The sequence below is a fragment of the Actinia tenebrosa genome, unplaced genomic scaffold, assembly GCF_029948245.1.
Source record: "Actinia tenebrosa isolate PJP-AT-01 unplaced genomic scaffold, QUT_ActTen_1.0 PGA_scaffold14__42_contigs__length_11649687, whole genome shotgun sequence".
NCBI lineage: Eukaryota > Metazoa > Cnidaria > Anthozoa > Actiniaria > Actiniidae > Actinia > Actinia tenebrosa.
In genome coordinates, this window is record NW_028292574.1 from 2,356,157 (window position 1) to 2,499,453 (window position 143,297).

The following is a 143,297-nucleotide window of genomic DNA, read 5'->3' on the forward strand; positions in this document are numbered from 1 at the left end:
TTGAAGCCACAAATGCAAAAAAAATAAAATAAACCAAAAAATACCTCATTATCAAAATATTGGCAAAGGCCAGCTTGGATGGCGTCGATGAAATTCAACATGGCAGATATCACGTTAGGATTATAATATAAGCATATTACAATTAGTTTTTAATTACGTTAAAGGATTGAATGCAATAAAAATATCTTTCAAAAGGAAGTGTTATTCCTAATGTAACTTCCTTATCGTAAACAGTCTTACTGCCTTTCACTTTCGCATCATATAATCATTTTAATGAAAGTCAAGTTTCGAAGTTAGAGAGCAAACTCCGTGAAACACTAATTACTAAATAGTACAAAATAGTGCTAAGTAAACAATAAAAAACAATGGAATTTGCATGAAATTGTGCTATTTAGTATTACTAAAGTTTCACGGTTATATTGTTTACACTCTATACATTTAAGAGATCTAAATTCAAAATAAAAACACTTATCGTACTTTTAAGATGATCGTAGTCTTTTATCTCTGACGCACCCGTGTCCACTTGACTTGGCTGGGTATTGCATTTTAAGGAATTCGAAAGGAAGCTGTCCGTTTGGTGTTCGTTTTTTTTTTTTCTTTCTGTCTGTCTATTGAACCCCGCACTAGTTACTTTATAGGGGTCGGAACACTTGACAGGTGAGTATTACATCGTAAGGGGTATAGTGTATAATGCAAACGGGGTGATGGGTACTCCTAATATTCCCAGTGACTTATCACTCATCACACAAAAACATGTCCAGAAAAAAGGTGAAGACGTAGTCGGCTTATGTATTTTTCATTTGAAAATCCTATTGAGTGTGCGATATTTAAGACTATTCTCCAGTTAAGACTCAAAGCGTATATATTTTTTCCGGCGTTAACGGAAATTCTTTGAAAATCATTTTGAGTATGCGCTATTCAGTGCTCTTGAAAGCGTCTATTTTACCTGACTATAGAATTTGTTTTGCAATAAACGCCCAATTAAAGTAATTGTCAAACTAGGTAAGTAGTACCAGAACAGTACCTATCATCCGTGTTTGAGACAAAAATAAGCGCAGATTGTTCAGATGCATGCAGATACAGAGGCTTCTGTTGATTGCTGTTCAGTTTATTCGGGCTTTCCTTCTTCCTTACATCCAGTCACTGCTTCAACTAAACTGAAGTAACTGCATTCTGCAACTCACTAAATTATGTGCTTCATGCACTTACATAACAGGAACTAACATCAATCTAATAAATGGGATGACGTCAAGCAAAGGCCCGATAAAATCATGATTGCCGTAACTGGCTTGTTACCAATTCCCGAAGAGGAAGAAAGGTTTGATTCATTGGAATTTAACTTTAGGCGTTAATCGTATTATTTTACTTCAACTGGCATCTTTCCTTGATTCTTTTGATATAAATAATCCAACGGATAAAACTAAGTGCGAGTGTGCGCATGTGCACAGTGGTTCCACAGTGCTAGGAATATCCCATGAAACACCAGCAGTATCGAAAGTAGTCTATACTGAATAAAAGCTTTGTGCTTGTTAGTGCCGTGTTAATCATCGAGCTGCTAACATCTATTAGTGAGTGAACGAGTGACACATTTGCATATTCAGACCCCTCACAATAACTCGTTTCTACGCTTCGCATATCCAGGAGTTAAAAATCAAGCTTTTATTTACAGGAAAAAAAACGAGAAAAATAGGACTTTGAAAATATGCCTCGGCGACTTTGAAAATCGGCGCGTTTTGACTGATTTGGGGTGGATGGACAAAAATGCACGAAAAAAAGAATTTAAAACGATTCCAACTCCAGTTTTGTAGTAAGGACAGATAGTAGTTTCGATGGTAAAAATATAAAAGAAATCTATTTTTGGGGCCGAAACCCAGTGGTGCGCTCTTACAGGAACTCCGACCTCTTAATCGTTGAGAAGTTTTGCTAGAATTATACGGTTTCTTTTCTTAATTAGTACAGTTTTTAAAATCGTTCATTTTTTTGATTTTTGTAGTATTGACGTTAACGTCTAAATCGGGCTTCTGTGCATGATTAAGGAGCGGATAATAATTGAAAGGGCAACAGGCTCTCGAGAAAAGTTACCATACAACATACAACTACCGGTATAGACTGCTAACTGAGTTTTAAGCCACTTGAAGAGTGACAAGAGCAGTAATTCGACGTAATTCCAACGTACGTACTTAGAGCTTTGAAACATTTTCGAATGCTCTCACGTAAACAAATAGATAAGCTAGTATATCATGCTCAAAGAGCAAAACAGGCGACGTGAGGTATAGTTGAAAATCCAACACTTTATTCTCGTAAAGTTAAAAGATGGAAGCCGGTGAAAAATATCTGACGCTTAGTACGCCAGATGTTGTCATCCAGAGTTTATTTTCGAAATACGACTTAAACAAAAATGGTTTCTTGGAAGAAGAAGAGCTGAGGAGCCTGTTGGAGCAGGACCTGGGCATGAACACAAACCAAGCTGACGTTTTCGCATTATTGATCGACAAAAATGGCGACCACAGAGTGAGCTATACCGAGTTGGTCGACTGGCTCCATAGTGACGAACGATATCGATGCATAAATGATAAATCAAGATTCTATTTAATATCCAAAGCAGTGGAATTGTTCAAGCAGTTTGACAGGAACGAAAACGGATCTCTGGATAGAAAAGAGTTTTTGAGGCTTGTACGTTCCCTTGGATATCAACAAGTTAACAACGATAAAGAATTTCAAACAATGGACAGTGATGGAAATGGGGTGATATCCTTTTGGGAATTTCTTCGCTGGCTAAATTGGATTCCTCTCTAATAATATGTTTCATCTTTTATTTTTTTACTCTGTTACATTATCAAATAGCTATACACCGGTTGCTCACTTAGATTTGGTGTGTCGTATCTGAGTAGAGTTGCTTTCTTTCCTGTGCTTCGAGGTTTTGTCCAGGGTTCTACGGTTTTGCTCACTTCAAAAAAAATCGACTTCTAAATTTTAATTGGAATTCAGTGAATGAATAGCTACTCTCCTGCAGAAAATAAAAGTGATTAAATCCCATTTCTAATAGGTTTAAAAGGTTTCTAGTGGGAAACTAAGTTGATCGCGAGGCGTGTGGTCAGAATATCTTTGGTGGAATCAGTATGCTCGCCCATACGCCAACACAGTTCCTATACGTTTAAGGTTGTAGAGTACGATTTTAAAATTTAAAATTCCATTAAACCTCAATAGTATCACTATATATTTATGTATATACACACCGAATCCCTAAAACTTTGACAATTTAGCGATATATATACATATATATGTATCCCCTTTTTGCTATTGTCTCTCCTTGAAAATGCAGGTAAGACAATAGAAAAAAGGGGGATACACATATATGTATGTATATCGTTAAAGTGTCAAAGTTTTAGTTATTCGGTGTATATTCTTCTTTTGCACGTTACGTCATCACGGCCATGTTGGTACCATTTAACATAAGATTTCTCATTAGCACCCATTGTTAACGGTACCACAATGGCCGCCATGTTTTTGTCTTTTAACTTTCTTGGGAATGCTTGCAACCCATCAATATATATAGCGCTGTGAGTTTATACGTAGATGAGTACCAGTGCTTTTCTACCAGTGTTTTATTATTATTATTATTATTATTATTATTATTATTATTATTATTATTATTGTTGTTGTTGTTGTTGTTGTTGTTATTATTATTATTAGTATTATTATTATTATTATTATTATTATTATTATTATTATAACGTACATAAATGCAGTAACGTCGCATAAAGTACGATATTTTAATTCTATACGACTGAATGAATGTTTTGGTGATCAATGTGTCAGTTTGCCCCCAAGTGAGATAACGAAAAGGTTGTCAAAATATAATAATAAAAATAGAACATTAAATAATTAAAACGATTAAGCGTATTTTTGGTCTTATTCATATTATAGCCCTTTCATGCTGAGGTCATAGTCATATGCTTGCGTCTTTATTACGTCTACACTATGGATTATCCTTTGGATAAGGCGAATATACGTCAACCGCATCTCCAATGGATGAGCTGCACTGAATTCTTGTATTTCGTAGACCGTTTGACGGCAAAACTAATAAGATTATTAGATTCAAGTGCCTGGAGATAATCATCTTGCAGAAATACTCATTTGTCAATGCGTACGTAATTGGGTATGCTTTGGATGGATTTGGATATACATTGGTCAACTGCCTCTTTCCAAAGAATGAAATGAACTGTACGTATGTCCTAGGCATTTTGACGATGGAGTTAATACGATAATACGATTCAAGTTCCAGGCCAATGACGAATCAATCACCGTTGCAGCAGATTTCCCAAAAGGCCGATAAACATGATCTTGCCATAAACAGCTTCACAGTGTCTGTTTGGAAAGTACCACAATAATTACAAGGTATTTAACAATTTTCTTGCGATCAGGGCCCGGCCTTGGATAGCGCTATCCAGCGGATAAGTCCTTATCCAGTGGAGACAAGTCGATGCTTTTATCCAATAAATTTATCGACTGGATAAGATTTATCCGTTAAAATAGCGCTATCCAGGCTTCGTACAACCGGGCCCAGAGGTTTAAATTCGGAGATATTCTAAATAATGTTTGGCACTTGTGGGACTTAGCAACGGTAACTAATGGGAGTGGGAAACATGATGAGTTATCATCAAATTCAAGTTGTAAAGTTAATAGAAACAACAACAACAATAATAATAACGAATTAAATAGACCCTTTTCGAATTCCAAATTACCGCTGTGTTTCTTGATTACAGACTCATTTGCACAGGGTTAGCCTCGTATCAGTGTTTAAATATTCACAAACACCAACATGAAGTAAAGAATGCAAATAGTGATTTTAAGGCTCTTTGCAAAGAAGTACAGTACTGGCAGCCCTTGATGTATTGCTTACTATCAATCACGTGACTTTTTGGAGTTGACTGGGGGCCAAACAAGCGGTTGACTGGGGGGCAACTAGCGGATGTTAAGTCAAGACATATCAAAATATGTCCTCAAACTATTGTATTTGACTATTTCTGCGACATGAAACCAGAAAACAAGCGATCAAAACAACCTCCAAGATTCTACAAGCCATCAAAAAAGAGCTATTACCGGAAGTGACGTCTATTGATAGCAACCTATAGTACCAGTGAAATCACTTCCGGTTATATTTCATGACTATCACGAGGTACTCTCTTAGCCAATAGGAAGAGAGGCATTGAACACACATTATATAACTTTTCCTACGAGGACCAGTATAAATTCACTGGCGTTATAGTATATATTACTAGTATAGAAATGCAAGAGCCTGTCGGCATTGTCGTTCTTGGTTTAGGTCGTGCTGGATCTATCCATGCATGTAATGTTTTAGCAAACCCTCGAGCGAAACTTCGATGGATCGTCGAAGAAGACGTTCAGAAAGCCAAGAAGTTTCTTGGAGACAGGAACGTGACAGACGTTGGAGTTGTTCCTGTAGCTGACACTAGAATTGCTTTAGATGATCAACAAGTAAGAGCAGCTTTAGTGTGTACACCAACAAATACTCATTCAAAGGTTATTGTGGATTGTTTGAGAGCGGGAAAAGCCGTGTTTTGTGAAAAACCTGTGGCGGAAGATGTTGAATCAATAGGTAAGATTATTTTCCTCAGACCGTGAAATAGTTAAAAGACTAATAGAGGTTATTATATCTTAATTATGTTGTTTTCTTTGTTGTCTATTTGACTATTATACTAGACTAACTAGACTAGATCATACTAGACTAGAATAACTACTAGAAACTGTTTCAAGGTAGAACTGTAAGTTAACTAAAACTAAGTTTAATATAGATTAGACAACACCCACTTGACCAATCAGTGCCCAGTAATTCAGTGCTCTATATCCTGCTGTACAGTAACTAATTAAGGTGTCAGGTGGTGGGGGCCTTGGACCCTTATAATACAGGGTTCTCGAAAATAGTAGTCATTAATTAGTTCTCTCTATAATCACGAATCACTAATATTAGGCCTTGTGTTTCAAGGTATCATTTATTTGCATTCTCCATATTATACAGTAGAATATCTAGACAATGCTAATTAATAAACCTGTATTTTACCCTATTACTACTTTAGTTAAGCTAAGGTTTTTTGGCCGGCATATCCACATGGCATATATATTAAGTAGACTGATCATTAAATGTAGAGGTTATTAGACATATGTAGTGAGGGTGGAGTGTCATATGCATAACAATTTATTGACCACAGGCAAGGGTAACAACTCCTTATATTGATTGAAACAAAAGTTGTATTTATTAGTTTGTAAGTATATCATGATCACTTCTCCACCAGGGACATAATATTTTAGTGTCTTTGCAGAAATCCCCTTCTTGTATACAGTATCTAGGGAATGTATCTAGGGATCAATCAGCTAATCTGAAATGTTTTATCATGAATGCGAATGGATATCATATTTTGGACTCCCATATAACTTTGGTGTGTTATTAAGTCTATAAGTTCCAGGATATGTTTAAAAAGGATAGCTAGGCAGATTTATATGGTGGTCTATATCTAGAATTACCTTTAAAAAATAAAAGTGCAAAATCTGGTAAAAAAAAATGCACACATTCTTAATTTGGGTGGCTAATGAAGTTGATTCCTTTGACCTAGAATTGTTTCCTGGCTAGCTTTCACCCATGGTACATGTAAGTTTGCTATAAATTTAGAGCCCTATGCACTTCCAATTCAAGACCAATTTGTCATCAGAATAAAGGCTTATAGCAATAGAGCGATTCCATCAATCAAATACTGTAAATGTGATTAATGGTAGTCCAATTGCCTGATTTCCAGCCCTGTTACTACTTTCTGCAATGAAAACAATGGTAATAAGTCACTAATTAAAAGCTGTTCTAAAAGTGTCATATAATATATAACACATTGTAAAATGTTTCTAATAGTAAGGAAAAAAGTAAAGAAGGTCAATTATAACTATGATAACTATGAATTAGTCATACATCCACTGATGACGGCAGAGGTCACTGCCGAAACACTATGTTAAACTTAAAAGTGTAGTTCTGTTCTTAAAATGCTTAACTTCACTGATCACATTCAGACTATTTTGAACTATGATATATTTTTTCTTACAGTAAGGACTCGCAATCAACCCATGAATATTTCAACTTTTTATTAGGTTGTTATTTTCTGAACTTTCTACTTTTTCAAACCCTGTAAAATGAAGAATTGAGTTAATGTAAATACACAGATTGATCAAAATATATCTTATTTTCAATTGATTCCCTCAAGAAGAGATGATTTTAAAATATTGCACTTAAAAAAGTGACAAATTAAAATACTTAATTAAAGTGTTAATAGTTCAATTTTAGCTCAGTAGATTTTTAACTTTTGTATTTTAGCATCTAAGTTTGTACAATAAGTTAATAATTTCTTCATAAGAGGACAAGGACCTCACTGAAAACCAAATTTGTGAAGAGTACATCATTCTGAGAGTCAGATTAATTATTATCATTATCGTCATCATTGATCAGCATCATTATCATGATTGTGTTTTAGTACAATTTTAGACTTGAATATCAGAGAAACGAATACATTCAATATAAAAAAAATCATTTTGGTACTTCTTAAATTCCACTCTTGCAAACTTTGGGAGACCATAATCGATCACTGCTCAAGCAGCGACAACCATCTCAGAATCACTGGTCACTCAACCGATTACAGTGTGCGAAACTCAATATCCAAGTCTAAAATTATACTAATAGTTAAGATAAACTTTAAATTATTGTATTTTTTAAATTAAAAGTAAAAACAATAATAATAATAATGAAAACTTTATTTTGATGCTTTTTGTTTTACAATTGCAAATCTTGCTGGTAACTGGGTAATTTGCTATTAGCTACTTGAATTAAAAATAAATTCAGTTTTACATTATTTAATGAAATGAAAGGCTTATAGCTCAAGATATGTACTTGGATACATACAAGGAGATGAGAGAGAGAAAAAAAAACAATAATAGTAAGAAATGAAATGATATGAAGATAAATAAAAATTCATTAAATCAGGATTTTCCCAGTTTTTGTTAGGTTTACAAAAAATGAAATATGTGGATCTAATGGATCTAATTAATAATAATAATAATAAGAGATAATAATGATAATAATAATTACTTCATTATTATTATCCTGCTTATAAAAAAACTGTCAATAAATAAATAATGATTGATATAAGCTAGCTTGCTTGCACAGTTAAATAGATTATTTATCCATGTACTGTAGCACATGCTTAAATATTATTTTCTTAATTGTATGATAATTACTATACTTTCTTAAGTGTTACCAAGTGTACACACAGGAGTTACACCTCCCTCTTACGCCCAGCCCTATGTTACAAAGTTGTTTGATCAGAAAAAGATTTCTTAAGCTTTCCCCTAACAACCATTTCGCTTCCGAGGTGTTCTTAAAGTTATATAAATAGAGATTACTTCATGATTATAGTACACTCAACAAAATTACTCGACTCTGATTGAAAGATATAACTAGCTAAAAACTAGTGTGAGCTGCGTCGGTGTTTCTAATGAAACAGTAATGATGAAAAGGTAAATTATACACCGTGAAAAGATGAAAAAACTTACTGACGTTTCGGACGCTAGTCCTTCGTCGGAGTAAAAAAGGGCTTTTCACCTTTTCATCATTACCGACTCTGATTGGTCGAGAGGAGTACAATTATAGCGTTAATTGTACTCTGTAGGAGTACCGAATTAAGTCGCTATGGCAACACGGCCAAAACAATGTCAAAACAATTATTTTCCATCATTTTGTACTTTAAAAACATATAAATAAATTTTTAAAGCCGTAAGAACTAATCTTTTTCATGCATTTCAGTTGCGCGATGGACTGAAAATCGGCCGCCAAATAGACAAAGATGAAGGGCGTCGCTTCACATTTTTCACTGAAATTTTGTTGAGTGAACTATAAACAAAAAATCTCACGATATTCTCGTTACCAAGACTATTTATTAATCACTTGTCACTCGATCACCTTGGTACATAACATATAAACATTGGTCTTAATTCTTGTTTTATTCCCTTTATTAAAATAATAAGAAAAATCAATAAGGTCTATAACTTAGGGACTGTTCATACTTTATCAGGTGGGGGGGGGGGAGGGGGGTTATTCACTTGCTAGCCCATATTAGAAATTTGACTGCAGCAAGTGTTCCCTGTATTACCCTTGGTCACTGTTTGGGGTTTGCTTTGATTGATTTGGCTGAGGAAGAATCATGGTTTAAAATAATGGCAGAACATCACACAATATCCAGCCAGAACTGGATTTGTCCAGTCAAATCCTTTCCTTGCCAGTCATTCCCACCTGTCACGTCTAGCCAGAAATGTGTTTCATTAAAGAAATGGACCCTCCCTTGTTTTCCACTGTGTTTACTGGTAAAGCACTGTGTGACTCAGTTTGTATGTTGTCCTTCTGCTTCTGAGTGTGATTTGATGAAACCCTAAAATACCACCAGCTACTCCGTACTGACTGGTTAAAATGAATGATCCTTAAGCAGATATTCTTGTACAGAAGTACTGTAAATAAGATCTATGAGATGAATGCATATTTCTAAATGAATACAAATTTCTAAAATATCGAAATGAAATATTAATTTACAAATTATTATTGTCTCTTTAATTCAGTATCATGTTACGAGGAAGCTGACCGTCTTGGCCTGTTGCTATTTTGTTCCTATAACCGTCGATTTGATCCTGGCCATGGAACTGTAATTAAAAAAGCAAGAACAGGAGCTCTTGGTACTATCCACTCAATCATAACTAAAAGCCGTGACTCTCCATTTCCAACACTTGAGTTTTTAAAGATATCTGGTGGCATGTTTCACGACTGTGCTACTCACGACATTGATGTTGTACTAAGAATAACAGGTGAGGCTCCGACAACAGTTTATGCTCAAGCAAGCTCATTTGCTCCTGCCATAGCTGATATGGGAGATGTGGATTGTATTACCATTACCTTGAAGTTCCCTAGGGGTACATTAGCAACAATCAATCTAGATCGTACCTCCCCTTATGGATATGACCAACGTCTGGAGGTCATGGGTGACAAAGCTATGATGATCAGTGATAATCCAAAGCCAAGTGCTATCCGAGTGTATAGCCAAGAAGGAGAAAACCTTGATAAATGTCACTATTCATTTCCTCAAAGGTATGCGGAATCGTACAAAAATTCTTTGAATCATTTTCTCAATGTAATTGAAGGTAAAGAAGAGATAGAAGTAACCAAGGAGCAAGTTGTGTTGGCATGCCAAGTTGCTGATGCTTGTGAGCTTTCACACAAAACTCAGCAAGTTGTTAATTTTAAAATTTAGTCTTAAGCGATTTACATGACTACAGACAGTCTATTTTAAGGAACTGGGAGCTCATATTGACACTTAAGGTGGGGTAGGGGTGAGATTGCTCATCTTTTAACCACTGTGACCTGTGATGGATTTCCATAGTCGGTGACGTGTCATATGTGAATTTTGGGTTTATTGTTGGTTCTTCTTGCTTCGAGAATTTTCTCCGGGTTCTCCGGTTTTCCTCTTTTTGTTTGTTTTAATTTTTATTCCTTTCCTTTCCTTTTCTTTCATCGTTGTGAAGAGTACTCCATAAATTCTCAATATCATTTATTCTCTGATGTATTAGTTTTCTACTGTATATTCTTCTTTTGCACGTTACGTCATCGCGGCCATGTTGGTACCATTTAACAAAAGATTTCTCATTAGTATCCATTGTTAACGGTACCACAATGGCCGCCATGTTTTAATGAACAGGATAATTGTACACCACTATTTAAATAACATTGTAATCTTGATCATCATCTTCTTCTTCAATTGTATCACTATTGTCATCATCATTATCATGTAAAGGAAACACGTTACAGCTATAACTTCGCCCCCAAAATTATCTTAAAAATATTCAACATGCGTAAACTATGTTCCTCCCTTGTTAGAGTCCTTTATACGTGTTTCCTTTACATGCCCTACTTCCTATACGTAGATAAGTATAGTTAGTCTTTAAATACAGGGATTTAAACTTTTATCGTAAAACTCCCTAAAGAAGTGTACAGAGTTAGACGAAACGTGTAGGAGATATAAAATAAAAAGTTTTACAGCCTAGCATCCTAGGTGCTGCTCACTGGTTCCTTTCAAAAAAAAATTTTCAAAAATTTTCAAAAAAAATTAGTCGACAGTGAGGAAGAAATGGAAACCCGGATATTCCTCTTCCAGTGCAGTATGTATCGCGATCAGAAAGACAGTCTATAGCAAGCTCTCGTTACCAGTCATTGCAATGGCTTGCATAGGGATATGTAGGTATCAGGACAAAGAGTGTTTGTATTTAGGTGTATGAGGGGGGGGGGGGGGGGTACATTTTTTTTCCTGCTAAAGGAGGGGGGGCACAATGTTTTTGACATTAAGTGACATTAAGTGGGGGGGATCTTGAAATTTTGGAGTATTTTGAAATTTCCTCTGCCCCCCCCACCCCCCTTTACCCCTGCGGTATACATAATGAACGCAGCCTTATTACAATATGTGTGTAGTTTGTCAAGATAATTCTGAAGCCCCTGTGCCGATCTAGAGAACAGGACCAGGTGGTCTGCATATTAGTAAAAGAGAAGTAGTGTGACCACGGTAAATCCGTGGAACTTTAGTAATACTAAATAGCACAATTTCATGCCAATTCCATTGTTTTCTATTGTTTAACTAGCACTATTTTGTATTATTTAGTAATTAGTGTTTCACGGATTTACTGTGGTCACTCTAGGCGGTTCACCATCTAAATTTGCGTCATCAATATTACATGAATTTAATCTGTCAGACGGATCATGAAGATATAAGTTGAATAATGTAGGGATAACCAAACAGCCTTGTTTAACACCGGTATACACAAACTGAAATGCCCTTTTCTAAATCCCCCCCCCCCCCCCCCCCCCCACCACACACACACACACACACTCAGACCTCAATAGCATAGCTTAACAGTGACATGCACAACCTGTTATACAATGTAGTGAGCTTATGAGAGACTACCCATTCTAGAATTAGCTCTGCTCAGGAGTAAATCAACTGTGTGTCCCAATTACTAGGATCTTCATTGAAGACTACACACAGGAGTTACACCTCCCTCTTACGCCCGGCCCTATGTTACAAAGTTGTTTGATCAGAAAAAGATTTCTTAAGCTTTCCCCTAACAACCATTTCGCTTCCGAGGTGTTCTTAAAATTATATAAATAGAGATTACTTCATGAAAAGCGCGCGCGTACGGGATTTTCGCACGAGTTGGTGAAGTATCTGAAATCGAACGAGTGAGCGCAGCGAACGAGTGAGATTTCAGATACAAAACTAACGAGTGGGAAAATCCCGTACAAAGCGCTTTCCATGCTGTAATTTATTTATTTTATACATACTGATATTTTGTTGTTTTTATCTATTCACCTTTAATGGGTTCCCTAAAAAAAAAAAATACAAAACTGCTGTATTTTAAAATTCTCCGAAAAGCTAAAAGCTTAAAAGCTACATGTAAAAATATCACTATTAAAATCAAAAACCATATTTGGTACAAAGTAAATAGCAAAACGTTTAAATTCTAAACTAAATATAAAACTGTTCTTTTGAAAATAACGAAATAAGCAACCAAAATCAGTGGTCAATGAAGTCTTATAAACTTAGTTTGTCAAAGCGGAGGGCTGTCTTCGTCTCGACGATTCAAACACACGCTTGATGCGTTTGAAGCTACCTGTTGACTCTGTTGATTTGAATGAGTTATCGGTGAAAGTCGGCGACTTGTTTAAAGTTTTTATTGTTGTGTTAAACTGTCCTCATTGAAAAACTGCTCCACTGAATGGACCTGCTGCAGGGAAACTAGACCTTTTCATGAATGAAGATTCACGACACTCGGTGCCCACTGCACTTTGTAAACTGGCCTTTTTCCTATAGACGTACTTGTAGTATTTCCACTCAGAATCAAAGACATGTTTTTCTGTTGTTCGTTTGAGATTTTGCAATTCACTGATATATCCATTAAGCTCTTCTGGCGGGATTTCCTCGACTCTTGGAGTTGAGAAACTCAGTCAGCAAACTTACATATCTTCGTGTTTTGAAAGAGTGTTTCTGTTTCTTTTTTTTGGTCTTCGATAAACTTGTCTGTAGGTTTGTCTAGAGACACAAATCTTCTTGATTGTTCAGCCATCCTCACAAATATCTCCTAGCTCTTGATTAGATAAGTTTAATTTGAACTACGAACAACTAGAATACACTGAAAATATTTGAAAGCTGCTCGACAAAGCTACCCGCGACGACCGCGAAAACACGATTCGCCTTGAGCAGCAGTAAGGGGGACTCGCGGTCACCCCTCGGAATTACACGGATATTCCCCGTGCTCACGTAACAGCGTCCGAGTCGGGTATTACCCGCGCGCTGATTCCCTTACTGCTGCTAGTTGTCGAAACGATGGGTACCGTAAATGGAGGTTAAGATATTTTGTTGGATATACGATGCATGAATGTAAAAAGTTCACCAATGACTTCTGTATAATTTGTCTAAGACCCAAAGTTAACATACCCAAGCCCAAGGGTTTCTGGTGTTGTGGTAAGAAAATGCAAATAGAAGACGACACGTCAGCACAGTGTTACGAGTGTGGTAAGAATATTCGTAATGCCGTACCAAATGCTACCAGAGAGCAGTATTATGCCAATGGAGGTCGTAAGAAGACCCCATACGAAAGAATAAAATACTTCCGAGACTGGATGAGTCATATCCAAGGTTTACATCCGGTATATTTAAGCGACGAAGTAAGGAAGAAAATCATAGACCATTTAGAAGAGCCAACCCCGCAAAGTCTACGGAAAACGCTGAAAAAATTAAAGCTAGGGAAATATTACAAAGCTATTCCCTATCTTTTGTCTGAAATTACCGGTAAGTCTATTCCTGAGGTTTCTGATATGAGCAGAGCCGAGTGGATGTTTTGTCGGCTGGATAAGGATATTCCTTATTACCCTGACGTAATTTACGAAATATTTTACAAAATAGACCCCAACCACCCCCTGTTAGGATGGATTCCGAGAAAATAAAAATGCAAAACTGGCGTTTATTTTGCCAGAAACCCCACTGGGGAATGCTTCGCGCAGAACACCAAGCTATCCCCAGTGGGGTTTTTTGCATTTTGGGCTTACGGGGCTTATTTCATCCCGCGCCAGAGGCCCTCTAGTACATACACATATATCTTTCTTACGACCCACCAGAGGGTGAACTCCGGACAGCGTCCCGAGACACCCCCTGACTTTTCCAATCGCGAAACCCCCCATCGCGGGGTTGAATTGCACTTTCTATCCCTCCCCCTACGGTTGCTGTGAGTGGGGGAGGCTTTTTTTTTCACTCACAGCAACCGGTCCAAATGCGTCTACAGCGAGGCTCGAACTCGGGACTTTAGGCCTCCCCAGCTCCAAAGTCCACGATCACGAGCGAACGCCAGACACATCTGGACGCTTATGTATGTGAAAATTATTATATTTAATTTGCATATGAACCAGACAGCCGGCGTTCGATATGTAAATAGAATCCTGTCACGATGTTTACTGAGCAAGCTTTCTTTGAAGCTCTTCTTTTGCTTCTTGGTAGATCTTTTTGCGGGATTCCTCGGAAAGATCATTTACGACTGTTTTTTTATTCCTTATGTCCGTCTTTAATTTCTCGTATTTGTCTTCTTCGGCCAGAATAAGCGAGAATTCTACGTCGTCTATCTTTCTGTCACGCAAAGCCTTTGAGACAAGATCGGTAATTGTATTTACTTTAGCCCTTGACAGAGCTATTGTCGTGTCATGCTTGGATATTTTGCTTGACAACTGTTTCATAATGCCCGTAGCAACGGCTGAAATAATACCACAGGCTGCCCCAACGCCGGCCAAAGGAACTCCAACGATTATTCCCGGCCCAGTAAGCGAAGTAGCAACGCCGGAGCCCGTTAACACAACGGATATGGATCCTGAAGTTATCGCAATCTTATGTAGCGTGCTACGGGCTCTGACGTACTTTTTTCGGACTTTTTCATAGTGTTTTGTTTGCCCTTCCAAGTAAGCCAGGATTAAGTTCGCTTTATTAAGCCTGAAGTTTTCGGCGCTTAGTTCGTTAGGTGTAGTATAGGGAACATCTGGGTACAACTTAGGTGCTGAAGGTATAACATCCATTATATATACTAATGTACGACGCTTTTGGGAATGATATCGAGGAGCAGCCACATCATGACAACCGGGATTATGCCAACTGGAGGGCCTTTAGGAAGATGTTTCCGCATGCAGACCCTACACTCGACGAAATAATGGATTTGGTCATCATATGTCCGCTTGGCAAATGTTGGGCAAATATGGTGCTCTATATTTGCCCATACATTTGCCTATGCAGGCAAAGGTCGGGGTAAATTTCTAATAAATTTGCCATTGCTTTGCCATACATCTGAACACATGGGTAAATATGTTATATATTTGCCCTTAGTTTAGAAGTATTTACCCAGTGGGGATATATGATAACCGTTTTTGCCCTATATTTGCCCTATTGTCAAATGAAGGGCACATATGAAATCAACTTTGCACTAGGCTTTGCCCCATATTTACCTGGGGAGCAAATACAATACCCCAAACTGAGTATATCCGATGTGAGGTTTCCGTTTCAATTTATTGCAATCAAAACTTTTCAAAACAAATCAATAATTTTTCAACTGAATTATGATGGATGTTGGCTTGTTTTTACGACTTACGAGGAGGGAGTGCATGCAGGTCCATCTCAGTCATATGTGTCAATTTTTTCTCCTAACGCATGACATCAATGTTGCGACCACATTAATTCAATCATTGTTTTGCTTTGATGTCATGAAAGTGAGGTTATATGCGTTGATACACACAGGAAAAAACGCGGACAATGTATTTATAATATGCGTAAGTCGTACATGCGTTTTTTCCAGTGACAATAAGAAAACTCATTAACCCATTAACCTCAGCTGCATTTCAAACCGCTAACATCTGTAATATTATTTGAAGCATCAATTTTGTTTAGTCTAAACATATGAATTCATCTTTTTTATTCCCAATATATGCAGTTTCATTCATTATTATTTTAATTCATCTAATTTTAAACTCATCAAACAATTCATTCAATTTTCATTTTGACTATCTAGTTACTGATGCACAGTTCAAACAGTTTATTTTTGATAGCTTTGAATATTTTTCATGGATGATACTTTACTGTCATCTCCATCATCCGTACAATTTACGTTGTAAAGGACAAACAATTAATACTCTTTCTTTGTCAATAACATCGTAAGCAGCAACAAACTGGCTGTGTATCCTTTGTATGGGAATGAATGTAGAGGGCCCTTCCATTTCAAACAAGTTTCTGCGCCAAATTTCATGTGGTCTGCCAATCCTGTGTCTTTCTGGATGTCGCTGATACCATCGAACCTTTGCCATACACAATGATTCCTGCTTGCCATCAATTATAATGGTTTGTTTAAGAAAGAAATCGACAACACCGGGGCGCAAGTCAAATGAATCGGTCTCAATACTGCCACTATATTGGCCACACCAACTTGCAAGAATGAAGGAAGAACGTTCCAGTCTAGAGTCAGAGGACCCTAGCTTTGTCCCCGAATATCCAATGGTATTAATTCTCTCAAACGTATCGGTAACACATTCAATGACCGAGTGTTGAGGTAAAATTGTTTCATAAGCTTTAAAGAGATATTCTGTATAGTCATCATCAAGAACATCAATGGATCGAGGTGAAAAACATGAGTATGCATTCATATTGCTCCACTCTAAGCAACGTAGTACTTGACCAACTGAAAGATTAAGTGTTGATGGTATTGATGGGATGCTTTCGCCAAGTGTTCCTACTTGTTGTGCCTCCTGAAGAAGTTGAAATACTGGTTGGAAAGTTTCTCGAAATCTCTCTGGTAAAGGGATATCTCTTAGTTCATGCTTTTGGAGAAATTTTCTCATGATTTGTATTTCAACAGATCTATTGTTAGTTCGAAACGCTCCTAAAATCCCATTGAAACGTTCGAAGCTGAAAAGCCAAAATGAATATACAGGCCCGTAATCTAAAATACATTGTCTGAGGTGCAGGTGTAGATGCATGTTTGGCGTAACACGTTCCTTTCCATATCTTTTTTCAAACGATTTACAAAATTCCACTAGGTAATCATGTCCTTCTTGTAGCTCTTCAGTTGTAATAAGTGGAGAGCAAAGGTGAAAGCAGGACAATACGAATAACCTCCACAGCTCCAAATCATCTGTTGGAACGATATTCCAAATGCAGAATACAGAATACAAGAGAGTCCATGTTTTCCACTGATCAGCAGTAAATCCTCCAAACGATGTTGATATCTTTTTCGGGAGACGCCCAATAAATGATGGTGCTTTGACGTCATCTACCTTTTCCTGGATTTTATTCAAATTTTCTTTAGAAATAATTGGCGTTTCAGCATTTAGCCATACATTTTTCATTAAATGTTTTGCTGTCCCTAAAAACAAATTGTGCATAGGATCAACAACATGGTAACGAGTACAATCGAAGTAAGGCAACTGTAAGAGTTCAGAATATCTTGTTCTAGTGGAAGTTTCAATTTGGTTTCGTTCATCAGCGGTTGTTGCATTGAGTATTTTCTGAGCCTCTCTTCGGTGCTCTTCATTTGTCCTTGGTGTATCGTCATCTTCGAAACCTGAAAAATTCATGCTACTAAAATCTCCGGGGAAAAATCTTGTGCACTTTGAGCACCCTCGGTGAGCAGTACATCCTAAGAAACCGCAAACTTTTCTTAGTGCAGGAATGTCACAAGCAATACAAAGGAGGGCAGCTCGAAAACATCTTGCTGTTCTACTCCCATGAGGCCGAACTTGGATGCCTTCGTGCCACAATAATTTCAATTCGGCTACAAGTGGTTGTAAGTACGTATTGATATTCAATTTGGGCTCGTGTGGACCAGGTATTACCCCAACTATTATTACGTTTTCCTCTTTGTACCTTTCTTTTCTCGGAAGATTTAGGAGGACCATATATATGACTCCAACGCTATAGACACTGTGCTTAAAAGGCTGAAACCAGTCAACATTCAGCATAAAAGCATAATTATTAGGCTGGGCAAGGAAAGGAGTGCCGTTAAAATATTGCCAATCTTTCCACACTTGGCCATCGTAAATATCAACTAAAATATCGTCCGGTACATTCCGATTTCTCCAAATCTCACATTTTTGTACAACGTCTGGTCGCTTAATAAAGAGAGTTAGAGTGTCTCTGATGCTTTTATAACAATAAACTTTATGTGGGTACAATTTCGTCTGTCCATTTTTCAAACGAATTTCCTTAAGCAATTCCGCTCCACAAGGTGTGCGGCGAAACAATTGACGGTGATTCGGAAAAGCAATGTGAGAACATGGTTTAGCAATGACACGCCCGAATCTTGTTGTTATGCAGTCTTGAAAACGGTATAGGGTGTCGCATTTCGGACAAACAACATACTTTGAATGCTTATCTTTAAAAGAAAGATAATTTTTCAAGAGTTTGAAGGAGCTCGGGAAAACCAATACTGCGGTTGGGAAAATGATTGGCGAAAGCTCACACAAAACCTGAAAAATCGCTTTAAAAAAGGCGAGGAGAATATCAATGCCTCGGTCTGGTACAGAAAAGTATGCAGACCAAAAGCTCACAAACAAGGCAATCCAGTTAATAAGGGTCACTCGGGAACTTGCTTCGACGGCAACGCTTATTTCTGCACTAGATTGTTCAAAATCTCTTTCTACGTCTTCGATATCAATATCCCAAGTTTCAACCAATCTCCTTTCATTTCCTCTTATCTCTTCATGGTCAGATTCACTGTCCAACTTGTCATCCCAAAACACTTGATCTTCTTCCTCAAAGTTATTTATTCCGTCTCCTTTAAACATAAGCAAATACGATGTATTTTATTCATTCGGCATTGTATAACTGCAACATAGTATAAGATAAAGTCTGAAACCATTATAATACTAGAAAAAAAAAATGTCAGTAAAAAAAACCTCATGGGCTAAGGGACCGGTCATTATTTAAGTTGGGGGGGGGGGGGGGGGTGGAGAAAAAATTTTTGGGGGGGGGGGCCTGAAATTTTTGCTAGTGAAAAATGGGGGGTCTTGAAATTTAAAAATGACTTTTAGGGAAAATTTTTAAATTTTTTAATACAATCCATGGGGGATTTTCGATAAACTTGGATGCCTTCAAAGGGGGGGCCTTTTTTTTTTTTTTGCGTCACTGACAATTTCTCCTCCACCCCCCGCCCTCCAACTTAAATAATGACCGGTCCCTAAATGTATAATTTTGACCCAAATTTTGCTCTGAAAATAAATGATTTCCATTGAAAATAAAATATTAATTTCTAAGTCAGCAAAACAACAATTTATAATTCGTGAAAGAAAAATGATAAATCGAAAATAAAAAACCCAAGAGACATATTAAATAAATTACTTATAATTGTATTTCTCTAACTTGACAAGCATGTTTTGCCGGATACCATGCTATCTCAGGATGACCACAGTCATGAATTGATTTGGAGACGAAAATGTACAGCAATATCCATTTGAACATAGTAAATTCTTTTTGGCGTTTTAAATGAGTTATCTCTAGCTATGATTTTATAAACTCTTTGAATGAACCTTTCTGAATGAACACTGAGGTTTTAATGGCAACCATAAGCCGATTACTTAATAATGCACCCTTCTTAAAAGTAACGGTGAAAACGAGGCTAAGATAGAAATAGAAAAGAATCATTTGTACCTCTAACTTAATCTCGCTTCAATAACACTAATGCTTGGTAGTAAATCCAATAGGGGAGCTAGATCATGTGCAAATCAGCCGCTTGTTAAAGATTCAGTCTTTTATCTATGCAGTTTGACTTTAACATTTAAAGATTATATAATCTAATCATCAAATAAACGTATAACATCAATACCTTTTTGTGAAGTAGCTGGTAAGAATTCGTCACTTGATGGTTGGTTTGTATTTGGCACATCAGAGGAGTCTTGATCAGTTTGGTCCAAAACGTTTATCTCGCTGTAGTCATTAGAAGAAGTGTCGTTCTGGCCGTCAATCTCGTGAGTGAAAATACTATCATTTGAGTCTTCGTCGTCATTCCGCTGTAATTGCCATTGATTTGTTAAAGGATCATAAAATTCTTCTTTGTGACGGCAAAATACTCTGTAATGTAGATCTTCGTTACAATGAAAGCAATGATAACGCTTTGACATCGCAGAAGACATTTTGTTTTCCAGAACTATATAATTAAAAAGACGGTGTGTATCATTGGGATAATTACTCAAAATCCAAGCATTTTGAATGGCTAACAGCCATATTCCAGCTAATAAAGTTCCACGTCCATCAACCACATGCCATTGGACAAAAGCACGCCGGATCTTTATTACCGCGCCCTTTTCCTTAGAGCTGTCACTGTTGGCGGCAGATAATGGTACGATGGTTTTAGAGCTAGAAGCTAATCAAGTTTATTGCAATGATATTTCGTGAATCTAGGCTTTAGAAAAAAATTCATAACTTTATAAAATGGAGCAAATAGCTTTAAGATAATAAATATATTACTTAACATGAATCCTGGATACAACTTCAGCATTTTTATAAGACAGTTATTCCTTTTTTTATTATTAGACTTCATTATATGAACGTATATGTCATCACAAGTCACGTGATACGCCGTGATAGATAGGGGGTAGATTTGTTCGGTGGATGTGCTTATTCGTTCATTCGCCTTTTGGTCACAAACAGGTAACAAACTCTGTCGGTCATCTAGTTTCCCGCACATTCTATATCTTTGCTTATAAATTGCGTTCATTCGTCGCGATCAAAAAATGGGAAGAACATCTACACCTTTACCAGGACGCCCAATGCCAATCCATTCTGTTACTGCAACTACCAGTACAAGCAGTACGAGTAGACATACTGAAAATGGCACCAATTCTCAAAGGCTTAATATACTTATTCCCTCTGTCCCTGGTGGTAACGAGGATGTGCTAAGAGAACACAGAAATCGCCTATTGCAAGCAACAAGCGAGAATGAGAACGTTGACCCCGACAGCGAAAAAGAAGAAATTTCTTCAAATTTCGAAACGATTGTAAAACAGTTTAAAGAACTTCAAGAACAAAACCGCCAAATACTAGCGGCCTTAAAAGAAAGCCAGCAGAACAAGGACAACAGCAAGACCAAGATTACTGTCTCAAAGGCTGTTGCAGTAAGTAAAGTGGCAATATTTAAAAAAGCAAGCTATTTTTATTGATAATTTTACTGGGAATTCTTGGCGCGAAGAGTAGTTGGTATAATTATGCAGCGGTATAATTTATGCAATGCTAAAATTGGCGGGAAACCCGCCATGGCAGTGGTTAATGCTACCAAACTTTACTATTGATTTCCAATAACAAGACACTGAATGATAATGATAATTTCCTTTTTTGTAAAGGAATTGATTTGATTTCGATTTTTTCCCCAATATTATACAATCACAGCCATAAAAATAATGAAAACATTATTACTATGTCTAAGAATAACTTAAGGTACATCTTATGATTTTAATGAATTATATTATGTTATTACAGTCTGAAGTACGCTTGGTAGCAAAGAAATTACGGGACAGGGAAGAAAACCCTCTTATATGGGATTTTACTAAAGTGTAAGTATGAAAATTTAATAAAACTGATCTTGTCTGAATCATCCATAGTTTCTCCACTTACCACTCAAATATGGCATTTCCTAATTAGTTTCAGAGATGACGTCAACGAACAGATTAATAACGCAATAAGGGATAGAGTTCTGAATGTTCATAAGGATGTCTCTGCCGTCGAGTTAGAAGGTATTTATGTATTTTATATTACGAAGTGCGAAAGGCCTTATGCACCTATCAAAGTTAACCCGGGGGAGGGGTGAGGACAAAGGGTGGTGGTGGTGGTCGGGGGGGGGGGGGGGGGGGGAAGGAGGTAACGAAATCCTTTTAGAAATATTCAAATGCCGAAGGGAGGGGAAGCAGTTTGAAATAAAATAACATGGAAAAAAAAAACAAAAAAAAAAAAACAAAACAAACAAACAAAACAAAACAAAGCAAAAACAAATGGATGCTAAAGGAATAATTGTCGGCCAAATGCCAAAATTTCTAACAAATTTTGTCTCAAGTTTTAATATATGGGTACTTGATATAATTTCAGCTGCCCTTAAAAGCCACTTTCTGACGAGAAGAAAGAGAAACAAAAGAGAGCGTTCAGGGGCCCTTGGAAGGCATCAAAAGATGCAGCGGAAAACACAAAGAAAACAAAATGTGAGTAAACTGAATTTGCAACGATTATGACTTTGTTTAATAAGAAACTTTGACTGTCGGTGTTTTTTTTTTTCTTTTTTCTTTTAGCTCCTAAAATCCAGATCCAAGGCAGCGGACTTGTCAACCTCGCTATCACCAGGGGACAAAGAGAAAGTCAAGGCAATTATGAAACTGGAGTATATGTCATCAGAGGAGTCGATGTCAGAGGCGGATGACCAGGCTGATGACGATACAGCGGACAGTGGCTCTGATAACGAAGGGGGCCCTACTAAGCAGAGTAAAGTTTTAATAAAACACCCTCTGCCATGGAGAAGCCCCCTAGCTAACCAGTTCATGGAAAGCATGGACCGAAAGTCAAAAAGGAGGCTGTCAGAGCGCAGTCTCACCATGCTTTTGAAGCGGAAAATCGGGGAGCCGTCAAGACGCCCAAGGCCATCTGGAGGTCCCGAATGGGCATTGAGAGCCTAAAGGTTTTTATCAAATCAAGGGCACTGGGACACCGAACGTGGTTGGGGTTTCTACGAGTTTTATGAATTAAATCTTGTGTCACTGTTCCTCCGTTCCTTTGGCCTGATTTCTAGGGTTTTCGTTCTTCTTTCGATTACTTGAACGTTATACTCGTTTACTTGAAGAAATCCAAAGGTCAAACGGTATAGCAGCGGCTATTTAAGCCTATTGACCTTTGGATTTCTTCAAGTAAACAAGTATAATGTTCAAATAATCGAAAGAAGAAAGAAAACCCTAGAAATCAGGCCAAAGGAACGGAGGAACAGTGACACAAGATTTAATTCATAAAACTCGTAGAAACCCAACCACGTTCGGTGTCCTTAATTAAATTTTTGCAGTTATAAATGAAGTGTACTACTACAGAATATCTAAAAAGAATCGTACACAAGCCACAGATCGATTGACAACTAAATATATTATGATCTTCTTTCACAAATTCTGTCACAAGATGAATCAAACACCTATAATTAATTTACAGAACTAGCATTTTCAATTAGTTGTAGTTAACAAATTGTTCATAGTTAATCAGTCGTCAAGAAAAGGAAATTCACAATAAAAATGTTTCACTATGATTTATGTCTTTTTTCCTGCTTCTTAGCGTAGGTTAGCTATGTTTAAAGTATGAGGTGGTTGTCACGACATATATCGTTTTTATTTTTTTTGGCCTGCCATAAGTGACAATAGCTGAAGACTGATAACATAGTTAAATTTAGCAAATATGATGAGCATAATTCAACTGAGCAAATATGGCTAAGACGCGCTGGTACATCTAAGGCATTAAGGGGGCATTAATCACATATACGGTCAGAGCATATCGCATGGTATATGTAAGGCATTAATCACATATACGGCCTGGAAAAATACAGTTTATATGTAAGGCATAAATCACATATACGACCTTGGAAAATACAGGGTATATGTAAGGCATTAATCACATATACGGCCTGGGCAAACACAGGTTATATGTAAGGCATTAATCACATATACGGCCTGGGCAAACACAGGGTATATGTAAGGCATTAAACACATATACGGCCTGGGCAAACACAGGATATATGTAAGACATAAATCACATATACGGCCTGGGCAAAGACAGGGTATATGTAAGGCATAAATCACATATACGGCCTGGGCAAACACAGGGTATATGTAAGGCATGAATCACATTTACGGCCTGGGAAAATACAGGGTATATGTAAGGCATTAAACACATATACGGCCTGGGCAAAGACAGGGTATATGTAAGGCATTAATCACATATACGGCCTGGGAAAATACAGGGTATATGTAAGGCATGAATCACATATACGGCCTGGGGAAACACAGGGTATACGTAAGGCATAAAACACATATACGGGCTGGGCAAATACGTGCACATATCAAATGAGCATTCACATTTACTACCGGGTAAATGTATGGATGATATGATATCTGCTATATATTTGCCGTTTGGGATTTTACTGGGCCATACGGACTTTGCCATCTGTGCCCATGGGATAAATGTGTAGGTACATATCATATACAGTCATTGGGCAAATATTGTATACTATTAGTCAAATATGATATTTGCCCATATATTTGTCTATATGTTTGCCTACATGACAAATCCATTTTTTCGTCGAGTGCTAGTAAGTTTGAGCGCAGACCTGATGGGATTTACTTCAACGGCGAAAGAATGTACAGCAATGCGGACTTGGAGCCAAAGGCGGCCGTTAAGCATAAAGAAAGGCAACCTAATTTTCCAGAGAATCTGTTACCGGCAACCCAGAATTACCCATTTTACGACAACAAAGGTGGAGCGGATGACTTTGCTAAGATGGTTACCTCCTTAGAAATCCCCGTGGGCCCTACGACTTTCAAAACAAAGGTCAGAGACATCTTTAAAGAAACTGCCATGAAACATAACTCGGGGAAAGAATCCAGAGAATGGTTATCAGGTCCCAACATGCGGTATTGGCCGCAGCAGTTAAACTTTGCCGTCTGGGCTGCTACTAAAGGATGCGGTATAGCCGCGGATATGTTCCATATTCCTTTCCTGCGATTTCATGTTGCTTTTACTATTCGTAGGATATTGTTTGAGTTAGGAGCGCCGCTTCCTAGTGACACTGTCTTTAACCCAAAGGATAACAAATATGACAAAGTTGCATGGGAGCGATTAAGGAATGAGTTTAAGCTTACCAACCCCGATTTTCGTAACAAAGAGGGTACCGCCCATGGTTTAGGAGAGACTTACACCTATGCTTCGTATGTTGGTGCCAGCATAGAAACGCCGGGCATGGGGTATCCCAGTTCCTACGAATTCTCAGACTTAGGAGGCAGCGGAACGAAGGGTAATTTAATTTACTACATAGAAAGCAAAGAAAAGTATCCTTGGGCGCCTTTCTTTGCCGCAAAGGGCATTGGACTGAAAAACCTAGCAAGGATTAATCGAAGCATCGAAGCCTTTGTCTACTGCATTCTGGGGGCCCAGGTTAGCACTCGCAGCCCCATCGTAGATGCCTCCGGTGCGTCACAGGAAACGCAACAAGTATTCCTTGTCCTCTTCGAAAGCGCTGTTATCGAGAATGAGATCTCTAAGTCGGTGCAGAGATATCAACTTGCAGTGCAGCAATCTAAAGTGCGGCTAGATTATGCCTTGAGTCCTGGTTGTTGGTTAATGCCAAGTAATTTGGTTATCAACGCTAATTCCGTCGTGGGTTACAACAATAAGCTGCAGCGAGCTACCAAGGACATGAAGTTTGGGGCGAATGACGTGAACTCTGACACTCTTAGGAACATTCCTCACTTCGTGGAGAAGCCAAAAAAGGAGCACGTAGAAAAGCCCGCACCAAAGAACGTAAAGAAGAAGCCCAAAAAGAAGGTCCTGCCTACGATACCCGAGGAATATGACCATAACTTATTAAAAGCCGGCTTAGCAGCTGCGAGCATTGGTCTGAGCTATTATATATGGCGATGAACAACCCCTACGTAGCTGGAGTAGATTGTGTTTATACGACTTACACAGGCGAGAAAAAATACACCCAGGCATCTTGGGTTGATGTCACGGGCATGTCCGTGAATTTGAATTACTCAGGAAAGAAATTGATCCTTTGTAGTATTTGCATTGGTACGAGCAGCCATGCCAACGTCGGCTTTAGGTTCCTGGATGAGAATGGCGTACTGCAGCCTATGCGCACGAAAACAAACAACAGGGAGCCTGCGCATTTCTCCGCCGAGCCCAGCTCAGCCAGCGCTGAAAATTTATCGGTTTGAACTTTCCACATGGTCGCCGATTGCCACGGAAAAGTAAAGCTGCAAATGCGTGTAGACGATACCGGAAAGGTTACGGTAAATAGCATAGAGAACCAAAGAGATACAGCCTATAACCATTTAACCATTAGCACTCTTACGGTGTTAAGTCTTTAGAAGGGAATTTATTCCCTGAAATATATGAACCCGCATACGAAAGAGGACTGGTTTTTACATTATTTAGAGGAAAATACATATGGACAGGGAGACAGTTGGCGAGACACCGGGCTATGGGTAAGGGTTGGAGGCTTGGGGTTGATCATGTGCACCATTTGCATTAACACGTGGAATAGCTGCAATGTTGGGTTTAGGATCGTTGATGAGACCAACGCCCCATTATTACCCTTCAGAAAAAAAGATAAAAATAGGAACCCAACTCACTTTTCGTTTGAGCCCACGCACACAAGTAGGGAGAACCTAACGTCGGTGACTTTTCATATGATAGTCAATTGTCAATATGCGAAGCTTCAAGTTCGCCCCAGCGATGCCACGACTGGTGGTAACCTTGGTGAAGTTACGATAAATGGTATTCTAGATGTTAATGGTAAGGAGTCGGATAACGCCTGGAATCATAAGACCATTTCTACTATGACTGCCATACCCTTGATACCAAATGATCAAGGCGGCGTGAATACTATCTTTACTTATCCCCAGTCGAGGATGCCTCGGATGCCTGACGACGATAAGCCACCAGTAATACACAAGGATAAGATCAACCCTTCATCTTCTTCAGGAGTACCACTCCAATAGCTACGACTAATATCCAAATGTTATTCCCCACGAACTTCAACAGTTCTCCGCCGGCCCTAAGTGCCAAGGAAACAACCGAACCCAGCAGCCCAGGAAGACCGGCTGCCATCTTTTTTCCCAAGTCCGTTAGTCCACTGCCTAATTTCTTTACGCCTGCGCCCGTAGCCTTAAGCGTGGATAGGATAACTCCTACTACGGTGCTAATAGCAACCGCAAATGCCAGCGGAATACCATACTTCACCAGAGCTCTTTTTACCTTTTCCTTGGTGGTAAGCCCCAGCTCTTTTTCCAGGTTTTCCTTTTGAGCCCGCAATTCCGCAAGGCGTATTTCGAGCGTATCTACTTCCTTTTGAGCTGCTTCCCTTTCCTCTTCGGTACGAGTTTGGTCCTCGATTACTTCTTGCTGCCGCTCTATTTGCCCCTCCAGGTCTTCAATAGCCTGATCTCTTTGCCGGATTTGTTCCTCCTTAGTATTAATTTCAGCCATTAACCGCCGCCGCTCCACTAAAGAGCCGGCTATGGTGGTTTGTAGGTTTTCGGTATCGTCTCTAATTAAGTCTAACTCTTGCAGGGCGAGGTTAAGAGCCCTTTGAGCCTGATTCCTTTCACGCCGAATTCGGGTTCTTTGGTCTACCAGCTCACTTATTTCTTGATTTTTAAATTCGACTTCCCTCCTATGTGCGTCGGCAAGCCGTTGGTTTTGCTTCATGTATTCCTCCTCCCTTTCTTCCAACGTTTCTCGCAGCGCCTCAACGGAGGCGCCTGAGCCTTTAGCCTCCTCCAAGTCCCTTTGCGCTTTATCCCTATCGCGCAGGGCCTTATCCATTTGATTTCTCATTTCTATCATTCTTTCGTTACCGAATTTTTTTTCAGCATCGACAATTAGCTGAGTTTGCTTTGCGTATTCTTCCTCCCTTTCTTTTAACGTTTTTTGCAGTTCGATAGCGCGTTTTTCTAGTGCGACCCTTTCATTCAAATTTTCCAACCTTTCTAACGCACTTCGGGTAGCCACTTGGAAGCCCCTTAATCTTGCCACGTTAACCTTAACCGAGCCATTTTCGTCGAAAAGGAGCTGTGGTTTTGTCCAGCGGTCCTTGTCGGGATACCTCAGGTCTCTGACGCTTACGAGGACTTTGTTTCCTTTTTCCGTGAGTCTTATGCCGTCAGTGTCAAGGTGGGAATAGCGCTGCGCTAGCTCTTGCTTTGCCCACTCTACGGTCTCCCGCGCGGTTGCCTCTGGCTGCTCCACGTTTTGAAGCTCCAAGTACTCGGGGATGGGTTCATTAGGCTTCTTAGATATCCACTTATCTCTTAAGGTGGCTTTGGCGCGTTCCCATCTGCTACCATACTTGTTTTCTAAGGCTGCGTCGTAAACCAGGGGGTCGGTATCCGCGCCTTTAGTCCATGCGTCGAATTCGTCGTCGTTAATGTCTACTTGACCTTCTTCAGTAAGGGGGTCAAAATCCGTTCCTTCTACTTCCATTATATATGATAAGCTCAAAGTTAAATCCCAACGTATTACCTAAGCAGGTTGGCGGGCTGAAAGCAGAACGCACCTTTCACCGGGTTACATTCACGCCTTCTAGCGCAAAACCAGGAGAAACCTTGTATGTAGGCGTGCCCCGCCTAACAGATAACCTAGTGTTGGTTCCTGGCACCCTGGCGCTAAGGTTTGACCTAGCAATACAACCAAACACTGCGGACGTGCGTTACGTCGTCAATAACGTGGGTAGAAACCTCGTTTCCAAAATACGCGTAAAGTTCGCCGGGGAATCCTTGCTGGACTTAAACAGGTATGATTTGTATACCACGTACAAAGACTTATGGTTGACTGCATTTGACCGCGCGCAAAGGATAGAGCAGGGAATCGCCAGTGATGCCATACGCAAGGTAAGGAGCGCAGCCTCTGGCGCCTCAGGAGAAGACGAAATAAAGACGGCTTATGGTACTAAATATGTCGTTCCATTAGATTTCGAAGTTATCACGAACCACGGTGCATACTACCCAAGGCAGCTAAGCGAACTGCAGTTCGAAGTAACCCTAGCAGACACTACAAACATCCTGCAGGGAAAGGACGTAAGTTCCTCAGCCGTCCACCCATACTCCGTTACTAACTTAGAGCTGCAGTACGAAACGGTATACAGCGAAGATTTAGCACGTAGCGCCGGTATGGAATACAGCGCCGGGAAGGCTTTCCTTTACGATCACGTCGTGATGTACAAGACGTTCAGCTTTACAAACAACGTCGAAGAGGTCATCAACCAAAGCATTAACCTTCCCAGGCGCAGCCTCACAGGGATAATGTTGCTGTTCGCAAAGACATACACGGCAGGATTGCGTGACTCTGAGGCGTTCTTTAATCCTAACATCACAAACGTAGGCGTTAGCATTAACGGAGTGCCTAATAAGGTTTACTCACAAGGGATAAAGCCCGAGGACATGTACCGGGAAGTCGCGCGTAAGTTTGGCGACCAAATTGGCCCAAAGGAATTCTTTAAGGATAAGTATGCGCTGTGGATCGACATGCGCACAACGAACGACGAAGACCTACATGGTCAGGGTTTACGCCTGGTAAATACCCAGGACGGCATTACGTTGGAGATCAAGCGCATCAAACATGCCAGCGACACTACTAAGATAAACGCGTACATTTTCGTAGTCTCAGACGCGCAGCTAAGCGTGGAAATGAATCAGCTAAAAAGCGTTGCCTATTAAAATATTCCTTACGTATAATATGCTTCGCGTATTTCAAAACAACGAAACCAAACTGCAATGCATAGTGCAAGGCGACAAACTGTACTTCAAAGCAAAGGAAGTGGCTTTAGCGTTGGGCTATGAGCGCCCCAGAGATGCAATTAAGGATCACGTCTCTGATAAATACAAGAAAAGGTTGGATGAGCTAAGGGGGGCTCCAAATCACCGCTCCCTTGCTAACGCACAGCCACATTCCGTGTTCATTTCCGAACCTGGTTTGTATCAGCTAATATTTAGCTCCAGGCTGCCAAAAGCCGTGGAGTTTCGGGATTGGGTCTTTGAGGAAGTTCTTCCGACTTTAAGAAAGACGGGTAAGTATGAAATAGAAAGGCGGTTTGGCGGTCCAAACAAGTTGGTATTCAAAATAGAAAATGAATTCGACCTACATAAAAAGGTGGTGGACTACATCCGCAGGTTTTACCCCCAAATGCTCGTGACCCCTGGTCTAGGCGAACTGCAGGACTCGGACGGTAAACGCATAAAGTGCTGGCAGAAAGGATATCAACGCGGCCAGCCCGACCTGCTCATCCTGAATGCACACCTACGTTACCGTGGTTTCTGCGTAGAGCTGAAGACCCCTAAAGGCAACGGGGCATTATCTGAGGACCAACGCCGCCTCTTACGAAGGTACGAAGAAAACGGTTATAAGGTAATGATTAGCAGCGACTACGATGTCATTTGCAGGGAGATCACGGAGTATGCACAAGGAATTCGCCTGCCATGTAGGTGGTGCTCCAAGCGCTTTAAAAGCGCGCAGACTCTGGCAACGCATTTGAGAATATTCCATAGGTATAATGGACAAGGATAAATTTAACGAGTTAAAGTTCATACAAACGCACTGGCGCGATTTGGTGGTGGGGGAGATTTACGAGATAAAGAATTACGTGGTCTTTGAAGACTTGGACCGCCTGCGTTTGGTCTTAAAGAATAAAAAAAGAACATACACCCTTTGGGCGCCTGATAGGATAAGGTACGCCATCGAAGGGCAGGACGTTACCCATGTTATGAGTCATGGTAAAAAGGATGGTAGATGGGTATTTGACGTGGTCAAGTATGAGCCCGAGAGTCCTCTGCATAATTAGTTTTCTAGCGCGTCTGCTAAAGTCCGCTGCGCTTTAGGATCCGCGGAGCACCAATGCCCCACAAAGGATCCTTCGGGGAATACCCTGTCGCAATGAAGGCAGGTGTATTTTTTACGCGGCTTGGGTATCGGCGGCTTACAAGGGGTAATGCAGTCGGCAGGTGGTTCGCATGTAATACAGTCCATATATTGAAAGGGCGATTAGGAATCCTCCTACGAAGGCGGCTGCGTAGGCTAGCATATACTGCAAGGCCCTTTAAAAGGGGTCCTTATTATTCTTGTTGTTTTGTTGAGGTATTGTTGATCCCTAACAAACAACAAGAAAAATAAGATCAGGATTTGAGACTCTTTGCACAAACCCTGCTTTACTATTAAAGGCCCCAAGAAATGCTATTGCGTATCATATATTTCAAAGAGTGTCTCAGAATGTTGACAATAAGGTTAAATCTTTGTTAAGACACCCCGGAAACTATTTCAAAGAGTGTCTCAGAATGTTGACGTTTAGGTTAAATCTTTGTTAAGACAGTTGAAGATATGTTCCTCTTCTCTAACACAACCACAACGATCGCACTCCTGCCTCCAATACTCCCTTTTAGTCCACGGAACGCCTTCGGCGCGTTCAAAAGAGGGGAAAGTACGGACTATCTTCTTATGGTAATCTATGCGATTCCTTAAGTAATCCTCTTTATGCGGGCAGCGACACATCAAATCCGCACATTGGTAGCAATCCACGCCTTCCAAGTCGTAAGCGCGGGAGAGAAACCTATAATTCACTTCATGCGTTCTCCGGTGCGTCTGTAAACGTTGACGACTACTAAGTATCTTATTACAGAAACTACACTGTCTGGTTCGATTACAGACGCCCCTTTTCAGATGCTGCTGCATTTCGGAGGGGTTGGGGAATTCCTTATTACAGTCCTTACAAAGCCCACAAATGCGTTTATCCTGATGTTGTTGCATCTTTTGAACGGTGCTGAATTCCTTACCGCAATCCTTACAAGCGCGGCTAAGGGGTTTCTTTGTACAAACGCCGCGACGAACGTGGTATTGAAGTCTTTGTTTGGTGCTGAACACCTTCTTACACAACAAGCAGTCCATATGTACTTAACAATATCTTAGCCTCCATTTAACATCCTTAACAAAGATTTAACCTAAACGTCAACATTCTGAGACACTCTTTGAAATAGTTTCCAGGCATCCTTAACAAAGATTTAACCTAAACGTCAACATTCTGAGACACTCTTTGAAATAGTTTCCAGGCATCCTTAACAAAGATTTAACCTAAACGTCAACATTCTACAGGGGATATCGCATGAAGTCCTTAACGGACTCCTTAGCCCACGTTGCCATCGTTATCAGCGCGCCAAACCGTTCTGCACGCTTCAGACCGCACATTTCATCGTACAACTCCTGCACGCGCTCTTTTAACCGGTCTATCTCCTCCCTTTGCATTTCTATGGTGTCTCTTTTATCTTTTGCGTCGGCGACAATTCTTTGCACTGCTTCCACTGGCTCCATATATATCAGGGAACAAGTTCCCTTCGAAAGAAGGGATATAAATGAACCCAGACCACATGCCTTGTAACGCTTTGATAGTAGGACCTACCGGCTGCGGAAAGACCCAGTTCGTGGTAGAGCAGTTATTAGGACCCTTTAGATACCGATTTGACTACATAGTGCTACTTTGCCCCACCTACGTGAATAACCGCACCTGGACGGGCATAGGAGTGAAAGACGACGACTTCTTCGTAGATATCTTAGACCCTAACGAGTTATCCAGCCATCTTAAGTTCTGGCACAAGCAATTCCCTAAAGATACACAGACTTTACTCATACTGGATGACATTGCCTGCGGGGACGACGTAAAAAAGCGCACCTCCGAGCTCGTTAAGCTCGCCTTCAGCGGTAGACACGACAATATCAGCGTTTGGTTGCTCTCGCAACAGCTTACCAGCGTCTCTAAGCCCTTCAGGGAAAACATAGGCTCTCTCGTAGTATTTTATACTCCAAGTAAGTCTGACCTGGAAACCATCTTAAGCGACTACGGCGGTGAGATATCCAAGGAACAGTTACACGAATACATGCGGCATTTAAAGACGCACCAACATTCCAAGATGATCTTCTCTTTGAGGTTTCCCTACACGGTTGGAATCTATGATTCCTAATGTATATGGACATTGAGCAGCTCTTAGATGAAGTCCCCGCGCAGTTAGACGAAAGTAACCTTAAGGAACAACTCAACATCCTTGTGTCATCTGGGAAGTGCAAAGAAATGATAGGCAAGGAACTTACCCATGAGCAAGTTAATAAGCTGTCGGAAGAGGAAGTTAAAAAGTTCCATAAGAGGTATGAGGCCGCCCTTGCAAGTAAGACCACGGACGCCGTAGCAGACTCAGCCATTAAGCTGGCCACCAAGCTCCTCGGACTTGCGCTGCCCATAGACGACGTGGAGCAACTACGGAAGGACATTAGCGAGGACTATGTCATCGCCCAAGAACTTAAGATAACCTGTGGGTGGTTGTCCTTGAAGTGCGGTAAGTTAATGGCGGTCGCCTCTGCGGCACTTCACGTAGCTCAGCATGTCGACCTGAAGGAACTTGCGGGCACCTTTGGTGCCTCTTGGAAGGACATCAAGAAGGACAGAGACGTTGAAAAGGTCTTCCAGGCGGCACTTGCTGAGGTACCTGATCAAGTCGCCTCAAGTACTTAGTTAAGTCATTCGCGGGAATTGCCCAGGTCGCCTCAAGTACTTAGTCAAGTCGTCCTTAAGTCATTCTCAAGTACTTATCAAGTCCTTCAAGTCCTTAGATATAAATGGAAGCAGAGCAGCCCCAAGAGGAGCAGAAGATTACCAAGGCTAAATCTCCAGGCAGAGTCGCTGCCGGAAAGAAGCTCGCGGAGATGAATAAAAAGAACAAAGCCAAAAAAGAAGAAAAGGTGGAGGAAAAAGAAGAGGAATCCTTCGTTAATCCTGGGTACGTCATTGGCGCGTTAGGAGTTGCTATAGCAGCAGGCAGCCTTTACTTACAATGGCGGGCAACGAAAAAGGTAGAACCACCAACATATCACGCGCCCGTGCACGCACCCGTGGAACCGGCTGTTAGAAAAAGTAAGATCCCTGAAATGGAGTAATAACCTTCTCGCTTTGTAATATAATGTCAACCGCGTTATTGAAAACTGTTGAAGAAGCAGCTATTATTACTTCCATCGTTGCGGGTATTGGTTGGGTAGGTAAGAAAGTGCTCAAAGAAGACTTTACTGAAGACCCAAGCAAGAGCTTCGCTAATTTTGCTAAGATGACCGCTGCCGTAGGCGGGGCTATCATGGTAAAGGATTACCTACGGAAGGAAAAGTACCTGCCTAATGTATAAATGGCTAGCGTGGTCGCAGGTGGAGTTATTGCAGCTTTAGCATTCACTGGAGCTAATTATGGTGGTCAGTATTTGGATAGATTAGTCAGAGGTGATCGCAGCGGAGAATTAGCCGCTGAGAGGAAAAGGCATGATTTAGCGCTGGAGAAATATCAGCGAGACGTGGCGGCTTGGAATGAAAAAAGACAAGCTTACAGGGATTGGTTGGACAAGAACTACCAAGACAAAATGCAGGCAGACAAGAACTTCGAAAATACAGACTACGCCTTTAAGCTCTATGCGCAAGCACACCCCGCGGCATCGACGGGGTTAAGAAAGCCTCAGTTTAAGAATTACTATCAGCCTTCTAAGAAACAAAAAGACAATGAATTGGTCTTTGTAGGAGTCGCAGGGCTGGCCGGAGGCGTGGCTTTGGCGTATCTGCTCTGAGCTGCGCTCAGATCACTAGAGGGGAACTGTGTTTCCTGAAATATATGATCGTCTTTTTGGAAAGCGACAAGAATGACTTTACCACTTACTTGAATCCTCCCATCAAAGCCCAAAGGTTAGGCTGGTTAGTTGCTCTTTGTACAATTCTTGGTATAATTTAGTCAATGCCTTGGTCACTGAGCATAAAGTCGGCGGCAATTATCAAGGCGTAATGCTACCCGATGGACATTACACGCCAATCACCCTTGCCAAGGAGCTCGCCAAGCGCGGTTATACTCTCACCACGGGATTGCCGCACGAAATGACCCTCAAACATAATATGCCAAACTATTCAGTAACTTTTGGAAAGTCTGACCCATTGGGGTCATTATTATGTGCCTCGGGCAAAACAATTACCGACACAGCCATACCTGTGAAATGGAAAGTCGCATCCTCTTACGAAGTCTATTGCGACTTAGTCCATAGTTACAACAATGGAGAAAAGTCTTCTCTTATGTCCAAGTTTCTGCCCAAAGGTAATCCATTTGACCCAGTAGAATACACTCCCATTTCTTTAAGCTATGACTTGTCCAATTTGGTAGAAAGCATAAACATCACCATTAAGGTGGACGGAAAGACGGTGGATTTTAACGGACGTAAGATCAATCTCGTCCTGGAATTCATATAATGGGCCGCGTAGAGGACAAACTCAAAAGGATTTACTATGGGCCTGAAGGCTATTGGAAAGGAGCGTCGGCCATCAAGAAACTCGCGACCGCGGCCAGGGTATCAGAAGAAACGGCTAAGAACTGGCTAAGAAAACAAACCCTCTGGCAGGTTTATCTTCCCGTGCCGAAGTACATTCCCAGGCCCAGCTTTACCGTAAATACCCCTAATGAAGTTCATCAGGCGGATTTGCTTTTCTTACCACATGACAAGGTGAGAAAAAAGACCTATAGGTACGCTTTGACCGTAGTCGATATCGCAAGCAGATACAAGGACGCCGAACCCATAACCAGTAAGGATTCTGGGGAAGTCGCAGAAGCCCTAGGTAGGATTTATAAGCGCGTCTTGAAATGGCCCAAGCTGCTGCAAGTGGATGCGGGGACAGAGTTCATGGGCGTGGTTACTAAGACCCTGAAGGACCACGACACTAAGATTAGGAGAGCCGAAGCTGAGTACCACAGGGGTCAGAGCATCGTCGAAAGATTCAATAAGACCTTGGCCGAGCGTCTCTTTGGGTACCAGTATTGGAAAGAGCTGGAAGATCCCTCCAAACGCAACAGGGAATGGACCCAGAGGCTCCCCAAGGTCGTCGCGGCTTTGAACAACGAGGCGGCCAGGGCTACGGGAATGAAACCCAAGGATGCCATAAAAAAGAAACACGTGGAACACAAGTCCTACGTCAGAAGTTCGAGGGCGGTCGGACTGAAGGAAAAAAAGCTACCCCGCAACATAGTGGTCCGATACCTCTATCAGCCGGGGGAACTCGAAGGTGGCAGTAAGAGAGCCACGGATCCTAACTGGTCTTTGGAAACGTATGAGATTTCGAAGTCCGTCACCAAGGAAGGGCAACCCGTGTTGTATTACCTAGATGGCCCAAGTCGCGGATTTGTCAAGGAAGAGCTGCTCATAGTCCCCAAAGACTCAGAATAGTGCTGCTCCGCGCGCCCGATTGCACTCTAGGCATGTCAGTCTTACATTGCCTCTGCAATGCCCGCGTTTGTTATTTATACGATCCACGGAGAACTGCTGATCGTCATTCGGGTCAAACCTCCATAGCAGAGGTATGTTACATTTGGCACACCGCGCCCCTTTCTTATAGACGTCGTCCACGCATAGGTCGAACGTCATATCTTTTTCTTCGTCGTGCCGCTTGTAGCGAAGGAGTTTCTTAGCAATGTTTTCTTTGGCTACGTCTTCTGGGGTGCGGTCGTAACGCAGTTGCGGCCCCCAGGCTCTTTTTAACTGTTTGGCATATTCTACGCGGCTTACGGCGGTGTAGATAAGGTTGCTCCAACACAACCGCTGGTCTATGATCCATAAGGTTTCTCTTATGGTAAGCCCTTGCGCGCTGTGGACTGTCATGCAATAGCCTAAGCGCCAGTCTGGATGGGAGGTTATCTTTTCCACCTTTTCTATGGGTACCCAGGCTTTATTGTGGGTAACTGCGTTCTGCAGTTGGATGTCGGTACCAGGTACCCAGACGTCTCTTTTTTGCATGCGGGTGTCGTGGGGTTTGTAGCAAACAGGTACGGGATGCGTAGGGAAGCGCTCTCGGTGTATATTTAACAAATCCTTTTGTATGCGAGACTGCGCTGCGCGTTTGCTGCTCAGCACCAGATCCTTTGGATGCCATGTGTAAAGGAAGTCTTCGTAGGACTTCGCTCGTACGCGTTTGCGCAGTGTCTTGCATTGGTCGGCGTCACTAAGGCCCCTTAATTCCGCTTTCAGGTATCTTACTTGATCCTTGCTGCGGTAGTCGGTGTTAATTTCCTCCGCATGGTCTACGAAATCTTTCAGCCATTCGTGGGGCATCTCTCCGGCTATTGGAGGAGGCTGGCAGGGATCTCCGGCGAATATTACTTGACACTTTCCACGGAGGAAGTCTACGAACTCCTGCAGGATTTCTAAAGGCACGGTGCAGATTTCATCCCAAAGTATCACGGGAGGTATGTCGTGGATAGCTTCCGGCACCCACTTTTGGCCATTCCAACGGAAGAAGCTGTGGTACGTTTGAGCGTCGTGGCCCATTTCGCAGAGTTGTCTTTCCAAACGATGCGTTGGCGTTAGCACTTTTAAGGCCGGAAAGAGTTCCAAAACACGCGTCGTCTTACCGCTGCCTCCCGTACCGTAGAGGTAAGAGAAGCGTTGGTAGGAAATAGGGTCCGCAACTGAGGGCAGTGGCTCTTTGGTAGGCGTTACGGAACCCTGGGTGTGCTCGCCGTGATATTCTACGCGGCCTCTCCAAGCTTTGATCTCTTCGTCTTTGACGCGCCATTGGCCACTTTCCGCTAACTCGTCTTCTGTGTAGAATTCTTTCATCTTTTCTAAGACGTGCGGTTTCACGTACAAAGAATCCGTGGCTACACGCGGAATGTCTTCTTTGTCGAACCGCAGCAGCATCGCGAGAAGGTTAATGTGCGCGTAGGCTAACATGCTGGCACGCAGATGGTAATACTGCGGTCGATGGTCCTGGTAGTAACACAAAGCATTCCATTTGCGTTCTTTTTGCTCGGCTTCTATGAAATAGTCCCACTTCTCCACGGACACCATGGTTCCTTGGTCATGGGCACGTTTTATGAGGAAACTCAACTCACCTTCGTCTGTTATTAAGCGCCGTTGCATGTGTTTTTCTCCCTCCTTAGCGCCCTGGGTGAATTTACCTATGACAATTCGGGCCGTAGGGTTATGCTCTGGTAACCATTTGGTAAAGGCGCTGTGACAAAGTATGGCTTCATGCGCTGTGTATTTTAAAAGCTTGCGCTCTTCAAAGAACTTCAATAGGGGTATGGGTATCCATTCTTTCTCTTGTAGATGCTTCCCGTACCACGCGTAAATTATGGGATGTAAGTCTTTAGCCAACTTCCAAGACGTTAATCGTACGAATCCAGTTGCTGGGGCGTCGTAGTGACCATCTAACGAAACGCGGAAGAATTGGGAGTCTGGATGTCCGTAACGGTCGTAATATTCCTTACAATCCCCTAGACCTTTAAAACTTGCAGGGTAACAGTGTTTCATATCCAGAGACACGTACTCGTCTTCGTCGTACTCCATGTTCCAAAGACCACCGTGACCATGCTCTACACAGGCTTTGGCTATGTCTCCGAACTCTTTTGGGGTAGGTTTCCACCCATTCCTCTTCTTGGCCGCCAAGAAGTCCAAACTACGAGAGCTGAGGACCTCGTCTGAGAAGTCCTCACCAAGGGATTCACATGCACTTTGTATGCGCAGGTGTTCCATTTCCGGTCGGTATAAAGTACCATCTTGGGTCATAAACTGACTTCCCTCCGCGTCCATTAACCATATGGAATTCTCATGAACTAATTCTGTCAATGGTGACTTCTTATAGACCTTTGTCTCCTTCTTTTTAGGAAACCTTAACTCTCTCCATGCGTGTGCGTTGTGCTGATAAATGACTATAGGAGCACCTCTGCCTCCGTATTTGTGCGTTCCTGGGTAAATAAAGCCGTCGGTAATGTCTTTCACGTGTATGCGCCTTTCTAACGCAGTTTCTAACTTCTTGATGTTGTCAATAGTTGCTCCAGCCCTACGAGTAGCATCTTCCCATCTCTGGATGGCTTCTCTTCTTTTTAGGGTAAGTTTACCGCCCCGAGAGGAATCTTCGAAGAACTCTCTTACTAACTTCCCTACGCAGTTGCCGGGATGTCGCATTGGTTTAAGCTTCTTAACGTCTGGTTTCTTAATCTCGTACGCGCCGTAAATTACTACAGTAACCGGGTATGCGACCTCGTAGAACAGTATGTCTATTCCTTCAAGTGCTCCGGGCCTGGTGTCTTTATTCAGCACAAACAGGTTTTGCTTACCTGACGCCCGTATTGGATTGCGCCCCTTTTCTATCATCCACTCACCGTCTAAATACTTTATAAATGTTAACTCCAAACGGTATTCACCTTCAGGCATCAAATTGATTATCCTTTCTGCTCTTTCATATGTCATTGTCTCGTCCGTATCGCCCTCCATAAACGTTGTAAAGGCAAAGTCAGCATCCAGGCGATCCAACACCTGAGTTCTCAGTTTGCGCACAGTTTTATTTCTAATGCTCGTGATGGCGTCCATCTATATGTAAAGGATATCTTAACCTCCATTTACGGTACCCATCGTTTCGACAACTAGCAGCAGTAAGGGAATCAGCGCGCGGGTAATACCCGACTCGGACGCTGTTACGTGAGCACGGGGAATATCCGTGTAATTCCGAGGGGTGACCGCGAGTCCCCCTTACTGCTGCTCCTTGACAGTGGTTTGCGATTGGACGAAACGCTTTTTTCACGCGTGACAAATCGTTTCGCCTCTCTGATTGGCTAAAAAATGTCGCGAACTTGTTTTTCACACAGGGAAATTTCATAAGAAAATCTCAGTATGTATAAAATAACATTCTATTAATTTCTAGACAAGTTGATTGAATTATCCACCTCTGAAGAGGAAGGGTCTGGGAGGCCCTCTCGTATGGGAATGCTTTGTGAGATTTCAGCAAAACTTTTTTTTACTAAATTTAAAGGGCATATGTCGTCCACCATTACTGAAAACATTACAAGGGTTGTGGAGCATGTTCAAACGGAAAAAGCAATTTAAGATTTTAAACTTTTTTTAACGGTGTACAATATACCATATCATGCTCATTTACCATGCAGTGTATATAAAATCTATTGATACAAAAGAAAAAAAAGATCACTAAATTGAAGTACAGTTTGGAGCAAAGGGGGTTTAAGTTATAGTGTAGTATGACAAAGTTGGTAAGTGTGCCAATACATGTCAGTATATATATATCATTTACAACTTCTATTGACTGTACTTTCCATGATCAATAACCTGGACTAAAATTCACGTTAAGTTACCTTAGGCTTCGGCCGAGCAATTCCTCCCGAGAAAGCAGTGTTGGAGCCGAAATCTCGACATGAGCGTATGCATCGCTTCAGCTTTCGTTGTCTGGAAGTATGGTCCTGGTTAATATTCAATCAATAAAAATAATTCAACAACAACAACAACAAAAAAGTTAACTTGGAAAGAACAAAGGTGCATTTTAATTCACACTTAAGTCGCATTTTTTGATGCCCATACATTATTAGCCATTACGAGGTAGACTCGCGGCTCGGTAAATATTCTCCGATATTCACTTGGCCTTCTGCAAATATTTAAATATTCAATTGATAATTGAATATTCTAGGCAGCTTATCAAAGCTTGAAGTCTTCACATGGATGTATTATCAACATATTCGACGACCGCTTTCAAGTCATCCAGCCTGCTCCATCTCCAAGGCTACTCTACAGTGTGTACTTTAGTGCTGGCCAAGGACTTTGCTCATCATATGCGAATCAATGGTATATCCCCGGGTGCGATACTATGGAAAGAAAGCGAAGAAGGGGCCACCGCTTCAAAAGCCATTTAAGCGAAGCATAGTGATATCCTCAATACGATCCCGATGGGTCGGAGAGGAAATTTAAATGATATTGCGTCAGTGGTAGAGTTCCTTGTACGTAATACTGGGTAGGTCATAGCCAGGATAGATGATCAGTGTTGATGGAGGGAGAACGCTGAACCGATAGCTACCTTTGAAGCCTTCAATATTACGGGGGAAGAACCTTCCAATTTTATCGAACTCTGAAAGAACCTCTGAGCTAATTTGAGTTTTGCGCAGGGTGGAAAATCGAAAAACCCGGAGAAAAACCCTCGAAGTCGAAGGAGAGGCTAACAAACTCTAATCACGTGATGACGAGAAACTTAGATCAGCCCAGAGTTCGTTCGATCTGCGAGTTAGCCATGTCCTAACTTAGATCATCCCCGAGGTTATTTCAGGGTTCGATCTATGAGTTAGTCGCTAGAATACTAGCGCATTTAAGCAACAATAATAAGCTGCAATCACTCCATAGTCGACATGTGGGGTTATTCGAAAACTACACCCTCACACGTGTCCACACGTTTCTCACATTAGAGTCTCGGAATATGCATTTAAAGCTAAACATGCATATAAAACTAAACATACATATGACACAGACCCCATGCAGACCACCCCTCCACCTTCGACAAATGATCATGAGGTCAAAGTTGCCCAGAGATGGGGCCAAAGTGGCCCAGAACTCCAGAAATCAGGCCAAAGTGGCCCAGAAAGGATGCCAAAGTGGCCCGGAACTCTTATTTGTATACTGCTGCTTTACAAAGATTAAATTGGCCTATTGAAAGTGAAAAACGTTAAACTCCTTAACATGTTGCTAAACGATGCAAAAAATAGATATCGAGAAAGTAAAAACTATTTGCTAAAATTACAAAATACCAAGCATATTAAATCATTGTCAATGTTCATGTTCATGTACCTTATTAAATCATGCACTATAATTACATTATTTCCGAAATAGAAATGTCTTTAATAGTGACGATTTGAAAGCAGATAAAGTGTTTGAATTTCTTGAAAGGGCATATTGGGATTTATCGCAGATACCAAACTCCACCAGGATATTGAACATTTGTTAGGTGATTTTTAGAATTAGTGCCACAAGGATCATGGGTTGGCCAGTGCGAGTCCTTCCGACCTTCCAGAACAAGGTAGCTCCCCCTTGCATCAGTAAACAAAACTAGAAGATCTGGTGGGATAATTTGAAAGCTGCTTGGCACAACATCAGTGCACTTTGGCGTCATTACCTTAACAATCCTACAAGTCAGACTTCCTGACACCCAGCTAACAAAGCTTCCGGTTCCTTCTACACAGGCTACCCAATTAGTGATATTAGGCTTCACAAGAAACTCGTTACCGATCTTTTTCCACAGAGCAAAATCCATGGCGGAGTGAGAAGACTCACTGAGCGGGGTTGTTGTTGACTGTGGCACCCAACTACTAGAGGACCAACTGAGAGGCCAGTTTGGTATTGGGGTCATTGCGTTTGACCATGATCCAAACTTACTGTACTCGGTAAACGTGTAGCTGTAGACAAGAGTCCAGCCTCCTCCATCGGTAATCATATCACAGAATACTTGGAATGGTGCAGAGGATGGCTCATTGAACTTCATCCAATAAACACCCAACTTTACTTGATTGTCAAGGTTTTTGAACCACTTGCAAGATAGTATTGGGTTGCGAGGAGTCGATCCAAGTGCATCTCTAATCTTCATGTAGAGTATATGGTGTTTATCGGATTTCTTGTGTTGGTGCATCGTCTTGGTAGAGTGCTTCAATTCACATGTCTTGTCTGCGTGGTTCATGTTGATGCTTGCACAGTGAATGTTATCCTCGCAGTGTCTATAACATTGAAAGACTGTGTCTACTTTGCGTGTTCCTAGAGTGGAACCATGCAAATACATGCGGCTTTGGGCTTGTTCATCTTCGGTCCACAAGGAAGCGTATGTGACTTTGTGCTTGAGGAGGAACACTATGCACGGGAATAAGAGAATTCCCTTCATCTTTGTATTTTTTGAACCTATAAAAAACATATTACATCAGCAAGAAAAAGAAGATGCTTAGCAATCTGTGCGATTTAATTCGCGATAATAATCATATAGTTATTATATATTATAGTTATTATTAGTAATAATTATAGTTATTATTTACGTTAACGATGCTTCTAAAAATAATTATGATCCATTATGATGACGATGATAACGACAACGATTATGATGATAAGGAGGATGATGTAGTCTCCTCCGCTGTCGTCATAAGTTTCGGTCCCAGATCCTCACAGGCCCTCTCCACTAACGGGTGCTCACTTAAGCACTACATTGCTTTCCAATTGTGTAGTTTAGCCAATGAAAGGTTTGATGCGTATCTAAGCCTAATTCGTCCCTTGATTGATTTGGAATACTAAGCTGTCCAAAGTTGGTAAAAATCTTGTCAGGCTTCAAATTACATAGGACAAATGTCAGGTTTTCCCTGGAGAAATTGAAAGCTTTATTACCAATTTATCGAACCCAGTGGTCAAACTCAAGAAGACAACCTTCTACTCCTTCACTATTCTATTGAAATTTAATTTTTGCCTAATTTTTGTCGATCGTCTAAATTTCTAGATTTGAAGAAATCGCATTTTGTTTGAAAAGCTTTGCTTAGGGTTACTGTAGACCCCCCCCCTCCCCCCCAATATCATCAAATAATAATATATATATATTTAGGCACAGACTAACAGCGGAGCTCCCGATACGCAAGTAGCAGGGAGCCCAATTTGAATGTATCTGTAAGGTAAAATTAAATCGGGGGAAAAGTCTTCCCTCTTTTTTTTTTTTATTCGAGATGAAGATAATTTCTCCCATAACAAACCATCCAGTAAAATCGAATCGCATTAGATCGCTTTCTTTGCACGAGTGTACTACTCTCCCACTTAGCAATTTTGTACACAACTCGCCACCAACCCCCTCAGGGGCTAGTTTTATACTTGGAAGATTCTTCGACCTGAAAGTTTTCCATGGCCGACATTTTTAAGCTCGGAATTAATTGGTTAAACTAGTTAATTTTACTTAAAAAACGAAAGATAACTACAGATATAATGCAATACAATATCAGGTTTAGTGAATTTTACCTTGGATTTCTTAATGGTAATCCAAATTTTTTAGATTCCGGAATTTTTTAGAACAAATCAAGACTATAGGCTTAAAACAGACTTGAAAACAGGTCAAATAAAGGTGAGCAAAAAATAAGCTTATATTTTCTTACGTCTTTTACATAACGATGTTTGGTTTTCCATAGAAATTTTTATGTTTTCATATGAACCGTATTTTTAGCGCAATGAAAATAAAACTAAATGCTTTGGTAGCATCATCAGACCGAGAAAATGGGGGTTGCTAAATTGCGAGTCTGCGAGCCCGAGTCTCTGATATGCGAGCCGCGAGCATTTTTTTAGCGCCAATACATAATGTCGCGCCAAAGCATGAATATTATGGTCTATAATTCAAGATGGAGGAAGCCTGTGAAAAGGTGAGTAAAGTAAACTCTCATTTAGTTAGAAATCTGCTTAAAAATATTGGATTTTTTGTCTTAGAAATCCTTTAATGACCACATTATATTAGTGTCTCATAACTGCGGAATTTTTTTCGCGTTTATTTATGGAAAGACCCTTGGTTTTTTGCGATTTCAGTCTGAAATTTAGCGATCAATCGCACTGCAGTTTATATGTGGAACCACAGGCTAACCACTCTAATAAATTAAGGAAATACTAAATGGTGTCTTTGTCTTTTTATGCGCGCGCGCTATCGATTTTTTTGTCATCTCCCCTACCCCCCTTGGTAACAATTTTGTTTTTCTACTATACAATATACTAACAAGGTAGGCAACTTCACGGGCTTCCTGTGGAAAATTCAAACTTTGACGAGAGAAAGCCGCGAATTTATCCAGATATTTTGACTCCGAAAACAAAAAAAGTATACAGAACGTCGTACTTACATCTAATCTTCAATAATTTAAAGGATTTTTGATAATAAATTCTCTGTAAGGAGGGTTTTTTGGGGCTTTTTTAGCGAAAACTTATGTGCCGTCAGTTATGCTTGCATCCGAGCGGGCCTGAACACGAGAAAAGGGATCCAAAACAAGTCCTCTCCCTCCCTCTCCAAGTGTTTTTGGTTCGTTATCACATGCTTCCCAACCCCACACCCCGTGAGTCTTGCATTTTACTTCCGTTTTTTTTTTTTTTTTTTTAATAATCAAGAAGCGGTCGCCTATTTAGTGGAACTCTGCAATTTTATTATACACTTCATTAACTCCTTATTTACTGCCTGAGACGACATTTATAGAGAAAAGATTACCCCGAGGGGCGGAACAAACAGAATGAAGTGTTAAATATAGTGTCATAAAGTCGCTCATGCTCGAAGCCCTGCTGAAAGAAACCATGAACCTAGCCTTCCTCGGCAAAAATTTCACTGGTGGAATTTGTTTTAGAGGTTCAAACCAGATAAATATGAATGTGTAACAACTTTATTCACTAAACAGGACGTAAGACTCTTGATCATTTTTAAGTTTGCAGCAGCTAACTTAAACGGCGTCATAGTTAGGGGAGTTATCTTATCTCCTAGGTTCGTGCATCCACCAGGTAGGTGAATATGAACCAGATAGTAGTCTCCTACAAAAAAAAAAAAGTTCAAAAATACAAAAGTTGTATGCTTAAACTGAAGGCTCGCAAAATATGCTCGTGGATCGCACGCAAAGGGTCGGACTCGCAGACTCGCACTTTAGTCAACCCTCACAGAAAATTGTCTGGAGATCATTAACTAAAACTAAACTTGTGAAATGAAGGCCCTGAACGTGTCATCCGTTAAAATAGTTTTTAAAAAAAATCCTAATTCAGTCTTCGTTAAAATGGATTTGTTTAATTTGTGGAATTCAAAAAGTTCCTTCGCTGATATATACTTATTCTACTAAACTTATTGTTTTTTTTCAAATGACTAGACTTGAAAAAGACCTACGAGTCCTCGTACCATAATAACAAAACAAGTACACTTTTTTTGCTCGTTCGTCATGCTAGTTTGATGCTCGTTTGCCGGTAATTTAAGCTATGTTATTTAGCTATGAACTTTGTCACACTCTTAGATTTGTTTAATTTGTGGAATTCAAAAAGTGCTTTTTTTCAAATGACTACTTTCAATCATAGTTAATAGAGGGCAATGGTTAGGAAACCTATTGTTATCAGGCCTTTCGCTTGTGAGGTTGAACCGGTCTTGACCGTGCAATATGTTTGATTCATGCTCATCCGAAATTGCAAAATAAGTTTGTCTACCGGATTATTGTAAGGAATATTCAAATATCTCTTAAAAATCTTTAAAGTGTATATCAGGTCTAGAATTTTTTTACGGTTTTGTCATCTCTAGATGATATAGATAAATATTCCAAAAAAAATTTTTCGATTTCGAATTTTTTTCACCTCGAAATCAGCCTTCAAAGTTAGATTTCTGGCGACGCCCAGTCGTGTTGGCCGTGTTTTGGGAGACGCTAATGGACTGGCACTAGTTTTTCTGTGACGTAAATTCGGTGACACAGTTTAGATCGGCCTTTCGAAGTATTGTAAATATGCCTAGTAGGTGCGTGGTTGGAGGGTGTTCAAATATAACGAAGAAAGGCATAAAACTTCATACGATCCCTTATTTTAATGATGACCGACCAATAGCAAAGGCTAGAAGGAAAAGATGGGTCGATTTTGTGTTGAAAAGACGAGCAAAATGGACGCCTACGGCGACTTCGGCAATATGCTCGGAGCACTTTTCTCCAGAGGACTACAGTCAGCGTTACTCTTTCGGAGAAGACGACAGAAAGCTGGCACACTTAGTAAGGGATGAGACCGGAATTGTGTCATACCCAAAACTTTACCCAGTTCCATCGACTAGTTCAGCTGAAGCCAACAATTCTCAAAGAAATCGCCGAAAGGTAAGTCGTCGATTGATAATAAAAAAATGTCACACATATTGGACTATATGCCCCAACTGTAGCACTATCGTTTGTTTACTATATAGATTCTTAGAGACATGATCGCTGCTAGTACTGGTGAGTCCAGAGAAGCCATGGGACCTGTTAGAGAGCTTGAGAATGAAGACAGGTTACCTGTAGACAATGCAGAGGAGCCTGATACAGTAATCAGTGCCGAGGATTGTTCTTCAGCGCGGGATTTCAGCACCCAGACTCCAGATTGCTTGGCTTGCAAAAAGCTCAAAGAAGAAAAACGATTGCTACATAATAAATGCATCGATTTAAAAAACAAGATCGATTCTCTGGCAAAGGAACCCACTCCAAAATCGTCCTGTGGTATTCAGTGTAATTTAACACAGCTGAACGACCATGAAGAAGGTCTTGGAGAAAGGATCGGAGAGAATTTGGAACAAGACGATGAGTATGTAAATATGGAAGTGGAGGAAGATGATGAGGACACAGTTGACTATGACATTACAGAGGAAGAGCCTGAGAGTATCCCTGATGACGTTGACTATCACCCCTACACAGATACAGAGACAGAAACTGAAACGGAGGATGAAGAGCATATGACAGGAAAAAGGTATGGAATAAATTTGATCTTTATAGTTTAAATCTTGACAAAAAATAATTTGTTTTGCTGTTGTTTTGTCTTACAGATTCAATTCAAGCAACTATAGCACTAGAACTGAGCCTAAGTACATTGTCTTCTTGTCCAAGCTGTTATTGTTGTTCTCCTTCTGCCACTCCTGCAAGACTGAAAACCCTGTTGTGACATACCGAGAAGTAGGGACTATGGTCAATATCACTACTACATGCCAAAACCCCAGATGCCCAAAGAAGGAAAATACTTGGAGAAGCCAACCCAACATGACAGGCACTAAGATCCCAGCTGGTAATATTCTCCTGTGCTTTGCTGTCCTAACTGCAGGTGCTTCTGCAAGCAAGGTTTTCAGGCTATTTCAGCACATGGGAGTTGCCTGCATCACACTTACTACTTTCTTTAAACATCAAGGGGTACGCAATGTTTACAAAATGCTTTATTTATAAAAATGATCTATCATAGTTGAATTTAGTTGAGTAATGCAAACAAGGGCTCTGTACCTGAGAAGTAGGAGAATTATTTTCCATGTAAATTTATTTTTTGAATTTTAGGAAAAGCTGTTTCCTTCCATCCTGCTGTTTTGGAAAAAGTACCAAAAAGTAATGCTAAGTGAAGTAAAGTCACTGCCAGAGCCCCTAACACTATCTGGAGATGCCAGGCATGACAGCATGGGGCACAGCGCCAAATTTGGAGTATACTCAATCTTCCTTTGTAATTTGCCGAACATTATTCATTTTTCCCTCGTACAGGTATGTTATCATCATTGGATGTTATGATTCTACTATATCTGTCCTTACTGCCAAAACAGGTAGTGAGAATTAAACTTGTAAAAAAGCACTTTGTTGACTTTACATTCATTATGTTCTGTACACACATTCTTATTTGACTCTATAAGATAATTAATGCTAATCTTTGCATTGTGTCATTGTTCCTTTTAGAGAAATGAAACTGGTAGCAGTACGGCGATGGAGTACGTTGGTTTCAATAGGAGCATCAACTTCCTTCTTCAAATTGGCCTTACAATTGGCACCTTCGTATCTGACAGACATCTCTCCATTGCCAAACACATGCGAGAAAAGCTGCCAAATATTACTCACTATTTTGACTTTGGCACCTAAAGAAATGTATGAATATCTAGTGGTATTATTATTAATATCATATTTTATTAATTATTGGTGTGACATATTTTAAACCTCTACACCACTTATTTAATGAAGGCAAAGCAAATATTAGTAAATATTTACTACAGTTATCTTTGAATATCTCTTGGTCAACTATACCTGTTTTCATGTCACCTTTGGAGTCAGAATGATTGTTTATGAATACATTTATTCTAATGGCATATGTATATTATGATAATAATAGTAATATATTGCATTTAATTTGCAGCTGTCAAGAAGGCTCTGAACAAAGTTGCAAGAGAAAAAGGATGTGAATTAATCAAGGACTGGATTCAGCCTTGCTTAAACCATCTCCATTGGAGTGCGACATCAACTGTCTGTGGAACCGGAAGAATCATCTGGTCAAAATTCAACTCCTTCAAAAGCCACATTCTTAATAGGCATAAAGATCTACCTGACCCTCTGTTCAATAAGTGCTCACATGCCGATGACATAACACCTAGGAAATGGCTTATCCCTGGTACTCTTTCTCTATTTTTATGTTGATAATTTCAAAATTTGTCACCACTGTTTTGTTCACACGGTTTTGGAAGAGTGATCCAAATTCCATTTCCTGGCCAAATCCCATGCTCTCAAATTAGTTATGTTTTTGAGCAACTCCAATTCCCACTTCTTATTTGCAAATCCCAAACCTGGTGCATAAAATTGAATTTTTCTAGCCCAGAAAAGTTGACTCCTAGTACCTAGCACCTATTTGACTGTTATAATTATGTTATTTTTCTTTATTAGATTCTGTGGCATATGAGAAACTGGACAAAGCATTGAGCAAAAAAGGAATTGTTGCTGGCATTAAACAGGCTTCTCCTTTATCGCAAACAAGTTGCCTCGAGGGATTTCACTCGCTACTAAATCAGTTTTGTCCCAAAATGATTGCATTCTCTTTCCCTGGAATGTATTGCAGGTATCTAGTACTGTGTATAACTTGTATCAATATGTATTTTTGCTATATATATTTTTCTAATATTATAATCATAGTATTATTCTCATATAAAAGCTATCAAGAAATAAGACATAAATGCATGACTAAATATTTGCATTCTTGCAAAAACTTGAATTGCAATATGCAAAATAAAGAAACAAATGAAATCAAACTAAGATATTCGAATAATAAGAATAAGAATTTGTTATAATCATTCTCTTTGTTTTCTTTCCTTCCAAGACAAATACTTGCTGTAAGCCACTTCAACTACAATATCATTAGAGAGACAAAAAAGAAGCCAGATGGATCAGACCAAGTGAGATTTATTTATCCGAAGTTTAAACATGGGGAGGCTACTGTAAGAGATGTGAGAATAAAACCAGATTATGGTAAGAATTGCTATTTCGGCACATCTGATTTAACAAAAAGTCAAAAAATACTTGTATACATGTTATTGTTTATCTTTTATCAATAGGGTATGTGGAAGAGATATACATCACTTTTCTCGAAGCATTGCAGAAAGAAGACATGTTAAGAGAGGCACAGAAAGAATTAAAAGAAATGACCCCACCATCAATGAACACGATGCTGGTAAAAGAAAGTAAAACTGTGGCTTTGGAAAAAAAGGAAAAAAGAAAGAGTATGGTTGTAGACAATGTACCACCCACAACACCATGTGAGTAGGATGTTATTTCCCATTGATGTTTCTAAGTTTGAAGAGTGCCATCATCATACCTGTGAAATTTGCTTAGCTGAATAGCACTGAATAGTGCTTACCAAACAAAAGAAAACAAATGAATTTGTGCTAATTATTACTACTATTTAGATTTTGTACTATTTCACTGATTATACTGACTGCACTCTGTTTCAGTGTTCAAATATCACCAAGTCCTTATTCAGTGCTTTCACTATAGATCTTTCTTCATAATTAGACTGTTGTGTCTAAGTCATGAAGGTTTATTTCTAATATGTTGAATAATCTAACAGTCATAACATAATAGAAGTATAATATAAACTAACAATTTTGTCATCAACTATTCACTTCATGCTAATTTGTGCATTACTTTTATCAGTATCACAGGTACTTGAACAAGAAGCCAAAGCTGCCGAAATGAAGAAAACAAAGAAGATTGGAGAAGGCAGGATAGAGAAATCAATCCCTCATTGCACTCATTGCAAGAATCCCATGAAAGGACACAAGAATGTGAAAGACTGCCCTAAAAACCAGAAAAGCAGTTAATACTCTCTTGCTTTTAGAGTGAAGTTACTAAACCCGTGAAATAGAAATTACTTGTTAAAGGTGTAATAGTCAAATAGACACAAAAGAAAACAATGGCATTAGAGTCTCAGTGCTAAGGTGTATTAGTCTACTATCCATTTCACTGGTTTAGTGACTTCACTCTTATATTAATATGTAGAAATGTATCATTTTGTAATACTTTTTACAATTAATTATTTTATAATTTTTTATTATAGTTGTAAGTGCAATACAAAGTGACAAATACAAAACAACCCTCATAAAGGCAATTTGAGTCATTTCTATTAGACCCATGATACAAAGTTGTATAATTAGTGAGGAGAGTCGAAGTAAAACAAAAGAAAACAGTGAATATCTACTACTATGTAGTGCAATTTTTTTCATGCTTCAAGTAAAATCACTCTAATGCAATGTTCTGTTTATAATATAATATGTATCACTCGTTATCTTCGTATCCACAAAAATCGGTGCTAGGAAACTGTTTTCTTATCGAGTGGTATGCACAAGCAGGCAGTGGGATTCTCTTGGATCCTCCTCCTTGATAACCATGAACCAATTGGGTGAATTCCCTGTAAGCTGTTGCACGGAGAAGGCTAAAATATGAAATGATAATTTGTTAGTATATAAACTTATCAAACAAACAAGAATATATTCTTGAAATAAACAACTGTCAGTTACAATTGCTATTTACATCATTATCATGGAAATAAGTAATACTTTAAAACGGCATGGTATGACTTGTAAAGCACGTGAACAGTAAAAGATATAAGAAAATAAGGAAGAAAACATTAGTCATAGTTATCTTACTTGTTCTGGGCCCATGTAATTAAAACTAAGCTTAGAAGAAAAAAAAAGGATTTACTCTTCTTCACTGCCAGTTTGTCTATACTTATATCCGTCGATAGTGCGGTATTTGGCACATGATGAACGTAGGGACCAGCGATTTAAACAAACAGGCTCAAACCCTGGATGTAAGGTCACACAAATGGGAGGTACTTCCAATTCTTCGAGCACTTCGGAAGACTTCAGTGACTCGAGACAACCCTCTATTTCGTGACAGCAATTACACTCTTGAGGTTTTTGAAGTAAGTCTTTCTTGCAATGACCGCATCTACACCTAAAAGAGGAAACGTTTAGATTTGCGAGTTAGTAAAAAAATCAAAACGAAACTAAATATTTTGCAAAAAGAGTGAGCTTGTAGCTAGATCTTGATAGTTACGTACCAAGCGCTATTCGGCGTGACGCCATCAAATCTTTCTTGAGTAGTATAGGGAATGGGGGTTCCAGCGCAATCTCAACACGGGCAAGACCCGTGTCAAAAATCCACCTACGGAAACAACCCACTCCAAGTGTGGTTGGGGGCAACAGCGCAAATATGTTAGTCTATATATGGAGTGCGAAGAATGTAAGAGAACTTTTAAGAAAGAAGCGGATTTGAAAAAGCATTTGAAAATGAAGACGAAGTGTATGAGCAGTTATGATTGTGGATGTGGTAAGAAGTTTGAGACTAAGGTTAAATTGTTTTGGCATTGTCAGGACTGTGAGTACGACTACGACGACCTAAAAAGTGCTTGGTATTAGGTATAAAATATTTCCTATTATATAGATGGAATCCCAAAGCAACTTCAGCACGGTGTCAATACCCGGTAACGGTGAGATTGACGTTAGACAGTTTTGGCGTCAGTCAGAAAGGAAGGTTAAAAGGACTCTCCGAAAAGGTATAGAAGAATTAGGAGCCCTGAAAGCGAGCATAATGGTAGAAGTAAGTTTATCAAAAGACGAGGTAATGACGACAGCAATGTTGCGATCAAAGTCGTTAGTGATATTAGAATCCACGAATCTGGATAGGTCACTCAGTGAAGCCTTAGAAGCAATAATGGAGTCGCTGTCTAACTACACGAAAGAAGGATCGGGTTGGACAGTAGAGGAGGTTGAAGGAATAGAGATAAGTATAGCCAGGTACGTACCCATACGAGGGGGGAGTTACGTACCGCTACCAACGTGGGTAGAAAGGAAGAAGGCTATTGTAAACGTGAAGAATGAAGACAATCGATGCTTTATGTGGGCAATCAGGTCTGCACTGTATCCAGCAGAGAAGGATCCCTGTAGGACAAGTAAGTATCCCACGGACGATTTAGAGTGGGATGGTGTGGAATTTCCCATGCAGTTGATAGACATCCCCATATTTGAGGAAATAAACGATCTAGCAATTAACGTTTACGGAGTCAGAGAGCAGACGATAGTACCGTTAGTTCTGTCAAAAAGTAAAGGAGAGCGCGTACATTTATTCTACCACGGCGGACACTACTCATGGGTTAAACACATTAGCAGACTATTCTACAGACATACTAAGCACAAAGGCAAAAAGTACTTCTGTGACTGCTGCTTGCTGTCATTTACATCCTTAAATACCCTAAAGAAACACGATGAGATCTGCCGCGGAGTCGAAGAAGTGGCGCAACGGATCCAGATGCCCACCAACAAAGAGCTTTCATACGCAGACCATCAAAAGCAGATGCAAGTGCCTTACGTGATATATGCAGACTTCGAAGCGTTGATAACTAAGGAAGAGCAGAAACGTGGCGCCACGAATAAGGTAGGATTACACGAGATCTGCTCCTTTGGTTACATAGTAGTCAGATCAGACGGTAAAGCAAACCCTCCTGTGATTTACCGAGGTAAGAACGCAGCTAATGAGTTTCTAGAAGCATTGCGAGAAGAGGAGGGAGAGATTAGAGAACAATTAAGACGTCCAAAGAAGATGGAATTTACCAAAGAGAACCAGGAGGCTTTTAACAAGGCAAAAAAATGCCGCATTTGCCAACATACGCTTCTTCAGTTTGGAAGACGAGCCAAGAAAGCGTGGGATGAAGATGGAAAGTATCTAGGAGAAGCTCATTTTAAATGCGGGAAGTATGCTAAGAAAGGTGAGAAGCCGGGAAAGCCCTCCACGCACTGCATTCACTGCCACAAAGCATTTGTTGAGGATTTCTATGTGGATAAGGTTAGGGATCACTGCCACATCACGGGTAAATACAGAGGAGCGGCTCATTGGAAATGCAATATAAACTTCAAAGTAAATCCAGACATGGAGATTCCGGTGTTCTTTCACAACCTCCGCGGTTACGACTCCCATTTGCTACTACAAGGAACAGACGGCTCCGACGTCAAATGCATACCCAACAACAAAGAGCGCTACATGTCCGTAACTGTGGGCAAGCTAAAGTTCTTAGATTCGCAGCAGTTTATGGCGGACTCCTTAGCAAACCTCGTAAAGTATAACACCAACTTTCCCATTTCCAGTCAATACGGCGCGGAAAGGAAAGGAGTCTACCCATACGAATACATGGACTCCTGGGATCGATTCAAAGAACCCCTACCACCCAAAGATCGCTTCTACAGCACCCTAAACGAGTCTGGTATAAAGGATGAGGAGTACCAGCATGCGTTAGACGTGTGGGAAAAGTACTCCTGTGAGAACATGGGTGACTACCACGACATCTACCTAAGGTCTGACGTAGTGCTGCTTGCAGATGTTTTCCAAAGCTTCAGAAAGATGGCTATGGAATATTACGGATTGGATCCCGCTAATTTCTACACGGCTCCTGGGCTCAGCTGGAGTGCTTTGTTAAAGAAGACAAATGCGCAGTTGGATCTCCTAACGGAGTACGACATGTATCGGTTTATGGAAGACGGTATTCGTGGCGGCGTATGCGGACCCAGCCGACGTTACGCCCGCGCAAACAACCCCTTAGTAGAGCACGACCCAGAGAAACCAACCACATACATTTACTACCTGGATGCGAATAACCTTTATGGTTGGGCAATGTCACAGTACCTACCTGTGAGAGACTTCGAATGGGATCCAGTGAAGCCGATAGACTTCTACATGCAGGTAGGAAAGGAGGAAGACAAGGGTTACGTCTTAGAAGTGGATCTGGAGTACCCAGAGCGCCTGCACGACGAACACAATGAGTTCCCCTTAGCACCAGAAGCGATAGAGATACCATTTAAGCAGCTAAGTCCGCTGCAAAAGCAAATGTGCCCTGGTTACAAACCGTACAGGAAACTAACTATGAACCTGATGGATAAGAAGAAGTATGTGGTACATTACCGCAACCTGCAGTTCTACGTGCGACACGGAATGCGCGTAGAGAAGATCCACAGAGTCCTAAAATTCACGCAGGAACCCTGGATGCGCCCCTACATTGACTTTAACACGCAAAAGCGTACCGCAGCGAAAAATGACTTCGAGAAAAATCTCTTCAAACTGATGAACAACAGCGTGTTCGGAAAGACAATGGAGAACATCCGCAAGCGCGTAAGCGTAAAAATAGTCAGCACCAAAGAGGAAGCAGAAGCATACGTGTCACAGCCAGGCTTCGTTAGATACGTAGAAATGCTGAACTTCTACGTGATTCACATGAAAAAGGCAAACCTCTTACTAAACAAGCCCGTTTACACAGGCTTTACGGTGCTGGATCTATCGAAGCTGCTTATGTACGAGTTCTACTACGATAAGCTTAAGCCAAAGTACGGAGACCGCTGTCGCCTCCTGTACACAGACACCGACTCCCTAATTCTAGAAGTGCAAACGGAAGACGTTTACAAAGACTGCCTCCCCGACATAGACGAGTACGACACCAGCGGTTACCCGAAGGAGCACTTCCTTTACTCTGCGAAGAATAAGAAGGTAATTGGGAAGATGAAAGACGAAATGTTAGGAAAACCCATCGTGGAATACGTGGGTCTGAAACCAAAGATGTACAGCGTGCTAAAGTTAGACGGCGTAGAAAAGAAAGCTAAAGGCGTAAAAAAGTATGTGGTTAAGAAGGACATTACGCACGAGTCCTACCTCAACGTATTACGAACACGCAAGGAACAGCGGCATAAGATGAACAGCCTGCGCAGCTATGGTCATCAGATACATAACGTCACGCAGGAGAAGGTGTCACTGTCTGCATTTGACGGTAAGAGGTGGATGTGTGATGACGGAGTGCATACGATAGCATTCGGACATCACACGATAAGCAGTTCTTCTTTGACGAACCCACGCGTGGGGCCATCATGAAGATAATACAAGATGGGCTGGCCCTTCTTAGCTATCGCACTTCGGATCTGGTAAGTTTCCAAAGACCAATTAGGATCCGTAGCTCTTTTGGATCCTCCTTCTAATTCACCCGGCTCATAGAGATATCGAACCGTGACATCGCCTAATCTTTTTTCCTGGGGGAAGACCGCCCTCGAACTTCTGATGAAGGACTTGTGTTCCACGTGTTTCTTTTTTATGGCATCCTTGGGTTTCATTCCCGTAGCCCTGGCCGCCTCGTTGTTCAAAGCCGCGACGACCTGGGGGAGCCTCTGAGTCCATTCCCTATTGCGTTTGGAGGGATCTTCCAGCTCTTTCCAATACTGGTATCCAAAGAGACGCTCGGCCAGGGTCTTATTGAATCTTTCGACAATGCTTTGACCCCTGTGGTACTCTGCTTTAGCTCTTCTAATCTTAGTGTCGTGGTCTTTCAGGGTCTTGGTAACCACACCCATAAACTCCGTCCCCGCATCCACTTGCAGCAGCTTAGGCCATTTCAAGACGCGCTTATAAACCCTACCTAGGGCTTCTGCGACTTCCCCAGAATCCTTGCTGGTTATAGGTTCGGCGTCCTTGTATCTGCTTGCGATATCGACTACGGTCAAAGCGTACCTATAGGTCTTCTTTCTCACCTTATCGTGCGGCAAGAAAAGCAAATCCGCCTGATGAACTTCATTGGGGGTATTTACGGTGAAGCTGGGCCTGGGAATGTACTTAGGCACGGGAAGATAAACCTGCCAGAGGGTTTGTTTTTTCAACCAGTTCTTAGCCGTTTCGTCTGATACCCTGGCCGCGGTCGCGAGTTTCTTAATAGCTGACGCTCCTCTCCAATAGCCTTCCGGCCCATAGTAAATCCTTTTAAGTTTGTCCTCTACGCGGCCCATTATATGAATTCCAAAACAAGATTGATCTTACGTCCGTTAAAATCCACCGTCTTTCCGTCCACTTTAATGGTGATGTTTATGCTTTCTACCAAATTAGACAAGTCATAGCTCAAAGAAATGGGAGTGTATTCTACTGGGTCAAATGGATTACCTTGGGGCAGAAACTTGGACATAAGAGAAGACTTTTCTCCATTGTTGTAACTATGAACCAAGTCGCAATAGACTTCGTAAGAGGATGCGACTTTCCATTTCACATCATATGTATTGCCGCTATTTATTGTGGTACTAGTAAGGCCCAGGAGTTCTACCAATGAACTGTCCTTTAGATTGGCGCTCCCATTATTTTTCTTGAATGTCATTTCATGGGGCAATCCTGTGGTAAGAGTGTATCCATGCTTCGCTAGCTCCTTAGCCAGTGTTATAGGGGTGTAATGGGAATCTGGTATTTTTGGTTTGGTGCCGGAAGTTCCGATGACAAAGCCATTAATTAAATTATACCAAGAATTGTACAAAGAGCAACTAACCAACCGAACCTTACAGGCTTTGATGGGGGGATTCAGATAAGTAGTAAAGTTATTCTTGTCGCTTTCCAAAAAGACGATCATATATTACAGGGGACAAGTCCCCTTCTAGTGATCTGAGCGCAGCTCAGAGCAGATACGCCAAAGCTACGCCTCCCGCCAGCCCTGCGACTCCTACGAAGGCCAACTCACTATCTTTTTGTTTCTTAGAAGGCTGGTAGTAATTCTTGAACTGAGGCTTTCTTAACCTAAAGTCGGGGTGTGCTTGCGCATAAAGTTTGAAGGCGTAGTCTGTGTTTTCAAAGTTCTTATCCGCCTGCATTTTGTCTTGGTAGTTCTTATCCAACCAATCCCTGTAAGCTTGTCTTTTTTCATTCCAAGCCGCCACATCCCTTTGATATTTCTCCAGCGCTAAGTCGTGTCTCTTCCTTTCGGCGGCCAAATCTCCGCTTTTGTCGCCTCTAACTAATCTATCCAAATATTGACCACCATAATTAGCTCCAGTGAATGCTAAAGCTGCAATAACTCCACCTGCGACCACGCTAGCCATATATATTACACCGTAGGTAGGTACTTTTCCTTCCGTAGGTAATCCTTTACCATGATAGCCCCGCCTACGGCAGCGGTCATCTTAGCAAAATTAGCGAAGCTCTTGCTTGGGTCTTCAGTAAAGTCTTCTTTGAGCACTTTCTTACCTACCCAACCAATACCCGCAACGATGGAAGTAATGATAGCTGCTTCTTCAACAGTTTTCAACAACGCGGTTGACATTATATTACAAAGCGAGAAGGTTATTACTCCATTTCAGGGATCTTACTTTTTCTAACCTCCACAGGTGCGTGATATGTTGCGGCCTCCCACTTTACTTTTGGCTTCGTAGCCCGCCATTGTAAGTAGAGGCTGCCTGCTGCTATAGCGACTCCTAACGCGCCAATGACGTACCCAGGATTGATAAAGGATTCCTCTTCCTCCACCTTTTCCTCCTTCTTTGCTTTGTTCTTTTTATTCATCTCCGCGAGCTTCTTTCCGGCAGCGACTCTGCCCGGAGATTTAGCCTTGGTAATCTTGGTATCTTCTACGGGAGCCTTTTCTGGTTGTTCTTCGGTGTCACTCATCTTATATTGAGGGACTTGAAGGACTTGACAAGTAACTTGATGACGACTTGACAATGACTTGGCAATGACTTGACAACGACTTGACTAAGTACTTGAGAATGACTTAAGGACGACTTGACTAAGTACTTGAGGTGACTTGACAACGACTTGACTAAGTACTTGAGGTGACTTGACAACGACTTGACTAAGTACTTGAGGTGACTTGACAACGACTTGACTAGGTACTTGAGGCGACTTGATCAGGTACCTCAGCAAGTGCCGCCTGGAAGACCTTTTCGACTTCTCTGTCCTTCTTAAAGTCCTTCCAAGATGTTCCGAAGGAACCTAGTACCTCCTTCAAGTCGACATGCTGAGCTACGTGCAAAGCCGCAGAGGCGACTGCCATTAACTTACCGCACTTCAAAGACAACCACCCGCAGGTTATCTTAAGTTCTTGGGCGATAACATAGTCCTCGCTTATGTCCTTCCGTAGTTGCTCCACGTCGTCTATAGGCAGTGCAAGTCCAAGCAATTTAGTTGCAAGTCGGATAGCGGAGTCTGCTACGGCGTCCGTGGTCTTACTTGCAAGGGCAGCCTCATACCTCTTATGGAACTTCTTGACTTCCTCTTCTGACAGCTTATTAACCTGCTCATGGGTAAGTTCCTTACCTATCATTTCTTTACACTTCCCCGAAGACACAAGAATGTTAAGTTGTTCCTTGAGGTTACTTTCATCTAACTGTGTGGGGACTTCATCTATGAGCTGCTCAATGTCCATATATGTTAACGTCATACGGAAACCTCAAAGAGAAGATCATCTTGGAATGTTGGTGCGTTTTTAAATGCCGCATGTATTCGTGCAGCTGTTCCTTGCTTATCTCACCGCCGTAGTCGCTTAAGATGGTTTCCAGGTCAGACTTGCTCGGAGTATAAAATACGACAAGTGAACCTATGTTTTCCCTAAAGGGCTTAGAGACGCTGGTAAGCTGCTGGGAAAGCAACCAAACGCTAATGTTGTCATGTCTGCCGCTAAAGGCGAGCTTCACTAATTCGGAGGTGCGCTTTTTTACGTCGTCCCCACAGGCAATGTCATCCAGTATGAGTAAAGTCTGCGTATCTTTAGGGAATTGCTTGTGCCAGAACTTAAGATGGCTGGATAACTCGTTAGGGTCTAAGATATCTACGAAGAAGTCGTCATCGTTCGCGCCTATACCAGTCCAGGTGCGGTTGTTCACGTAGGTGGGGCATAATAGCACTATGTAGTCAAAGCGGTATCTAAAGGGTCCTAATAGCTGCTCTACCACGAACTGGGTCTTTCCGCAGCCGGTGGGTCCTACTATCAGAGCGTTACAAGGCATGTGATTCGGGTTCATTTATATCTAATGAACCCCATTTTATATATAGATGGACCCAGTGGAAGCAGTAAGAAGGATTGCCGCCGACGCAAAAGATAAAAAAGACACCATAGAAATGCAAAGGGAAGAGATAGACCGGTTAAAAGAGCGCGTGCAGGAATTGTACGATGAAATGTGCGGTCTGAAGCGTGCAGAACGGTTTGGCGCGCTTTTGACAATGGCGGGCTGGGCTAAGGAGTCCATTAAGGACTTCATGCGATACCCTCCATAGATATATGGACTGTATTACGTGTGAAGCACCTGCTGACTGCATTATTGTCGTTCCAGAAGAACCTATCGATAAAGCCCCCTCCAAGCCTGTGAAAGAAGCAATGTCACCCGGTAAGTATCGTTGCCTTAGTTGTAACAAGGTGTATGCGTGCGATGACTTTGAGGGTCACTATTGTCACACGGACCCCAAGCTGATTCTATGAAAGTTCCAGTGAAGAAGACTGAAAACATACCCTAGGATTACTAAATTTGCATGGGTCTTCAAAATAGGGGTATGAAATGTTGACAAAAAGGTTAAGATAATTGTTAAATATATGAGTTGCAAAGATTGTAAGAAGACATTTAGCAGTAGGCAGAGGTTAGAATACCACGTAAATAATGCTGTATGTAAGAAGGAAACCTTTCCTAGGATCTGTAAGGATTGCCTTAAGGAATTCAGTACACAGCAAAAGATGCAGCAACATGTAAAGAAGCGCATTTGTATTACCTGCGATAATTGTGGTGGGGTATTTCCTACAGGATTGCATGAGCATTTAAAGAGAGGTGTATGTATTAATAGCCGTCAATGTAGTTTCTGTGAGAAAGTATTCAGTAGCATACAACGACTCCAAACGCATAAAAGAAGGCATGAGATATCCTATATGCGCCTTTCAAAGGAATATAGTCTCCAGGACGTAGATTGTAAGATATGTCTCGGACCTTTAAATGATTGCATTCATAAAGAAGAATACCTTAAAGGTTGTATAGATAATTATAAACATCTCTTACGGTTATTTCCTTTCTTTGAACGCTCTGAAGGAGTTCCCTGGACTAACAGAAAGTATTGGACAGATGAATGTTATAGCTGTAAATGCACCAGAGAAGACGAAGGACATATTTCATACTGTCTTAACAAAAAGTTAACTTAAACGTCAACATTTGAAACCCCTATTTTGAAAGCCCTTGCAAAAATAGTAAGATATCGTATTTTGCATTGGAGTGGTGGTTACCATGACCATGGGTTATGTTTGTGGTAGCTGCATTACCGCAGAGGAAGAAAATGAATAAGATATATGCTACCTTACATAGCTGCATTCACAGGCGGAGCTTTGATTTACATTGCAAATTACATAGGAGAAAAAAAGAGGGCAGACACAGCAGATGACTACTTATCCGCCCATGAAGAGGATTAGTCGCACAATGGATTATTCTCCGTTCGACGTTCGATGTCAAACTTCCATCGGCCGTTTACCTTACCATGACTGCGTAGGTGTGTATATTCTTCACCCTGCAGTATGTATCTCACACAGTCAGGCGCCCAAAGGCTGTATTCCTGACCGTCGCGTTCTAAGACCAACCTCAAACGGTCGATGTCTTCGAATGCGACGTAGTTTTTTATTCGGTATGAAACGCCTTGCAGCAGATCTCGCCAGTATGTTTGTTTAAGAATCATTATACCTATGAAATATTTTAAGGTGCGTGCTTAAAGTGTCTTGACCTTTGAATGCCTTAATGCACCAAGGACAAGGAATGCGAATGCCAGCAACATATTCATCTATTTCCCTGCAAAGTAGATCATAATCATTGCCTACGATGGTTAAATATCCATTTTCTTCATATCGTTCCAACATTACCTTTTGTTTCTCGGACAATACGCCGGTGCCTTTGGGTGTCTTCAATTCTATGCATAATCCATTGTATTTGTTGTGATTGTTAAGGATCAGCAGATCAGGTTGACCTGCCTGGTAGCCTTTCCGCCAGCTTTTAATGCGCTTACTTACGGTGTCCTGCAGTTCTCCAAGACCTGGGACTATGATTACGTGCGGGTGAAACCTACGCACCCTGTGTACGGTTCTGTCGTGTATGTCTGCCTCAGTTTCTATCTTAAACTTCATTGGGTTTGAGCCGTCGAATCGCTTCTCCATGTCATATTTACCTGTCTTTCTGAGGGTGGGTAGGACGTCGCCTAACACCCACTTTTTGAACTCCTTAGCTGCTACCTTCTCTGACCCGAATACTAATTCATACAAGCCCTCCTCCGTCAAGTATACAGCATTGGGTTGTGCATTAAGGGTGTCGGTCAGCCCTACACCCTTTATAGACCCCAGTGTTACCTTGTTTTCCTCTGAAACGTGTGCTCTAACTGCGTCCCGAGAGTTAGCGTAGCCCAAGGCTCCTGCTACTGACTTTGCTTTAAAGTACAGCTTGTCGCCTTGCACTATGCATTGCAGTTTAGTTTCGTTGTTTTCAAATACGCGAAGCATTATATACCAACGATATTTTTTATCAAAAGGATGAGTCATCAATATGCAACGCTCTTTAGCTGATTCATTTCTACACTCAGTTGCGCGTCTGAGACTACGAAGATATATGCGTTGATCTTAGTAGTGTCGCTGGCGTCTTTGGTGCGCTTGATCTCCAACGTAATACCGTCCTGGGTATTTACCAGCCGCAATCCCTGTCCATGTAGGTCTTCGTCGTTCGTCGTGCGCATGTCGATCCACAGCGCATACTTATCCTTAAAGAATTCCTCGGGGCTAATTTGGTCGCCAAACTTACGTGCGACTTCCCGGTACATATCCGCGGGCTTTATCCCTTGTGAGTAAACCTTATTAGGCACTCCGTTAATGCTAACGCCTACGTTAGTGATGTTAGGATTAAAGAACGCCTCGGAGTCACGCAATCCTGCCGTGTATGTCTTTGCGAACAGCAACATTATCCCTGTAAGGCTGCGCCTGGGAAGGTTAATGCTTTGGTTGATGACCTCTTCGACGTTATTTGTAAAGCTGAACGTCTTGTACATCACGACGTGATCGTAAAGGAAAGCCTTCCCGGAGCTGTATTCCATACCGGCGCTACGTGCTAAGTCTTCGCTGTATACCGTTTCATACTGCAGCTCTAAGTTAGTAACGGAGTATGGGTGGACGGCTGCTGAACTTACGTCCTTTCCCTGTAGGATGTTCGTAGTGTCTGCTAGGGTTACTTCGAACTGTAGTTCGCTTAGCTGCCTTGGGTAGTATGCACCGTGGTTCGTGATAACTTCGAAATCTAATGGAACTACATGCTTAGTACCATAAGCCGTCTTTATTTCGTCTTCTCCTGAGGCGCCAGAGGCTGCGCTTCTTACCTTGCGTATGGCATCACTGGCGATTCCCTGCTCTATCCTTTGCGCGCGGTCAAATGCAGTCAACCATAAGTCTTTGTACGTGGTATACAAATCATACCTGTTCAAGTCCAGCAAGGATTCCCCGGCGAACTTTACGCGTATTTTGGAAACGAGGTTTCTACCCACGTTATTGACGACGTAACGCACGTCCGCAGTGTTTGGTTGTATTGCTAGGTCAAACCTTAGCGCCAGGGTGCCAGGAACCAACACTAGGTTATCCGTTAGGCGGGGCACGCCTACGTACAGGGTTTCCCCTGGCTTAGCGCTGCTGGGGGTAAAGGTGACCCGGTGAAAGGTGCGTTCTGCTTTCAGTCCGCCAACCTGCTTAGGTAATATGTTGGGGTTTAACTTTGAGCTTATCATATATAATGGAAGTAGAAGGAACGGATTTTGACCCCACCACCGAAGAAGGCCAAGTCGATATTAACGACGAAGAATACGATACGTTAATCCCAAATGACAACGTGTCCCGCGAGTATATTTGGGATAGGCTTCGAAATAGGTTCGGAAGTAGGGCCCGCGAGGCCTGGCGTTCCTTAGAGGATAAGTGGCAATCAAGGAACCCAGGGAGATCTATTCCAGAATATTTAGAATTGCAAAACTTGGATTCCACGGACCTAAGAACTGAAATGCTAAGGGGGCTTTTAGACGACGTAAGGGAGAAATTTCCAAATGTGGACTTGACCCGCCTTAATTTCCAAACCGGAGATAAGGGGCAAATTCAAATCCAGTATCAAGGAAGGGATAAGTGGTATAATCTCTACCAAAGGAGAGACTCCGACAGGCTCACCAGTAATCTCCCAAAAGAAATCAAAGACGCATTAGGAAGACCTAATTTGGTGGAAAGACTAAGAGAAAACGATGAAAACACCAGCGAAGCCTTTGAAAAGTTCAAGACCATAATGCAGCGGCAACAAAAAGGTCTTGAGGCGATAAGGGAAGTAGAAGAGCTAAAGCAAGCGATGGAGGAAAGGGAAGCAGATTACATGCGGCAAAACCGACTACTCCTTGATGCTCAAAAGAGAGAACTTGACGACAAGAATCAACGCATATTAGAACTTAGAGAACAAAGAGACATTTCTCTTCGCGAAAAAGACAGCGTCCAAAGGGCATTCAATCTCGCCCTGCAAGACCTGGATATAAGCAAGGAGGAAGCTAAGAACTTACGAACCACCATAGCTGGTTCTTTGGAGGAACGGCGGCAGTTGATTGCCGAAATCAACACTAAAGAGGAGCAAATCCGGCAAAGAGATCAGGCCATCGAAGACCTGGAGGGGCAAATAGAGCGGCAGCAGGAAATAATTAATGACCAAACTCGTCCCGAAGAGGAAAGGGAGGCAGCACAAAGGGAATTAGAAGCCCTTCAGGAAAGAGTCGCGGAATTACAAGCGCAAAAGGACAACCTGGAAAGAGAATTGGGGCTTACCACCAAGGAAAAGGTAAAAAGAGCCCTTTTGAAGTATGGCATTCCGCTGGCATTTGCGGTCGCTATTTCAAGCGTAGTAGGAGTTATCCTATCCGCGCTTAAGGCTACAGGTGCAGGCGTAAAGAAATTAGGCAATGGACTAACGGACTTGGGAAAAAAGATGGCAGCCGGTCTTCCTGGGCTGCTGGGTTCAGTTGTTTCCTTGGCACTTAGGGCCGGCGGCGAACTGTTGAAGTTTGTAGGGAATAACATCTGGATCTTGGTCGTCGCTATTGGGGTGGTCCTCCTGAAGAAGATGAAGGCTTGATCTTATCCTTCTCATCGGACGGTGTCCTGCTTTGAGGATAATGAAAGACGGTATTAGCACCGCCCTGGTAATTTGGAACCAACGGCAACACACTCATGGTAGAAATGGGCTTATGACTCCAGGCTGCATTAGCGGGCCTGCGACCTATGCGATTTATCCCAAACTTGCCGTCATCAGAAGTGACTTGCAACTTAGCATATTTACAATTGGCTAGCATATGAAAAGTTACTGGCGTTAGGTCTTCAGAGGACCTAGTGTAGGGCTCCATCGAAAAATGGGTAACTTTCCTGGTGTTCGTTGAAGTTCGATAAGGAAGCAGGGGCTTATTATTCTCATCGATAAGCCTAAACCCCACATTCGCATGCGTATTTGCATTAATGCTAATAGTGCAAATGACCAATGCAGTGCCCCCAACCTCAACCCACAGTCCAACGTCATGCCAAGCGCCGTTGTCATATCCCTCTTCATCTAAGCGGTGGGTATAACGCGTTTCCCTCACGTATGGATTCATATATTACAGGGAACAAGTTCCCTTCTAGAGGCTCATTACCGTCAAAGTGCTGATGGTCATGTGGTTATAGACAGTATTCCTTTGATTTTCTATGCTATTTATGCAAACACTCCCGGTGTCATCTACTCTTATCTGCAGCTTTACCTTTCCGTGGCAATCAGCAACCATGTGGAAAGTCCAAACGGAAAGATTCTCGGCGCTATTCGTTGGCGGCTCTACTGAGAAATGCGTGGGCTCTCTGTTGTTCGTCTTCGCGCGCATGGGTTGCAATACTCCATTGTCGTCACAGAAACGAAATCCTACATTCGCACTGCTAACGGCCCCCAAAGAAATGCTGCATAATATCAATTTCTTTCCTGAGTAATTCAAATTCACGGACATGCCCGTGACATCAACCCAAGATGCCTGGGTGTATTTTTTCTCGCCTGTGTAAGTCGTATAAACACAATCTACTCCAGTTACGTAGGGGTTGTTCATCGCCATATATAATAGCTTAGACCAACGCTTGCAGCTGCTACGCCGGCCTTTAGTAAGTTATGGTCATATTCCTCGGGTATCGTAGGCAGGACCTTCTTTTGGGGCTTCTTCTTTGGTTCGGGTTTTTCTGCGTGTTCCTTTTTTGGCTTCTCCACGAAGTGAGGAATGTTCCTAAGAGTGTCAGAGTTCACGTCATTCGCCCCAAACTTCATATCCTTAGTAGCTCGCTGCAGTTTGTTGTTGTATCCTACTACAGAACCAGTATTTATAGATAAATTACTAGGCATTAACCAACAACCCGGGGCTACTGCATAGTCCAACCTCGCCTTAGAATTTTGTATGGCTAGTTGGTGACGCTGTACGCCCTTGCTAATGTCGCCCTCCAAGATTGAACTTTCAAATAAGATCAAGGCTTCGGCTCGCGTTTCTTCTGCGGCGCCAGTATTTCCGATTATGCTGGATCGGGTGTTTACCTGAGCTCCAAGGATAGAATACACGTAAGCTTCTATGCTGCGGTTTAAACGGGCAAGGCCGGCTTTGGTTAGTCCTTTACCTTCTGGGGGTATGAAATTAAGATATTGCTTTGTTTGCTCGTCGTTGGTAATTTTGATAATCAGTGGATTAGCCCCTGCATACTTACCGCCCTCGTCTTTGAACAAAGGTCCGTCTCTAACTTCCTTAGTGGTCTTAGCGTTTGGTTCAAAGAAGGTGCTACTGTCGTGAGTTTCTTTGTGATATCCCGTGTCCCATCGCAACTGCAGCGCATGAACTTCCTTATCACTTAGCACATGCCCACCAATCCCCCAATAAGCCCAAATATGTCCCAAACCATTGTTAGCACCGGTAGTGCATCTAAAATCCTTCCCTACAACACCGAACTCCTTACAAAGCCTGTTATAGGCTGGAACGTCGTATTTGTTATCTCTAGGATAAAACGCAGCATCTCCCGGTAATGCAGTAACGCCCATCTCATGTAGTATTCTCCTAACCGTGAAGTGAAAATGAAACATAAATATTGAATTCTTCATCAAGTTTGCGTTTACCCCACAGCCGCTAGTGGCACACCAAACTGCAAAGTTTAGTTGCTGCGGCCAATAACGCATGTTAGGACCACTTAACCATTCATGAGATTCCTTAGCGGTGGTATGAACAATGGGTACGTTTTTGAAGATATCTCGCACCTTTAACGGAAAGGAATGCTTGTTAGAGATCCGCATGTTCAGCGTTAGGTCCAAGCTTGGGTGTTTATCAAATGAAACTGCGGGTATCGGATAAGTACTGGTACCCAGCAATAATTCCTTTGACCAACCTTGCACGGGCTTATGTTCAACATATGTTGGCTTAGGCTTATGTTCAACATAACCAGAATTCTTCAGTTGATCGTCTATCTGATTAACCAGCGTAGGTTTCAAATCCTCATTACTGTACATTCTGGAGCCGTTATAGTAAATACCATCGGGCCTTCTTTCGAACTTACTAGCATCCGCGTGCGGAAACATCTTCCTGAAGGCCCTCCAATTCCAGTAATCCCTATTGTCGTGATGTGGCTGCTCCTGTATATCATTCCCAAAAGCGTCGTACATTAGTATATATAATGGATGTTATACCATCAGCGCCTCCACTCTATCCTGATTTACCTACAAAACCCAATGAATTGAATGCCGAGAACTTCCGCTTGAATAAGGCAAATCTAATCCTCGCTTACTTAGAGGGTCAAACGAAGCACTATGAGGAGGTCAGGAAAAAGTATGCTAGAGCCCGAAGCATATTACATAAAATCGCGATAACTTCCGGCTCCATGTCCGTGGCGTTAACAGGCTCTGGCGTTGCTACTTCGCTTACTGGACCGGGAATAATCGTTGGAGTTCCTTTGGCTAGCGTCGGCGCCGTCTGCGGTATTATTTCGGCTGTTACAACAGGCGTTATGAAACAGTTGTCAAGCAAAATATCCAAGCATGACACGACAATAGCTCTGTCAAGGGCTAAAGTAAATACGATCATTGACCTTGTCTCAAAGGCTTTGCGTGACAGAAAGATAGACAACGCAGAATTCTCGCTTATCTTAGCTGAAGAAGACAAATACGAGAAACTAAAGTCGGACATAAGGAATAAAAAAACCATCGTGAAAGATCTTTCCGAGGAATCTCGCAAAAAGATCTACCAAGAAGCGAAAGAAGAGCTTCAAAGAAAGCTTGCTCAGTAAACATCTGCTTTGAAAAGAGCGTGACAGGATTTCGTTTACATATCGAACGACAGTCTGGAAATTACGCGTAATCTTATGGCATAAGATTTATACCATAATACACGGCATGACCTTATTTAGTAAATTATTACGCGTAATATAAATTATTTAGCGAATTATTACGCGTAATATAAATTATTTGCATGACCTTATTTGGCGAATTATTACGCGTAATTTCTCATCTTATGCCATAAGATTCACTATCTTCTTGGAATCCATCCTAACAGGGGGTGGTTGGGGTCTATTTTGTAAAATATTTCGTAAATTACATCAGGATAATAAGGAATATCCTTATTCAGCCGACAAAACATCCACTCGGCTTTTGTCATATCAGAAACCTCGGGAATAGACTTACCGGTAATTTCAGACAAAAGATAGGGAATAGCTTTGTAATATTTCCCTAGTTTTAATTTTTTTAATGTCTTCCGTAGACTTTGCGGGGTTGGCTCTTCTAAATGGTCTATGATTTTCTTCCTTACTTCATCGTCTAGATATACCGGTCGATAACCTTGGATATGACTCATCCAGTCCCTAAAGTATTTTATTCTCTTGTATGGGGTCTTCTTACGACCTCCATTGGCGTAATATTGCTCTTTGGTAGCATTTGGTACGGCATTACGAATATTTTTACCGCACTCGTAACACTGTGCTGACGTGTCGTCTTCTATTTGCATTTTCTTACCACAACAAATATACTTATTTGGTTTAGTAGGTACAAACTTGGGTTTCAAGCACTTTATACAGAAGTCATAAACAAACTCTTTACAATCTTCGCACTCCATATATAGACTAACATATTTGCGCTGTTGCCCCCAACCACACTTGGAGTGGGTTGTTTCCGTAGGTGGATTTTTGACGCGGGTCTTACCCCGTGTTGAGATTGCGCTGGAACCCCCATTCCCTATACTACTTTCTTGAAGCTTTTCATTTCTCTTCTCGATCTTTGAAATTTCTTCGTTATATTCACTGAGCCAGTCCGCATCAGCAAGTGGTTCTGAAGAATATGGTCCTACCAATTCGTGAGATTCAGACCTGGGGTAGCTATCATCTGACTCGTGTGTTTCAGCATGTTGATGGCATTCGTCCTCTATTTCTCCATCCTCTTCCTCTGAATATATACTTGAAATCTCGCTTTCAGAGCTGCAATCACTCCCGTAATAGTTCGTAGCCATCTTGTGAAATTATATATTGAAATTTATGTTTTTTGAAGGAATGAAAGTCACTAACGGGTCAATGTTTACAATACTTTGTCTACTCGTATCCTTGACAATCGCTTTTCTCGGTTCTCGAATTTACGTCACTAGTTACCAGTCTCCTAAAACACGGCCAACACGACTGGGCGTCGCCAGAAATCTAACTTTGAAGGCTGATTTCGAGGTGAAAAAAATTCGAAATCGAAAAATTTTTTTTGGAATATTTATTTATATCATCTAGAGATGCCAAAACCGTAAAAAAATTCTAGACCTGATATACACTTTAAGTATTTTGAACTAGCTGCCAAAAGACAGATTTTGGTCTGTTCACTCAGCCAATGCCAACAATGGTATACGTAAAACAATGGTAAAACAAAGGATTGTGCACGATCACGCTTAAAAAAACGAACAATAACCTATAACAATAGAGTTTCCTAACCATTCCCCTTTACTGTATTAACTATGTTTAAATCATGTAAGAACTACGAGTACTCTTACTACAATAACAAAACAATTATACTTTTTTCGCTCTTTCGTCATGCTAGTTTTTGCTCGTTTTCCGGTAATTGTAACTCCGTAGCCCTAATGATATGAAAGATTATTAAATTAGTAGGCCCATAATCTGTTATTTGAATCATGCGTAATAACAACAAAGTTTGATTGTTATTTCTATTTTTACCGTATGTAGTGCTTTGAAATCACCTGCTGATAGAGCCTTAATCACAACACTGCCGTGGTCTACTTCGTTCTCTCTCGGGCCCCATAAAAGCTTTAAAGGGAAAGATATGGAGCTTCAGAAAAAAGATATCCTTAAAAAACCGCATGGATAATATTTAATATCGTCTTTATTTAACCTTTTTTGGGGTTGATTCTTGATGTTCTTCTTCTTAAAATTCAACATTGGAGCTCGAAGTCCATTCAAAATTTTAACTTTTCACGACATTCCGCTCCATCTTCTAAATATGAAACCATAACCTTCCTCAAAGGTATCCGTAGAATAACTCCTAAAGCATATTCTACAATAACGACTATTAGTGTTGATTGCTAAATCAAGACAGAAAGTCGTTGCAATAAAAATATTTTGTTTTTTTAGCGGTCATCTATCCGTCTTCCAACTCGCCAACATCTCGAAAATCAGAGCTGAAACGTGACGTCACGAATGTGGAAACAACACTATTCCAGCCATTTGCCTAGAGACGCCCCCTCCCTCCTGGGATTTATATTCACGAATACTTCGCTTCTCTCTACTATGCTAGCTATGAGCAAATGAAACAGAATAGAGCCTTACGAAAAATCACCAAAAAACAAACAAACATTTATTCGATGAATTTTTAAGATTTGATGCTGATTTTTCGTAAGGCTCGTCCGCAGTACTTGGAAATAGATGTGTTAAAATTTCAAGGCAACCATTCAATGGCAATATTTCTGCAGCGCGATGTTTCATATGTTTCAAATTTTGGATTTAATTTTCAAGCAGCGTCATATCTGCCCAAGACTTTCCATCCAAATTTATACGAAGGCTGCATAGTACTAGCCTGCTGTGCAGACGTTTTTAGTGTCGGCTCGTTCCTTTCCCTCCCCACAAACGTCTGCTCAAACTAGCCACACATTCCTTTCCCTTAGATTGACCAATCAGAGCTCGCCTTCCGAAATGCTGGAAGCTGACCTTCACCTTGGCTTACTTTGATATTGATGAAGCCTTTAGAAATGTCTGCGAAATTTAGATAAGCGATCCTAATTCGTATCAGAAAGAATCCTTAAGGTGCTTCGTCTCTGAAAAACGATTTCGTTTTCGTAAATCTTCTAACAGGAGCTGGAAAATCGATGATTTACTGTTTGAGTCATAAAGACTGAGCTCGATGTCCAGTTCTTTGATGTCGACGGTAGATTTGTCATATATTCTTATCTTTTTATTTACGACTCCCTCACACGCTCACACAACATAAAAAGCGGTTAGATTCAGCTCCTACAACTTTCTCATGAGTCCTATCCATAAAGATTTGGAAATTACTATATCTTATACGAGGATTTACGAACTTTGGACGATACGCTTTCAGATTTGAATGTGGGCAGTTGTTTACATTATTTGTTGGCGGTGCTGATTGGTCCGATTAAACAAAGGGAAAGGAATGTGTGGCTACTTTGAGCAGACGTTTGTGGGGAGGGAAAGGAACGAGCCGAAACTAAAAACGTCTGCACATCAGGCTACAATAGTACTAGATGATAAGATTCTGAAAATTTCAGAAAAATCGTACCTGAGGATGAGGAGAAAAAAGCCAAAAACTAAAAATAGCACTGTTTGATTTTCGGCCGTAATAGGCTAAACATTTTTAAAATGTTAAAATAAAATACACTGTTAGAATCTAGGATAATCCAAGCACATTAAATGAAAAATCCAGTTAAATTGACGCACTAGTTTTGCGAAGGAAGCGAGAATAAAATTGTCCGGGATTCGCTCTGAATTAGGTTGGTTCCACCTTAAGCTGGGTATATTTATAATAGTTTCACGACAGCTGTCAATCAATGATACTTTAAAAATAGTCAATGAGCCGTGATTGGATATTCAAGTAAAGCATTCGTAGGCTTGATATTCAGATGAAAAATATTGGACCATATATCCAGTGATTAAACATGGCTAGAACTGAAACTAGTGTATAAAAGGAAAGTAAATATACGATAACGATCATAAGGGATAATTGTGCCCTAAGACGTTAAGGAATACACTAGAAATAGCTAAACTAAAGGATGAAAAATATTGTGGGTGCGGCCAAGGGGTGCAAATATCAGAGAAGGAACTACAGAGCTTCAAATACCAATTCTAATGTTGCATTTCTATGCTAAAGCAATTGCCTAGAACTGAATCCAATTTATTTTCTATTGCTCTACACATGTGCGTCCTCCAATAGGATCACATCTTGCAAATTCGTGAAGGACGACCCAAGCCAGAACATGGATTCTCGCTTTCGTTGTCCCAAAAACAATGAAGAAGAAGCTAGTTTATTGCACGATGTTAAGCCAAAATCAACCCAATACAAAGATAAATTGTGTATGGAGGTATTTTGCTCATGGCAAGCCAGCCGAGTGTCAAAATTTCCCCCACCGTTGAAGTTATGGAACAGTTTTCAAAGATTATGATCTACGTAGCGTGAAAGGCCTGGCTGAAAATGATTTATTAGCGTACAAAAAATCAAGTTTTGAACAAGGTGTCAAAGCATCTCACAGTTACCTTGTCCTTGCACCAGCACTAGTACAAGAATAAATAGTGATGAATCTATGGGAACTAATCCCTTCTCCGTAGATAAGAACAAAGAAACTGAAAGTACAGAACAGCGTTTAATGTTTCCAAAGGGAAAGTTTGTTACTGCACATTCAATGTCCAGATTTTCACGTTCGATCTGAACCATTGAAAACGTTTTTCAAACTCTTCAGTCTTCGAATTTTCATTTCTTCTAGCAGTTAACTTGCTTGTTTTCTTTGGCTTTTTGCTAAAATGTACAAGCACTTCTCCTTTCTTGTTGAACAAATACGATAAACCAGTTGTATGCCAGCCTGTACAGATATGTCATTACCTGTCAAAACTGGACCAATCAGATAGCCATAGTTTTTAGCCAACCATCGCATAGATAAAATTTGTTTACGTGAATTTGACGACAGACGCGCGCTCTTTTTGCAGACAAACTTCTTATCAACGTTTTTTTTTCTTTTTCTTTTTCTTTTTTTTAATTTTTACGCTTTTTTTCTCGTAAAATCTATTATATAAAACGAATAGATCAGGCTTAGCTAAGTTCTGTTCTCTGATAAAACACTCCTGAAGCTGTCGGACCTTCATGCGGGAGGTCGTGGTTTGAGTCCCGGCCGAACTCATCACAACTCAATGTAAAGCGCCTTTGATTATATCTATATGGAAAGGGCGCTATATAAATCATTATCATTATTATCATTATCCTTTAGAGAAGATACTTTTCTCTATATTAACTCCTATTGGTTACAAAGCTTAATACAAGATATTCCTTCTCGTAGGAATTTTCTATTGACCCGACTTTTAGCACAAAATTTAGCCTGCAACATTTTTAGCCACCATTTTGATCCAAAATTTAGTTATTTTAAGAAACCAGCCGTTTTGGAACTCAAAGCGAACATTATTAATATTAACTAACTAACTAACTAACTTTTTGTAGTTTTTTTTTATTTAGTTTTTTCTTTTTTCCTTTTTTAAAATTTAAGTCTATTTTCGCATCCAGCAATAATCAACAGAACTAGAAGATATTACGGATAGTTTATCATTCCTTGAAAAGGAATTCTTCGAAAAAAACGGTCTGGGAATTTAATGAATGTGAAATTTAACAATAACATTTTGTAGTTTGTCTTGATTTATTAATGAAAGCCTAATTTTGACCCAAGTAGATATCAACATAACTACAACATGTAATAATAGACTCTGCGTTGTTTGAAAAGGGAGGCGTTGAAAAGAACGTACTGGAAATAATAATATCTAATCGTCTGTAGTTTGTTTTGGCTTTAAATTGACTCGAACCCTAACTGCATAAATTTGGATTTCACCTATTACATTTTGAAAGTAAAGAAATAATAGTTAAAGTAAGAAAATAAAAGCGAATTAAAGTTTTAAATGCAGCAAGCAATTTTCAAGTGACATTATTAAACTTGTTTGAGTGATCAAATTTAGATTGATTTAAATCTTAACATAAATTTTAAATTAGTTGTTAACAGCGTTGGTCTTTCCTGAGGAGGTCGTGGTTTTAAGCGTCTGCGTTTGGCGTATCTAGAAGTTACACGTAAATAAATGCAATCGTTCGATTTTGTATTTTTTCCGAGCAAAGTTATGAAATTGTGGGATTAAATTGAGATCGAGGTTTCTAGCCGTCTCAAATTTTATCAATACCCTAAAACAGTTTTCATGCATCTAAGTCAGGGTACAACAACTTACAGATCAAACCCTGAAACAATCTCTGAGATGGTGATAGTCAGCACGGCTAACTCACAGGTCAAATTGAAATTTTTAGCGTGTTAGGTTTTTCGGAGGGAGGCAAGTCAGTGAACCCGTAGATATAAAACAAGGGATCTTGGGTCAAGGAAAAGACCTAACAAAGTCTAGACCAATCGCACTACCTCTCAGGCGCTACACTTCATTAAGTGGTTCAATTCCCAACTACACTTTTCTTTCGACACTTTTCGTTCTTTTGCTCTTCTGAGATATGTAATCACTGTTATTGCATTATTTCTCTTCGCGCTCTCTTCAATCCACAGTATAGTTATGGTAAGAAGCAAAACTACAAGTTCAATTCTTACCTGTAAAGCTGTTACACGGCATCCCATTACGTTGACGGAAGTAATTGATGGAAGAATTGGTAGAATTCGTGTCTTTTATTATGTGCTATGTAAAATAGGAAGACAAAATCTTTTGTTTTGTAAGAGCTGTCGGTTAACACTATAAATTAAATATGACTTTAGAAAAAAAAAGCAACCTTTTGCAAATTAGTTCCGAGGTCGTTTGCGCTTCATTAATAATCAATCAAAATCTGCAAATCAGTTATGTTTTGATAAGGACGCCCAGACGTTTCATTAGGGTCTTCCAGATTGTGCTAACCGCCCCCCCCCCCCTAAGCTCCCTACCCCCTCCCCCGAAAAAAAATTAAATAATAGTTCAGATGAAAATCGAAATTAAACAAGGCTTTTCTTGAAAGAAGACAAAAAACCGCTAAACGTGATCCCACTATCATCAGTTAGTAGTACTTTTAAATATGCACGTGACTAAAAAGCGCGCTTGCGATTGGGCAATCAACTCATGAATTATTAATGAGTTTGAGAAAGTCATTGATAGAGTCCCACTATAAAGGGAGGGACAATAAATGAAGGATCAAACATTAGGACGAGGACGTTTCCGTGCCTTGGCCTTTATTGTCAAGAATGCCATCGTTTGCGTGTTTGATCGGATTTAATAACCAGCAATGATCCGTGATTTAGGAGCAATGGATTTGGATTTCATATTGATTTGATATAAATGTCCCTAGAACAGGTCTATAATATTGAATTATTATGTGACCGTGAATCTTAGAGCCTGGACACTAGCAAATCGAGCAATCTGATTGGATAGATCGCATAGCGGACTGGTCTAGATTCTCCGGTATTAACCGGTCCGATCGCATATTAATCTTACGGCGAAAACAGTTTGTCCTTTTCAATGAAAAGTGGTCATATAATAAAACTCTTATCAACCGAGCTTGGTCGGTCTGTACGGGATAATCTTGTCCTCAGTCTGTACATTCCGACCTCGGTCACGATTATCCCGTACAGACCTCCCGCTCGGTTAATAAGATCTAAATATAGACCTGTACCGGGACATGTCTGAGGATAACAATCGCATTACACAATGGGATTGGGATGTGGCTGGTTATTAATGAAGGATAGTCAATGATTGAGTCTTCCTATAAAGTGAGGGACAAGGATAGAGGATGGTGTGGCTGGTTATTAATGAAGGATAGTCAATGATTGAGTCTTCCTATAAAGTGAGGGACAAGGATAGAGGATGGTTCGTCCTTCCATCAAGTTTTGGGTGCACGCAGGAGGTTCCTAAGCACGAAGGAAGCGTTAGACTCGCACGAGGCGTAGAATGGTTTTTGAATACCTTATTCACTTTCGGAATGTAGCCATGCATGTCACCTAATTTCAGGGTTTTTTAAATTTTGATTTCTTTCTCTTCATGTTCGTCATCGGAAGTAATAGTCTAATACAACCACATAGACTCTTTAATCTCTCATCTTTAACTCTTTTCCAATGTTATTCTTTTAATTTTCTGTGACCTTTTTTTTTTTTTTTTTTTTTTTTTTTCTTATCTGGTGTTGTCGCAGCAAGGTGGTTTCGAAACAACATAATTTCATAATTAACAGAAACTGAAATTATTAGTGTCTATATGAAAATGAATACATTTGGCTTCAAAACTGAAAATCATTTATCACAGTTTCCATGAATGTGAGCACTTCTACTCCCTGCCCCCCTCCAACTAAACTAGGCTATTTACGTTCCCTCAGACATCCTTATGAAGTTACTCACGTTCATAAATAATTGACAGAAACGTCTACTACTGTTTTGGACGTTACCAAAACAGGGAATGGAGAATGGGGAATGATCGTGAAGGGGGGATGGGGAATGGAGACTGGGACGAGCGATCAGCGGTATAACCCTTAAAAAGTGTTATGGCGCTGGCAATCCAGCTTTTCTGATAATGAGAAATTTGCCAAATATTCCACGGCAGTGGTTCGTAATCGTACTAAAAATGTTCGATAAAAAGGAGAAAGGTAATCAGTATTACTTTTAGCATTTAGATTCATATTCAGTAGCTAATTAATGACTGTTCTAGTCGAGACTAACATGTATTTTCCGTTTTTAAAGTAAAAGCCTCATAAACTCAATAAAACATTATTAACTTATGTATGAGTCAATTCCAAAGGTGTCCATCCCCCCCTCCCCCCCCCCCCCCTCCCCCCCCCCCCCCCCCCTTTCCCCACCTCCCTGGGCAACCCTCCGGGCATTTGAATTTTCACGGTGGGCATAAATGACCCTAAAAGCGATCACGTCGAATTTTTAGAAAATCTTAAAAAGTCATTTTATATTGTTTATTTTGTTGTATTTTTACATTTATTTTCCAAAGCTTTCAAACTACATCGTCATCTTGAGGGCAGATTTGAACATTTGAACATAAGAAAAACACAAGAAAACGTTAGCAAGCAGCGTAGAGAAATCGAACGATCAAATAAACGATATCATCAGTAGATGATATTTTTAGAATAGGAAAGTGTGCACATGATGGGGCACGGGAATTCCTTTTCTTAGTTCATATTCTCTTGCTTTCAAATTATGCATTTTGTTTTAACCCAGTGCTTGAACTTAATTTTAATCAAAAATGTAACATTTTATTATGACGTCCATTTTTGAAAATGAGTAGACCAAAATGACACATATTTACCATTAATCAATACACTCTGAAAATTTTATTTCGTTAGATGGAATATTTTTGAAAATATGACGGATTTGTTCAGAAAATTTACATTTTATCTGATCGTTTTTGATCCCATCTGTTTTTGGGAAAAAGTTGGTAGCATGACATTCTGCCATGGACATCTCATATCCCTTTATACACGCCAGCTGTTGCAGCCGAATTGGATGAGATAGGTTTCCGACCCCAAAATTCTGTTGTTTTACGGCTTGTTTGTGACCAAGCATTCTACAGATGACATTAGAATTTTCAATTGTCCAGCCATAATCACCACACACGGTGCCCCAGGTCCCTTCCAGTTTCACTTCAAAAAGACGCACTGCAAAAAGAAGGAAGACACTACTTAACAACCTTCGGTTGGCTCAAGTTGGTTGTAACTAAATGAATGTACTGATGACTTGTATTAATGGTTTTCCTTTTGATTTAATAATCCTGATGCGAGATGACATTTTACCCCCGTCTCTAGACCATAATCCTTTTCACACTGCTTTTGTTCTTTAATTATGACTATTATTCTTGTATTCTCTAAGGAATCAAAAATCTTAATATGAAAGAATTTTAAAAACTATTATGGTATAGAGTCGGGGGTAAAACGTCATCTCGCTTCAGGCTTATTGGCGAGAACTAACACCAAATCAGCGAGCTCACTCTTGCCTCACTTTATCCGCTGTGGGAGGTTTGCAATCTTTTGAAATCTTTTTTTTAATCTTAAGACAGCAATCCTGAGAAAATCATTCAAAATATTTTAAACAAACCATGCCAGTTACCGTTGTTAGATCCAGAACACACAATACCAATGTCGAATCTGTGATTTTTGCAATTAGCATCGTCTTCTTTCACTTTTTCATGAGCACACCTTTGAAGAGATTTCTCTTGTCCTGCACATCGTACATCTTTCATCCAAACTTTGCCTTCTCCTCTTGCTTCGTGCCAGAATAGTCCTACCGCTTCACTAAACCCAAGTTGTGTACATGCTACTCTTGTGTCTGTTATATGCCATGAATCAGGCCAAAAACAAACTGTTCCCCACTGGTTATCGTGATAGATCTGTAGAATACCTGCAAAACTAAATCCTTGTGTAACTGACTGTAATCGTAACGATGCATTTTCCAACTTTGCCCCTGAAAAAAATATACCGAGGAAAAAAGCTACTGGGATTAAGAGAATTAAAAAAACGCAAGTGAAATAAATTTTGCATGCATTAAAAAAAAAAATTAGTAGCAATTATGTGCAGACTTATTGATTTTTAAAAGCGGCAGTACGGAATAGCGCGGGCGTCGAGTCAAGCTGAAGCTGAATATTTCCAATCGCAATTATTTCACGTTACGTATTTAGTTAACTCATATTATGGGCCCGTATCCTGATATACTTTACATTTTATGTGGCGTTCCTGTGTGGCTAGAACAAACTACACCAATGTCGTGGACGTGTTTATTACACAGTGATGAAGAAACACCCCATTCACCATGATTGCACTCCTCCAGTGTCGTCTCCAATCCTGTACACTCCATCCAATTCAGCAATACTGGTCCTTTTCCTGTGCCATATTTCTAATACCTTACGGCCTTAGCGAAACCAAGTTGTCTGCATGCAACGACTGTATCCTTCATGTACCATTCATCGTTACATACTGTTCCCCACGTACCATTATGTTTCACTTGTAATATTCTTCACATAAAAATGTCTCAGATAAAAATTATCAATTTTATTTAGCATATACATTGTGAGTAAATGACTTCATTTACTCAACCCTATCGTTCTTTTCTCTTTTAACCCAAAATTTCTCAACTGCAGGTGGCTCCCAGACAAAAATTTTCACTAATCTGGTTTACATAGTCATAATTGAGTCAGATTATCCTCAAATACTTCAATTATTCGGACTTTGGGGCGTTTTCATCCAAGCGCCCCTTTAAGCTAAAAGAGCGACCTCGCTCTTGCCTCACTCTATCCGCTATGTGACTTTTGTAAATCATTTGAAATCTATTTGTTTAAGAAAGCAATTTCTAAGAAAGTCATTCAAAATATTATCAACAAATCAATTATAATTGTTTTTAAGTACAGAACACACTATACCAATATCAGGTCTGTGATCTTTGCACTTAGCATCGTCTTCATTCACTATTTCATGAGGACAACTTTGAAGAGATTTCTCTTGTCCTGTACACCGTACATCTTTCATCCCAACTTTGCCTTCTCCTCTTGCTTTGTGCCAGTATCCTATTGCTTCACTAAACCCAAGTTGTGTACTTGCTACTCTGGTGTCCGTTATAGTCCATGCACTAGGCCAAAAACAAACTGTACCCCACTGGTAATCGTAATAGACCTGTAGAATACCTGCAAAGCTAAGTCATTGTGTACCTGACTGCAATCGTAACGATGCATTTTCCAACTGTCAACTGTGCCCCTGATAAAATATACCGGGGAAAATGTAACCGGAATTAAAAGAATAATAAGCCCAAAATCTAGTTTTGCATGCATTGAAAGAAACGTAGTGGCATTTTTGGACAAACTGATTCGTTCCTAAAAGCCGCAATGAAAACAGAATACCGCGAACATCGACTCATCTTAGTCTATCCATGATTTTTGCCTTTCCAATCGCTTTGGACTTAGCAGGACTTTAAAAAGAAAGAAAAAAGGGGGAAAAAGAAAGAAAGAAAAAAAAAAAAGGAAAAAAAAAAGAGGAAAAGATAAGAAGAAGAAGAAATTATGAAAACAAAGAAAAATTATGAAAAAAAGAACCTGCCTCTGAACAGCTTAATTGACCAGTGACACTAAAGGGCACACTTCCTTTTTTCCTTGGTATTATGTAATAGCATATGTAGCCGGATAATACTACTAGACATTTGGAATTGCTAACAACATTCTAGTGAAGAACCTAGTACTCCCCAGACTCCATGAATACACTTATCCAGTGACGTTTTTACTCTTCTCCTTTGCCATATTTCCAATACCCTAAAGCCCTAGTGAAACCAAGGCATGCAACGAATTTAGCTCTAATGCCCCATTACAGATCCAGATGACATCGTTATACACAGTTCCCCATTTAACTTGTACCTTAGTTTCTAGAAACATTTGTTTTCAATATATTCCTGCTTGTTCGAAGATATATTTTATTCATGCTTGAAACGATGATTTTGATCAGCTGTTTTCAAATCTAACTACTTCAGCAACTGCTTTGTCCTTATTTTTCTCTATTCCTTATCTTTTTTTACTTCTCCTTTACTACTTGTCTCGAAAAGTTACATTCATTCTTTTCAACAAGATCAGATCATTATAGGTACAGCGGTCGACTGTTTCGGGATGTAACCAATTTGAGTTCGGTTTGTAAGTCGCTCTTCTTGTTCCCGTATACCGAAAGCAAAACAACTGACGAAAAAAGGTATTTGCCCTACGCTCACCGACATTTTCAATTTTTGTTTCACTCACTTTGTTATGCAAAGATCACTCCTATTATAATTTCCTTTTGTCTAGCTTGTAACATCCCCCTCCCCCCCCATTCCGACATTAGAATTGAAGCCTCAGTAGCCGAAAAGAACTTTTTGTATGAATTAAACAAGGGTCTGATAAAGCAAAAAAGGTACAGTACTCTGTGACGATACTCGATAATATTCAATAGCCGGTGTGGCTTGAACACAATACAATGTCGTGGATTTATTTATTACACTCTTCCGAAGAAGGTCGCCATTCTCCATGAGTGCCTTCTTCAAGTGAAGCCTCCAATCCTGTACAGCCTCCATCCTGTTTAATAATACTGGTCCTTCTCCAGTACTTTGCCACATTTCCAATGCCTTCCGGCCCTGGTGAAACCAAGTTGTCTGCATGCAACGACTGCAAATGGTTAGACCTACGTGGCTCGGATGATCACGTTAATGGCGGTCACGTCCCTAATTAACTAGAGACTTTAACAGAGGACCACGAGTTCATCAGTTGAATTACTGTCAAGTGTTATCCTCTATAAACAAAGTTTATTATTATTATTATTATTGTTATTATTATTGTTATTATTATACTTCATATCCCAGTTATAGTTACATACTCATTGTTCTCCATTGATCATTACATTTGTTTATGGGTCTTGTTTGGTTTGGTTTGGTTTGGTTTGGTTTGGTTTGGTTTGGTTTGGTTTGGTTTGGTTTGGTTTGGTTTGGTTTGGTTTGGTTTGGTTTGGTTTTTTGTTTTGCACTCGGTTTAATCTAGTCTCCCTCGCATCCGTTTTTAGTGTCGGTCGTCACGCAACGCTCCCTCCCCACAAACGGCTGCTTGCATTCGAACTATATTCCTTTCTCATTGTTTGACCAATCACAAGACGGGTTACTATAGAGAACCGTTCGCGGACCATTCTCAACTCGTTCATAGAAGAAGTGTACATGTTTGGCCTCGTGTCTTCAAAGTTCGGTATTCCTGATCGAAATGCGCATCAGAAGTCGGCTATCAATACTTTAGTCGAAGAGAAAAAAAAATTTTTGTCAATCTTCCAACAGGGTTTGGGAAATCTCTAATTTACCAAGCTCTGCCTCTCATATTTGACTACAAATATAAACAAGAGTCTGGTCACATCGTTGGTTGTTGTGTCTCCTTTAACTGAGACCTTTAGATCCGACGACGAGTACGAGAACGAGTCCGAGTTAAAACTTTTAAAGATTGGCACTATCTCTTTGTAGTCTTGATCGTGTATAAAATAGATTGAAACCTTAGATTATAAAAAATCGGAAATCGACTACGATTTAGCGTTACTCGCACAGGGAACCCGGCTATATATTTTTTGCTTCTTTTAGAAAATTAACTTTGCTCTTTGTGGGTTTCCTGTGTTGTAATCAGTTTCCTTTTACATAAGCTGTAATCAGATCTGCGCGCTGTAATCAGATCGGCGCTGTAAACTGATAGCCAATTAAATTCAAATCAATAACCGTTGGTAACGCACTCTGACCGCATGACATTGTATCCTGTTACAGTATTATTTATTGCAATCGTGTCCTTCATTTTTCGATTTAGGGTTTAATTCCGGCGCTAAGGAAAACTCATACTTTTGTTGATAAACTGCAAAAGTAGATAGGTTACTTTGGATAACTCTTGCAAATGTTGAACTTTATTTGTATTCAGTTTGAGTCTCACGCGGAGGAGCGTAACGACCATTAACAACGTGAAAGTGACCTTTACCGAAGTGATGACTGACAAACACAATACAACGCGCTACAAAGCAAGCCAAAACGATCATTATTTAAACATTTTAAATTATTATTTCCAATATTTTTTAATAGAATTTCTTTGTTTATTTCTAATGGTACCCTCGACGTGGTACCCTCGACCCTCGACATGGTACCCTCGACCCTCGACGTGGTACCCTCGACACTCGATCCTCGACCAAAAGGAAGACTTTAGTAAACACTCAAAGGAGGAGAAGAGCTGCAACAAAGCAAGTTTTATCGTATGATCAACACCTCCAGTTGCTCGGACCAGCTACTTTAGTACAACCAGCAGGAAGTCTTGATGATTTTCATGTTTCGATTGCGTCATCATGGCGCAGAATGCCCGGACGTATTGCCTTTGCCGCCTCATTTGCATACGCTCGTAATCACTGAAGCGCACGGGAAGTTTGAAAATTTTGACTCGATTTACAAAAGAATGAGTCAATTTTGCGACAGACACGTTAATACAAGACAATTTTTTCTTGGACTTGCGTTAACAAAATACCGGGCTTGCGGCTTGAAAACTAAAGTTGAAATGTCAAAGTAATACTTCGCAGTTAAAAAACAGAAATTAGAACGACATAAATAGTATCCATTTGCCATCGAAAACCGGTAATGTTTAAGAAATTTTATATGTAGGCAACTTTTGAACTAAAATTTACTTGTCTCATATGAAGAAATGTTGACGCTTGCGACCTGGATATTAAAGACTCTCTTGTATATTCAGCAACAAGCCCAAAATCATTATTAAACTATTTTGTTTAATAGTATCCATTTTTATCTAAAGATTTTAATGAAGATTTTGGTGAACATGGTTCATTATTATTCATAGAAAACAGAACTAAGCCCCGCCTCCTCACTGCCTCAAGTGATCCATAAGTACATTTTCGCTAAAGAACCAGCAGAATCATAAGTGCTATTTGGATTCATTTGTTTATAGTTTCTTTGCAACGAATAAACTATAAGATGCCGTATTCCAGTATGAGTTTACTGTTACTAGATCTATGAATCGCTAGAATGAGTGCTGTTTGGATTTATTTGTTTATAGTTTCTTGGCAACGAATAAACTATAAGATGCCGTATTCCAGTATGAGCCTAATCTTATAGATTACTAGATAGTATGAATCACTAGAATCATGAGTTTTGTTTGGATTGTTTATAGTTTCTTGGCAACGAGTAAACTATAAGATGCCGTATTCCAGTATGAGTCTAATCTTATAGATTACTAGATAGTATGAATCACTAGAATCATGAGTGTTGTTTGGATTGTTTATAGTTTCTTGGCAACGAGTAAACTATAAGATGCCGTATTCGATAGGTATTCGTATTTTAATACCCTATGCCGTAAAAGTACAAGAATCTTGTCAATCATGATATGAATGACAAGATACTAAATATTCTGTTTGAGTCATATGCATATAAATATCAATTTCTAAAAGTTAATTTATTGAGCAAACATTACGTGGGTTTTTTATTAATAAATTACCTTCATGAATAATTTGAACAGGGGTTTTTAAATCGGACACTTGCTTTGTTGCAGCCCTTCTCCTCTTTTGAGTGTTTACTAGAAAGTGCGTTACACACCACAGGCAACACATAAGAAACAAAACACCAACGGGCTGTCAGTTTACAGCGCCGATCTGATTACAGCGCGCAGATCTGATTACAGCTTATGTAAAAGGAAACTGATTACAACACAGGAAACCCACAAAGAGCAAAGTTAATTTTCTAAAAGAAGCAAAAAATATATAGCCGGGTTCCCTGTGTTACTCGTACTCCTCTACTTACTCGTCGTCGTATCTAAAGGTCGCTAATAATACGTCTAATGGATGACCAAGTCTCAAAGTTACGTTGTTTAGGAGTTAGTGCTGTGAAGATAAGCTCACTGGAAGAGGAAGAACGGTGTGAAGTCGAAAACGGCGAAAACGGTTCTTCGGCAGCTCAATTGAAACTCACCATGCATGTTTATACTTTTGGACACTGTGATCGGCTCATTAGGAAACAATACGCTCGACCTCATTGGTACAATCCAAACAATGAGAAAGGAATGTAGTTCGAATGCAAGCAGCCGTTTGTGGGGAGGGAGCGTTGCTTGACGACCGACACTAAAAATGGATGCGAGGGAGACTAGGTTTAATCCCAAGTCCGCAGGACTAGCGAAACCACAGGCAACCCGGTTTTTTGGAGTCTGGTGGAGTAAACACTTTGAAAAGTCTTTGCCCATTATGGGTTCTTTTGGTTTCAGATAGAAATCAGTTGCAGTAATCTGATCTGGACGGTAAATCGATGGACGATTAAATTCAAATTGATAACCATGCGTTGTTAACGTAACGGACGCACTCTCTCAATAAGCATTCTCTTCCCAGTAAGCAGTCTTTTGGCTGCTTATAATAGAAAGTGCGCTACATATAAACACCGGAGACGTCCCACAAAGAGCATACCCAACAGAGCAGATCTGACCAGTACAGCTTATTTAACCGTAAACCCAAAGTCCGAAAGCCCTGTGTCAGCGTGCGAAACCGTTGTCAGCGTGCTACGTATATATCCTTCATTCAGCCATCGTACACTCTTCCCCACGGTTTCCTCTTCAATTTGTTTTATACATTGGTAGCTATTACGAAAGGAAAGGTGACTAACTTCCATTTGTACTTATTTCGAGTATTGTTGAGTCTTGAGTGTTTAGACATTCTTTTGAGTGTTAGGACTTTGTTTTGAACGTTTGATGCTTGAATTGAGTGTTGGACCTTCCGTAGTGCCGCGCCTTTGTTTTGCGTGTTAGGATTTTTATGTTTGAGTTTAGGGTTATTGTTTTGAGGGGTCTCGTGGGAAAAAGTGGCCATCTATGCGCAGCCCATGTTTGGCTATTCGCACATTCCAAATGACAATGCCGAAGCAGGATTACAGTCATAATGTGAGATATACTGACATACAGGCTTCCTGAAACATACATCTTGTTTATTCCTCTTGTTTAGTCTAATTTTGCACTATATCCTCTAATGTCAGCCTCTACAACTGTGTTGTTTCCTCGTGATCAGTTTTATTAAACATGTTTTTGAAAAACTAGCTAAATGCACACAAACCGTAATAATGATGAAAATATTAAATTTTAGCCGTTCCTGGAAAAGTCAAAACCAGATTATTCTAGCTGTCAGTACATATGTAAACAGGTGCCACAGTCTCGTGTTGTATGCCAATTCTTTTATCTCCTTACTTCTAAGTACATGGATTCCTCACTCTCTTGTACATTCCTCGCGTTCTGAAGCAAAAAATATAAATTGAAAAATATAATCATTGTCTAAGATAGTAAACAAGCTGTGACCATTGCATGTCAAAGCAAAGATGTTTGGTCGGCTTCATTATTTCATCTTGTAAAGCGACCCAAAACCGTAACATATAAACGAAGATTATAATGCAGTTGTTGTAAATCAGTGAAGTGATTGATTTCTATACCTACCCTTCCACGGGATTGACGCACTGCGCGGTCACTTTCCTGACTTGTGACGTATCTTTGATCACCAAGGGACGGAGGGGCCTGGTAGTAATCTTCAGTGACGTTTCCACCACTACCGCTGGCCACTTGCCTTTCCATCTGTAGCCCTAGATGATTCAGAAAATAAATACTGTATGTTTTTATTATTATTATTATTATTATTATTATTATTATTATTATCATTATCATTATTATTATTATTATTATTATTTTACTTTAGCCTTTTTTGATTTTTGAATATTTTTTCAAATCGTCTTGTTAATAATATCGAATGCTGGATAGTTAATGCGAGATATCAGTTGCAATCCATTGGCTTCAAGCTGAATTCACATTTTGAACGCAAGCGCACAACATTATTGCTTGTGTTACCGTCACCAAAAAGATTGGACATCGTTCTCGGATTCCAATACAAATTCACGGAATTTAAAAAGGAAATTCAGATCGATTTCTTTAGTTACGCTTTTAAACAGCAGTAAGAAAAGCATCATTTAAATTAGAGAAATGAAAATTTTTTGCTTGTATTTAGAGAGCTTACTAAACAAACCGAGTAAATAATTGTTTTAGAAACTCACTACATTCGTACAGAAATCCGAGAACAATGTCCGAACTTCTTGGTGACCGTAACACCATCCACCACATTTGATACCACATGATAGCTAGCGCTTAGAAGGTGAATTATTTCAAGTCGAGGTATCTGGGTTAATTTCTATATAATTACTTTATTATGTTGTTGACCAAAAGTATGACCTGTAACAAGTGTTAAAAGCCAATAGAATGTAACTCTAACATCTGCTGTTGAATTATGCATGAAGTCAAATTTCATTATATTACAACAATATTAACCTTGCGCTTTATCCTGAGAATCTTTGTTTTTCTCGTTCCGCAGTTTAAAGAAATACCAAAGAAAGGCACCAACAATAACCATGATGAGTATGACGATCAGGATTGACAAGCCAGTCACAGCCCCATCATTGCTTTCAGCACTATCCATCATCTTCGCTTGTGCAACTAAATCCAAATTAAAATTAATACCACAACAAAACTTTGGTATATGTTTTTAAAATTATGATTTCATCACTTGCATTACAGTTTTACAGTTTTACTGTTGTTTTGTTTTGTTTTGCTGTTGTATCCATAATAAATTCTAGAAGGACTACCCTGGCTAATAATGCACAAACATAATACGCCTTACTTGATGGTCTAGCACAAATCACTCCAGCATCATAACCACCGTGATCTTGTGTTCCAGCTCCCCATCCACCGTGATCACACATCTCTAGTGACTCCTCTGTTCCATTACATCGTACTTTAGAGAAGAAAACTTTGACCGGTTCTTCCCTAAACAAGCTGATGGCTGCTATGGCTCTGGATAACTTTAACATTCTGCAAACAACATTAGCATCATGGATGTCCCATTGCTCATCATCGATGGTTCCAGTCTCGTTATTAACCTTGATCTTTACACGGCCCTCATAGAGTGAGCTCCTGTTATCCATCTCTAAACTAACCTGCAAATGATCTAATGAAAAAGTAAAGTAAAACTTCAAAAGTAAAAAAGTTTGTTTCATTGATGTGTAGTATCGTATCGTGAACTGACCTTTTCCAGAATAACAAACCACACCAACATCATTTTTGTGGCTGCATGATTTGGTCTTGTCCAGTCCCTCGCGATCACAATCGACTGTGCTGTTTTCATGCCCTTTGCAGTTCAAGCCAGTAAGCCATATTGCACCAGAACCTTGTGGAAATTTCTTATATGCCGTGATTGCTCCTTGATAACCCTTCATTCTACAGACCACGTTAGCATCTCGCATGTCCCAGCCATCACTACACACTGTACCCCATACGCCATGATGTTTAACTTCGACACGACCTTCATGATCACCTGAGCCTTCCACCAAACGAAGTTCTTCCTTTTTATTGTATTCTAAACAAAGAAATAAAAAGCTTTCGGTAACCATTTCCGTTGCGATTTCTATTGTTTTATAAAGACAATATTCTTTTGCTTCCTGTCATGGCTCCCACATTTTATAGTGCAAGACTTCTATGGAAAACGTTACGAATACCAAATTTATTTGTAAATCTAGCATTCAAAAACTAAAGGTATACCTGTTTTTGGTTTGCATATAATGCCTGCAACTTCGTTATTGTAACATCTGTCCACCTGGTTCAAAATCACTTCCGTACATTTGTCTGTAGAATGTTCAGAGCCATCACATCTTAGTGACAGAGAAAAACTGGTCTTAGATTGTTGGTCCATTGAATAAACAGTAACTGCCTTCTGATATCCCAGTATGCGGCAAATCACGTGTGCTGCATTCAAGTCTAATCTATCAATGCAAAGGTTTCCTCTTTTGCCGTAACATTCAACCTCAAGCCTCCCAGCATGTGTGGCTATTCTTTTCACGATGTGAAATTGCAATCTTAATTCGTCTGTAGAAACAATATTTAAAAAATTAGTGACAGTCATAAAGTATGTAATATATTAAACTTTGAAAAATTGCGAAGATTTCCCCAATCTATACGAAAGGTGGATGTATCTTATTTCCTAAGAGTATTTAATGGCTGGATAGGTTTAATAACTTGAATGAAAACTATGCTTTCTTTACCTTTCAAAAAGCATACCACACCAGCACGTAGATCATTTGAACAAGGCTGGTTTTTCCAATTCCACGTCACGTTTTTGCAATCATCAATAACTGTTTCTTTTCCTGAGCAGTCAAGGTAATCCAGCCACACTTTATCATTGCTCCCTTTTCTTGTTGCCATAGCTACTAATGCTCTTTCATGTCCTTTCATCCTGCATATCACGTGTGCATCTCGTATATCCCAGTTATTGGCACAAATAGATTTCCGTATTCCATGGTAACGAACTTCTACTCGACCAATAGAGCTTACGCCTTCAGTCACCAAACGAACTGTAATGTTTGCTTCATCTTTAGATTTAATTAAGGTAATGAAATAGTCATAGAAAATGAAATTATCTCTGGTTAAACGATGACATAACCCCAATATTATATAATTTGATTCATTTGTTATTCAAGTTTGGAAACACCATGACATACCTTTTGGAAGGCAAACAACACCAACATCTTTTTCGTGGTTGCAGTCTGGCAAGCTATAATTGGTAATTTGACATTCTGCCATGGACATCTCACATCCCTTACACGAAAGCTGTTGCAGCCATATTGGCTTAGATTTGCTACCGGCCCCAAATTTCTGGTTTCTTACGGCTTGTTTGTGACCAAGCATTCTACAGATGACATTAGAATTTTCAATTGTCCAGCCATGATCACCACACACAGTGCCCCAGGCCCCTTCCAGTTTCACTTCGATACGGCCCTCATTTCTATCAGCCCCACCAACAAGACGCACTGCAAAAAGAAGAAAGACACTACTTAACAACCTTAACAACTAACTCTATTCGCTGTGGGAGGATTGCAAATCTTTTGAAATCTTTTATTTTTAGAAAGCAATCCTGAGAAAGTCATTCAAAATATTTTAAACAAACCATGCCAGTTACCGTTGTTAAATCCAGAACACACAATGCCAATGTCAAATTTGTGATTTTTGCAATTAGCATCGTCTTCTTTCAATATTTCATGACGGCATTTTTGAAGAGATGTCTCTTGTCCTGTACACCGTACATCTTTCATCCAAACTTTGCCTTCTCCTCTTGCTTCGTGCCAGTATCCTATTGCTTCACTAAACCCAAGTTGTCTGCATGCTACTCTGGTGTCTGTTATATCCCATGCATTAGGCCAAAAACAAACTGTTCCCCACTGATTACTGTGATAGACCTGTAGAATACCTGCAAAGCTAAATCCTTGTGTACCTGACTGTAATCGTAACCATGCATTTTCCAACTGTGCCCCTAGCGTACCTTTGTGGCTAGAACACACTACACCAATGTCGTGGACGTGTTTATCACACAGTATTGAAGAAACTCCCCATTCACCATGATTGCACTCTTCCAGTGTCGTCTCCAATCCTGTACACTCCATCCAATTCAGCAATACTGATCCTTTTCCTGTGCCGTATTTCCAATACCTTATGGCCTTAGCGAAACCAAGTTGTCTGCATGCAACGAATGTATCCTTTATATCCCATCCATCGTTACATACTGTTCCCCATTGACCATTATGTTTCACTTGTAATATTCCAGAAACACCTGACCCTGCTGTATTAGGCTGGAGACGAATAGTGGTTTTGCCTAAAAAATACAAAGTGTCTCTGCGTTTAAGGGTATTTTTTCCTTTTTTTCTCTTTTCACTCGGTTTATAACATACTGCAATTTATTGAATATTTGTTATAAGTTCAACTTCGTAGCCGCAAACATTTAAGTCCTAGATTTTGCAACTTTTTCCAAGCACTGTTTTTGGTTTAAAACAGTTAGCCATAATATACGTCTTGGTTTGTTAGGTCATGTCCAATACTGTCGAACTGATACTGATCGTCAGTGTGCATCATGATCCGTACGATTCGTGAAAGTCATTGATATGCATAAAATATACATATAATTAGTTGTGCGCACTTAACCTTTCACGGTAACCCTTTGTGAAGTGATTTTGTCACCGTCTCTGTAAAATGGTTATGGTCACCCTGTGGTAGTTCCACCTGGGGCCCCTCACCATTCCTACGATCTGGACGGATCGTACTCCATCCGTGCATCTAATTATCTATTAGTACGTACGATTCGTGAAGGGAGCTCGCTCTGCCCACTGCTGTTTCTTATTTACATAAATGATATTGTTAAATCCTCTGAAAAACTATCTTTTAGAATATTTGCAGATGATACTAATATACTTGAATCATCCCCTAACATTGTTGAAATCGAAACCTTTGTAAACCACGAGTCATTAGAAGTAAAAGAATGGTGCAATTTGAATAAACTTTCAATCAATTAAAAAAACAACTAATTACATGGTTATTAAATCTAGTAAAAAGAAAATTAACAATTCATTTAATCTAAAATTTATGAGTAGTGATGGTTCAAACCATTACGTAGAAAGGAAAGACCATATCAAATATCTTGGTGTATTAATTGATGACACAATTTCATGGAAACACCACATAGCATACATTCGTTCAAGAGTATCTAGAAACGCTGGTATTTTCTTAAAATTACGACATTTTCATTCTTTGAAAGACCTTAAACAGCTCTATTACAACCTAATATATCCTTATTTGTCATATGCTGTCACAGCATGGGGTAGTGCTTATGCAACTCACCTGAAAAAACTACAAGTAAAACAAAATCATATCGTCCGCATAATGTTTTTTGCTACTTTTTATGGTAAAAATACGGAGAGCGCACTTTCGCTATTAAGCCTATTGGAGCTCCATACAGTAAAAAAAATATTTATACTTTAGTTACAATGGCATAATAAGCAGCTCCCAAGCCTCTTTGACAACTACTTTCGATATGCAAGCAACGTCCACTCCTGTAACACTAGATTTGCCTCTAAGGGTAACTTCTACAAGGTACGTTTCAGAACCAAAAAATGGTAAAAAAACAACATCAGCTTTAGGAATCGATTATTGGCAGCAAATTCCTAAAGGCATCATAGACCTGTAGTGTCTTCGCTTTTGAACGTTCCACCTGAGCCCAAGATGCATGCGCGCTCAAAAACCGCTGAAAAATCTACAAGATTTTGTTGAAGAACCCGTACGCGTTTTGAGCTTCAACAGGGCAAAACCCTCAAATTTTGCACGGGACTCTCTATTTTAATATCTCATTCGAAAAAAAAAATTCCTAAAAATCTAGGTTATATCAAAATTTTAGAAAAAGTTTATATTTCTAAGTACCATCTAATACATGACCAGGTTGATAGTTGTTGTTCGTTGTTTGTCTACTGTTTGTATATTATCTAATTTTTTCCCCTCGTGTTTATTGCCTACATCAAACCGATACAAAACATGACTAGCGTCTAACTATGAAACTATATGGTTTATTCAGGCTCTAGGCATTTCCTTTCACTATAACTTATATTTAGCTTTATTTATTTGACCAAATAAGTATTTTCTTTCTTCTCAATGATCTAAATATATAATTTAATGTAATCTAACATAAAAGAAAAATGTGAATAAAGATGTATTGTATTGAACTGTATATTGAATTACGCCGTTATGAAAAGCCAATGCGAATAATTGGCCATTTCTAAGTTCCTTTCCAGCATTGCATATAGCTGCAGTTTCGGTTTTAGCGAAGTTTTTTTTTGGAGATGTCTATCAATACGGCTTTCTGAAAAAATATCAGGAGGGATATCCCATAATTTTTTTATATACTTTTTGATTGAATTGTGTATCGATGTTTTGTCATCTTTTACTACCCCCAAAAAGTAAGAACGATGTAATGGAGGGACCGAGCATAATCATTTACGGATATGTGACTCTTAGTATATACCAACTTGTGTACTTCCTAAAAACGCGCGCGCTCATTGATTAATTGGAGGTGAATATTGTACGACATTCATTTCTGAATCTCGGAATATTGAGTCGGCAACAAAATGGCACCTGCTTGCAATCGTTTTGCTACAATTTCCGATGATGAAATTGAAAAAATGAAAGTAAATGCCAATCCTATCAATACTAAAAAGGAAACGAAGTATGACCTAAAAAATTTGCTAAACGTTTTGCGTGAATTTGCCACGCAAACTAAAATTTTCTGTTGGTTTGTTTTTATTGAATTATTGTATATAAAAATAAGTTAATCTGTACACAAGTTGGTATATGCTAAAACAATTATTCGCCGAAGGCGAAGTGAATAATTATTGTGATATAAAGTGGAATGAACATTTGCCGGCATTGATTTTTGGGGGCCACGAAATATTACAGCTGAAATATAAATAAGTATCAGTTATCTGGTATCAACAAAAATGTAAAATAGGGGATGAACGACATCTATATTTCATTTTTCTATTTCGTGAGTTTTTATTCATTTTAGTGCAGCAAAAAGTGGTGTAAAGCTAAGTATTAACTACAAATAAGCAATAAAACTTCAGTACCCTTTCACGACAATGTACAAAATAACTTACCAAGACTAAAGAAAGGTAAGGCTGAGCAAACCAAGTAGAAATAAAGTAAAAGACGCGTACGATAGATCATCGTCCCCAAAGATTGAGATTAAGTTGGCGATTAACGGACGCACCTTTATGTTTTCCTTTAGGAAGAGTCAAAACAGCAACTTGGATGTTAGTCTGCTGTTTATCGAGTAAGTAAGCTTCTAATGTTAACCAGTTTGAGTTTTACCTTTATACGCTTTGATTGTGAGTGTTACAGCACGAATCCGTTTCGGATTCGAAATACAAAAGCAACCATTAACGATTCGAAAACACACTAACAAAGCAAAAAGAGATGAGGTAAGACAATTACTGCTAATTACCCTCAACATGGAGATAATTTCAGCTGTGACATTCATTCTAATAAAATTTCCAATCCGCCTTAAATAGGCAAAATGCACTCTCACGATACAGTATATATACTTGCATATTTTGGTAAGTATAAAGAAAATAATATGGATATCTAAAAGTCAACAAATAAATAAATATAGAAATTAAGGTACAATGATTAGGCCATAAATTAGAAAAAAAAATATTCAGCTATGCATGTTCTATTTGTTAACTGAAGGTTGTTCGTCATCATCCAAAAATTTATCAGCAATTTCGGGCAAACCTATACACGACTGTGTTTTTCTCGTGCGCCTTTTAAGTGCACGTTTTTCAGTTGGAATTTTCTTTGAATTATTCTTCGTGAAAAATTGTTTTTAGCGTTCAGACGTTTTTATTCCTAAAGATATCATATGATAGCCGGGGAAATTAACTTTGTTTCATCTATTAGTTGTTTCATACTCTGTAACATGGCTAATGAACCACTAAATTGCTTTAAGGTGTCTGCATACATTTGAACGCTTACATTTTTGCTCAAAAAGTGCTCAAAACCGATGAATTACCTTAAACCAAAAAGTGCTGTGTGTGTTTTTTGAGAAGGATTTTCAGTTCATACGTGAAGAAAACAAGATGCTGAAGTTTTAGGTTATTTATAGCAATCCCTAAAATAATGTTTAGCTATTCCTCGAAAAAAAAAAATATATATATATAGCTGCAATTAGATTCAATCATTAGTATTTTTTATTAGGTTTGAATATAGTGTCGTCACTATTGTGGTTTAATATTGTGCAACAAAAAAAAAAAACAAGATGTTTTTCGAGTTTAAGAATAATTAAACATATGTAGATTCAGCTGTTTGTTGTTTTATCTTTATCTTCTTTCTTTTTGAATGAATACTTATAGAAAGTTTATTATGATGCACTGCTCACCCTTGTTTTTTCTCGGGTTAGCGCTCGCCTCGTCATTGCGACCCGGGTTCGATTCTCGGACTATAGGACGTTTGCATGATGGCGTCATTGACCTCTACTACCAGACTCCCTTGCACACTTTCTTCTGTTCAGTTAATCAGCACCAATTGTCTTACTATTCTCATGAGGGAATACAAATTTGAATAAGAAAGAAAATTCGCCAAGCATTATGGTAGTGGGAGTCAAATGACGCCATCATGCAAACGTCCTATTCGTATGAGAGTAGAGTTGCTTGTTGGTTCTCTCCTGTGCTTCGAGGGTTTTCTCTGGGTTCTCCAGTTTTCCTCTCTCCGCAAAAATCAATAATTTCTAGCTTATAATTTGATCTAGAAAGGGCCTGGATGACTGTGTGTAGTTCAGTTGCAGTTGGTATTGGGATGCTTGTAGATTCTAATTGTTATTAGCGGAGCACCATACTTAAGAAAAAATGGTAAACCATCGAGTTGATTTTTCATGGCTTGGCTGACGTCACTTCCGTCCGTACGTCCGTCCGTCGTCCATCCGTGTACACAACACAGGAAACCCGCTTGATATCAAAGCAAAACTACTCACAAATACGGCTCTCAAATGCACAGAAAAAAATCGCTTTAGGACAAGTTATATATAGACCAAAAACAATTAAAAAAATACTTTCATGTAGTCAAAGATGGATCAAAGAGTGTTCTTCAAGAATTCAGGTGTGTGTTTTTTAGCAAACATTCGTATATATATATATATTTTTTTTCGACAAGTAGTTTCCTCGACGAATCGACAAATCAAAGACTTTCTCTCAAAACTTTTTATATTTCTATAGATAAGCTTGATTTTATTCTAATGCTGGAGGAAATATAACACGGAGAGCATATTACTACTGTAGCGTCCGATGGCAGCTAGGCGCAGCAGATTCAGCGAGAAACGACACAGAGTCAACAACATGTGATAACAGCCGCCATCTTTACTCAATCACTTTTCCTCCCAAGGGAGCCCAACTTACATGAGCATTCCGGCTCCACAGGGAGCCCAACTTAGAAACACTACAACGACAACAAATATTCGTCCTTTATTTAGCTTTGTAAATCTTTAATGTAAGTTTTTAACCAACTATCGTATGTTTTTCGTTCAGTTTTTCGTTTGCCTCCTATCGCGGGGTCCCATCGGCAAAACAAAGAAGACTTTCATTCAATAATGTTATATCTTTCCACACATAATAATTTATTTTAATTATTGAATGAAATATAATTTTACTCCAAATATTCAACTGTTTATTAAATCTGTTCGAGCAAGTATGATTATAAAAATGAGTTTAAATTTGTGTTGTTGAGAGATGTTATTGTATAAAGACCTTGTCTTTCACTTTAAAAAGCTAAAAAATATTCAAAAACATTTACAAACGCCAATTTACTGACAAGAAATTCGTCATTTTGTATTAGGCATTGCCTTTTGCATTATTTTCTATTTTGTCTCACTGAGTTGTTCTTGTCAAGTTTAACTGAATGTAAACTTCGTCTCGTTCTGTAAAAGACATAAGTAAGCTTAATTTTCTGCTCGCCTTAACCAGTTTTCAAGTCTGTTTTTTAGTCTTGATTTGTCCTAAATCTCCAGATTTTCGATTTCATTGAAAGACATCCTAGGTAAATTTCACTAAACTTGATAATGTATTGGATTATCTGTAGTTATCTTTCGTTTTTCTTAAAGTAAAAGAGATTCAAAGCCTAAAACTGTCGGCCTTGGAAAATTTTGTCGAAGAAAATCTTCCAAGAACAAAACTAGCACCTGAGGGTGGTGATGAGTTGTGTACAAAATTCCTAAGTGTATACTCGCGCAAAACAACAAAAACAAAAACAACAACAACAACAAAACAGTGTACTGCATTTCGATTCGATTTCACTGCATGGTTTTTAGTATGGGAGAAATTATCTTCATCTCGAATAAAAAAAAATTGAAGATTTTTTCCCCGATCTTATTTTTACCTTTCAGTTTCATTCAAATTGTTCTCCCTGTGCCTTTCGTATTGGGAGCTCCGCTTTTAGGCAGTGCCTAAATATATATATATTAGTAAGAAAACTAACAATTTAGTGCATGATTTATCCATTACCGTACATAATGTTATTTAACAGCCCATACTTTTAAGTATCTGGCGTAACTTTATCATCTGTGGAAAGATCATGTAGAGGTTATTTCCTGCAAGATAAATCAACGTCTAAGTTTTTGGCGTAAGATAAAGGATCTGCTCCCCTTGAATACACGTAGTTTATTTCCAATTTTGGACTACTCAAATATTGTATGGGGAAACAAGAATAACATAGAAATAATGGAATCGCTACAAATATGCAAAATAAGTCTGCTCGAATTATTTTAGACAACCCTTTACACTCGTCAGCGACTGATGCTCTAGGTTGGGTTCGCCTGAAGGAATGTCGAAGACTACATAGATATTTATATATTTACAAGTGTATTAACAATATAGCCTCAAAAAACCTTTACATTCACTAATAATGCTGATATATATGATTATAATGTGAGGAGTAAAGTTAACTTGACTTTTCCTAGAGTTAAAACAAACTGGGGAAAACAAAGGATTGAATATCAGGCCGTTAAAGAATGAAATGATCTAAGTCAAGAATTAAGGAACTCTAGTAGTATTCAAGTCTTCAAACGCAGTTTCTTTAGTTAGCTTCACAAATTCATATATTCTTTTTACAATATATTTTACATATCTTATCTTTATATACATTTGCCTAATTTACATTTTATTATTTATGCTTTAATAAAAGATTTTACTATATTGTCCTATTTTCCCGTTTATTTCATTTTAAGTTAATTCCAGGACGTCTCTGAAAATCACCAACATGAGGGAGTTTTCATGGAGCATATTTAGTTATATGTGCAATAAAGATTATTAAAACACTCATTAATAATTCATAAGCTTATGGTCCAATTGGAGCCACCATACACGTCACGCGCATGAACCTTTATACCCGATAAAGTCCTCTTCATTAGTATTCAAGCGATTTTATATAAAGATACATGTGATCTTTATATAAAGACCACTCGAATACTATGAGGATGACTTCATCAGGGATGAAGTATGCATCCAAGTTTAGATGAAGACATAGAGCTTCATCAAGGTCATAGTCAACCCTAATGATCTTTGACTAGCGTGCCTGTCTTTGCCTTGGCACGCAATACCCAGCGTGTGGGAGCTTCTATTGAATCTAGTTGCGCATGCCCGTAACGTCAAATCTCTATTGAAGTATAAAAATTCATGTTCGTGACGTGTATGGTGACTCCAGTTGAACCAAAATCTTATAAATTGTTCATGAGTGTTTTAAGCAGCTCAAAAAACTCGGCTACGCCTCGTGCTTTTATACCTGATAAAACACTCCTACTCGTATTTTAAACACTACTTATTAATGAGCCATAGAACTCAAAATCAGACACAGAAAAGAAAAACGATGTATGATGTAAAAATCGCTAAATATAGTCATTTTTCTCCCTTTGTTTTTATAATCATTATGTTTCTTAAGGTATTAGCACCGGCTAAAATCGACATCATTCTAATCCAAATTGAAATATTCAATCCCACAGATTGAAGTGCCTAATTTTTATATTAAGGTTTAAAAAATCATAATAATGCATTAATTCTGAGAAAAACGGTATTGAAATTTGGTCATTTTCACGGAAAATCCGCTCGGCCAACGACCAGTGGAATGGTTCGGTTGCTACGCGTCTGCAATATATCCGCTAAATTCTTAAACAATTCCTTTTTTTCGACTTTGGAAAGTCTTCTTTTCTTTTTTGGAGGCATGAAGGCCAGGAAATTCGCTATATAATTTTAAGTTTGATGTGTATTTTGCTAATTTTTGAAGGAAGTGTTTGCAGTTCTTAGAGCGCATGCTCAGTTCTTCACCGCAGACCAGAAGAAACGCAGGCTCTGAGACGCCTTAGCAACACAAGGAGCAAAATATTTTTAGGGGGGTAGGGTGAGCAAAAGCTTTATTTCTTCGCATTGCAGCATATAAAACAGCGGTAATACAGAAGAATCGATCGAAATGCTAAGGTAAGCTTGTGTTCGATCTGAAATTGCACGATTTTGGTGTTTTCGTTTATTTATTTATTTTTGGAATTATAGCCTAAACAGAGACGCTACAAAGTTCATAGTTTCAGAAAATCTCATTTTTCTCGTTGCTGTTTCATTTCATCTAGATAAAAATTGGCACAAACATAGTGTAGCCAATAACGATAAATCAAGCGGGAGTTATTTCCATAATCCTTATACACAAATTCTCATTATTCATTTTTTTTTTTGTGGTAGCTTTATTGAGATCAACCTGTTTTGGCAAATATTTTGTTTAAAAAAAAAACTCCCGCTCGAATGTTCGTTATATGCAACTTGATAAATTTCCTTCTTAAAATATTACATTTATTTAAAGCGTACGGCAGAAAACGTGAAAATGTTACAAATTTTGGATTCGCAATTTAATTCAATTAACACCTTCAGCTGTCAAATTCGTCAACATTTTTTTCCCAAACTAATCCTTAGTATCTAGTTAGTTTTCCCAAAAACCGAGTCTGAATACTCTCATTTTTTAAATAAAATGACCCAAAATAGCCGATGCTAATATATGTGCAGTGAAAATTGATGCAATAATTGTCAATAAAAATTCTCCTTTGATTTGACAAAGAAAGTGTAATCCTTCACAACAATGTACCACATTTTAAAACTTACCGAGACTAAAGAAAGGTAAGAATGGACCAACCAAGGAGAAATAAAGTAAGTAACGAGAGGTCATCGTCGTCCAAAGTTAACAGAGATCCTGAAGGAAGCTGAAAATTAGCGGACGCCAGTCAATTTAGGCAAGATTCAGAAAAGCAATTTGGATGTTATTGTGTTGTCTGTCGTGTTGAATAAGTTGGCGATCTCATGTTTTCCAGTTTGAGATTTACACTTTGATATACACTTTGATTAAGTGTTTGTATTGCAGCACTATTTTATACAAAATAGCAACCGATAACTAATCAGAAGATAGCGAAACCAAAAGAGATGACTTAATAATGTTTTGCCTAAATCTTGATTCCTAGAAACAAGATGGCAGACCATTAAGTAACCACAGGGATCCTGCTATACAATAATGGTATTGGTAGAGCAGTGTTTCATACTACACTACCTTCTTTTAAAAAATGTTCGTTGATTTGAGGAGAACGAGTAGTTTAAGTGTTTGTTTTGCGTATTGTTGATCCATGTTATTCTTTTTATCTGGTTAGCTTCTATTCCTCGTGCTTTTTCCAATATCCTGACGATGAGGTGTCTGTCTGCCTGTCAATTGTTAAAGAATTTTGATTAATTCACAATATTGCCATTAGCCATGAAACTCTTCGGGCAGGTTGGTACTGGTGTTTACACGTCCATCCGGTGTTGCTGGGTTTAAGCTTTCCCACAATTTATCTTATTTCAAATAAAGTCTAAGAACAACAATAACTATGAAAAAATACAAATTGTATGTATTTCATTTCTCTTTAGAATTATTTATTTTTATTTGTTAATAATAGTAATGCATAAATTATACTGTATATTGCTGCGTGGATAAAAATAAATAAATAACATGTATATTTTAGTTAATGATAGGTTTTGTTATTTATTTTAGCTTCTTTAAGTACTGTTTAATAAACGAGCAGGAGTGTTTTATCGGGTATAAAACACGAGGCGCAGCCGAGTGGTTTTAGACACGATAAGACACGATCTGCGAGTTTATTAAACGGCTTAGAAAACTCATGATGTATGTTCTCATATTGTACAGAATTCTTTACGAAATGAACCAAGTTTGATAGGGAAAATCCAAGTTAAAGTTTATGCAAACAAAGACGAATCTATATCAGATACAAAATCACCTTCATGGTCATGATTTCTATTGTGTTTTCTTCATGAATTATTAATGAGTTTTCTAAGCCAAGTTAAACTTTCCTTTAACCTTGTGGATCATGGATAGCTAGCAATATTTCACATATTTTGTTTAAAAGTCTAGATTATGTCTATATTGCGTTGATTGGAACTGCGAAATAATGTCTATTAATCAATTGTTTAGCCTTGACTTTTCTTGAGCGAGTAACTTGTCGACCACATTTCGTGGCTTAGGCCTCCTTGAATTGACATTTCCTGTCAAGCAATCAAGTTGGAAAAGGCGCCTTCCAACTTGATTGTGTTATTCAAGTAATTACCATGTGGCTTGTCTGGTTAAGTATTAGTATTAAAGTGGAATCAGAGTCAAAGAGATAAACATTTCAAAAAAATATAAACTGCAAAAGACTTTGTTCATTAACAATTCCGTTTTGTAAGTATCTCGACGAGGTCTTTCAAATTCTAAGGGCAATAGCTTTTTAATTATTCTTTTTCGGAGTTTACCACTTTGTTTGACTTTTTCTTTCTGTGTCAAATGTCTGGCTCTTTTGTGACTAAACATTCTACAGATCACATTAGAATTCTCAATCCAGCCATAATCACCACACACGTTTGACTTCAATAGCCCTCATGTGCATGATATCTGTCCCACCAACAAAACGCACTACAAAGAGAAGGATGACACTAGATAACAGCCTCGCTGTTGTTGGCTCACAGTTGGTAAGGCACCGTACTTGTGGGTTCAGCCTTTGCCATATTAACACTCGACTTCCGAGTACAAAGTGATACATTTGCATTAAAAAGGATCTGCAAACAGGTAGGCCTTCGCCATGACTCGGATTACCACTTCTCGTTCAGAGACGTTCAACTAGAGAGCCATAAGTTTATCAGTTTTGACTGCCACACACCACGCTCATCAAATAAAGTTGGTTATTTTTTAAAATGTTCATTATTATAAGATTTCTGGTTGTTCGGCGGAAGCAAAAATGTAAACGTTACACTCTTAAATAACATTTTAGACTCGAACTTTTGTTACGCAGACTGTGACACGTTAATGCGTGACAAAAATTATATATTATAGCTTATATCTGAACCGCCGCATGGACTTACGGCTACACTGGAGATTTTGGCCCCGAAACTGCTATCCTGGGAGGAATTACAGACTGATCAGGAAGCCCGGGCGAAGCCTCAGGGAAAGGTATGACAGCCAATACTCTTTCTTTTCCATGTGGGATGCGTTTTCCAAATGTGCTACAAATGACGTGACTTATATTAAAACGCAAACTCGTAGCAAAAAGAAATTTTAATTTTCGAAACATTTGGAACACCAATAAAAAGGATAATGAAATAAAAAAACAAAGTGCGCATGTGTATTATAGTTATGTAGGTAATTACTTTATGTATTCATGTTATATTTATTTAAGTTATTTATTTATTTATTTATTTATTATTTATTTATTTTCTTTCTTTCTTTAGTTATTTCTTTGTTATTTATTCTTTATTTATTTATTTATTTCTTTATATTACTTATTCTTTATTTTCTTTATTTATTTATTTCTTTATTTCTTTCTTTTATTTATTTCTTTATTCGTTCTTTCTTTATTTCTTTCTTTCTTTCTTTCCTTTCTTTCCTTTATTTATTTTATTTCTTTCTTTCTTTATTTCTTTATTTCTTTCTTTCTTTCTTTCTTTCTTTCTTTCTTTCTTCTTTCTTTCTTTCTTTCTTTCTTCTTTCTTTTCTTCTTTCTTTTCTTTCTTCTCTTTTTTCTTTCTTTCTTTTTCTTTCTTTCTTTCTTTTCTTTCTTTCTTTCCTTTCTTTCTTTCTTTCTTTCTTTCTTTCTTTCTTTCTTTCTTTCTTTCTTTCTTTCTTCTTTCTTTCTTTCTTTCTTTCTTTCTTTCTTTCTTTCTTTCTTTCTTTCTTTCTTTCTTTCTTTCTTCTTTCTTTCTTTCTTTCTTTCTTTCTTTCTTTCTTTCTTTCTTTCTTTCTTTCTTTCTTTCTTTCTTTCTTTCTTTCTTTCTTTCTTTCTTTCTTTCTTTCTTTCTTTCTTTCTTTCTTTCTTTCTTTCTTTCTTTCTTTCTTTCTTTCTTTCTTTCTTTATTCTTTCTTTCTTTCTTTCTTTCCTTTCTTTCTTTTCTTTCTTTCTATCTTTCTTGCTTTCTTTCTTTCTTTCTTTCTTTCTTTTCTTTACTTTCTTTCTTTCTTTCTTTCTTTCTTTCTTTCTTTCTTTCTGTCTTTCTTTCTTTGCTTTCTTTCTTTCTTTCTTTACTTTCTTCTTTCTTTCTTTCTTTCTTTCTTTCTTTATTTCTTTCTTCTTTCTTTCTTTCTTTCTTTCTTTCTTTCTTTCTTTCTTTCTTCTTTCTTCCTTTCTTTCGCTTCGTCCGCCATTCACCACGTCCCCACGTGAACCGCCCACTCACCCCGTGCCCCCACTTCACCCCGCCATACACACTACGCCACACCCCACCACCCACACACCACACACCCCACACCCACACACCGCCACAGACCCACTACACTACCTACATACCTACAACCGACAGACACAGACCGACATACCTACATAACAGACCATCCGACCGACCGACCTCCTACCTCCCTCAACCTACCTCCGACAACCCACAACCTACACCGACAACCTACATACCCAGACCTACAACCCCATACCACAGACCTACATACCTACATACATACCTACATACCTACAACCTACATACCTACATACCTACAATACCTACATACCTACAGACCTACATACCTACATACCTACCTACCTACATACCTACCTATACCCTACATACCTACATACCTACATACCTAATACCTACATACCTACATACCTACATACCTACATACCTACATACCTACATACCTAAATACCTACATACCTACATACCTACATACCTACATACCTACATACCTACATACCTACATACCTACATACCTACATACCTACATACCTACATACCTACATACCTACATACCTACATACCTACATACCTACATACCTACATACCTACATACCTACATACCTACATGCCTACATGCCTACATGCCTACATGCCTACATGCCTACATACCTACATACCTACATACCTACATACCTACATGCCTACATGCCTACATACATACATACATACATACATACATACATACATACATAATGGCTGGGAATCCACTACAGCGTGTGCCAATTACAGTGGTCCCTCACATATTAACATTAATTTAAAAAAGATTCGTTTGAAACATAGTTATTTTATCCTCTTTTTTTTTTTTTTTTTTTTTTTTTTTTGCCCTTTTTCTCTTGATGATCCTTGATTATCCTTGATGATCCTTATTATTGACAGTTAATAGCAGCATGATGGGGCGCTCTGCAATCCTCGGGCAGTGTTACATTTTATACAGATGGTTTTCCATGTCCGAGGATCTTCCTGGTCATAGACGAGGTGCAGAGCGCGACGATAGTAGTCTAAAAGAGATTTCTTGTAGATGGAAAGAGAAACATTCTTATTTCTTAGATTTTCCGGTAGGGCGTTCCACGTCCTGCATACCCTAATGAAGAAAGAGCGTTGGTACGTGGTCGTTCTGCATCTTTTCTGAGTAAATGTCACTGCTCTGTTGTTGCTTGATGCGGCCCTTGTTCTGCCTGTATCCTTTATTGACGGTAGCACATCATTCTCTATGTCAACCAATCCATTAATCGCTTTAAAAAAGAAGATGATGTCTAGCATTTCATGCCAATAAGAGATTGGCAACACTTCGGTTAGCTCGAGTCTTTCCTTGTATTCTATGTCGCAGCGGAATGGAAGCTTCAGCACATACTTGGTTGCTCGGCGTTGTATGCGTTCCACTTGTTTGATGAGTCCAGCTGACTGAGGAGACCATACTTGGGTAGCGTACCCCAGATGGGGATATACGTTAGCCAAGAACAACGTGCGGCGAGTTCTTGTGTTCTTAATGTCCCTGGAGGAGCGATAGACGAAACCTAGGAGCTTGTTGGCTCAAATTTCAAGAAAGAAGCCATAATAATAAAAAAATTAAATCATGGAAAATGGATTTCAAACTTATTTGTCTACTTACAATCAGAAATTTGGTTAGAAGAAACTTCTTGAACCATCGTCGACCCCTTCCACAAGTAGATCTACTTCCGCCGTATATTGTCGTGCTGTTGAGGTGATGGCGAACTAAACTTTTGCCGTAGGTTTTCAAAGAACTTCGCCGTGGTTTTTACATATTTTTGCCATAGGGTTTATTTTTTTGGCTCAGTATTTTCAAAATTTTGCCGTGATTTTTGTGGGATTTTGCCGTGGCTTACGCAGAATTTAGCTGTAGCTGTCACAGAATTCTGCCGTAGTTTTTTGCCGTGATAGTCGACAAACTTTTGCCGCGATGTTCAAAAGTTTTTGCCGTGACAATTGTGGGCCACCGTAATTAACGCAAGGAAAGCTGATACCCATTTGATCTCCCATTTGCTTTAGTTTTGGGTACTTTCCAATTAAATTTGTGCATTGGGTTTTTTGAGCTTTTGACCTTGATATGGTTGTTGTGTATAGAGTGTTGAGACTTTCTTGTTTTGAACGCTTTGAATTCAGTATTGGACCTTTGTTTTGAGTGTCGATCATGTGTTCTGCGTTTTGTTTTTTTTGAGTTTGAGTTCTTGATTATTGTTTTGAGGGTGTCTTGCAAGGTTATTCTAGGGTAGGGGGGCGGGGGATCATGTGTGTCAGTTGTCAATGTAATGTATTATAATATGAATTGACGGTTTTAAAATTCGATCATAATGACGTAGGTCAAAACCAAGAAAAGAACACTATTAATGAGATCTTTTGACATAAGGCAAACTGAAATATAAATCTTGTTTATTATCTTTGATTTAAAATTTGTTTAGTCTAAATGTACACTTTATCCTCTAATGACAGCCTCTAAATCTCTGTTGTTTGTTCGTCAATTTCAATCATGTAAAAATTTTTTTGAAAAAACAGAAAGTTACTGATCACGAAAACATTAGTTTTCAGCCGTTCCATACTATATATATTAACAAAATCATAAATGGATAAGTCAAGACAAAGTTAATCGGTCAGTACATCTATAATCAGGTGCCACAGTCTCGTGCCGCATGCCTATTCTTTTATCTCCTTACTTCTAAGTACATGGACTCCTCACTTTCTTGTACATTCCTCGCTTTCTGAAGGAAAATTAAAAATTAAAAGTTAATAATATATATATTTAGCCACTTCCTAAATAGAGCGGAGCTCCCGATACGGAAGTCACAGGGAGAACAATTTGAATGAAACTGAAAGGTAAAAATAAGATCGGGGAAAAAATCTTCAATTATTTTTTATTCGAGATGAACATAATTTCTCCCATAATGAAAACCATGCAGTCAAATCGAATCGAAATGCAGTACACTGTTTTTTGTTTTATTTTTGTTGTTGTTGGGGGAGGGGGGAGATTTTGTACACAACTCACCACCACCCCCAGGGGTTAGTTTTGTTCTTGGAAGATTCTTCGACAAAGTTTTCCAAGGCCGACACTTTTATGCTTTGAATCTCTTTTACTTAAAAAAACGAAAGAAAACTACAGATAATCCAATTCAATATCAAGTTTAGTGAAATTTACCTAGGATGTCTTTCATTGAAATCGAAAATCTGGAGATTTAGGGCAAATCAAGAATAAAAAACAGACTTGAAAACTGGTTAAGGTGAGTAGAAAATTAAGTTTACTTATGTCTTTTACAGAACGAGACGAAGTTAACATTCAGTTAAACTTGACAAGAACAACTCAGTGAGACAAAATAGAAAACAATGCAAAAGGCAAAGCAAAATACAAAATGATGAATTTCTTGTCAGTAATTAAATTGGCGTTTGTAAATGTTTTTGAATATTGAAAGTGAAAGTCTTGGTCTATATAATAACATCTCTCAACAACACAAATTTAAGCTCATTTTTATAATCATACTTGCTCGAACAGCTTAATGAACACTTGAATATTTGGTGTAACTTTATATTTCATCCAATAATTAAATAAATTATCTGTAGAAAGATATAAAATTATTGAATGAAAGTCTTCTTTGTTTTGCCGATGGGACCCCGCGATAGGAGGCGACCAAAGCTGCATTTTTAATTTTCTTGAACGAAAGACATACGATAGTTGGTTAAAAACAACCGAATTGTTAAAGATTTATAGAGCTAAATAAAGGACGAATATTTGTTGTAATATGCTGTTCGTGTTATTTTTCCTCCAGTATTGAAATAAATTAAGCTTATCTATAGAAAAATAAAAAAGTTTTGAGAGAAAGTCTTTGATTTTTCGATTCGTCGATAAAAATGCTTGTCAAAAAAACAATAATGTACGATTGTTTGCTAAAATGCAAACACCTGAATTCTTGAAGAATACTTCTTGATCCATCTTTGACTACATGAAAATTTTTTAAAAATTGTTTTTGGTCTATAACTTGCCCTAAAGCGATTTTTTCTGTGCATTTGAGAGCCGCAAAATGATCGTTTAATATACCTACCCTTCCACGGGTTTGACGCACCCCGCGGTCACTTTCCTGACTTGTGACGTATCTTTGATCACCAAGGGAAGGAGGGGCCTGGTAGTAATCATCAGTGTCGCCACTACCTCTGACCACTTGCCTTTCCAACTGTAGTCCTGGATGATTCATAAAATAGATACTATTATATAATTACTGTATCATATTGTTGACCCAAACGTATCGGCTTGTAACAACTGTATGAAGTCAATACAATATAAATGAGGTCCAATTGCATTATATTACAACAATATTAACCTTGTGTTTTATCCTGAGAATCCTCGTTTTTCTCGTTCCTCAGTTTGAAGAAATACCAAAGAAAGGCACTAACAATAACCATGACGAGTATGACGATCAGGATTGAAAAGCCAGTCACAGCCCCATCATTGCTTCCAGTACCAACCATCATCTTCGCTTGGGCAACTAAAACCAAAAATGTCATAAACATATCTGTGAATTATGATGTGTATTAGTTTAAAATTATCACTTGCAATACAATTTTTTACTTTCAGATGATATGATACCGTTCTTTCGTTCGTTCTTTCGTTCGTTCTTTCTTTCGTTCGTTCGTTCGTTCGTTCGTTCGTTCGTTCGTTCGTTCGTTCGTTCGTTCGTTCGTTCGTTCGTTCGTTCGTTCTTTCGTTCGTTCGTTCTTTCGTTCGTTCGTTCGTTCGTTCGTTCGTTCGTTCGTTCGTTCGTTCGTTCGTTCGTTCGTTCGTTCGTTCGTTCGTTCGTTCGTTCGTTCGTTCGTTTGTTCGTTCGTTCGTTCGAAGAAGGAGGACTAATAATGCACAAACATAATACGCTTTACTTGATGGTCTAGCACAAATCACTCCAGCATCATAACCACGGTGATCTTGTGTTCCAGCTCTCCATCCACCGTGATCACACATCTCTAGTGACTCCTCTGTTTCATTACATCTTACTTTAGAGAAGAAAACTTTGCCTGGTTCTTCCCTAAACAAGCTGATGGCTGCTATGGCTCTGGATAACTTTAACATTTTGCAAACAACATGAGCATCATGGATGTCCCATTGCTCATCATCGATGGTCCCAGTCTCGTTATTAACCTTGATCTTTACACGGCCCTCATAGAGTGAGCTCCTGTTATCCATCTCTAAACTAACCTGCAAATGACCTAATGAAAAAGTAAAGTAAACTTCAAAACTAAAAAAGTTTGTTTCATTGATGTGTAGTATCGTATCGCGAACTGACCTTTTCCAGAATAACAAACCACACCAACATCATTTTTGTGGCTGCATGATTTGGTCTTGTCCAGTCCCTCGCGATCACAATCGACTGTGCTGTTTTCATGCCCTTTGCAGTTCAAGCCAGTAAGCCATATTGGACCGGAACCTTGTGGAAATTTCTTATATGCCGTGATTGCTCCTTGATAACCCTTCATTCTGCAGACCACGCTAGCATCTCGCATGTCCCAGCCATCAGTACACACTGTACCCCATACGCCATGATGTTTAACTTCGACACGACCTTCATGATCATCTGAGCCTGCTACCAAACGAAGTTCTTCCTTTTCATTGTATTCTACACAAAAGGAAAAAAACCTTGGGAACCATGTCTTTTGCAATTTGTATTGTTATAAACAAGCATAGATATAAAGTACTAGCGATGTGAAATGTGAGTCATGCCTTTGAGAATTCTGAGTTCATTCCTCGAACTGCATAATAATGTCTGAACTTCATCAATGAATCTGGTCTATTTTCATTAAGGTGCGAAAGATTCGGTTTTTCAAAGGAGGACTCTATCCTTGAGCCTCCAGTCATAACTGGCATTATGCTATAGTGCAGAACCTCTATGGAAAACACTACGCCACGAATACAAGGTCAGATAATTAATTGGTTATAAGTTAATAATTAAATTAAAAGATAATTAAAAGTTATTATTTAAGGGCTTTAGGCATACCTTTGTCTTCTTTGCATACAATGCCCGCAATTTCATTATTGTAACATCTGTCCACCTGGTTGAGACTTACTTCTTCACATTCGTCTGTAGAACGTACAGAGCCATCACATTTTAGTGACAGAGAAAAACTGGTCTTAGTTTGTTGGCCCCATGAAGAAATAGTCACTGCCTCTTGAGATCCCAGCATGTTGCAAATCACATGTGCTGTATTCAAATCTAAGTTATCATAGCAAAGGTTTCCACTTTTGCCGTAATACTCAACCTCAAGTTTTCCAGCATGTTCAGTTAATCTTTCCTTGAGGTGAAACTGCAATTTTAATTTGTCTGTAAAACAAATTGGAAAAGTGGTAACATTTTTAGTGCATGTAACCTCTTGATCTTCGAAAAATTGCGAAGATTTCCCCCATACATATATATGTTTAAATAGTTTTCACAGACAGGTTATATTTAGTAACTTGAACTAAAAATATGATTTCAATTACCTTTAAAACATATCACGCCAGCACGTAGATCAGTTGAACAAGGCTTATTTTTCCAATTCCACATCACGTTTTTGCAATCATCAATGGTTGTTTCTTTTCCTGAGCAGTCAAGGTAATTCAGCCATACTTTGTCATTGCTCTCTTTCCTTGTTGCCATAGCTACTGATGCTCTTTCATATCCTTTCATCCTGCATACCACGTGTGCATCTCGTATATCCCAGTTGTTGGTACAAATAGATCCCCATATTCCATGGTAACGAACTTCCACTCGACGAATAAAATTTGTGTCTCCCGCCGCCAGGCGAACAGTGATATTTCCTTTACCTTTGATTTAATTAAAGTAATAATATCACTATAGGCTGATAACGACAAGCTGTTACTAAGTGTGACTTCGCTAGTGTATTGAATAAGGAGGCGAAACTTAAAAACTAGGTAGAAAAGTTCGTTGTTAGTTCCTTTTCGGCAAAACTTCAGTATTGTAACTAACTTTTGTTACACGGTATATAAGTTTTCCTCTTATTCGCTTGATATGACTGTAAAATCAAAATTATCTTAGATATTTGGACTCCATTGTTTTATGATCTATTGATCTACATGCCATTCAAGTTTGAAAACATTACCACACCTTTTGGAAGGCAAACAACACCAACATCCTTTTCGTGACTGCAGTTTGGTAAGCTATAATTGGTAACTTGACATTCTGCCATGGACATCTCACATCCCTTACACGAAAGCTGTTGCAGCCATATTGGATAGGATTTACTACCGGCCCCAAAATTCTGTTGTTTTACGGCTTGTTTGTGACCAAGCATTCTACAGATGACATTAGAATTTTCAATTGACCAGCCATAATCACCACACACGGTGCCCCAGGACCCTTCCAGTTTTACTTCGATACGGCCCTCATTTCCATAAGTCCCATTAGCAAGACGCACTACAAAAAGAAGGAAGATACCATTTTACAATCTTTGTTTGGCTCAACTTGGTTAAGCACCGGACTGTTTTGGGGGATTTCATTGGTTCAGACCTCTACCGGAATAACTCGGAAAAGAATAACTACACAGAATGTGCAGTTAAATGGATATACCAATGTGGCTTGTGTTATTGATTTTCCTTTTGATTTGTCAGTTACGTTTTCGGTAAAATGCGTGCGCTCTTCTTTGCCTTACTTATCGGCTGTGGACTTGCGCAAATTATAATATATCTTTCAAGAAAACAATCCGGTAGAAATTCATTCAAAAATGTCTTAAGAAATCAATTACGTACCATTTTTTTCAGGTCCCGAACACACAATACCAACATCATATCTGTGATCTTTGCAAACACGATCATCTTCTTTCACTATGTCATGAGGACACCTTTGAAGAGATGTCTCTTGTCCTGTACATCGTACATGTCTCATCCAAACTTGGCCCTCTCCTCTTGCTTCGTGCCAGAATCCTACCGCTTCACTAAATCCAAGTTGTCTACATGCTATTGTGGTGTCTGTTATATCCCATGTAAAGGGACGATGGCAAACTGTTCCCCACTCGTTATTGTGATAGACCTGTAGAATACCTGCAAAGCTAAGTCCTTGTGTACCCGGCTGCATTCGTAACGTCATCGTATTTTCCTCTCGTGGTCCTGAAATTGTTATGCAAGGTTTTATTGCTTTTGAATCGCCATGGTCGAGGCCATAGTTTTATTTATTAATGATGAAATTATTGACTGGATTAATAGAAAATGTGAGTCTGAAGCAGAGGAGGATCCATTAGTATCCCAGAATGCATAGCGAGTGAGATATGACGTTATTTCATTTAAACAGCTAAAATTAATATTTTCGAAATTGAAAACTCAATTGTACTTAAGTAAAAATCATGTAATACTTTTTAGTGTTATCTATTTCTAAATTATTCGAGAAATTTTAAGATACTCTTTAAAATATTGAATTTTGAGTAATTTCAGGTTCAGTACAGATCCTACAACTGACTACTTCTCTTGTCAAATTAGTCGAAAATGTCTTTATCAAATGCTAAAGCAACACGTTTGTATTAATAATATTAGTGGTAGTAGTATCATTGCGGAAAAAAATGAAATAAACCGGTAAAAGCCAAAGAAAACAATAATAACCGTGCAAGGGCACTTGGGATACTAGTTGATCCTCTAAATCTGAAGTCCATTTTTTTAAAGAAAATTGCATGCATTACAAAAAAAAAGAAATATAGTGTCTTCTTTGGACAGACTGATTTGTTTACAAAATGTAAAATACCACAGACATTGGCTCAAGCTAAAGCTGGTTCTGCCGTCCATGGCTTTTGCCTTTCAAATCAGGCTATGGACTTTAAATGGGGCCATTTGTGATGGTGCTTGTGATCTTTCACCTACATTCTACGCAATTTCAATTTAAAGGAAAAACGAAAATTTATAATTCAAGGCAAACCTGGCCTTTACTTACTTGTCGTATTGAATTCAGAGAAGAATCAAGAAATCATGCAAGTGCTTATTCAATAGATGTATAGCCTTACTGAACAATATTGATGAGACAATGCCCTTCTTTGTATTTTATTTTGTGACATACCTGTGTGGCTGGAACACACTACACCAATGTCGTGGATGTGTTTATAACACAGTGGCGAAGAAACTCCCGATTCTTTACGAGTGCACTCTTGCAATGACGTCTCCAATCCTGTACACCTCATCCAGTTTAGTGATACTGGTCCATCTCCATTCCTATATTTCAAAAACCCTACAGCCCTATTGAAACCAAGTTGTCTGCATGCAACGACTGTATCCTTCATGTCCCATTCATCGTTACATACTGTTCCCCACGTACCATTTTGCTTGACTTGTAATATTCCCGAAACACCTGAGCCTGCTGTATTAGGCTGGAGACGAATAGTGGTTTTGCCTTAAAAAGAAAGAAAGAAAGAGATTGACATAAGTTGTGTTTATATACTATAGGTTAGTTTCCAATGATTACAAGTTTACACACTCTTGGTCGCCTAAAGGCCCAAGTGCTGTTTTGAAAGTTTCAAAGCTGGACGCACCTACAAATTCCTAATTGTACTCGAGATCGTGCGACTTCCTTTACTAATCGGTAACCACATAATAATAATAATAATAATAATAATAATAATAATGATGATGATAATAATAATAATAATAATAAAGTTCAAAATTCTTTTGATTTCATACTATTCTTTCTCGTACTTTGTTTCGTGAAATTCCTCTAATTTTGACGTCGAAGTCGTCAGTTTCATATAAAGGATCTTCTTTAGCCGAAATGTATCGCGTGCGAGAGCACAGCCTTTGCGTTGGCCAAATGAAATCAATCTGATTGGCTTATCGAATCATACATCTATGCTTCGATGTTTTCACGGGTAACCACTGAAAATATCTATGAAAATGCGAGAAATATCATGAAGTAAAGAACGTGCTGAATTTTGATATTCTTTTTAATAGTTCCTTCAAATGTTTGGTTAAATCTCAAAAAAGAGAAATCGTAATATCAGGACAATCTCTCGTTGGTCACCGCAACGAGAATTCCCTCAGGAGCTACAACACACGTCCTCCGTCAGGACAGCTTCGGTTGTTGTAGCGACGTGCTTTCTCATGATTAAATGCACCGCCCGATAAGGAATACGAGTATTTCAAGGAAACAGTCAGCAGCTTCAAACTTTTTTCAGCGTTATCTCTTCAGCTCCACAAATATCTTCTCGAGGCAAGACGAAACAATCAACTTCGCTGCCATGTCAGTTTTCTGGCTGTCAATTGAGCAAGACCACGTTTCTTTCAACCGAGAATTCCAGTCACAGTGACACTCAGTTATCTACTTTTGATTACTTTCGTAAAGATAATCAATTCTGAAATCTTTTATTAAGATTTCTATTCAATCTTTGAACATTTCTTTGTGTTTGTTTTAAAGTTTTACAATGATAAATGTTTAAAATAGCAAGCGATTATTTCTCGCTTTACATTTGCCTCCTTGGCGTTTATTACACGAAATTTGATTGGCTAACGATCGAAGTTCGTGATGTATGGAGAATTTGTATTTTGATATGAGAATTAAATTCAAATAAAGATTTATTTTCTTGCAAGTGGTAATGTTTTTCCTTAGTATTTATTTTGTAAAAGCAATAGAAAACTTTTTTCTCTGTGTTTATATAGCCTGATAGCAACATTCGGGGGGTTGGAAGAATTCTCGACAGTTATGCAAACCCGAGACGTAGTCGAGGGTTTGCATAACTGTCTCGAATTCTCCCAACCTCCCCTCGTGTTGCTATCAGGCTATGTGAACACTTAAATACTTAAATACTAACTTTGAGCGATGACCTGTGCTGGCAAACTAAATTTTGAACAAGAAAACACTTAGTCCCCCACAATTCCAATCGGTCTCAGATTTGTGATTTCAGATATCCGACCGACAACGTATTTTGAAATAGGTGTATACCTTCTTTACCTTGGTTTAGATATGAGATCTTGATTATGATAAAGTGGCATGAGTATTCACATTGATTTCACCGGCCAAGAAATATTAAAGTTCAAATATTATTAAGTATCAATTATCTAGCATCAACAAACATGTAAAATAGGGGATTAATGATATTGTGATCAAAAATAGAAAATAATAGAAAATAAGCCTTATATTTATTTTCTTTTTTTTTTTTTTTTTTTTTTTTTCTTATGGTGAGTGTTTATTTATTTTAAATTTTCAGTGCAGCAAAAAGTGACCAAAAAGCTAATTATTAACAACAAGCCATCAATAAGACTTCAGTAACATTCCACAACAATGTAAAAAATAACTTACCGAGACTAAAGAAAGGTAAGGCTGAGCAAACCAAGTAGAAATAAAGTACAAAACGCATACAAGAGGTCATCGTCGCGAAAGATTGAGATTGAGTTGGCGATTAACGGACGCACCTTTAGGTTTTCCTTTAGGCAAGAGTCAAAACAGCAACTTGGATGTTAGTGTGCTGCTTGTAGCGTAAGAAAGCCTCAAATGTTTACCGGTTTGAGATTTACCTTTATACACTTTGATTGTGAGTGTTACAGCACGAATCCGTTTCGGATTCGAAATACAAAAGCAACCAATAACAATTCGAAAACACACTAACGAAACAAAGAGAGACGAGGTATAAAAGACAATTACTGCTTATTAACATCAACATGGAAATAATTTCAGCTGTAACATTATTAAAATTTGAATCGTACTGAATAAGCAAAACGTTTTTTTGCAACACAGTTAATATCTTTGAAAATATTGTAAAGTATAAAGAAAATGACATTGATATCTTAAAATTCAAGAAATAAAATATATCACTTAAAGTTACATATTAAAGTTATAAAATTTGAAAAAAATAACCCAATTCAGCAATTTCAATCTATCAATATCGTTATCCATTTTTTTTTTTTCTAATTTTTTTTTTCTTTTTTCTTTTTTGTAGTGCGTGTCTTATGTGCACATTTTACAGTGGGAATTTTATTGGAAGTATTTGTTACGAAAAAAAAAAAAAAAATTGCGTTCAGACTTTTTTACTCCTAAAGATATCATATGATAGGGAAATCAACTTTGTTTCATCTATTAGTTGTTTCATACTCTGTAATATGGCTAATGAACCACTAAATTGCTTTAAGGTGGCTGCCTATTTTTGAACGTTTAATTGGCTTAAAAATGCTCAACACCGAAGAATTATCTTAAACCAAAAAGTGCTCTGCGTGTTTTTGGTGAACGATTTTCGATTAACACTTAAAGCAAACAATATGCGCTGAATTTTGATGTTATTTAACACTGCACAGTTCCTATGAAAATGATTAGGCATTTCTTGAAATTAGTTTTAAGTAGATATCCCGAGAAACCTACTTACAATCTTCGTTTCAGTTATTTGATTATTTTGTGAAAAGCTTGGTTCCCTACATTTTTTATTCAAAAAACTTTTAAGATCGTAATATTCAACATCAAAATATTTGGAGAAATATATATAATTATATTGAATAAATAAATGTAAATATATACAAATGAAATATATATATATATAAAGTCGCAATTAGTTTAATCCATAGTGTTTTTGTTGGGTTTGGCTTATTGTGTCGTAAGTAATTATTGGGGTAAAATGTGCAAAATAAAACAAATTATATATGACATAACGGATGCTACAAAGTCAATAAAAAGCCACGACTGCCTCGGTCTATTGGGAAGAGTAGTATATGGGATTTCATTGAAATTATAAACACATAATTTGGGTTAATGTTTGAGCTTAAGTTTATGGTCCAAATATGACTGCATGTGCTAGACATCGACACTTTATCTTGGTGTTTCTATATGCGGAGTTTGTACATTGATAACGATATCGAAACATCAAAGTGAAGCGCCAAAATATAGTTGGTAAGGAGCACTTGTCAACAATTGCTCACGTGCCGCATTGTAACGAACTGCAAAAATGCTTCATCTTCTTATCATCTTTTCCATATACATCACTGGGAAACCGGGGGCAAAATTACTTCTTACAGTCAACATTTGGAGCAAATTAAATCTGACATTTGTAGGGCCAATAAAGCTGGCCAATATTTATACGGAATATTTTTTGCTGAATTGAAGCATGCCAAGTTAACCAAAATAACCTATTAGCCATGAAATCTGAAAAATCTTAGAAATCCTGCCCTAGAAATCCTTGTTTACGAGTGCGTATATATACGTATATATAACTCAATATTTCTAGCTCAGCAGACTTTAATTACTGCAGTCAACGAAATACTACATGTGTAGATATTATTTTCTGTTACGTGATCGGCTAGCTCCTCCCTGTTTTAATCACTTGACAACTTGGTGACATTGATTGACAGCTGATACATGATAATTGATCGGACTATACACGGGAACCCTATTGCAAAAGCCTGCAAAGGACTTTTGGGTAAAGTCCCGAACTTCACTGGGAACTATTGCGTAATTTGTTCATTTCGTTTGGGAAGAATCAGGTCGGAGATAAGACAAAAGTACAATGGTGTTCCAGTGAAACAAAGTATTTTAAGATTGGGATCACAGGTATCCCAGTAATAATTGTTTAAGTTTTTGATAGTCATATCTTTGTACGGCAAATTATTTAGATCATGTTGTTTGAATAAGTCAAGGGAAAAAAGATTAAGGCCTATGTTCATCAACCATTAATATTTGTTACAATTAATATAAATAAAAAAAGAATTATTGAACATATATAAATGTATATGTATCCCCCTTGTACTGATGAACAGTTCTTTTGTTCCATTATTCTTAACTAGATATATATACGTGTAATTTCAGTTATATATAGTTATAAGTGTGTATTCCGTTGAGGATCATGACACAAAACAACTGTTCATTAAAAGGCTTTTTTAATGACCCGTAGAACTCAAAACCAGACAGAGAGATATCTTGCATGTACAAAAAAGAATCAAACCGCCGTATGGCGAGCTCGTGGATACTAATTGACATTCTAGAGATTGGGCTTCCTGTGTTTTTATACTTGTTGACATGCGAATGTTTCGCAGTACTTCGCTCAATTTCATATTTTAAATACTCGATTTAGCTGGTAAGATGATAAGTCGTCCTTTTATTTTCCTTTTAACACCTACTTTGTTTAGTTCTTTGTTATTTTGTTGAGTTTAGATTCTGTGATTCTGATGATTGTCTGAATACAACGAAATACGACTTCGACAGACTTCTATTTGCTAAGTCTTTCGAAAAACGAATTCTGGATTTTGTTTTTAATTTAAAAGTCGGGCAGAGTGCTTTATTTCAGGAATCATTCGTTTAAATCTTTTTGGCTAACAAAAAGCGTTGCGTTATGCGTTACTACTTATCTTGACCTTCAAGGGTCACGGCGCTTGATTCGTTGCCCGAAATTTTTATATTGAACACTTTATTTACACTGTGAACTAAGCGAATATTTTGTAGAAATTGGTTTAGAAATACTATTTAATTTGTCTTTATTCAAGTCTGTAAATTACGGATGATTTATTGGAGCGAATTTTCGTTAGTTGTCTCGAGCGACATCTATTGTGTAGATTGGTACCTTCGCAGATTACAAGAACATTGCTTCGGCGATCAATCACCCATTTTAATATTCAGAACGGCTTATTTGGATGACAAAACTGGCTGAATGTTCTTCAAGACTCCATCGGAATTGTTCCTAATTTTTCTACTATCTACACATTGATTTAATATTTAAGAAGTCACCAGCAGTTCTTCTCGTCGCTCGATCGAGTTAATAAGATTTCTTTGCTGATCGGCCGCCGTGACTTTATAGACCTTTCTCTAATGAGAATCAGAGAATGTTCACTTCAATACCTCAGCAAAAAAAGGTTTAACTCATTAAAATTTTAGTTCAGGCGTTAATTGTATATTTTTACATCAACTTGCATCTTTCCTTGATTCTTTAAATATAAATATTCCGAAGAGAAAACTATGTGCGAGTATGCGCATGCTCAGTGGGTCCACGGTGCTAGAAATATCCCACATGTTTCATCAACATTTCATTTCCTCATATAAATAACCTATGTAGTCTATGGTATATAAGAGTTTCGTACTTGTAAGTGTCGTGTAACGTTCGTAATCAAGTGACGTAAGACGACAAACAAACGTTTAATTATCGATCTGCTAACATCTTAGTGAGTGAGCGAGTGAGTGACACATTTGTATATTCAGACCCCTAACAATAACTCGTTTCTACGCTTCCCGTATCCACGAGATAAAAACGATGTATTTTGATGTATGACAGCTAGTGAAAAATTAGAAAAATCGTTAAATATAGTCATCATTCTCCCTTTGTTTTCGTAATCATTATGTCTCTTAATATATGTGCAGTGAAAATTGATGCAATAATTGTCAAAAAAAAATCCTTTGCTTTATTGACAAAGAAAGTGTAATCTTTCACAACAATGTACCCCCTTTTAAAACTTACCGTGACTAAAGAAAGGTAAAATTGAACAAACCAAGGAGAAATAAAGTAAGTAACGAGAGGTCATCGTCGTCCAAAGTTTGCAGAGATCCTGAATTTAGCTGGAAATTAATGGACACACCTTTAGGCAAGATTCAGAAAAGCAGCTTGGATGTTAGTGTGCTGTCTGTGAGTAAGTTGGCGATCTCATGTTTTCCAGTTGATATTTACCTTTATACACTTTGATTGAGTGTTCGTGTTGCAGCACGAGTTTATATATTCTCCGATAGCGTATCGGAAAACAGCGAAACCAAAAGAAATGAAGTAAAATGTACGAATGTTTTGCCTACATCTTTATTCCTAGAAACAAGATGGCAGACCATTAAGTAACCACAGGGATCCCGCTATACAATAATGGTCTTGGCAGAGCAGTATTTTATACTACACTACCCTCTTTTAGAAATGTTTGCTGATTTGAAGAGAATGGGTCATGTCATGGTTTTTGTATTTATCTGGTTAGCTTTTATTCCTCGTGCTTCATCCAATATCCTGACCGTGAGGTGTTTGTCTGTCTGTCAATTGTTAAATAATTTTGGTTCATTCACTATATTGCCATTAGGCCCAGGGGAGGGGGGAGGGGTACTCCCCTATATTCGCTATACGGGTACGTACCGCCAAACAAGTTATAGTTTTCATTGATTTAAATCTGGAACATGGTGTGTAAAATCGCGCTCGCTCTGGGACAGGGTATATGAAATCACGTTCTCTCCTCTCTGGAACAGGGTATCTTGCAATAGCGGAACAGGCTTTTTTATATACAATAAATCATCATTATTCAGCAAATCAAATTTACCTTTACGATACTTACTCTTTAACAGAGTATGGTTTTCAGCGATCTTAGTCAGGAACAGGATCAGGGTCGAGAGGGCTCAGCGGCACACCCCTAAGCTATTATAAAAAAGTACATCGTTTGTTTATTTAATTTCCATCTATTTATAATTTTTTTAAATAAAAATAATACATGAATGATACCATAAATGGCTACAATAATAATAACAATAAACTTCGCTTTGACCTTGTGGCCAGCTATGTTTCACATATTTTGTTTGAAAGTCTAGATTATGTCTATATTGCGTTGATTGGAACTGCGAAATAATGCCTAACAATCAGTTATTTAGCCTTGACATTTCATGAGCGAGTAACTTGTCGGCCACCTTTCGTGGCTTAGGCCTCGTTGAATTGACATGTTATTTCCTGTGAAGCAATCAAGTTGGAAAAGACGCCTTCCAACTTGATTGTGTTATTCAAGTAATTACCATGTGGCTTGTCTGGTTAAGTATTAGTATTAAAGTGGAAGCAGAGTCAAGGAGATCAACATTTAAAAAAAATATAAACTGCAAAAGACATTGTTCATTAAAAATTCCGTTTTGTAAGTATCTCGATGAGGTCTTTCAAATTCTAAGGCAATAGCATTTTAATTATCCTTTTTCGAAGTCGACCATTTTGTTTGATTTTATCTTTCTGTGTCAAATGTCTGGCTCTTTTGTGACTAAACATTCTACAGATCACATTAGAATTTTCAATTATGCAGCCATAATCACCACACACGTTTTTGACTTCAATAGCCCTCATTCGCATCATATCAGTCCCACCAACAAGACGCACTACAAAGAGAAGGATGACACTAGATAACAGCCTCGCTGTTGTTGGCTCACAGTTGCTTAGGCATCATACTTGTGGGTTTAAGCCTTAGCCATATTAACACTCGAGTTTCGAGTAGAAGGAGATGCATTTGCTTTAAAAGGTATCTGCAAACAGGTAGGCCTTCGCCATGGCTCTTATCACCACGTCTCATTCATAGACGCTAATGACTAGTTCTGCACACACCACGCTGACTAAATAAGGTTTGTTATTTATTTATTTCTTATTTTTTCATTATTATAAGGTTGCTGGTTGTTTGGCGGAAGCAAAGATGTAAACGTTACTCTCTTAAATAACGCTTTAGACTCCAACTTTGTTATGCAGACTGTGACACGTGAATGTGTGACAGTTTGATATATTCGCATACTTCTATGACATGGGCTTCTGTATGTTAAGCCGACATATTTCGATGTGAAGCTTGCTGGTTTTACCAAATAAGGCAGGTTAACGCTCCTTTGGCAGCAAAAGGACTTTGCATGCAAGTATGCAAATACTATACTTTAAATGTGTCACACTTTTGGTGCGTTGCGCGTTAGTTGTGCCTTTATATAATTATTTGTACTGAACTATACCACCAAAATGCGCTCACTCGCCCTTGCCTCAATGTACTTACTATGGGACTTTCGCAAATTGAAAGTATATTTTTTTAGAAAACAATCCTGAGAAAATCCTGAGAAAGTTTAAAAAAATATTTTTCAACACATATTTTAACAAATGAATGTTTTTTTATTTCCAGAACACACAATACCAAACCATATGTAATGTTTTTAATTAGCATCGTCTTGGTCTACTGTCAAAAGAACACATCGTTACTGTACATCTTTTGCTTTCACTTTATGATTCGTCACCGTATCCTACCGCTTTTCTAAACACAAGTTATGTGCATGCTTCTCTGGTGTCTGTTAAATGCCATGCATTTGGTCAAAAACAAACTGTTCCTCACTGGTTCTTGTGATATAGACCTGTGAAATACCTGCAAAGCTAAGTTTTTGCGTACCCGGCTGCAGTCGAAATTTCATAGTAATTTCTATATTTTTCTGGTGGGCCTGAAATGATCACGCAAAATTTTATCCATCGATACTTGCCACGGATTGAGGATATATATATATTTTTATACCGAAACAAAATGTGTTCGTAATAACAGAAAATTTGTGGCTACATTCAGATAACTTATGCATGCATTAAAATAAAATTTAGTGGGTTTTTTGGACAGAGTGATTTGTTTCTAAAAGCCGCAATACAGAATACCTGGAACATGGAGGTTCTATTAAAGCGCATATCTTCAAATGTTCTCAAAGCCCTTTACAATTATGACCTACGTAGGACTGTGCGGGCTGCGTATTAAAACGCTATTACAGCAGCTGTGCAGCTTTTAATCATGAGTGAATAATTAGTAGGTTAGTGTTATGCCTCCAAATTGAGTTGTTGAACCGGGAGACAATCCCCTACTTTTATACGAATAATTCAACAGGTTCTTTTATGTCCCCCATATTACTGCAGGTAAGGAAGGCATGGGAGACAGGGCCTACGGTTTAAAGTCCTTATATATCCGAGAAGACTTGAATGTCTAACCATTTGCAGATATAACTACAAAGAAAGCACCTTCTCCTCAGTTATTTTTAAGACCCTAAGTGTTGGTCCACCTGAGGGTTGAACCACGACCTCCGTCACAACAGAACGACCATTACCATCAACTGAGCTAACCGGGTAGCGGTTTACGTGAAGCTGAAGCTGACTTTGCTGTCCATGATGTTTTGCCTTTCCAATTGCTGTGGAATTAAAAAGCCAAAAAGAAAAGAAAAAAAAGCAAATAAGAGAAAAAAGGAATTTGAAAATAATGAGAAAAAAAAGAAAGAAAGTAAGAAATCAAAAGAAAATACATTTAAAAAGAACATATCTTTACTGAGCCCTATAGCCTTATGAAAAGAAGTTGTCTGCATACGACGACTTTATCTTTTATGTCCCATGACAGTCGATATCTTACGCACAGTTCACCCATTTACCAGTGTGGATGTTTATGTCTTTCATAGAAACATTTGTTTTCTGTATCTGCATTTTAAAGATGTGTTTTTTAAGTATACAAGCTGCCCTTTTTTTAACAAGATCAGATTATTATAAGTAGAGTGTTCGAGTAATTCGGGATGTAACCAAGTTTTTTACTTGTATGGAATGTCAGTGATTTCACTCACCATATGGTTAAAACCTGAAGTTGACTTGGACGTTGCTCTTCTTCCACCTCTATACCCTAAGGGAAGCAACTGACAAAAAAGTATTTGCATGACCGACTCTTGCTGAATTTTTAAATTCTTTTCGCTCAATGTGATGTAGCCCTTTATAATAATAATGTGATTTGGCAGTGGCATTTCTACAGAGTAGCTCTTCATCCACTGTAATTCCAATTGGAATTTAGGAGTTGATTTTTGCGGAGGGAGGAAAGCCGGGGAACACGGAAAACCCTCGAAGCACAGGAGAGAACCAACAAACATCTCTACTCACATACGACACCGAGCTCAGCGGGACTCGAACCCGTGTAGTATTGGTGGGAGGCGAGCGCTCTCACCGCTACGCCACCCGTGCATCTTATATTCTTGCGTGGAAAGCCTAGTCAATTCGGTTACAGTTTACTTTTGTCAACTTGCAACAAATTTATATATTTTTTACCTTCCGGCATTATAATAGCTCTTATCGCAGTTGAGCACGTCACTCCGACAAACCAGCGGCATTTCTATAAAATTATCAATTTTTGGTAATTTAAAAAACTTGAATCAAAGTATCCCATGTTTGTTAAGAAATAATAAGTGATACAGAAGACCTTTACTAAGTCATAGCCCATGCAAGTTTGGGTAAAGTTTGCCGGGTAATTTTTATGGCCTTTCATGCTGGTCACCGCAGAATTCTTGTTTTGAAGCCGTGGGTCCGAGTATAGTCTGCTAGTCGTGGTCATCGAATCATTCGGCGCTTATTTGATAGCGAAGATACTGGATAGTTAAAACTCTTTTTAAGTTATAACATAAAAAATATTGGATTGCAAAGATCACGGCTTCAAATCAATATCTGTCATCCAAGTAGCTTAATAAAGCATTCATATTCGAAATATATGTAAGATACTTTAGTAACTCAGTGTTCTCTCGACGTACTGTATTTTGACTGATGAGCCATGGAGTAACTTTTTCATGCCGTTATCAATGGTAGCAAAGTCACGATAATTCATTGCTTTCTGACTTCAAACTACTGTTCATACATCCAAAAGCTATATAATGTTCGCTCAAAGTTAAAAAGACTACAAAAAACTTTGTATAACAAAGATATATCTATCAAAATGCTGTGATCAGTCGAAGATTTGTAGTACATTTCTTAGCAAATTATCCGAAGCTATTTGACATCAACCTGTGAAAAACTGTAACCCCACAAGAAGCAGAGATGATCAAACTAAAGAACATTATCTTTAAGGGATGGCCTACTCACCGAAAGGAATGCCCACGAGAACTACTAGACTTCTGGAACTTTAGATGCGACCTCTTCTTAGAAGACGGATTAATCCTCAAGGGCGATAGAATCCTTATACCATCATCACTAAGAAAACAAGTGCTGGATACAATTCATCAAAGTCATAAAGAAGAGACGAAATGTATCTTGTTAGCCAGAGAAGCTGTATTCTGGCCAAAGATCAGCAACGACATCAGATAAATGATTAAAGAATGTGAAACGTGCTACAAGTACCAGCCAGCACAAGCTCGACTTCCCATATTGCAACCAAATCTTCATTTTAGACCATGGGGAAAGTTAGGAACTGATATCTTTGAATTCAACGGTTCAAAGTATCTAATGATTGTAGACTATTACTCAAGATTTCCAGTCGTACGTCCAATTGCTAATATGACAGCTAATACCATATGTAACCACTTCCAGCACGTGTTAGCAGAATGGATTACCATCACACATTCATGCTGACTTTGGTACGCAGTACATTAGCAAAGAGTTTCGTGAGAAATGTGAAAACAGTGGGATCAAGTTAACATTCAACTCACCCTACCATCACCAAGCGAACAGCGTCGCAGAAAGAGCTATAGGATCATGCGAATCCTTATTGGAAGAAGGACCTAGACGAAAAGAAGTGCCCTTACACAGCACTCTGGATGTACAGAATCACACCCCTAACAAGCACTATACCATCACCTTATGAGTTATTGTATGGACGCAATCCCCTACTGCTTATTTCAAGCAGCAACCATGTCCTGCAATCCTTACATTCAGACAATGATCACCACAAGGAAGCAATCAGACTCTCCCAAGAGAAACAAGCAGAGTACTATAACAGAAAGGCAAGTAAATCTGACACAAGACCATTACTTCTCGAGGAGCCGGTATATGTGTACAATACGCACAAAAGAACGTGGGACAAGGGTGAAATCACAAGGAAACCCAACCCTATAAGCGAACCAAGGACATACGTTGTCGAGATGAACGGCAAGCTCTACCAGAGAACCAGAGAACATCTAAGACCAAGAACAAGCCAGCTTAAAGAACCAGAAGGAAGGACCTACCAAGAAACCCAACCTGCACTTAACATACACCATCCCCAAGACCTACTCGGTAAACCAGCGGTATTGGTACAAGAAAGACCACAGATGACTGAAGCTACCAAAAGCCGAGATGTACTTTTAAGTGATTATAAACCAAAGGAGCAAAACAAACAATCGGCAAGCGATACCACTAGATATGGGCATACAATCAAAGCTCCTATTAGACTACGTTTGTAAAGAGTTTATACAAAAAACTAGCATATAACCTGTCTATATAAGTTGACATTGAACATTTACATATATTGATCAATACCAATTAACCATAAGATTGATAAACATTGAACAATTGAACACAATAAGGGGTGTCATAGCACCCCATATATGGACATCGGTATGATGGAAATTAGTTTCTAGGCAAGTCACGGCTCGAAGCGAGCACGACGATATATACAATATGATTCCAGAATAAAATACATCTAAACAAACCCAAGAGACTTCGACAATGATAATCATATCACAAAATTTTCAATAAATGTTTAATATCTGTAGATCGTTTATGTGTTTCTTTTTTGTCTTTAATCATTGGTGATTTTGCTTATAACGTAACACATTTTCCAGAACAATGAATCAGTGATCACGAAGCTCTTTTATTTCATTTCACCATCTAAGCAATAATTGACAATAATTGAGAATACCCTTTCCATACAACCACTTTCCGATTCATCTCTTTATAACATTCAAACTACTACATATCCATGTTCATTATAGTCATTTTCTATAAATCTGTCAGCAGTAGCCACGTGCAGTAAGGGACTGTCTATTTCTAGGTTTGAGTTTAGGGTTATTGTTTTGAGGGTGTCTAGGTAGGTTATTCTCGTGCCTCTACAAAATAAATGGTCATCTGTGTTGATTCAAAGTTTGCATCTTCAGTTGTTTTATCTTTAATTATATATTTAAAAAAAATTGAAAACATAGACAGAGACAAAGTTACTGATCACGAAAATATTAGTTTTCAGTCGTTCCTTTACTTTGTATGTTAAAAAAATAATAACTGGATAATTCAAGACAAAATTAATCTGTCAGTACATCTATAACCAGGTGCCACAGTCTCGTGCCGCATGCCTATTCTTTTATCTCCTTACTTCTAAGTACATGGACTCCTCACTTTCTTGTACATTCCTCGCGTTCTGAAGGAAAATTAAAAATTAAAAGTTAATATCATCATTGTCTATGAAACAAGCTGTGACTCAAGCATGTCACACCAAATATTTCTGGGTTTCGTTAGTTCATATTAAAAGAAGATACATACTAAAAGGAGAAACATAATAAAAGGAGATTATAATAAATTCATCTGGACGAGGTATGGAAAAATATTCCTAAGGAAAAATAAATCAAGCCGTTAATATCACAACACTGGCCGATGTCAATAAATTATATGGAGATGATAACGAGTAAATGGCTGCTAAAGCTAAGTGACATTTTCATGTTTGCATGCTACCATATATAGATAGCGTACCACAAACAGTTGAGCTTGATAACTTAGATCCTGACATTAATTTACCTATTCCACGCAATTCGAAATATTATTCTACCCAAGATTTTTCTAGAAATTATGAAATTTTAAATTGCTTATCCGGCAAATATTTTTCTGTTTTACATTCTAATATTAGAAGCCTTAATGCTAATATTGATAATTTCAATCACCTTCTCTTTGAGTTAAATCATAATTTTTCTGTTATAGGCCTAACAGAAACTAAAATTAATGCATATTCTCAAATCACATTTAATAATAATATTCATGGCTATAGATTCTATTCTCAGCCTAGCCTATCTAATGCAGGTGGCGTGGCATTTTATGTTTCTGAAAATCTATCTAGTTATTTAAGAGATGACCTTTCTTCTTCTTCTCCTGGGTATGAGTCATTATGGATTGAGTTAGATAGCAGTCTTCACCATAATGTTATTTGTGGTGTTATCTACAGACACCCCCATAGTAATCTTGATGCCTTCTTAAATTATCTTGATGATATAGTAAATAAGATAAATATTGAAAATAAGTATTGTATAATAATGGGTGATTTGCTATATTGATTTGCTAAAGACTACCTCTCATTCTGACACTGATAAATTTCTTCATACTCTCGAATCATATTTTTTCAATCCTTACAGAATGCAACCTACTCGCATTACTGATCATTCTGCCACCTTAATTGATAATATATTTTTCAATTCTCTTACACATCACACTATTAGTGGAAATATCGTCTATGACCTGACAGATCACTTACCTAACTTTCTTATTATCAACAAACTTAATTTATTGCCTAAGAATATTAAGATATACAAAAGAGATTACACTAATTATGAGGAGTCAAATCTTGTAAGATTAAGAATTTCCGCAGACTAGAGGCCCCGCAGGCGCCATAAATATTTAACATCAAGAATCAGTCGAGCGTGCATCATTAACTTGTAAGTAGTTTTCTTTTTTTTTCTTTTTCCTTTTTAATTTGCCCCTTTTTGTGAAGCTTATTAATTATAAGTTGTTTGTTGTAGCGAATCGTACAATCTTCCGTGTAATTGTCGAACAATTGTCAAGCTGGAGCTAATAAATACGTATGTTGGAGTCAATGTGTACGAAGGCTCGACTATTTATGTAGTTGGAGACTACATTCATTCGAAGTTAATGTCATTTATCATTGACTTTGGTTATCGAAATCGCCGAAATTATCTAAACTAGAAGATGTACGACCAGGATGGAAGAAATTTGGATGAATTTGGTGAAGATTTAAGAGAGAGATTTGAGAGAGTAAAATCAGTCCACGAGCAAGTACATGAAGAATCGCACGTGCGACACAGGGAGCCCAACCAGAAATTCCAAGAAATTAAGGGAGCAGTGTCAGCAAAACCAAGCGTAGAGAATGGTGGAAAAAAGGTGACATGGCCAGCATTAACGCAAGATTTAGTTGGTTTTGGTGCTGAACAACGAGAGCCCGATGTTAGAAGATCTTCGAGAGTTAGAGAACCAAAGAAATTTGGCGAAGAAGAAGTCAGAGCCGAACGAGCGATTCGGTATAGACGTAGTAGATCAGGATATCTTGGAGAGCTGAGGAAGAATTGGAACAGAGTACAAGAATTGATGAAGAGCCCTGAAGTCGACGTGGTAACACTACAAGATAGTGTCCAAAAGTACAATGAAGCGTTCAGGAAGTTTGTCGATGCCCACGAGATATGTATGGAGATTGAAGATGACGAAGAGAGGAGAACACTGTTAATGGATAGTTATGAAAACCAGAGAGACATGAAGTGGCAGATAGAAAACTTGTTGAATGAGTGGAGAGCCAACAAGCAAAGACCAAAGTCCCCATCCGAATCTGGATTCAGTCGTGCTTCTAGTTCGTCTAGTATAAAAGAGAAAACGAAATTTATGGAAGAAGCGAGACTTAGAGTAAATGCGCTGAAGCAGAAACAAGATTTAGATCGCCAAATGGAGCAGATAGAGAAGCAAAAGGCAGAACTTAGCAGAAAAATCGAGCTGATAGACGCGGAAACCCAGGCGAAGCAGGCTGCTCTAGAATTGATGCTAGAACAATACGTTACGGAAGAAAACGTTGAACATTCCCGTTGGGAAAGCGAGAACCACATTGAGATTACACCCCAGTTCAGCCGCCCACGGCCTCAATCCCCATTGAAAAGAGATGACCAGTATTCCAAGAAAACTTTCGTACCTGTAGTGACTAGTGAATTCGCGATGAAAGGTACGCACATGCAGGTTCCTGATCTACTTCCATCGTGTCACCACACCATTCCCAGTGTTTATACTAATTGTTGTTATACGAGCCCGAAAATGGCGTCGACACCCGTTACCCTTACAGAGAAACTCACTAGCTCGCCGCAAGTGAGCCAAGGGATGGCGCTGAGAGCATCGGCGTCGCCGTATGTTCCAGCTGTTCAAAATCCAACGCCGACAGAGTTTCGTCCCTCGTATACCCCTCCATCACTACCCAGAGAAAGTTCCATGGTAGACGCTTGGACGACGATAGCGCAAGCAATCAAACAAGGTCCGTCCCTACCGAAAGTGGAATTAATGAAGTTTAGTGGAGACCCCCTGGAGTACGCAGAGTTCGTTACGAATTTCAAGGATAACATCGAAAGTCAAGTGTCGGACGAGTCGCAGAGACTTACCCGTTTACTAGCACAATGCGTAGGAAAGGCGAAGGAAGCAATTAGAAGCTGCGTGAACCTCCCGGTATGCGAAAGATACGTTCAAGCGTGGCGAACTCTACATCAGAACTTTGGACAGCCGCACATGGTAGCTGAATCTCACGTCAGGAGACTGAAAGAGATTCTGATCAGAAGAGCTGACGCTAGCAGCCTGATGGAGTTCGCGAGGAAGCTGGAAGACGCAAGGAGAGTGCTTACTAACATGGGTTTCAGTTATTCAAGTCGCTTGGACAACGAAGAGACCATAGTCATGCTGATGAGAAAACTGCCAGACGAAGGCTTAAAGAGGAAATGGGCCGACAAAGCTGGAGATCTTATCAAGATAAAGGGCAGAGCTGAGTATGCAGACTTCGTCCAGTTCGTTAAGAATACAGCGGACAGAATTAACAACAGATACGGACAGGAACTAAGGGTGACTTCCTCGACGACAGAAAAGGAAAGAAGAGATCCAAAGAAAGAAAGATCTGACCAAAGATATAAAGTCACGACCTTAGCAGCCGTTCAAAGTGATCAGAGCCAATGCCCATCTGCGATCGCTCACAAATGCCCACAATGTTCAGGACCTCACGGAGTTTGGAGATGCTGGAAATTCAAAAGTTCTTCTCTAAAAGATCGTCTTAAGACGGTGAAGCAACACGGTCTTTGCAGAGCCTGCCTTGAAGAAGGACACTGCGCCAAGTCGTGTACAAAGGGATTCAAGTGTAGAATCTCAGGATGCGGTAAGGAGCATCACTACTTGATTCACATCGAAGACAGCGAAGGAGATCGCGTGAAAGACAACTAGTCAGTCAACGCCTTCGACCGTCTGCCCAAATGCTATAGCAGTAGAGCCAAGTGATCTCGTCACAGTCAGCGCACTAGAAGTTTGCAGACCGAAAGTATGCTTCAAGGTTGTACCTGTCAAGGTCAGCACCCCTCAGAGTGACAAGCAGATCATCACATATGCATTCTTTGACAGTGGTTCGGACGCAACCCTCTGTATGGAGAGCTTAATAGACGAATTAGAGATCAAAACCAAGAGGCAAGCAAGATTTACGATGTCTACCGTCAATTCGCAGGAAAGGAAATGCGGATATGAAATAGACTTAAAAGTAGAATCTTTGGCTGGAGACGCACACTTCCGTTTAGAGAACGCACTGACCACGAGACATCTTCCTGTTCTGCCGAAGCATGTGGCGACCAATGAAGAAATAAAGAAATGGCCGCACCTTAAAGATCTTACCCTAAGAGAAATCGACAGAAGAAGGGTAACCATCCTCATCGGTAGCGACCGTCCAGATATTATAGAGAAAGAACTGGATAGAAGAGAAGGTGGTAAGGGAGAGCCTTTTGCGGTGAAAACCCCCTTCGGTTGGACTGTCTATGGACCTATAGTAGAATCTACAGAAAGTCAAGTGAATGTGAGTCTTACTAGCACCGAACACGAGAAGCTAAACCTTCAAATAGAACGCATGTATAACGACGAGTTCGGGAACTCTTATAATGACGCAGATGAAGGTATGTCCATCGAAGACCACAGAGCGAAAGATATTATGGACAAATCAGTAAAGTTAATTGACGGACATTATCAATTAAGACTTCCATTTCGTCAAGATCGCCCGATTCTTCCAGATAGCCGAGCGACCGCGGAAAGGAGATTAGAATGGTCGAAGAAAAGGATGCAGAAAGATGAAAAATTTAAAGAGAAGTACAATCAAGTCATGGAAAAGTACAAAAGTGAAGGTTCTTCGAGGGAAGTGCTGGAAGAGGAACTCCATAACCTGAAACCAGTATGGTACTTGCCTCACCATGCAGTTTGGCATCCGAGGAAACCAGAGGAACCGCGAGTAGTGTTCGATTGCGCCGCCAAGAGTGGAGGTACTTCGTTGAATGAACAGTTACTTCAAGGACAAGAGAATACAAGTCCGTTGATTGAAGTAATCCTAAGATTCAGAGTGAACGAAGTTGCTGTGGCAGCAGATATTAAGAGAATGTTTCATCAAGTCCACGTAGTGCCAGAGGACCGCGGCGCATTGTGTTACCTATGGTGGCCAAACGGAGATTTAACTAAAGAACCCAAAGTTCACCAAATGCTCGTACATATATTTGGTGCAACATCATCGCCGAGCATCGCTGGTTATGCACTGAGAAGAACCGCAAAGGACAACGAGCACGACTTCATGCCAGAGACCATCGATGCTGTGTATAAAGATTTTTACGTTGACGACTTGTTGAAATCGTTTGCTGATGTTGATCGAGCTATACGAGTGAGCAAGCAGTTACAGACCTTGCTAGCTAGAGGAGGATTCAAGTTAACAAAGTGGATGTCCAGTCATCGCGAAGTTTTGTCAGAATATCCAGTAGAGGAACGCGCACCAGCGATCAAGGACTTAGATTTAGCGTCAGAAAGTCTACCTGTAGATAGAGCCCTGGGAATCCACTGGGACGTAGAACAAGATACCTTTAACTTAGTTACGAGTAGCAAGGCACATCCGGAGAATCGAAAGGGCGTCCTGTCATCAGTTGCAACTGTTTATGATCCCCTCGGGTTTGCAAGCCCTCTTCTCCTACCTGGTAGAGAAATAAATCAAGAACTTTGCCATAGGAGATATGACTGGGACGAGAATCTCCCACCAGATATACTTGCCAGTTGGATAGAATGGAAAAAAGGACTTGCAAGTTTAAAAGATCTAAGTATTCCACGTTGCTTCAAACCAAAGAACTTTGGTACTGTAGTGAGGGCGGAGCTCCACCATTTTGCTGACGCTTCACAAGAACATGGTTACGGAACGGTTTCCTACCTGAGACTGATAAACGAAAGAGGTCAGATTCATTGTAGCTTTGTGATGGGAAAGTCTCGTGTTAGACCTTTGAAGAGCACAATGACCGTACCCAAGCTGGAACTTACAGCCGCAACCCTGCTTGTTCAGATGAATAAGTTGATTGTCAGAGCGTTGCAAAGAAGACTCAGGATCGACAACGTCAGTTATTGGACAGATTCTATTATCGTTCTTAGATACATCTTCAACGAAGTGAGAAGATTTACCACCTTCGTCGCAAATCGTGTTGCCATTATTCGACAAGAATCGGTTCCAGAACAGTGGAAACACGTAAGATCCGAGCTTAATCCAGCTGATTATGCTTCAAGAGGGATCAAGGCAACAGAATCAAGAAAGCTGCAGATATGGAGACAAGGACCAGAGTTTTTGTGGACGGAAGAAGAAGAATGGCCTCCACAGCCACCAGAGATATCGGCAACATTGTCAGAAACGGATGAAGGAGTTAAGAAGGAGAAAGTGACAGTCGGAGCAACGACGCTGCAGAAGGACTTTTGGGACTCACTGTTTCGCAAGTACTCGACCTGGAACAGGCTAAGAAGAGCAGTTGCATGGCTCATCAGAGCTGTTCGTAAGTTGATTGAAGCTTGGCCGCGTAAAGCTGAGCGCGACAGCGCCAAGAGCTTGCGACCCAGTCAGGAGACCTTGTCAGTTTCGGAAGTTGAAACAGCGGAGAGAAGAATCGCGAGATTCATCCAGAAGGAGTCGTTCTTAAACACTCAAGACAGTGAAGTAGGAATCTTGAGCAAGGAAGTTAAAGAACGATTCATCCACCTGAAGCCAATTTTAGAAGACGGAGTGATTCGGGTAGGAGGGAGATTGGATCGTTCACATCTGTCCTATGATGCGAAGCATCCCATCATCTTGCCTGGAAAACATCCAGTAACAGAGCTGATAATACGTCATTATCACTATCGCAATGGTCACGTTGGAACCAATCAAGTATTAGCCGAGATACGACAACGTTTTTGGATAATAAGTGGAGTGTCGTCGGTTGGAAGAGTCTTACGCAAGTGCCACGAATGCAGGCGTCAGAATGCTAGGATGGGAGAACAGATTACAGCTCCACTACCTGAAGTGAGATCGTCTTCGGACGGACAAGAACTAGTCTATCCGTTTGCCGCAGTCGGCTTAGACTACTTTGGACCGCTGTACGTCAAAATTGGACCAAATACAAGATCCAAGAGAGATCCTGCCTTGAACAAGCGATACGGTTGCATATTCACGTGCCTAAGGTACAGAGCAGTCCACATCGAGGTGGCACAAGACTTATCTACTGATAGTTTTATCAACGCAGTGATACGTTTCGTTAGTAGACGTGGACCCCCAAGAATCATATACAGTGATAACGGCACTAATTTCAAGGGAGCAGAGTTAGACGTCATCAAAGCAATGAAGACGTGGAACCAAGATCGGATACAGAACGAGCTGAATCAAAGAGATGTACAGTGGAATTTCAATCCTCCCGCAGCGAGTCACCAAGGTGGCGTTTGGGAACGTCTTATCCGATCAGTCAGAAGAATTCTACACTCCATGTTAGGAGAGCGTCTTGTAAATGATGAAACGCTTCACACATTCTTAACAGAAGTAGAGAAGATCATGAATGACAGACCCATAACGAACGTCTCAAGTGATCCCCGAGATTTGGAGGCACTCACACCAAACCACATATTGCTACTCCGCAAGAACACATCCCTACCCCCAGACGAGATAAAGGATGTCGACAAATATAAAGCAAGATGGAAGCACGCCCACCTGTTAGCAAACGAGTTCTGGCAGCGATGGACAAAAGAATACCTGCCGATGCTGCAAGAGCGACAGAAATGGCTACGAGAAAAAGCTAATTTCAAGGTTGGCGACTTAGTCCTCTTAGCAGACAAGAATACCCCAAGAGGTCAATGGCCAAAGGCATTGATTCAACAGACAATGCCGGATAACGACGGAGTTGTAAGACAAGTGATCGTGAGGACGGCCGATGGAGAGTACCGCCGAGACGTGCGAAAGCTTTGTATGCTAGAAGAAGAATTATTGAAGACCAAGACTGAAGCCGAGGACCAAGCAAGAAGCAGTCCGCAGAAGAAAGAGTAGCCACAAAAGTGAACACGAAGGAATGAAAGCATTCAAGACTTGAACTGTTTATAATTAAGTTACAAGAGACGTTAAAAAGTGTTAAGTAATTTAGTAAATGATTGTGTTTAGATGGGCAGAAAAGACCCAGAATAGTCTTTGGCGGGGGAGCGTGTAAGATTAAGAATTTCCGCAGACTAGAGGCCCCGCAGGCGCCATAAATATTTAACATCAAGAATCAGTCGAGCGTGCATCATTAACTTGTAAGTAGTTTTCTTTTTTTTTCTTTTTCCTTTTTAATTTGCCCCTTTTTGTGAAGCTTATTAATTATAAGTTGTTTGTTGTAGCGAATCGTACAATCTTCCGTGTAATTGTCGAACAATTGTCAAGCTGGAGCTAATAAATACGTATGTTGGAGTCAATGTGTACGAAGGCTCGACTATTTATGTAGTTGGAGACTACAAATCTACTTGAAGACGTCAATTCAATAGACTGGGCAGAGGAGCTTAATGATTCAAGTAATACTAGTCAAATTTTTAACAGCTTTTATTCTAAGCTGTCTCAGGTAATTGATAAACACATACCAATTAAGAAACTTAGTAGGAAAGAAATTAAGCAGTTATCCAAACCCTGGATATCAAATGGAATTAGAGTTTCTATCTATATTAAGAATAGGCTATATAGAAAATACTTAAAAGCTAAATCCATTTATTATCATAATAAATTCAAATTGTATAGAAATAAAATTAATCACCTTATTAAGATAAGTAAAGTTAATTATTATAATAATTATTTTAAAACTAATAAATCTAACATAAGAAACGTTTGGAGGGGAATCAAGGAGATTATTGGATCCCCTCGAAGTAATACTAGCTTACCATCTAAATTTATAACAGAGAATAATACCGAGCTGACTGATTGTAAGGACATTGCAGATCATTTCAATGATTTTTTTTAGCAATGTTGGTAATACTCTTGCATCATCCATCTCTAACTCAAGCATTTCACCAATGCAGTCCTTACCGTCAAGAGTAAGTGATAAATTCTGTATTTCTCCTGTTACATCACAGGAAGTAGAGGATGAAATTGGGAAGTTAAATTCAAAAAAAGCAGTTGGTCCTTTTAGTATACCAACTCCTATACTAAAATCTATTAAGCATCTTATTTCTGAACCTCTTAAGCATATATTTAATAACTCTTTCACTTCTGGTATTGTTCCTGATGGTCTTAAACTAGCACGTATAACACCTGTATTTAAGAAGGGCTCACAATTAGATGTTAATAATTATCGCCCTATTTCTCTAATATCCATCTTCAGCAGAATTCTTGAAAAGCTCATGTGCAGTAGGCTACTTGAATTTATAAATAGGAATAATGTTCTTTACGATAAGCAGTTTGGATTTCGTAAGAAACATTCCACTACTCATGCCATTTTATCAATTACTAATAGCATTCAATGTGCTATTGAAAGTGGTAATTACTCTTGTGGAATCTTTTTGGATCTAAGAAAAGCCTTCGATACTGTTGACCATCAAATTTTACTTTCTAAGCTTGAGCATTATGGCATACGTGAAGTAGCAGGAAATTGGCTCTCTTCTTATTTGCATAACAGAAAGCAATTTGTTTCTCTTGGAAGTGTTTGCTCTAAACCCCTACCGATAACCTGTGGTGTTCCTCATGGCTCAGTCCTTGGACCCATCCTTTTTCTTCTATACATTAATGATATGTGCAATTCATCTACCTGTTCTCTTTTCATTTATTTGCAGATGACAGCAATCTTTTCTATTCTAATAAAAGTTTATTGAGCCTTGAATCTACTATTAATAATGAACTAATGAATGTTTATTCATGGCTTTGTGCAAATAAGTTGTCTTTAAACATTGACAAATCCAATTTTATCATTTTTCATTCTATTCAGAAAAAGGTACATGACATATCAATCAACATAAACAACAAGTCGCTTGAGCAAAAACAGCATCTTAAATATCTTGGTGTTATGATTGACAGTTATCTTAATTGGAAACCTCATGTTGCCTATATTTCAAATAAAATCAAACGCAGCATTGGAATTATATCCAAAGCCCGTCATTATATTAACTTAGAAATTTTAACAAGTCTATATTATTGTCTAATTTATCCTTACTTAATATATGGCCTTATATTTTGGGGCCATACTCATAAATCTGTTCTTACTCCTCTGTTCATTCTTCAAAAAAAAGCAGTCAGACTTATGACTTTTTCTCATTATATTGATCACACTAGTCCACTTTTTCTTAGGTTAAATATCCTGAAATTGGAGGATCTAGTCTATCTACATACAGCTTTATTTATGTTTGATTTTTACTCAGGAAATCTCCCTAGTACCTTTGAACATTACTTCCAACCCGTGAATCAGAGACATAATTATAATACAAGATTAGCTGCAAAGTCTTCCTATTCTCTTCCTAAAGCTAGGACCAACTATGGCTTATTTAACATTAAGTATATAGGAGTAAAAATTTGGAATTCAGTTGATGAAAATTTAAAAAGAACTACCAGAAATAATTTTATTAAATCAATACGTAGCAAATTGCTAGATTCTTATATTTAAGCTCAGCACTAAATCATATGTGCAATTTCATGTAAATAATAGATATCGATGATTCTTAATACATCCTTACATTATTTTTTTTTCTGATCTATTAATATTAGTGTTTATTTATTTATTGTATATTTTCTATGATTATTTTGCTGCTCATTTATTGTAATATAATTCTTGTAATATATTTAATATTTTTTTCTTATTAGAATATAATTATATTGTAATTAGAATTAATATACCTCTCTCGAGAATCAAATTTTATATAATTATTGTAAATATGCTAGCTGCCTATCTTGGCTAACCTTTAGGTTATTATAGGTAGCTTGTGCCTGAATTCTTGTTAATTTATATATCTATGACTTGTAAATATCAAATTGAGGTACCAAATAATAAAGTATGTATGTATGTATGTATGTATGTATGTATGTATGTATGTAGTTATAAACAAGTAAGATGATCGTTTTATATACTTACCCTTCCACGGGTTTGACGCACCCCGCGATCACCTTCCTGACTTGTGATGTATCTTTGATTAGCAAGGGACGGAGGGGCCCGGTAATAATCATCAGTGACGTTACCACCACTACCGCTGGCCACTTGCCTTTCCAACTGCAGTCCTGGATGATTCAGAAAATAGATACTATTATATAATTACTGTATCATATTGTTGACCCAAACGTATCGACTTGCTGTAACAATTAAGTCAATACAATATAAATGAGGTCCAATTGCATTATATTACAACAATATTAACCTTGCGTTTTATCCTGAGAATCTTTGTTTTTCTCGTTCCTCAGTTTAAAGAAATACCAAAGAAAGGCACCAACGATAACTATGACAAGTATGACGATCAGAATTGACAAGCCAGTCACAGCCCCATCATTGCTTTCAGTAACATCCATCATCTTCGCTTGGGCAACTAAAATGAAAAATACCATAAACATATCTGTGAATTATGATATATATAAGTTTAAAATTATCACTTGAAAAACAATTTTTTTACTATTAGAACTTTTGAAATATACTAAAGAACATAATATCGAAAGGGTTTTGAGGCTAGTGCTTTTTATAATTCTTTTTTTTTTTTTTTTTTTTAGTTCATTTATTTATTTCTCTTACTTTTTGTTTGTTTTTGTTTTGTTTTGTTTGTTGTTGTCGTTTTTTGTTTTTGCTTTTGCTTTGTTTTGTTGTTTTTTTGTCAATTCTTTTTTTTACTGTTGTATCCATAATTAATTCTAGAAGGACTACCCTGGCTAATAATGCACAAACATAATACGCCTTACTTGATGGTCTAGCACAAATCACTCCAGCATCATAACCACCGTGATCTTGTGTTCCAGCTCCCCATCCACCGTGATCACACATCTCTAGTGACTCCTCTGTTCCATTACATCGTACTTTAGAGAAGAAAACTTTGCCTGGTTCTTCCCTAAACAGGCTGATGGCTGCTATGGCTCTGGATAACTTTAACATTCTGCAAACAACATTAGCATCATGGATGTCCCATTGCTCATCATCGATGGTCCCAGTCTCGTTATTAACCTTGATCTTTACACGGCCCTCATAGAGTGAGCTCCGGTTATCCATCTCTAAACTAACCTGCAAATGACCTAATGAAAAAGTAAAGTAAACTTCAAAACTACAAAGTTTGTTTCATTGATGTGTAGTATCGTATCGTGACCTGACCTGACCTTTTCCAGAATAACAAACCACACCAACATCATTTTTGTGGCTGCATGATTTGGTCTTGTCCAGTCCCTCGCGATAACAATCGACTGTGCTGTTTTCATGCCCTTGGCAGTTCAAGCCAGTAAGCCATATTGGACCGGAACCTTGTGGAAATTTCTTATATGCCGTGATTGCTCCTTGATAACCCTTCATTCTGCATACCACGTTAGCATCTCGCATGTCCCAGCCATCACTACACACTGTACCCCATACGCCATGTTGTTTAACTTCGACAAGGCCTTCATGATCATCTGAGCCTTTCACCAAACGAAGTTCTTCCTTTTCATTGTATTCTAAACAAAGAAATAAAAGGCCTTCGGTAACCATTTCAGTTGCGATTTCTATTGATTTATAAAGAAAATATTGTTTTGTTTCCTGCCATGGCTCCTATCATTTTATAGTGTAAAGACTTCTATGGAAAACGCCACGAATACCAAATTTATTTGTAAATCTAGTATTCAAAGACTAAAGGTATACCTATTTGTGGTTTGCATACAATGCCTGCAACTTCGTTATTGTAACATCTGTCCACCTGGTTCAAACTCACATCTGTACAATTGTCTGTAGAATGTTCAGAGCCATCACATCTTAGTGACAGAGAAAAGCTGGTCATAGATTGTTGGCCCAACATTGAAAAAACAGTAACTGCCTTCTGATACCCCAGTATGCGGCAAATCACATGTACTGCATTTAAGTCTAATCTATCAATGCAAAGGTTTCCTCTTTTGCCGTAACATTCAACCTCAAGTTTCCCAGCATGTGTGGTTATTCTTTTCACGATGTGAAACTGCAATTTTACTTCTTCTGTAGAAACAATATTTAAAACATTTAGCGACATTCATAAAGTATGTAATGTGTTACACTTGGAAAAATTGCGAAGATTTCCTCAATGCATGCGAAAGGTGGATGTATCTTATTTTCTAAGAGTATTTAATAGCTGGATAAGTTTAGTTACTTGAATGAAAACTATGCTTTCATTACCTTGTAAAAAGCATACCACACCAGCACGTAGATCATTTGAACAAGGCTGGTTTTTCCAATTCCACGTCACGTTTTTGCAATCATCAATGATTGTTTCGTTTCCCGAGCAGTCAAGGTAATCCAGCCATACTTTATCATTGATCCTTTTCCTTGTTACCATAGCTACTGATGCTCTTTCATATCCTTTCATCCTGCATATCACGTGTGCATCTCGTATATCCCAGTTGTTGGCACAAACAGATTTCCATATTCCATGGTAACGAATTTCTACTCTAGGAATAGAGCTTATGTCTGCAGCCACGAAACGAATTGTAATGTTTCCTTCACCTTTAAATTTAATAGAAGTAATGAAATAGTCATAGAAAAATGAAATTATCTTTGGTTATAAGGTGATATTACCCCATTATTGTCTCATTATAAACATCATGAAATACCTTTTGGAAGGCAAACAACACCAACATCCTTTTCGTGATTGCAGTTTGGTAAGCTATAATTGGAAATTTGACATTCTGCCATGGACATTTCACATCCCTTACACGAAATCTCTTGCAGCCATATTGGCTGTGCTCTGCTACCTGCCCCAAATTTCTGTTGTTTTACGGCTTTTTGGTGACCAAGCAATCTACAGATGACATTAGAATTTTCAATTGTCCAGCCATAATCACCACACACGGTGCCCCAGGCCCCTTCCAGTTTCACTTCAATACGGCCTTCATTTCTATTAGCCCCACCAACAAGACGCACTGCAAAAAGAAAGAAGACACTACTTAATAATTTTTTGTTGGCTCAAGTTGGATAGGCACTTGGCTATTTTTGGGGATTTCATTGGTTCTAACCTCTACCGGAATTACCCGGCAAAGAATAACTACACAGCCTGTGCGATCAGGCAATCAGGTGGTGTGCGACACGGCACACGTGACATGCATCGTCCACATGGTTTTATCTAAAGCATTTGATAAAGTAAGGAGTTATTATATCATCAGACCTCACCTGGGCAAACCATGTTGAGGAAATGTGTTCCAAAGCAAACAAGTATCCTGGTTTGATAAATCGTGTGTGTGGTAGAGAAATTACGGATGCAAGAACTCGTAAACATCTTTATTTAGCTATTGTGAGACCTCAGCTCGAATATGCTTCAAGTCTTTGGTCACCGTATACTAAAAAGCTCCAACGTCTAATTGAAAATGTACAGCGAAGGGCTACAAACTTTATATTGAACTATCCGGACGATATGACTTATACTGACAGATTATTTATACTGGACATCCTACCTCTTGAATATAGACGACAGACAACTGACCTTATTCTTCTGCATAAACTAGAACACGATAAAATAAACTCAAGTCTTAAGCAATATCTACAGCCTGTACCTATACCTATGTAATTTAGCCTCAAGAAACTACTACGAAAACAATTTCCAAGAACTTAATCTCTTCAAACAGGACTATTACCTTAACTCATTTCTACCTAGATATATCAAAGTATGGAACTCGCTAGCCTACCAATACACTGTAAAATGAGTGATGTAAGCCTTACCAAATTTAAGGAACTTGTGACCACCCATTTTGCTTTCAAAATGAAACATTACTTACCACCTTAAAATCTTTTGAATTTGAATTTTGATAAAGTTTGATTTATCAACCTCCTATGATCCTGTTTTTCTTTTCCTTATTATTTTTTCTTCGTCAATTTTAATGTTAATCATGTTGTATTGTATGTAGTAAATTGTATGGAGAGGGAATATCAATTGGGACGAAAGTTCTGTTTTCTTCGCCAGTCACAAAATTTGTATGTCTCAAGTTTTATAAAATGTACACACCAACATTTGTAATTTAGTGAGAAAGGAATTCATTAAAAAAAGAAAAAGTTCAGCTTCAGTGATTTTCTTTTGTTTTTTAATATAATTCCTATCCCACTAAATCACTAATGTTCTATTTTCGTATGACAACATTCTTACAAGTAGGTGTATGTTTATATTGTGACAAATAAACTAAACTAAACTAAACTAAACTTTTACCGAATGTCGTGCAAAAAAATGAGTTTGAAATATTTTGCCCAATTCCTATTGCTTAAGAAAAAGCCGCTCTATTTCTTCAAAACTAAAAATTAAGAGCTTGTTGCAAGGACATGGAAAGGATAGGCCTTCTCCTACTGATATGTGAAGTTTAAAGTAAAAGTAAACAAAATATATTTTATTTCTAATTCTTCGCTTGAAAGTGGGAAATTTATAAAGGGATTGTTTACTTTTCATTTAGTTTCTCTTCTACTGGAAGTTTCTAAAACTCCTTTCTGTTTGTAGCCGAAATCATTTAATTTAGGATTTGAATGGACTAAGAATAAGTGTAGTGAAGAATGACCTATTGAAAAGTTCCGGTCGACCCGCGTCGACCTCTTCTAGTTTCTCTGATATTTTAGTTTTACTAGAAGCGTATACAAGTGTATTTGTACTGCCACACACATCAACATCAAAAAGACGAAGCACCGTACAAAGTCTAGTTTTTTCCCGAAATTACGACTTGGAAACCAACAATAATCCAGAAGAAGTCCTTAAACTGATATGATACTCAAAATGATACTCTTTTTATTATAACTTTGCAAAAAAAACAAAAAAAACAACAACAACAACAACAACAACACCTTTTTGCCGCTTACTAGTTTCATAACCATGTGTTTACAAACGTGGAAACCCATTTGCAGTCGTGATTCACCTCTTTGACGAGCTGCTTGATTGGACAACAAGCTGTCAAAAGTGACAGCTAATGATTGACAACGTACTTTTTCTAAAAGCAAGCCAAGAAAGAAGTAAACTTTGGTGGTAATCATATCTCATGCCTTTTATACAGCAAAGAGAGGTATAGTTTTCAAAAGTCTGATGATTCGAGGTAACCATGAGGAGTCTCATTTGATAAGATTTGTCTTTGGGCACCAACTTCAAGAGTGGACTCGTAAAAGAATTGATTGAAAATTTCAGAAATGGTTGAGAAACTAATCTGGAAAGGAACTACATTTAACTTAACTTAGATGTTATTAAACTACATTGAACTACCTCTTCAATTGTTATTTGGTTGTTGAACTATCACAAAACGCCAGTATTATCTTAGTTAGCTTTGAATCTAAACGACTCTAAAACTGTTTTCTTTTCCATAATAGCAACAGCCAAAGCCAGTTATGAGTATTGGACAACTCAAGCTGAAGCTGTGAAGTTTTTCAATTTTTCAAAATTGTACAAGTTTAAGTATTTTATTGAACATGGAAAACTTTGCTTAGCTTTTTAGGTCTTTAACTTTTGAAAATATCATTAGAAATACCATAAATTTGCAGTTTTGGAAGAAGCAACAGCAGCTCTGTACACTACGAAACAAATGAGTCAGAAGCAAATGAGCACATTTTAAGTTTTCAATCATCATGGTTTGCGAACCCGTGACGCAAACCACCTACTGTGCAATTAAATGGATACCAATGTGGCTTGTGTTATTGGTTTTCCGTTTGATTGGGCAGTTACGTTTCCCGGTAAAATGCGCGCGCTCGCCTTTGTCATACTTGTAAGCTGTGGGACTTTCGCAAATTGAAATATATCTTTCAAGAAAACAATCCGGTAGAAATTCATTCAAAAATGTCTTAAGAAATCAATTACCATTTTTTTCAGGTCCCGAACACACAATACCAACATCATATCTGTGATCTTTGCAAACACGATCATCTTGTTTCACTATGTCATGAGGACACCTTTGAAGAGATGTCTCTTGTCCTGTACATTGTACATGTCTCATCCAAACTTGGCCCTCTCCTCTTGCTTTGTGCCAGAATCCTATCGCTTTGCTAAATCCAAGTTGTCTGCATGCTACTATGGTGTCTGTTATATCCCATTTATAAAGACGATGGCAAACTGTTCCCCACTGGTTATTGTGATAGACCTGTAGAATACCTGCAAAGCTAAATCCTTGTGTATCCGGCTGTAGTCGTAACGTCATCGTATTTTCCTCTCGTGGTTCTGCAATTATTATGCAAGGCATTATTGGTTTTGGGTCGCCATGGTCGAGGCCATAGTTCAGTATTTATACGTAATGAATTTGTGACCGGAATTAAAGAAAAATTAAGTTTGAAGTCTTTTTTTTTTAACTGAATTGTTTTGGAAATATAAAATACCACAGACATTGGCTCAAGCTAAAGCTGGCTCTGCCGTCCATGGTTTTTGCCTTTCAAATCAGGATATGGACTTTAAATGGGGTCACATGGTGCTTGTGATCTTTCACTACATTCTACGCAACTTTAATCAAAGTATAAAAACGGAAAATTTTACTTTCTTGGCAAACCCGCCCTTTACATTTGTATCGTATTCCATTCAGAGAAGACAAGAAGTCATGAAATAGATTCATAACTATACTGGTCAATATTGATGAGCCAATTTCCTTACTTGTATTTTATTTTGTAACATACCTGTGTGGCTGGAACACACTACACCAATGTCGTGAACGTGTTTATCACACTCTGACGAAGAAACTCCCCATCCAACATGATTGCACTCCTCCAGTGTCGTCTCCAATCCTGTACACTTCATCCAGTTTAGTAATACTGGTCCATGTCCTCTGTTATATTTCAAAAACCCTACAGCTCTAGTGAAACCAAGTTGTCTGCATGCAACGACTGTATCCTTCATGTCCCATTCATCGTTACATACTGTCCCCCACTCACCATTATGTTTGACTTGTAATATTCCAGAAACACCTGACCCTGCTGTATTAGGCTGAAGACGAAGAGTGTGTTTTCCTAAAAAAGAAAGAAAGAGAATGGCATACAAGTTGTGTTCAGTTTCCAATAATTAGAAGCTGTTACGCTCTTGCT

General features: G+C 38.9%; 12 protein-coding genes and 1 long non-coding RNA gene across 16 annotated transcripts in view; 8 read left to right on the top strand and 5 right to left on the bottom strand.

The window, feature by feature from the left end:
• Positions 1-231, top strand: part of LOC116302371 (tumor protein 63) — a 12,425-nt gene extending 12,194 nt beyond the window's left edge. For all 3 annotated transcript variants that reach the window (XM_031711652.2, XM_031711660.2, XM_031711667.2), the window contains one exon: positions 1-231. This exon is cut by the window's left edge and continues 1,924 nt beyond it. The gene's annotated coding sequence lies outside the window, so the exon portion shown is untranslated.
• A 2,017-nt stretch (positions 232-2,248) lies between these two features.
• Positions 2,249-3,894, top strand: LOC116302322 (uncharacterized). Its single transcript, XM_031711607.2, has one exon. It carries the CDS (start codon positions 2,314-2,316, stop codon positions 2,794-2,796), a length of 483 nt encoding a protein of 160 aa, XP_031567467.2. The 5' UTR covers positions 2,249-2,313; the 3' UTR covers positions 2,797-3,894.
• A 139-nt stretch (positions 3,895-4,033) lies between these two features.
• On the top strand, positions 4,034-11,138 carry LOC116302393 (uncharacterized). The gene is made up of 3 exons (XM_031711678.2): positions 4,034-4,398; positions 4,767-5,620; positions 9,664-11,138. The coding sequence occupies exons 2-3, from the start codon at positions 5,290-5,292 to the stop codon at positions 10,347-10,349; spliced, it is 1,017 nt and encodes a 338-aa protein (XP_031567538.1). The 5' UTR covers positions 4,034-4,398; positions 4,767-5,289; the 3' UTR covers positions 10,350-11,138.
• An 8,806-nt stretch (positions 11,139-19,944) lies between these two features.
• LOC148911194 (uncharacterized) lies at positions 19,945-23,047 on the top strand. The gene is made up of 5 exons (XM_089030097.1): positions 19,945-21,277; positions 21,639-21,712; positions 21,801-21,892; positions 22,242-22,351; positions 22,439-23,047. The coding sequence occupies exons 1-5, from the start codon at positions 20,897-20,899 to the stop codon at positions 22,817-22,819; spliced, it is 1,038 nt and encodes a 345-aa protein (XP_088886223.1). The 5' UTR covers positions 19,945-20,896; the 3' UTR covers positions 22,820-23,047.
• A 17,197-nt stretch (positions 23,048-40,244) lies between these two features.
• On the bottom strand, positions 40,245-74,470 carry LOC148911195 (uncharacterized). The gene is made up of 2 exons (XM_089029351.1): positions 74,401-74,470; positions 40,245-42,658 (listed from the first exon to the last, which is right to left on the bottom strand). The coding sequence occupies exons 1-2, from the start codon at positions 74,420-74,422 to the stop codon at positions 41,673-41,675; spliced, it is 1,008 nt and encodes a 335-aa protein (XP_088885477.1). The 5' UTR covers positions 74,423-74,470; the 3' UTR covers positions 40,245-41,672.
• LOC148911196 (uncharacterized) lies at positions 46,026-48,749 on the top strand. Its single transcript, XM_089029350.1, has 6 exons — positions 46,026-46,578; positions 46,665-47,200; positions 47,277-47,634; positions 47,773-47,970; positions 48,160-48,345; positions 48,611-48,749. The coding sequence occupies exons 1-5, from the start codon at positions 46,225-46,227 to the stop codon at positions 48,337-48,339; spliced, it is 1,626 nt and encodes a 541-aa protein (XP_088885476.1). The 5' UTR covers positions 46,026-46,224; the 3' UTR covers positions 48,340-48,345; positions 48,611-48,749.
• On the top strand, positions 48,530-51,259 carry LOC148911197 (uncharacterized). Its single transcript, XM_089029869.1, has 6 exons — positions 48,530-48,566; positions 48,611-48,862; positions 49,132-49,303; positions 49,562-49,710; positions 49,797-49,997; positions 50,395-51,259. The coding sequence occupies exons 1-6, from the start codon at positions 48,530-48,532 to the stop codon at positions 50,559-50,561; spliced, it is 978 nt and encodes a 325-aa protein (XP_088885995.1). The 3' UTR covers positions 50,562-51,259.
• Positions 74,471-77,076: 2,606 nt separating the features above from the next.
• LOC148911198 (neurotrypsin-like) lies at positions 77,077-80,841 on the bottom strand. Its single transcript, XM_089029908.1, has 4 exons — positions 80,767-80,841; positions 79,178-79,409; positions 77,860-78,225; positions 77,077-77,423 (listed from the first exon to the last, which is right to left on the bottom strand). Exons 1-4 carry the CDS (start codon positions 80,839-80,841, stop codon positions 77,077-77,079), a joined length of 1,020 nt encoding a protein of 339 aa, XP_088886034.1.
• A 4,383-nt stretch (positions 80,842-85,224) lies between these two features.
• On the bottom strand, positions 85,225-99,219 carry LOC116298698 (scavenger receptor cysteine-rich domain superfamily protein). Of its 2 annotated transcripts, XM_031707225.2 has the most exons (11): positions 98,845-99,219; positions 96,240-96,296; positions 89,304-89,993; positions 88,846-89,154; positions 88,390-88,716; positions 87,890-88,213; positions 87,378-87,707; positions 86,973-87,299; positions 86,624-86,788; positions 85,745-85,887; positions 85,225-85,546 (listed from the first exon to the last, which is right to left on the bottom strand). In XM_031707225.2, the coding sequence occupies exons 1-11, from the start codon at positions 98,906-98,908 to the stop codon at positions 85,490-85,492; spliced, it is 2,793 nt and encodes a 930-aa protein (XP_031563085.2). In that variant the 5' UTR covers positions 98,909-99,219; the 3' UTR covers positions 85,225-85,489. The 2 variants fall into 2 exon arrangements, with proteins under 2 accessions (XP_031563085.2, XP_031563087.2); XM_031707227.2 differs by lacking the exon at positions 96,240-96,296.
• Positions 99,220-104,851: 5,632 nt separating this feature from the next.
• On the bottom strand, positions 104,852-118,212 carry LOC116298699 (scavenger receptor cysteine-rich domain-containing protein DMBT1-like). The gene is made up of 12 exons (XM_089030038.1): positions 118,069-118,212; positions 117,862-117,959; positions 111,507-111,836; positions 110,216-110,572; positions 109,575-109,883; positions 108,950-109,273; positions 108,468-108,791; positions 107,760-108,089; positions 107,356-107,682; positions 106,803-106,967; positions 106,527-106,663; positions 104,852-105,194 (listed from the first exon to the last, which is right to left on the bottom strand). Exons 2-12 carry the CDS (start codon positions 117,923-117,925, stop codon positions 105,138-105,140), a joined length of 2,724 nt encoding a protein of 907 aa, XP_088886164.1. The 5' UTR covers positions 117,926-117,959; positions 118,069-118,212; the 3' UTR covers positions 104,852-105,137.
• Positions 118,213-124,690: 6,478 nt separating this feature from the next.
• The window catches only part of LOC148911199 (scavenger receptor cysteine-rich domain superfamily protein-like), a 19,702-nt gene continuing 1,095 nt past the window's right edge, over positions 124,691-143,297 (bottom strand). The window contains exons 2-11 of the mRNA XM_089030037.1: positions 142,893-143,222; positions 142,090-142,446; positions 138,890-139,198; positions 138,456-138,782; positions 137,952-138,278; positions 137,438-137,767; positions 137,030-137,356; positions 136,501-136,665; positions 136,221-136,363; positions 124,691-125,248 (exon numbers count right to left, since the gene is read on the bottom strand). Of these exons, the coding sequence (XP_088886163.1) occupies positions 125,192-125,248; positions 136,221-136,363; positions 136,501-136,665; positions 137,030-137,356; positions 137,438-137,767; positions 137,952-138,278; positions 138,456-138,782; positions 138,890-139,198; positions 142,090-142,446; positions 142,893-143,222 (2,672 nt within the window). The 3' untranslated portion in view covers positions 124,691-125,191. The remainder of the gene's footprint in view (positions 125,249-136,220; positions 136,364-136,500; positions 136,666-137,029; positions 137,357-137,437; positions 137,768-137,951; positions 138,279-138,455; positions 138,783-138,889; positions 139,199-142,089; positions 142,447-142,892; positions 143,223-143,297) is intronic.
• Positions 126,446-126,693, top strand: LOC148911200 (uncharacterized). The gene is made up of 2 exons (XR_016119797.1): positions 126,446-126,530; positions 126,615-126,693. It is a non-coding gene; the product is annotated as an uncharacterized LOC148911200 (long non-coding RNA).
• Positions 129,938-133,591, top strand: LOC116298011 (uncharacterized). Its single transcript, XM_089030035.1, has 2 exons — positions 129,938-133,428; positions 133,513-133,591. The coding sequence occupies exon 1, from the start codon at positions 129,941-129,943 to the stop codon at positions 133,184-133,186; it is 3,246 nt and encodes a 1,081-aa protein (XP_088886161.1). The 5' UTR covers positions 129,938-129,940; the 3' UTR covers positions 133,187-133,428; positions 133,513-133,591.

Bases quoted from the DNA above. Each gene is read 5' to 3' on its own strand.
- LOC116298011 (XM_089030035.1), top strand. From the start codon at position 129,941: ATGCAGAAAGATGAAAAATTTAAAGAGAAGTACAATCAAGTCATGGAA.
- LOC148911195 (XM_089029351.1), bottom strand. From the start codon at position 74,422: ATGCCGTGTAACAGCTTTACAG. The intron at 42,659-74,400 runs GTAAGAATTGAA...TGTTTTTTATAG, and splicing joins GCCGTGTAACAGCTTTACAG to GTTCAAAAAATACAAAGATG.
- LOC116298698 (XM_031707225.2), bottom strand. From the start codon at position 98,908: ATGACCTCTCGTTACTTACTTTATTTCTCCTTGGTTGGTCCATTCTTA. The intron at 96,297-98,844 runs GTAAGTTTTAAA...TTTATCTTGCAG, and splicing joins CTTACCTTTCTTTAGTCTCG to GAAATAACCTCTACATGATC. The intron at 86,789-86,972 runs GTAAGGCGTATT...ATTTGGATTTAG, and splicing joins GATTTGTGCTAGACCATCAA to TTGCACAAGCGAAGATGATG.
- LOC116298699 (XM_089030038.1), bottom strand. From the start codon at position 117,925: ATGACCTCTCGTTACTTACTTTATTTCTCCTTGGTTTGTTCAATTTTA. The intron at 109,274-109,574 runs GTGTGGTAATGT...ATTAAATCAAAG, and splicing joins TGTTGTTTGCCTTCCAAAAG to GTAAAGGAAATATCACTGTT. The intron at 106,664-106,802 runs GTTAATATTGTT...TGAATCATCCAG, and splicing joins TTCTCAGGATAAAACACAAG to GACTACAGTTGGAAAGGCAA.
- LOC116302322 (XM_031711607.2), top strand. From the start codon at position 2,314: ATGGAAGCCGGTGAAAAATATCTGACGCTTAGTACGCCAGATGTTGTC.
- LOC116302393 (XM_031711678.2), top strand. From the start codon at position 5,290: ATGCAAGAGCCTGTCGGCATTGTCGTTCTTGGTTTAGGTCGTGCTGGA. The intron at 5,621-9,663 runs GTAAGATTATTT...TCTTTAATTCAG, and splicing joins GGAAGATGTTGAATCAATAG to TATCATGTTACGAGGAAGCT.
- LOC148911194 (XM_089030097.1), top strand. From the start codon at position 20,897: ATGGGAAGAACATCTACACCTTTACCAGGACGCCCAATGCCAATCCAT. The intron at 21,278-21,638 runs GTAAGTAAAGTG...ATGTTATTACAG, and splicing joins CTGTCTCAAAGGCTGTTGCA to TCTGAAGTACGCTTGGTAGC. The intron at 22,352-22,438 runs GTGAGTAAACTG...TTTTTCTTTTAG, and splicing joins AAACACAAAGAAAACAAAAT to CTCCTAAAATCCAGATCCAA.
- LOC148911197 (XM_089029869.1), top strand. From the start codon at position 48,530: ATGATTGTTTATGAATACATTTATTCTAATGGCATAT. The intron at 49,304-49,561 runs GTATCTAGTACT...TTTCCTTCCAAG, and splicing joins TTCCCTGGAATGTATTGCAG to ACAAATACTTGCTGTAAGCC. The intron at 49,711-49,796 runs GTAAGAATTGCT...TTTTATCAATAG, and splicing joins GAGAATAAAACCAGATTATG to GGTATGTGGAAGAGATATAC.
- LOC148911198 (XM_089029908.1), bottom strand. From the start codon at position 80,841: ATGGAGGCTGTACAGGATTGGAGGCTTCACTTGAAGAAGGCACTCATG. The intron at 79,410-80,766 runs GTAATAAATAAA...TACGATTACCAG, and splicing joins GCGACCTTCTTCGGAAGAGT to TGGGGTACAGTTTGTTTTTG. The intron at 77,424-77,859 runs GTTTGTTTAAAA...TTCTTTTTGCAG, and splicing joins TAACAACGGTAACTGGCATG to TGCGTCTTTTTGAAGTGAAA.
- LOC148911196 (XM_089029350.1), top strand. From the start codon at position 46,225: ATGCCTAGTAGGTGCGTGGTTGGAGGGTGTTCAAATATAACGAAGAAA. The intron at 47,201-47,276 runs GTATGGAATAAA...TTTGTCTTACAG, and splicing joins GAGCATATGACAGGAAAAAG to ATTCAATTCAAGCAACTATA. The intron at 47,971-48,159 runs GTATGTTATCAT...TGTTCCTTTTAG, and splicing joins TTCATTTTTCCCTCGTACAG to AGAAATGAAACTGGTAGCAG.